Source organism: Cetorhinus maximus, chromosome 6, assembly GCF_964194155.1.
Source record: "Cetorhinus maximus chromosome 6, sCetMax3.hap1.1, whole genome shotgun sequence".
Classification (NCBI taxonomy): Eukaryota; Metazoa; Chordata; class Chondrichthyes; order Lamniformes; family Cetorhinidae; genus Cetorhinus; species Cetorhinus maximus.
Genome location: NC_135884.1, coordinates 158,397,308 through 158,541,486, shown reverse-complemented (window position 1 = coordinate 158,541,486; position 144,179 = coordinate 158,397,308). Strand labels below are relative to the sequence as shown.

General features: G+C 45.0%; 1 protein-coding gene across 1 annotated transcript; it reads left to right on the top strand.

The window, feature by feature from the left end:
• The first annotated feature begins 50,050 nt into the window (after window positions 1-50,050).
• On the top strand, window positions 50,051-140,033 carry tat (tyrosine aminotransferase). Its single transcript, XM_078544746.1, has 12 exons — window positions 50,051-50,169; window positions 50,537-50,756; window positions 51,258-51,362; window positions 62,315-62,382; window positions 62,669-62,827; window positions 98,116-98,254; window positions 108,373-108,425; window positions 110,080-110,232; window positions 121,044-121,172; window positions 132,872-132,955; window positions 133,057-133,155; window positions 138,148-140,033. Exons 2-12 carry the CDS (start codon window positions 50,552-50,554, stop codon window positions 138,295-138,297), a joined length of 1,344 nt encoding a protein of 447 aa, XP_078400872.1. The 5' UTR covers window positions 50,051-50,169; window positions 50,537-50,551; the 3' UTR covers window positions 138,298-140,033.
• The last annotated feature ends 4,146 nt before the right edge of the window (window positions 140,034-144,179 follow it).

Here is a 144,179-nt window from a genome sequence, read left to right as displayed (position 1 = left end):
AGCAGCACCGAAGCAATCATCGATGTACCGGAGAAAGAGTTGTGGGAGGGGGCCGGAGTAGGACTGGAACAAGAAATGTTCCATATACCCCATAAAGAGACAGGCATAGCTGGGCCCATGTGGGTACCCATAGCCACACCATTTATTTGGAGGAAGTGAGAGGAGTTAAAGGAGAAATTGTTCAGTGTGAGAACAAGTTCAGCCAGACAGAGGAGAGTAGTGGTGGATGGGGATTGTTGGGGCCTCTGTTCAAGGAAGAAGCTAAGGGCCCTCAGACCATCCTGGTGGGGGATGGAGGTGTAGAGGGATCGGACGTCCATGGTGAAGAGGAAGCGGTTGGGGCCAGGGAACTGGAAATTGTTGATGTGACGTAAGGTGTCAGAGGAATCACGGATGTAGGTGGGAAGGGACTGGACAAGGGGAGAGAGAAGGGAGTCAAGATAACGAGAAATGGGTTCCATGGGGCAGGAACAGGCTGACACGATCGGTCTGCCGGGACAGTTCTGTTTGTGGATTTTGGGTAGGAGGTAAAAGCGGCCGTCCGAGGTTGGGCGACTGTCAGGTTGGAAGCTGTGGGAGGAAGATCTCCAGAGGAGATGAGGTCGGTGACAGTCCTGGAAACAATGGCTTGATGTTCAGTGGTGGAATCATGGTCCAGGGAGAGGTAGGAGGAAGTGTCTGCGAGTTGACACTCAGCCTCCACGAGGTCGATGTCAGTGCGCCAGACAACAACAGCACCACCCTTGTCAGCGGGTTTGATGACAATGTTGAGATTGGACCTGAGAGAACGGAGTGCAGTAAGTTCAGAGAGAGACAGATTAGAATGGGTGAGAGGAGCAGAGAAATTGAGACGACTAATGTCACGCCGACAGTTCTCAATGAAAAGATCAAGAGAAGGTAAGAATCCAGAGGGAGGGGTCCAGGTGGAGGGAGAATATTGGAGGTGGGTAAAAGGATCCATTGAACGGGGAGAGGACTCCTGCCCAAAGAAGTGAGCACGGAGACGAAGACGGCGGAAGAAGAGTTCTGCATCGTGCCGAGCCCGAAATTCATTGAGATGAGGGCGTAAGGGTATGAAACTAAGTCCTTTGCTGAGCATTGAACGTTCAGCGTCGGAGAGGGGAAGGTCAGGGGGTATAGTGAATACACGGCCGGGGCTGGGATTGGAAGATGGGGTGGGGACGGAGGGACAGGCAGGGGTGGAGGGTCCTAGATGGGTGTTGGAGTCGATGAGTTGTTGGAGCTTGCGTTCCTTAGCACTTGAGAGAAAGAGAAAAAGTTTCTTGTTGAGGCGACGGATGAGGCGAAGAATAAAATGAAACTGGGGGCACGCGCAGCTTTGAAAAAGGGTGCGGCGGTGCTGCTGGAGGCAGAGGTCGAGTGTGTTCATATGGCGGCGCATGGCACTCAGTGTGGATCTCAGAATGCGACGGGAACAGCAGTCCGAGAAACGTTTTATGTCCCGGAGATACCTGTAATCCTGGGTGGGTTCGAAACATGAGGGATGGAATTTCAGTTGAAATCCACGTGGGGTAAGTCAGAGACGGAGACAGTCACTGAGAAAGGAAATATGGCTGTGAAAGCGGGTTTTAGTAAACACCTTGTCAAACACCAGGAGAGAAATGGAAAGCAATGAAGGTGAACAAGGCAGAAGAGAGATACGGAAATCCTGTCGGAGAGCAGAGCAGTACTTCTTCAAGGTAGGCATTTCTTAAAGAGGAGTGGCAGTCAATTAAACACAGAGATAAAAACAAAAAACTGCGGATGCTGGAAATCCAAAACAAAAACAGAATTACCTGGAAAAACTCAGCAGGTCTAGCAGCATCGGCGGAGAAGAAAAGAGTTGACGTTTCAAGTCCTCATGACCCTTCAACAGAACTGAGTAATATTAGGAGTATTAGGAATTGTTTATTCCTGTCTGGCGCAAAAGTAAAACAGGGAAGGTGGCCAAACCATGGCATACAAGGGAAATTAGAGATAGTATTAGGTGCAAGGAAGAGGCATACAAATTGGCCAGAAAAAACAACGGACCTGTGGATTGGGAGCAGTTTAGAATTCAGCAAAGGAGGACCAAGGGATTGATTAAGAAGGGGAAAATAGAGTACGAGAGTAAGCTTGCAGGGAACATAAAAACTGACTGTAAAAGTTTCTATAGATATGCGAAGAGAAAAAGATTGGTGAAGGCAAACGTAGGTCCCTTACAGTCAGAAACAGGGGAATTTATAATGGGGAACAAAGAAATGGCTGACCAACTAAATACATACTTTGGTTCTGTCTTCACAAAGGAGGACACTAATAACATACCAGAAATGTTGGGGAACACAGGGATTAGTGAGAGAGAGGAACTGAAAGAAATCATATTAGTAGGGAAATGGTGTTGGGGAAATTGATGGGATTGAAGACCGATAAATCCCCAGGGCCTGATAATCTACATCCCAGAGTACTTAAGGAAGTGGCCCTAGAAATAGTGGATGCATTGGTGGTCATCTTCTGAGATTCTATAGACTCTGGAACAGTTGCTACAGATTGGAGGGTAGCTAATGTAACCCTATTTAAAATGGGATGTAGAGACAAAACAGGGAATTATAGACCAGTCAGCCTGACGTCGGTCTCGGGAAAAATTCTGGTGTCCATTATAAAAGACTTAATCGCTGAGCACATGGAAAACAGTAGAAGAATCGGACAGAGTCAGCATGGATTTATGAAAGGGAAATGACACTTGACAAATCTACTGGAATTTTTTGAGGATGTAACTAGTAGAGTTGATGAGGGGGAGCCAGTGGATGTGGTTTATTTGGACTTTCAGAAGGCTTTCGATAAAGTCTCACATAAGAGATTAACGTGTAAATTTAAAGTGCATGGGATTGGGGATAGTGTACTGAGATGGATAGAAAGCTGGTTGGCAGACAGGAAACAAAGAGTAGGAATAAACGGGTCTTTTTCCGAATGGCAGGCAGTGACTAGTGGGATACTGCAGGGATCGGAGCTGGGACCCCAGCTATTCAACAATATATATTAATGATTTAGATGAGGGAACTAAATGTAATATCTCCAAATTTGCAAGTGACACAAAGCTGGGTGGGAGGATGAACTGTGAGGAGGATGCAGAAATGCTTCAGTGTGATTTGGACAAGCTGAGTGAGTGGGCAAAATGCATGGCAGATGCAGTATAATGTGGATAAAGGTGAGGTTACCCACTTTGGCAAAAAAGACATGAAGGTAGATTATAATCTGAAAGGCTATAAATTGAGAGAGGGGAATGTGCAATGAGACCTGGGTGTTCTCGTACACCAGTCGCTGAAGGTAAGCATGCAGGTGCAGCAGGCGGTAAAGAAGGCAAATGGTATGTTGGCCTTCATAGCCAGAGGATTCGAGTACAGGAACAGGGATGTCTTGCTGCAATTGTACAGGCCTTGGTGAGACCGCACCTGGAATACTGTGTGCAGTTTTGGTCTCCTTATCTGAGGAAGGATGTTTTTGCTATAGAGGGAGTGCAGCGAAGGTTTACCCGACTGATTCCTGGGATGGCGGGACTGACATATGAGGAGAGATTGAGTCGATTCGGATTATATTCGGTGGAGTTCAGAAGAATGAGGGATGATCTCATAGATATCTATAAAATTCTAACAGGACTAGACAGGGTAGATGCAGGAAGGATGTTTCCGATGGTGGGGGAGTCCAGAACCAGGGTTCACAGTCTGAGGATATGGGGTAGACCATTTAGGACTGAGATGAGGAGAAATTTCTTCCCCCAGAGAGTGGTGAGCCTGTGGAATTCGTTACCATAGAGAGTAGTTGAGGCCAAAACATTGTATGTTTTCAAGAAGGAGTTAGATATAGCTCTTGGGGCGAAAGGGATCAAAGGGTATGGGGAGAAAGCGGGATCAGGCTATTGAGTTGGATGATCAGCCATGATCATAATGAATGACGGAGCAGGCTCGAAGTGCTGAACGGCCTCCTCCTGCTCCTAGTTTCTATGTTCCCCTCCAAGTCACTCACCATCCTGGCTTGGAAATATATCGCCGTTCTTACACTGTCGCTGGGTCAAAATCCTGGAACTCCCTCCCTAACAGCACTGTGGGTGTACCTACACCACATGGACTGCAGCGGCTCAAGAAGGCAGCTCACCACCACCTTCTCAAGGGCAATTAGGGATGGGCAATTAATGCTGGCCCAGCCAGCGATACCCATATCCCATGAATGAATAAAAAAAGGAAAGATTCCTTTTTTGGGCAGAAGAGAATGGTTAAATTTGTTTAATAACTGGGAGCTGAGTGAAGAGGGCAGCAAAAACCCAGACAAATATTTTTTAAAATATGTCACACAACTCTAGCCAAAATCAAATCGTTGGATCTACTGATATGGATTTCAAGGCTTGAGGCAAGAATCTGGTGAGACTGTTGAAAATTTCCTACCAAGATTGAAAATGTATCCAGAAAATATAAATTTAAAGGACACAGATGAATGGTTGATAGATCAGCTCATTTGGAGCTCTGCACACCCTGAAGTATAAAAAGAATTGATTGGAAAGGACAAGCCCATTGTATGGCAGGCTGTAGACACTGCCAGTGCACATGATGCCACAGCCAGACAGATGAAAATGGTGACTACCCAAACAGGTAGCTTTTAATTAAGTCAAGAGAAAGACAGCAGGGTTGATGCAGTAAAACAGCAACAGAAGAAAGCACACCAGACAGAGAGAAAGATGTGCAAGAGCTGTGGATGGCCACGAGTTCACAGATAGAAGGAAAAGTCCTGTATATGGATCAAACTGCAGAGCTTGTGGAAACCAAGTAACTGGGAAAAGATATGCAGAATAAAGAAAGAAGATGGTAAATGAGTTATGCAGAGACAGAGCAACAGGGAAAATGGGAAGTAAAAAGAACCAAAACATCTATACCCTGGAAGATCACAACAGGCATAGGAGCTATACAACTGCATGAAATGGCTGGATTTTTTTTATTCATTCACAAAATGTGGACAATGCTGGCTAGGCCAGCATTTATTGTCCATCCTTAATTGTCCTTGAGAAGGTGGTGGTGAGCTGCCTTCTTGAACCTCTGCAGCCCATGTGGTGTAGGAACACCCACAGTGCTGTTAGGAAGGGAGTTCCAGGATTTTGAACCAGCGACAAAGTAGGAACGGCGATATATTTCCAAGTCAGGATGAAATATGGCTTGGAGTGGAACTTGCAGGTCATGATGTTCCCATGCATCGGCTGCCCTTGTCCTTCTAGATGGCACACGCGCACACACACACGCACTCTCACTCACTCACTCACTCCTTGAGGCATAGATTTTAAATATTGCGGCCGATTTAGGTTACCTGGTTTCTTGGATGCGCTCAGATGTAGAAGATGTTGCACTTAAACAAGGTCTCAGTTCACTGGCAGGTTTCTGATAGTTTACTTCTTGAATCAGGTGACACACACTTTTTCCAAAAGAGAGAAAGGGAGAGTGCAGCTTTTCAGCCTGTTTCCTTTGCTGAAAACCTCCTTGACATTCCCTGTGTCACTTGCAATCTCCCTGCAATGGCTGTAGCCTGAGCTGTTATACTTCACCCATTGTGTATTTCCAAGGGTTTTTGGGTGGGCCCACCTGTGGCATTATTGTTTCAATATCCAACACTTTGCATTTTAATGTCTCTTCTTTAGACCATGATGAGTTTCTATGGGTCTGAAGGTTTGTTTGTTTTTTCACATTCGCTTTGGAAGGTGGCCTTGAATTTTTAAGTAGTTTATTCTGCCCCATTTCAAATTGCAAAATTTCCAGTCAGTTGAAAGCTGAAAGGCCATATTTTCAAATTTCAAGGGGTGTAGCCTCATGACACTTGTGCCTTGTACATAGGGGATAGGTTTTGGGGAGTCAGGAGATAAGTTTCTCACCACAGAATTCCTAGCCTCTGACCTGCTCTTGTAGCCGCAGTATTTATATGGCTAGTCCAGTTCAGTTTCTGGTCAATGGTAACCCCCAGGATGTTGATAGTGGGGGATTCAGCGAAGGTAATGCCATTGATTGTCAAGGGGATGTGGTTGGATTTTTTCTTGTTGGAGATGGTCATTGCCTGGCACTTGTGTGACATGAATGTTACTTGCCACCATTAGCCCAAGCCTGAACGTTGTCCAGGTCTTCCTGCATGTGAGCACCGACTACTTCAGTATCTGAGGAGTCTCCAATAGCGCTGAACATTGTACAATCATCAGTGAACTTCTGACCTTATGTTGGAGGGAAGGTCATTGATGAAGCAGCCCAAGGTGGTTTTCCCTTGGACACTACCCCGAGGAGCTCCTGCAGCGATGCCCTAGGACTGAGATGATTGACCATCTTCCTTTATGGTAGGAGTGAGTCCAATCAATGGAGAGTTCATCTGGATGTAACAGTTCCCAGAGAAAAAAAAAATTGCACAACCATTCGGATCAGGAAGAAGGTGAGAAATAAGCCCACAGCCATAAAGCTGAAGCTGAAGTTTGATGCCGCAGCCACAGAGTGACATCCGGCTCGAACTGTACTGGAAGATCTTTCCTGAAAACGTGAAGGAAAAAGGTTACCCAAGGAAAGATGCTCTGAAGCTGAGCAACATCATTCTTATACCATATGGGAGAACTAAGATTTGACAATGAGGAATAACCCAAATCAGAGGGACACAAAAAGATAAACTGTCAGTTCTATGTCACTGAAACAGATGGTCCTACTTTCCTGGGGTTTAACAGTTGCGAAGAGCTGCAGCTCTTTTCGATAAACCATGAGATTAATGAGGTGATATTGAGGGTTGAAGGTAATACACACATTGAAAATGCCCTCTGATCAGAAGCAAGGCAGACCTGGTACAAATGTACCCAGAGTGTTTTGATGAGATGGTTGGATGCTTTGAAGATTTTGAGTATCACATTACTATTGATCCAATGAAGAAACAAGTGATCCATCCCCCATGTAAAGTACCAATAGAACGAAAAGAAAAGCTTAAGAGAACTCCAACAGACAGAAGAAAAGAAAGTGATCACCAGAGTCAGAGAGCCGACAGATCAGGTCAATTCAATTGTGGTGACAGAGAAACCACTTGGATAGCTACAAATTTGCCTGGATCCCAAAGATCTTAATCAAGCAATAAAGAGGAATCACTATGCTAATCCAACACTGGAAGAGATAAACCAACACTGCCAGGGGCAAAAGTTTCCAGCAAGCTTGTTGGCAGAAATGGCTACTGGAACGTGAAGCTTGATGAGGAATCTTTGCTGTTGACAACATTCAGCACACCCTTTGGACACTACAATTCCTGTGTCTACCTTTAGGCCTTAAAGTGAGCCAGGATGTGTTGCAGCAGAAAGCAGATGAGATATACTGAAAACGTAAAGGAGCTGTCAGCATTGCTGTTGATATCCAGACCTATGTTGTGGATGAAAAGATCATGACCACCATCAGCCATGGAAAAACCAGAAAAGCTGGGATCAAGCTGAATGCAGACAAATGCATTGTGAAGGTATCAGAATGCCAGTTCTTCAGATTCAAGAAAAAGTCATAGCTATCTGAGATGGAAGCTGCAAAAGACAAGAAAGAGTTGAGAAGTTTCCTTGGCTTGACCCAGTACATGAGTTCTTTCATATGTCAGAACACACAGCAAACCTACAAGAGCTGATGAGAGAAGACGTTGTGTACCAGCGCTCAGAGTCACACGTGAACAAACTGTCATGAACACTTTGATCACAGAAAATGGTTCATCTTCAAGGACTGAGAACATTCTGGAAGAATTTGTGTTTTTTAAAAGACACTGTCCCTTAAAGGGTTAATGCAAGGACTCTGGTTGCTGCTGTTCCTGGAAAAGACAGCATTTTACAGGAAAAGGTAATTAAGCAGTTTTAAAGAAGCTGGAAACCTCTTGACCCTGGTGGACTGTGTGCAAAAGGGATCACATGGTGGATTATGGCTTTGATGAAAACCATGCCTGGAAAACTGTGTTTAAAAGCTTGTTTGTTTTTCCTTTAAAAGGAGAAAAAGAAGGATCAACTGCTTGTGAAAAGAAGACCACAGCTCTTTACAGTCCAGAGTCAGTCCACAGCCAGAAGGGAGTAGAAGCTGCTCCTAAGTAGTTCTATGTGCTGGAATTGAATATCTGCAAGTGTTCCTCGAGTCTGACCGAAAAGCAGTGCAAGAGACATTGATTGTTTCGCAGATCAGTGCTGTGGGATCAATCGTACAGCCTGGACGTCATTTCAAGGACTCCACCATCTATTGTTTTCCCTTGAACCATTGACTGGGCACGTGTGCATTAGACAACTTAGAAAGAGTAATTATTATTCTTTCATATTTCATACAATATGCTGATAAGCTTTGCCCTTCTACTTTCTACTCGAATAATTTTATTGTTTATTGAAGAAACCTGGTCATTAAGTGGTCATTCTGTGACTAATAGGTAAAGTACATATTTGACTGTATGGCTAGCTGGAAAAATCATTTAAATATATACTGTGACCCATGGAATAGTGAAACTAGAGACAGACAGTGCGCTCCTCCCATCTCAGTTATATCAGAACTCAAATAAATATTATGCAAGGAGACATGTCTATCATCCTACAACAGAAAGAATTCTGTCACTCTGCAAGTAGATGCTTCTACAAAAGGACTGGCAGCAGCACTGGTACCAGAGAGAAGACCGTTGGTATTCACATTCAAAGCTCCAATATAGAAAGAGGGCTTTTGATAATCCTCAACTCCACTTTCCTGCCTTTTCCCCATAATCCTTCATTCCCTTACTGATTAAAAATCTATCTCAGCCTTGAATATACTTAACGACCCAGTGTCTACAGCCCTTCTTTGTGGTAAAGAATCCACAGATTGACTACCCTCTGGGAGAAGAAGTTCCTCCTCATCTCTGTTTTAAATGGGCGACCCCTTACTCTGAAATTATGCCCTCTGGTCCTAGACTCTCTCACAAGGGGAAACTGTACAGGTACAGGATCCAATCGTAAAAACCTGGAACCCAGCAAAAGTTGTTGGTGCAGCTGAAATTCCAAGGTTATACATTGTTGAGACCAAAACCAGTAAGCAAATGAAAAGGAACAGAGTCCATATTCAACCTACACCTGAATTGGAATAGCAGAAAAGATCATCAACAACACCAGCAACACCACTAACCAGCAAGATAACATCAACAACATAACCAGCAAGTGCCACACATTAGCAGCATAAAGCACAACTCCAGAAGCAACATGCACAACATCATGTGATGGAACAGAACCTAACACTGCATATTTTTATAAACTATATGCTCATGGCTATTTCTTAAATTTAAACTGGAGCTTTCGGCTGACAAAGACCATTAAGATGGCTGACCCTATGGGCAGAATTTTTTGCTCGGCGGGTGGGTGCGCACCCAACCCGCTCAAGCGTGTAATAACGCACAATGATGTCAGCCGAGCACACCAACTTCAATGCGTACTCTCGCGATATTTCCCTAGGCAGGTGCACGATGGAGACAGAGGCGCGCCCGCCATTAATTAATTAATGCCAGTTGTCTCCGACTTTACGTAGCCTGTGCGCTTTTTCAGCCGTCGCACGGGCAAAATGGGCAGGCGGGCAGGTCACAATTAGCAAAAGCTCATCCACAGGCGGGATAAGAGGGTCAGTGGCATTGTCAATGTGAATAGTGAGGAGTTTTGGACATCACTTGCTGCTGGTTGCTTCTGTGAACTGGACAGCTTCATCTCACTTCAGAGCTGCATTCAGAGTATTTCTAGGCTTCATTTCAGGGCTTGTTGCTGTCTTCCAGGCCCTCGGAGGATTCAGACCGCCTTCCATAATCCTGGTAATGGGGTTTGTGGTCTCCGCTGGAGGCACCTCCTCTGAGGAGGAAAAGAGGGGCAGAAGGGAGGGGAGGACCAATGTGGCTTCCAGGAGAGGGACCTGTGGGAGCAGAGGCGCAGGCACAAAGGGCGCAGGGCCAGCCTGAAGTCCAAGGTGGAAGGGGCTGCAGAAGACGCCACTATCCTGCTGCCAGGGTTTACAGGCGGCGATGCAGCTGCCTCAATATGTCCAAGGAGCAATGCCGAAGGAGGCTCCGTCTCTCAAGGGAGACAGTGACATCCATCTGTCAGATAATTGGGCCTGAGATCAGCTCCGATTGTGTGGGTGGACGCCCCATGCCGGTGGCTCTGAAGGTCATGGTGGTCCTCAACTTCTCTGCGTCCGGCTCTTTCCAGGGCTCAGTGGGGGATCTTTGTGGAATCTCACAATCAGCTGTCCACAGTTGCACCAAGCTGGTGACAGAAGCTCTGTTCAGGCGTGCATTGACTTTCATTCATTACCGTACGGATGAGGCCAGCCAGACAGAGCAAGCCAGAGGCTTTGCAGCGATTGCTGGGTTCCCTTGAGTCCAGGGTGCCAACGACTACACACGTGGCCATCAACGCGCCAGTGGGTGAGCCGGGAGCCTTCATGAACCAGAAGGGCTTCGACTCCATGAACGTGCAGATAGTGTGTGATCACAGGATGCAGATTCTGCAAGTCTGCGCAAGGTACCCAGGCAGCTCCCTTGACGCCTACATCCTTAGGCACTCCCATGTGCCAGGGCTCTTCAGTGCTCCAGCCCAACTGGATGGATGGCTGCTGGGTCACAAGGGCTATCCCCTCAAAAGGCGGCTCATGGTGCCTCTCTGCCACCCAAGAACAGAGGCAGAGCAGCGGTACAACAGGAGCCATTACTCCACAAGGGCGGTGGTAGAGAGAACCATAGGTCTTCCCGAGATGTTCTTCCAATGCCTGGACCATTCAGGGGGTGCATTGCAATAACCCCGCAGAATGCATGTCACTGATAGTGGTTGCATGCTGCGCTCTCCACAATCTGACACTGGCAAGGGGGGACACAGTGGAGGAAGAATATCTTGATGCAGCTGCACAGGCAACAGAGGATGAGTCCAGTAGTGAGTCCGAGGACGAGCAAGGTGAGGAGAACGCCGAGGGCATAGACCGTGACCTGCGTAACCTCCAGGGAGGCAGGGACGCCCGGGGCGCTTTGATCCAACGCTCCTTCAGCCAGCCTACCAAGTAAGAACCACCACCACATGCCAGGGCTGCAGGCTACATACTCGATCCCTGACAGGACCAGTTCCTCGGTCAACTCTGTGCCTTTGCAATAAAGTTTCAGGAGACACACGTCCATCATAACATCATGGCCTACCCTGCATCTGCAAAATAAAGGAAGCAGACAGAGGCCCATTGTACAAAGTAACATCTCATTTACTTGTGAATGTGAAACATTGCTGAAATGAACATTAACCGGTGTTTTACATCACACCATTAAAAAATGTAAGTAAAAGTGGGGGAACCAAATATCACCCGTGATCAGGCCGTGTTGTGCTTAAGGTGATTTAAGTTTTCGCCTGTGAGTGCTACGTCTAGGTGCTCCCCCCTCGCTGGCACCGGCATTGGAGACAGCCGGCTCACTCTGCTGTCTTGTTGGCCTTGATGACCTTGGTGGGTGTCCTCTGGCCCATGGAGCCTGTGCTGGCCCTGCCTGGGAGGGAGCGGCCAGTGCCACGGCTGGCTCTCCCCAGTCACTGCGGCCTCATTGGATGCCACGGTCACTGGCAGAGGGGCAGAGGATCTGCTACCGTCATCCAGAGCGCCCTGAGAGGAACCCGCAGAGATGATAGGTAGCTCGTGCGCCAACGTGAGGTCACATTGGACCTCCCTGCTCACCACTGATGGCCGGGCACTTAGCTGGGACTGGGTGCCCAATCTATCTCCCACACTGAGACTGACCAGCTGAGGTCATTGCCGGTGTGAGGGCTTGGAGGTCCGAGTGAAAGTCCAGAGACCCCTGATTGAGTCCCTGGAGGAGCCTCTCAATGAGAGTCGCCACTCTCTCCATGGAGGAGGCAGTACACTTGGCCATGAGGGTCAACGCAGTGCTCATGCTCTGCAGGGTCTCCTCCACAATGGACACCATGGCATGCATTCCCTTATGTATCTCCGCCAGATCCTCTTGCACATCCTGCTGGACATCCAGCATCTGCCGCCTAATGGACGACTCCAGAGGCTCATCATCAGCCTTCGACTGAGCATTGCCCGGGTCCCCAATAGTCCTCTGACTGCTGGTGCCCTGGGCACTCTCTGCCTCCGCCTGCACCTCAAGCGAGTGGGAAGTGCCCTCGCCAATGTGCACCGATTGACTACATGGCGATCTTATCCCTGTTGAGGTTCTGGTATCTGTGCCGGTGCCTGCTTGACAGAGAGGGTTTGAGCAGGTGCGTGGTGAGCTTGCTGGTCCTCAAGGGTCAGGGGTGGGCCTTCAGGCTCCTCATGATGACCGCCTGCTGGTGAGCCCAAAAGGGAGAAGAAGGACATGTCATTAGTTTAAGTGATGACACTGTCACTGTGCATGCCTGGCACCCTGATGAGACAGAGATATACATCATGGTGCCCTCGTCTTTCCATTATCAATGGGGATTCCAGATTCGAGGCTCACGTCAATATAGAGACTACACTGGAATGGTAGCAATAATCGACATTCTCACCTCAATGCACTGTAGTCTTACCTTCCTCTGGCACCCCAACCTCACCAAGGCCGCTTGACCAAGGTGCATGGCACCTATCGAGCTCCAGGGCCTCCTGCTCATACTGCGTGAGGATGAGGAGGTGTGGGGGTCCCCAATCAGTCCGCGACCTCTCAGCATTGTTATGAGATGATTTCTCTTGAAAGGATAGAAGCGCATGGATTAGTCCACTCTCTTCCTGCAGCACCATTGCAGCCTGGCCAACCCCACCTGAGGAATGCCTCGCAGGGCTCAGCTGATTCGTGACCTTGGAGCTGCAAGGCAGTCAGTCCAAGCAGCCAGATGCTGCCTCATTGACATTTGCCACTCACACTCTAACACCTCTGAGGTCTACGGTGGATGGTCAGCTCCTAACTGTTCTGCAAAGTGACCCATGCCAACACGGCACTCACCCTTCCCGATTGCAGAAGATGAAACGCTTCCGGCACTGCACCCATGTCATGGCTGCTGACTCTGGATGCCACCTCCTCCCAGGCCTTTTTGATGAGGTGAGGGGGCCTCCTCCTCCCGTCCCTGGGGACAATGGTTTCTCTCCTGGCTGCCACTTCCTCCAGGAGGGCTGTGAGGCACTTATCCGAGAAACGTGGGGCTGACTGTCCCGCCGACCTGCCCTCCCACCTGCCATATCCGACTGCAATGGGATCTATGGAGACTTCAGAGTCCTTCAGTGGCAGCCTTCCAGGGCACGCAGAGATGAATCAGTTTGTAGGCTTTGAGTCGGCCGCTGGGTTGCCGTTGGTCCCGTTGGGCATCATGCCCCCACCCGCCCCTTCTCACAGATTCCTCAGCCGCCTTTCATGCTGAGCGGGCCTTATTTGTCCAGCCAGGGCGAAACCGCGGTGCACTGCCAATGACGAGAGTTGGTTGGCTTCCCAACTGCCCCCACCCGCCTGCCCCTGCCGAGCCCCGCACGCCAAGGGTAAAATTCTGCCCTCTGTCTGTGAGTTATTGTCTGTGACTCACCAGAACAACAGAAGCTATTTTGCAGTGTCAGAAATGTCACAGTTCATTCTCTCTGAGGAGCTACTAATGGACCATCTGGGGACAGCTCGGCCCAACTTCAAAAGGAGTTACACAAAGGCCATTTGCATTTGATAATCCAGCAGAGATAGTGTGTCTACTCAGACAATAGCCTCTCAAACATTCCGTTTAACCCAAAATGAGGGGGATGTTAGCAGTCCTGAAGACCAAGCTGAGTTTCAGACACTGGATAAACATCCTTTATTGAAGACCTTGTGGAGAGGTAAGGTCTCATGACCTAAGACACTGGCTTGTTGAACAACTTAATATTGCCTCCCTGGGCTGCAAGTTCAACCTGCTGCTGTAACATTTGACTGGCAGGCCACATAGAAGGTGCTCTGGCCAGGTTAGATACCTGGCCTCATCCACCCTGCCTCTGCTGAAAGTTCTGTGTGTGTCTAACCCTAACCCTAACCCTAACACATTCATCTGTGTGTTCCCATTTCATCTTGTGAAGTCAACACCACCGGAAAAGCAAATTTTACACCACCAGATTTCAGCCCACCGACCTCCGTGAAGGAATTCCTCATGGGACTTTGATTCTGGACTCTGGACTTCATGTGAACAAATATTTATTTTCTCTGTTATCTCTGTACTATAAAATCTCCTTTTCTCTATCCCTCTCTGTATGTGTGTGGAGGGGACATTGCAGACCCTCCTTTTCACAGTTTTTGAATGTGTGCAATAAACTAACTTTTTGATTCATCCTACTTCAAGTTTGCTGTGGGGTTATTAGTAGGAATTGGATCACACAAGAAAGAAACAAATCAATACACCTTTCTGTTTACAGATGGGCTGTGAGGGGGAAAATTAGTACTGCGTGAACTGATCCCCCCCCCACTCCCCACCATGTCTGTAACATTCACTTGTGCAACATGCCAACTCACCGCAGAAAGCAATGAATGCCAAATCTATAAGATGGACGCACAACATCCTCCCACCTAAGTGATACCATGAATAATGCCTTTAATAAAGAAAACAAACTATAAAAGACTCTTAAGGTGTTCGGTTTATTTATAAAAGTTGATTGTTAATCTCTAGTTTCGAAAAAGAGTCAATAATTGGAACAGTTATATTGATATAAAGGTATTATCTATTTGTTTAAAAGAACAAAGGATGTTATAGAACCATAGAACATTACAGCACAGAAAAACAGGCCATTCGGCGCTTCTGGTCTGTGCCGAAATATTATTCCGCTAGTCCCATTGACCTGCACCCAGTCCATAACCCTCCAGACCTCTCCCATCCATGTATCTATCTAATTTATTCTTAAAACGTAAGAGTGAGCCCGCATTTACCACGTCAGATGGTAGCTCGTTCCACACTCTCACCACTCTGAGTGAAGAAGTTCCCCCTAATGTTCCCCCTAAACCTTTCCCCTTTCACCCTAAAGCCATGTCCTCTCATGTTTATCTCTCCTAATCTAAGTGGAAAGAGCCTACTCGCATTTACTCTGTCTATACCCCTCATAATTTTGTAAACTTCTATCAAATCTCTCCTCATTCTTCTACACTCCAGCGAATAAAATCCTAACCTGTTTAATCTTTCCCTGTAACTCAACTTCTGAAGACCCGGCAACAGCCTAGTAAACCTTCTCTGCACTCTTTCAATCTTACTGATATCCTTCCTGTAGTTAGGCGACCAGAACTGCACACAATACTCCAAAGTTGGCCTCACAAATGTCTTATACAACCTCACCATAACATCCCAACTCCTATACTCAATACTTTGATTTATGAAGGTCAGTATGCCAAAAGCTTTCTTTACAACCCTGTCTACCTGTGACGCCACTTTCAGGGAATTATGTATCTGAACTCCCAGATCCCTTTGTTCCTCCGCACTCCTCAGTGCCCTACCATTTACTGTGTATGTCCTACCTTGGTTTGACCTTCCAAATTGCAACACCTCACACTTTTTTGCATTAAATTCCATCTGCCATTTTCTGGCCCATTTTTCCAGTTGGTCCAGATCCCTCTGCAAGCTTTGAAAGCCTTCCTCACTGTCCACAACGCCTCCAATCTTAGTGTCATCAGCAAACTTGCTGATCCAATTTACCACATTATCATCCAGATCATTGATATAGACAACAAACAACAATGGTCCCAGTACAGATCCCTGAGGCACATCACTAGTCACAGGCCTCCAGTCTGAGAAGCAATCATCTACTACCACTCTCTGTCTTCTCCCACACAGCCAATTTCGAATCCAGTTTACAACCTCTCCATGGATACCAAGTGTCTGAACCTTCTGAACTAACCTCCCATGTGGGACCTTGTCAAAGGCCTTACTAAAGTCATTGTAGACAACATCCACAGTCTTTCCTTCATCTACTTTCTTGGTAATCTCCTCAAAAAACTCTACAAGGTTCATTAAACATGACCTACCACGCACAAAGCCATGCTGACTATCCTTAATCAGCCCTTGGCTGTCCAAATAATTGTATATCCGATCTCTCAGAACACCTTCCAATAATTTACCTACAACTGACGTCAGGCTCACTGGCCTGCAATTACCTGATTTACTTTTGGAGCCTTTTTTAAACAACGGAACAACATGAGCTACCCTCCAATCCTCCGGCACCTTACCCGTGGCTAAGGACATTTTAAATATTTCTGCCAGGGCCCCTGCAATTTCTACACTAGTCTCCCTCAAGGTCCGAGGGAATATCATGTCAGGCCCGGGGGATTTATCTACCTTTATTCGCTGTAAGGCAGCAAGCACCTCCTCCTCTTTAATCTCTATATGTTCCATGACACTACTGCTTGTTTCCCTTCCTTCCTTATACACTATGCCAGTTTCCTGAGTAAATACTGATGCAAAAAAACTGTTTAAGATCTCCCCCATCTTGTGAGGCTCCACACATAGACAACCACTCTGATCTTCAAGGGGATCAATTGTGTCCCTTACTATCCTTTTACTCTTAATATACTTGTAGAAACCCTTCGGGTTTACCTTCACATTATCTGCCAAAGCAACCTCATGTCTTCTTTTTGCCTTCCTGATTTCCTTCTTTAGTATTTTCTTACATTTTCTATACTCTACAAGTACCTCATTTGCTCCTTGTTGTCTATACCCGCTATACACCTCTCTCTTCTTCTTAACCAGATCGCCAATATCCCTTGAAAACCAAGGTTCCCTATGTCTGTTAACTTTGCCTTCAATCCTGACAGGAACATGCAAACTCTGCACTCTCAAAATTTCGCCGTTGAATGCCTTCCACTTACTGAACACACCTTTGCCAGAAAACAACTTGTGCCAATCCACTCTTCCTAGATCCTTTCTCATTTCCACAAAATTGGCCTTTCTCCAATTTAGAATCTCAACTCAAGGACCAGACCTATCCTTATCCATAATTAACTTAAAACTAATGACATTATGGTCACTGGACCCAAAATGTTCACCTACACATACTTCTGTCACCTGACCTGTCTGGTTCCCTAATAGGAGATCAAGTATTGCATCCTCTCTCGTTGGTACCTCTATATACTGATTTAGAAAACTTTCCTGAACACATTTGATAAACTCCAAGCCACCCAGCCCTTTTACAGTATGGGAGTCCCAGTCAATATGTGGAAAGTTAAAATCTCCTACTATCACAACTTTCTGTTTCTTACAAGGGTCTGCTATCTCTCTACAGATTTGCTCCTCAAATTCTCTTTGACTATTGGGCGGTCTATAATACAACCCTATTAGTGTGGTCACACCTTTCCCGTTCCTCAGCTCCACCCATATGGCCTCTGTAGACGAGCCCTCCGGGCTGTCCTGTCTACGCACAGCTGTGATATTTTCCCTGACTAGTAATGCCACTCCTCCCCCTTTCATCCCTCCCCCTCTATCACGTCTGAAACAACGGAACCCCGGAACATTGAGCTGCCAGTCCTGCCCCTCCTGCAACCAAGTCTCACTAATAGCAATAATGTCGTAATCCCACATGCCAATCCACGCCCTAAGCTCATCTGACTTTCCGACAATACTCCTTGCATTGAAATAGATGCACCTGAGAACATTTCTATCACGTACAAACCTTTGATTTCTGTCTATACATGCATTCCTCGCTTGACCTTTATCCCCCTCCACCTCACTATCTGCTCTAACACTCTGGTTCTCCTCCCCCGGCAAATCTAGTTTAAACCCCCTGGAGCAGCACTAGCAAACCTACCTGCAAGGATGTTAGTCCCCCTCCAGTTCAGGTGCAAACCGTCCCGTCGGAACAGGTCCCACCTTCCCTGGAACAGAGCCCAATTGTCCAGAAACATGAAGCCCTCCCTCCTGCACCATCTCCTTAGCCACGTATTTAGCTGCATTATCTTCCTATTTCTAGCCTCACCAGCACGTGGCACGGGTAGCACTCCTGAGATCGCAACTCTGGAGGTCCTGTCCTTCAACTTTGCACCTAACTCCCTAAACTCTCTTTGCAGGACCTCCTCCTCCTTCCTATCCACGTCATTGGTCCCTACATGGACCACGACATCTGGCTGCTCACCCTCCCTCCTGAGAATACTGAGAACTCGATCCGAGATATCGCGGACCCTGGCACCAGGGAGGCAACAGACCATCCGGGATTCTCAATCTCTCCTACAAAACCTCCTATCTGTCCCCCTAACTATCAAATCCCCTATCACTACTGCTCTCTTCTTTTCCCTCCCTCCTTTCTGAGCTGAGGGTCCAGCCTCTGTGCCAGAGACGCGACCACTACAACTTGTCCCTGGTAGGTCGTCCCCAACAACAGTACAAAACGGTATACCTATTGTTGATGGGAACGGCCACAGGGGTGCTCTGCTCTTTCTGTCTATTCCCCTTCCCTCTCCTGACAGTCACCCAGCTGCCTGCCTCCTGACTTTAAGGGGTGACTGTCTCCCTGAAACTCCTGTCTATTACTGCCTCTGCCTCCCGTATGATCCGAAGTTCATCCAGCTCCAGTTCCCTAACTCTGTTTGTCAGGAGCTGTAGCTGGATGCACCTTTTGCAGGTGTTGTCATCAGGGACAATTGTGCTGTCCCTGACTTCCCACATGCTGCATTCGGAGCATTCGACTGCCCCAACTGCTGCCTCCATTACCTACTCCTCATTTACTTAAAGGACTTTACCCGGCCCTACCCCACTGGGAGCAAGCTCGTCCTCAGCCTCTGCTCGCCGAAGCCTCTCAAGCCAAAGCCTCAAAGCTCCACTCCTTCACTGGGCCGCTTACACACTATATATATTGTTATATTGTTTTATTATTTAGAAATAGGAAATAATTGTTATGAGAATGTACATTCAGGTTGCTACATTTAACGGCTGCAGTGCAATCGTGTGCTGAGTAGCAATGTCTCAGTCTATCAGCCACATGGAGAGCTGTAAGAAATGCCCTTCATGAAGCTCCAACTTTGAGTTATTTCAAACTTATGGGAACTAGAAGACTTAACAAATAGCTGGTGTTCTAGTGCCTTTAACATAATCAAATGTCCCAAAGTGCTTCACAGGGACATTATTTAGCAAAATTTGACACCAAAACATCTAAAAAAAGACTTGAAAATTGGGTATATTTGTTAAAACAAGACATGTTACAGGGAGAAATGATAAATGTGTTTAACATGATGAAAGTTGCATGGGAAGCAGTTCAGAGAAGGTTCATTAGGCTAATTCCTGGGATGAAGGGGCTGACCTTTGAGGAGAGGTTAAGCTGGTTGGCCTATACTCATTGCGGTTTAGAAGAATAAGAGGTGATCTTATTGAGGGACCTTGACAGGGTAGATGCTGAGAGGATGTTACCCCTTCTGGGAGAAGCTGAAACAATGGGGCTGATTTGTTTTCATCCTTCCATCTGTGAGAGATGATGAGAATGAAGTCTCAGATGAAATCAGCTGCACTTCTTTCAGCGGCTGAACAAGCCGATTCTGGACAGGCAAAGTCTGCCACAAGTGCCACACATGAAGTTGTCCCTTGCCTGTGGTGAGGATTATCTTCGCTGATGCCTATTTTGCAGAGCTGGTGTCTTCTGTTTTGGAGCTTCTGAAACCACACAGCATTGTGTTGGAGAATTTCTACCCACAGTTGGTGTTGTCACTTGCATCAGTTGTCAGCTGGAGTTTCCTCACTTGTCGTGGTTGATGTTGAGGGCTTTCATGTCTCTTTTGACAGCATCTTTGAATTGGAGCTTTGGGTGTCTGGCTGGTGTCATGGCAAGCACCATCTCCCCATATAGCATGTCCTTGGGAATGGGGCCATCTTCCATCCTGTGCACATGTCCAAGCCAGCGAAGCCTTCTTTGTTTCATTAGCACCAGCATGCTTGGCACGCATGGGGCACGTGAGGAGACAGGAGACTACACCGGAGTGAGACAGAGGCTGAGTGAGTAGCAAATTATGTTCACATGGGAATTCGGTGCATAGGGGAAAGAGGTGTGGTATACATAAGAATATTCTAAGTTATTTTAGAAAGCAATTAAATTAAGTTAACTAAATAACATAAGTAACAGTGTCAGGACAAGTGTTGTGTTGCAGCTGTGGAATGTGGGTATTTTGGACGCCAAGAGGATCCATGACAAACACGTTTGCAGAAAGTGTAAGTAGCTAGAGGAATTCCGGATCAGGGTTACTGATCTAGAAACCGAACTGCAGACACTGTGCAACATAGCGGAGGCCAAGAAATACCTGGACACTTTCTTCCAGAAAACGGTCAGACCCCTTAGAATAGGGTCGTCTGTTTGGTCAGCAGTGTGGGACAGGAGGATGTGACCGGGAGTGACGCAGGTAAAGGGGCAAAGCAGACAGTAGTGGAGGAGCCTCAGACTTTGAAATTGTCAAACAAGTTTGATGTGCTCACAACCTGTTTGGACAAAAGAGAGGTCTGCAGGGTAGATAAGCAGGCTGGCCATTCAAATGGGGGGAGCAAGCAGGAATATAGAGGTAGTAGGGGAGAGTATAGTGAGGGGGATTGCAGCTGTTCTCTGCATCAAAGAGCATGAGTCCAAAAGGCTGTGTTGCCTGCCCAGTGCCATGGTTTAGGACAAGAACTGGAGTGGGAGGGAGAGGATCCAGTTGTCATGGCCCATGTAGGTACCAATGACATAGGCAGGCCAAAGAAAGAGGTTCTGTATAGTCAGTATGAGGAGCTAGGTACCTAACTAAGAAGCAGAGCCTCAAAACCTGCGCCACGTTCAAATTGGCATAGGGCAAATAAGATTAGAGAGATGAACACATGGCTCAAAGACTGGTATGAGAAGTGTGTTCCAGTTCATGGGGCACTGGCATCAGTACTGGGGAAAGTGGGGGCTGTACCGTTGGGACAGTCTACACCTGAACTGGGCTGGGACCAGTGTTATAGGAAGCCACATAACTAGGGAAGTAGAGAGGGCTTTAAACTAAACAAGGTTGCAAATTCAATCAAATTTGTTAGGCATTGGCCGGGTGGTTAACAGTGAGGTTGAGTGTCTTGGGCTACAGGAAGATATAGACGGGATGGTCAAATGGGCTGATAAGTGGCAGATGGAATTTAACCCTGAAAAGTGTGAGGTGATACACTTTGGAAGGAGTAATTTGACAAGGAAGTATTCAATGAGCGGCATAACACTAGGAAGTTCTGAGGAACAAAGGGACCTTGGTGTGTGTGTCCATAGATCTCTGAAGGCGGAGAGGCATGTTAGTGGGGTGGTGAAAAAGGCATATGGGACACTTGCCTTTATCAATCGAAGCATAGATTACAAAAGTTGGGAGGTCATGTTGGAGTTGTATAGAACCTTGGTGAGGCCACAGCTGGAGTACTGTGTGCAGTTCTGGTCACCACATTATAGGAAGGATGTGATTGCACTGGAGGGGGTGCAGAGGAGATTCACCAGGATGTTGCCTGGGATGAAGCATTTAAGTTATGAAGAGAGGTTGGATAGATTTAGGTTGTTTTCATTGGAGCAGAGAAAACTGAGGGGTGACCTGATCAAGGTGTACAAGATTAAAAGGGGCATGGACAGGGTGGGTAGGGAGCAGCTGGATAGCACGTTTAGCGAGGTGGTCACACCGCAGGTGAAGATTACACAGGCAGAAAGGGAATGGGTGACCATCAGGGACAGTAAAAGACTCAGGAAGGTAGTGCAGGAATCCCCTGTGGTCATCCCCCTCTCTAACAGATACACCGCTTTCGATACTGTTGGGGGGGGAATGGCCTCTCAGGGGAAAGCAGCAACAGCCAAGTTCATGGCACCGTGGGTGGCTCTGCTGCTCAGAGGGGTGGGAAGAAAACAAGTGGCAGGGCTATAGTGATAGGGGATTCAATAGTTAGGGGCACAGACAGATGCTTCTGTGGCCGCAAATGTGAATCAAGGATGGTATGTTGCCTCCCTGGTGCCAGGGTTCAGGATGTCACGGAGCGGCTGCAGGACATTCTGGGGAGGGAAGGTAAACAGCCAGTGGTCGTGGTACACATTGGTACCAACGATATAGGTAAACGAAGGGATGAGGACCTGCAAGCTCAGTACAGGAAGTTAGGAGATAAATTAAAATGCAGGACCTCAAATGTAGTAATCTCAGGATTACTCCCAGTTCCATGTGCTAGCGAGAGCAGGAATAAGAGGATAGACCAAATGAACACGTGGCTGGAGAGATGGTGTAGCTGGGAGGGATTCAGGTTCTTGAGGCACTGGGACCGGTTCTGGGGAAGGTGGGACCTGTACAAACCGGATGGGCTGCACCCAGGCAGAGCTGGGACCAGTGTCCTTGTGGGGGCTTTTGCTAGTTCTGTTGGGGAGTATTTAAACTAGTGCGGCAGGGGGATGGGATCCCAGGAGTAGGATCAGATAGATCAGATTCAGATCAGAAAAATGGAGGTGGAACATTAGCTGGGGACATTGTGATAGACATGGAGTTACAGGAGAAGCAAAGTTTAAAAAGTGTCCAGCAAGGGAAATTGACGGGGTTAAACAGTTTATACTTCAATGCAAGGAGTATTACAAACAAGGTAGATGAGTTAAGGGCACAGGTAGACACATGGCAGCAGGATGTCATTGCTATAACAGAGACCTGGCTAAAGGAGGGACAAAACTGGCAGCTTAATATCCCTGGTTATAGAGTCTTCAGACACGATAGAGTAGGAGATAAAAAAGGAGGCGGGGGGGGGGCGGGTAGCACTAATAGTTAAAGAATCATTTCCAGTTGTGAGAAGGGATGATATACTAAATGGGTCAACAAACGAGGCTTTATGGATTGAGTTTAGAAATAAAAAAGGGGCAGTCACACTACTGGGAGTATACTACAGACCCCCAGATAGTGAAAGGGAGATAGAAGAACAAATATGTAGGCAAATTTCTGCTTGTAAGGACAAGAGGGCAATAATAGTAGGAGACTTCAACTATCCTAATATCAACTGGGATTCAAACAATATAAGGGGCACTGAGGGAGAAAAATTCATGCAGTGTGTCCAGGAAAATCTTTTCAACCAATTAGTGACAAACCCAACGAGAGGAGATGCAATTCTAGACCTAGTCTTGGGGAACAAAGAAGGGCAAGTGGGTGAAGTGACAGTTGGCGACCATATCGGGGACAGTGATCACAATTCAGTTAGATTTAGCATTACCATGGAAAAGGACAGAGATAAGGCAGGAGTAAAAGTCTTGAACTGGGGGAAAACAAATTTTGCAGAAATGAGAAGGGACTTGGCTGAGGTGGACTGGACAGCACCGCTGGAGGATAAAACAGTGGAAAACCAGTGGGAAGCACTAAAAAGTGAGATCCTAATTGTACAAAGTAGACATGTCCCCTACAAAAATAAGAGTGGTACTGCCAAATCTAGACCCCCCTTGTTGTCTAGAGGATTACAGGGGAAGATCAAACAGAAAAAGAAAGCGTACGATAGGCACAAAGAACCAAGCACTGCAGATAGCCTAGATGAATATAGGAAGTGCAGGGACGAAGTAAAAAAGGAAATAAGGAAATCAAAGAGGGCATGAAAAAAGATTAGCAAGTAAAGTTAAAGATAAACCAAAGATGTTTTACCAATACATTAATGCTAAAAGGTTAGTTAAGGAAAAAGTGGGACCTATCAGAGATGAAGATAGAAACTTGTGTGTAGATGCAGAGGCTGTGGGAAGGGTTTTTAATGAATATTTTGTCTCTGTGTTTACAAAGGAAAGGGAGGATGTAGATATAGTAGTCCAGGAGGAACACTGCGAGATATTGGATGAGATAGTCATAAAGAGAGAGGAAGTACTCGAAGGGTTGAAATCCTTGAAAGTTGATAAGTCACCAGGGCCAGATGGATTGTTTCCGAGGCTGCTGAAGGAAGTCAGGGAGGAGATAGCAGATGCTCTGAGGATGATTTTCCAATCTTCACTAGATACAGGGGAGGTACCGGAGGACTGGAGAAATGCAAACATAGTTCCATTGTTTAAAAAGGGATCAAAGGAAATGCCAAACAATTATAGGCCAGTTAGTCTTACATCGGTAGCGAGCAAATTAACAGAATCAATCCTGAGAGATAGGATTAACTGTCATGTGGAAAGGCATGGACTAGTCAGGGATGGTCAGCATGGATTTGTTAAAGGAAGGTCTTGCCTCACAAATTTGTTTGAATTCTTCGAGAAAGTGACAAGAAGTGTTGATGAAGGTAGTGCAGTGGATGTTGTGTACATGGATTTTAGCAAGGCATTTGACAAGGTCCCACATGGCAGATTGGTCAGGAAAGTAAAAGCCCATGGGATTCAGGGTAATGTGGAAAACTGGATAAAAGGTTGGCTTTGTAACAGGAAACAAAGGGTAATGGTCGATGGATGCCCTTGCGAATGGAAAGTTATCTCATGTAGTGTTCCACAGGGCTCGGTGTTGGGACCCTTGCTGTTTGTGTTATATGTTAACAATTTGGACATGAACGTGGGAGGCACGATTGGGAAATTTGCAGATGACACAAAGATTGGCCGAGTAGTGGATAGTGTAGAGGATAGTCATAATCTCCAAAACGATATAGATGGGTTGGTGGAGTGGGCGATAAAGTGGCAGGTGGATTTTAACATAGTTAGGGAGGTCAAACAGTTACAGGGATTACACAATAAATGGGAATATACTAAGAGGGGTAGATGAAGTGAGAGATCTTGGTGTACAAGTACACAGGTCCCTGAAGGCAGCAGTTCAAGTAGACAAGGTTGTAAAGAAGGCATATGGAATGCTCTCCTTCATTGGCAGAGGTATGGAATATAAAAGTAAGGATATAATGTTGGAATTGTATAAAACACTGGTGAGGCCACAACTGGAGTATTGTGTGCAGTTCTGGTCACCACATTACAGGAAGGATGTAATAGCTCTGGAGAGAGTGCAGAGGAGGTTTACAAGAATGTTGCCAGGGTTAGAAAAGTGAAGCTACAAGGAGAGATTGGAGAGGTTGGGGTTATTTTCCTTAGAACAAAGAAGGCTGAGAGGTGACTTGATTGAGGTGTACAAAATTACGAGGGGAATAGGTAGAGTGGACAGGATAAAATTGTTTCCCTTGGTGGAGAATTCTAGAACCAAGGGACATAGATTCAAGATAAGTGGCAGAAGGTGCAGGGGGGACATGAGGAAGAACTTTTTTTTACACAGAGGGTAGTGGGTGTCTGGAATTCGCTGCCCAAGTTGGTGGTAGAGGCAGAAACTCTAAACTCTTTTTAAAAAGTACCTGGATCTGCACCTAAAGTGCTGTAAGCTGCAGGGCTATGGGCCGAGTGCAGGAAGGTGGGATTAGAAAGGGCACCTGGGTGTGCTCGGGCTGGCATGGACAAGATGGGCCGAATGGCCTCCTTCTGTGCTGGAACTTTTCTATGGTTCTATGGTTCCCCTTAGTTGAAGGGTCAGTCACAAGGGGACATAAGTTCAAGGTGAGGGGCAGGAGGTTTAGGGGGGATGTGAGGAAAAACTTTTTTACCCAGAGGGTGGTGACGGTCTGGAATGCACTGCCCGGGAGGGTGGTGGAGGCGGGTTGCCTCACATCCTTTAAAAAGTACCTGGATGAGCACTTGGCACGTCATAACATTCAAGGCTATGGGCCAAGTGCTGGTAAATGGGATTAGGTAGGTAGGTCAGGTGTTTCTCACGTGTCGGTGCAGACTCGATGGGCCGAAGGGCCTCTTCTGTATTGTGATTCTGTGATGAAGCAGCTGAAGATGGTTGAGCCGAGGCTGAAAAAGGTTCAGAGACCTGCAGGGGGCCAAAGAACACATCACAGATAAGGTGGCTCAGAGAAAACTACCTAGATTTAAAAATGTAGAATTAGGGCAGTAAAATTAAAAGGAGTCAGGAAAGTGGATTTCAAAAGGGATGAAGGGAGTGAGCTAGACACCAAACTGGCTAACACCTCCTTCTGTGCTAAACTGAACAGGGAACAGGCGATTCCCAGGCAGCAAAACTGATAGTGAGGGACCTGCCTCACACAGTCAAAGAGCCACATGGAAGAACAGTAGAAGTGAGCCCACCCCATGTGAGCCAGGGAATCCCAGAGGACATGGGACTGAATCGGGACTGGCCGACTCCTACATTAATTATATTTATATTGGGGAAATAATTACCCGTTGAGCAAGCCCACGTTTGCCACCACCCAAAGGGCAGAGCAAGTGTTGCAGTTAACTCGCTGGCATCTAAAACGGGTGGGCAGAACTCAGCCGAGGATCCTGGGGAAGCAAAAAGGCTGAGATGGGAACAGCAAAGGCTGGAGGAGATGCAGCCAAAGAGGGGCTAGTGGAATCCTTCTCCCCGGGGATGAACAGGAGCACAGAGAGTCCCCAGACCTGGCCAGCAAGTTTATAAATAAAGGAGCCCATACCCCTGCTGGATGAGCCGGAGGCCTGGCTGTCTGAAGCAATCTTTTCACTTTTTGAAGAGGGATGTCAGGAAAGTTCCCGAATAGATACTGAGCTCGAGGAAACCACCTTGCCCAGATTTAAACCAAAGGGAGCCGGCCGGCCCCCTTGCTGGGCGAGCAGGAGGTCAGGATATCCAAACCTGCCTTTCCGAATTTGGAGGCAGACCTGAGAGATTCTCAAATACCCCAGAGCCGGTGAGGAAACTGCTTCACCCAGTTGAAGTGCCACAGGGCACAGCAGCCAAAGCTAGCCCAACCCCTGTGAGCGAAGATATTCTCAAAGATACAGGACAGAACAGGGAGGCAAAAAGGTCCCAAACCAGGCAGAACGATTTAAAAAGGAAGAAAACCGTACCCCTGTGGGATGAGCAGGATTAGCCCACACCGTCTTTCCAACTTTAGAAAGAGAACAGGGAAGTATTTAAGACGGAGATAGATAGGTTCTTGATTGGTAAGGGGATCAAAGGTTACGGGGAGAAGGTGGGAGAATGGAGTTGAGAAACTTATCAGCCATGATTGAACGGCGGAGCAGACCCGATGGGCCGAATGGCTTAATTCCTGCTCCTATGTCTTATGGTCTTATGGAAGGCCCCAAGGGACGTCTCACCTAGCTGATGAGCTGCAGGGCAGTGCAGCAGGAACTGGACAACCACCTCAGGGTAGCCAGGAGGTGTCAATGAGAAGGAGATAGGAGGCTTTCCCAGTTGAACCCCCAGCTGCAAGGCTGGCAGACCTCAGAATCTCAAATGCCCAATCAGCTCAGTGCGATGATCCCAGGGCCCGGCACCCACAGAGTGAGATGTCCAGCACTCCCCTGTGGATCGCCCACAGCAGCTTGACCAACAGTTGCTGTTTAAGTGTTAACCACCCTGTAAGACCCCCGAGACCTTTTCAAAGATACTTAATCAGGAGTTTAGAATGCCTGAACCCCAACATTTTAAAATGTAAAAATGGCTGGACTGATAAAATGGCTGCTGCTGACCACATGATAGTAGTTCTGGAATTGTTTCTAAGCAGCTTAAACATAGACAAAGGATGACACAGCAAAACCCTGCAATAGAACACTCTTTGCATTGGATAAACATTCCACCAAGCCAATACCATGGATTAGCAGATGAGATGGCTGCACCAGCCAGCTCTGGCCAAAAGCAGAGCTACTTATGACTCCTCATCTCCAACATTGTATTAATGGTTCGACAGATACCTGCTCAAAACAGAATGGGTTTTAACGAGGTGCCACGTTAGCTGAATAGCTCAACCCAAAACCATCCTGTCACATGATCAAGGTTTGAGCTGTTTGAATTCCTTTAATTATACAACTTTTGAAATTTATTTTCAGTTGGAGTTTAACCCCCAAAGAGAATCTGACTCCTAACTGGAAGCCTGTGATTTGACCTCTATTTCTCTCCAAGTCTGATTTCCAAAAATACCCCATATTTCACCAATAGGGTGAACTAATTTCCAGGATACAATAATACTTCGTTGAATCTTCAATGGAATCAACCTGCAACTGAGTTCCTAGGACCAAGACCAGGAATTCTACCAAAAAAAGCTACCTGAAAGAACCTTCATTGCACATTGACTTACTGGAACCACGAGGATAAAAGAACGCGAGGAGAGCGGAGACACAGGATAAAAGAGCGCGAGGAGAGCGGCGGAGACACAGGATAAAAGAGCGCGAGGAGAGCGGCGGAGACACAGGATAAAAGAGCGCGAGGAGAGCGGCGGAGACACAGGATAAAAGAGTGCGAGGAGAGCGGCGACACAGGATAAAAGAGCGCGAGGAGAGCGGCGACACAGGATAAAAGAGCGTGAGGAGAGCGGCAACGCAGGATAAAAGAGCGCGAGGAGAGCGGAGACACAGGATAAAAGAGCGCGAGGAGAGCGGAGACACAGGATAAGAGAGCGCGAGGAGAGCGGCGGAGACACAGGATAAAAGAGCGCGAGGAGAGCGGAGACACAGGATAAAAGAGCGCGAGGAGAGCGGAGACACAGTATAAAAGAGCGCGAGGAGAGCGGAGACACAGGATAAAAGAGCGCGAGGAGAGCGGCGGAGACACAGGATAAAAGAGCGCGAGGAGAGCGGGGATACAGGATAAAAGAGCGCGAGGAGAGCGGAGACACAGGATAAAAGAGCGCGAGGGGAGCGGAGACACAGGATAAAAGAGCGCGAGGAGAGCGGAGACACAGGATAAAAGAGCACGAGGAGAGCGGAGACACAGGATAAAAGAGCGCGAGGAGAGCGGCGGAGACACAGGATAAAAGAGCGCGAGGAGACCGGAGACACAGGATAAAAGAGCACGAGGAGAGCGGAGACACAGGATAAAAGAGCGCGAGGAGAGCGGTGGAGACATAGGATAAAAGAGCGTGAGGAGAGCGGAGACACAGGATAAAAGAGCACGAGGAGAGCGGCGGAGACACAGGATAAAAGAGTACGAGGAGAGTGGCGGAGACACAGGATAAAAGAGCACGAGGAGAGCGGAGACACAGGATAAAAGAGCGCGAGGAGAGCGGAGACACAGGATAAAAGAGCGCGAGGAGAGCGGAGACACAGGATAAAAGAGCGCGAGGAGAGCGGAGACATAGGATAAAAGAGCGCGAGGAGAGCGGAGACACAGGATAAAAGAGCGCGAGGAGAGCGGGGATACAGGATAAAAGAGCGCGAGGAGAGCGGCGGAGACACAGGATAAAAGAGCGCGAGGAGAGTGGCGGAGACACAGGATAAAAGAGCGCGAGGAGAGCGGCGGAGACACAGCACAAAAGAGCGCGAGGAGAGCGGAGACACAGGATAAAAGAGCGCGAGGAGAGCGGCGGAGACACAGGATAAAAGAGCGCGAGGAGAGCGGCGGAGACACAGGATAAAAGAGCGCGAGGAGACCGGAGACACAGGATAAAAGAGCACGAGGAGAGCGGAGACACAGGATAAAAGAGCGCGAGGAGAGCGGCGGAGACACAGGATAAAAGAGCACGAGGAGAGCGGCGGAGACACAGGATAAAAGAGCACGAGGAGAGCGGCGGAGACACAGGATAAAAGAGCGCGAGGAGAGCGGAGACACAGGATAAAAGAGCGCAAGGAGAGCGGAGACACAGGATAAAAGAGCGCGAGGAGAGCGGAGACACAGGATAAAAGAGCGCGAGGAGAGCGGAGACACAGGATAAAAGAGCGCGAGGAGAGCGGAGACACAGGATAAAAGAGCGCGAGGAGAGAGGAGACACAGGATAAAAGAGCGCGAGGAGAGCGGGGATACAGGATAAAAGAGCGCGAGGAGAGCGGCGGAGACACAGGATAAAAGAGCGCGAGGAGACTGGCGGAGACACAGGATAAAAGAGCGCGAGGAGAGCGGCAGAGACACAGCACAAAAGAGCGCGAGGAGAGCGGCGGAGACACAGGATAAAAGAGCGCGAGGAGAGCGGCGGAGACACAGGATAAAAGAGCGCGAGGAGAGCGGAGACACAGGATAAAAGAGCGCGAGGAGAGAGGAGACACAGGATAAAAGAGCGCGAGGAGAGCGGGGATACAGGATAAAAGAGCGCGAGGAGAGCGGAGACACAGGATAAAAGAGCGCGAGGAGAGCGGAGACACAGGATAAAAGAGCGCGAGGAGAGCGGCGGAGACACAGGATAAAAGAGCGCGAGGAGAGCGGAGACACAGGATAAAAGAGCGCGAGGAGAGCGGAGACATAGGATAAAAGAGCGCGAGGAGAGCGGAGACACAGGATAAAAGAGCGCGAGGAGAGCGGAGACACAGGATAAAAGAGCGCGAGGAGAGCGGAGACACAGGATAAAAGAGCGCGAGGAGAGCGGAGACACAGGATAAAAGAGCGCGAGGAGAGTGGAGACACAGGATAAAAGAGCGCGAGGAGAGCGGAGACACAGGATAAAAGAGCGCGAGGAGAGCGGCGGAGACACAGGATAAAAGAGCATGAGGAGAGCGGGGACAAAGGATAAAAGAGCACGAGGAGAGCGGAGACACAGGATAAAAGAGCGCGAGGAGAGTTCCAGGGAGCAGCGTTGGAGGGTGGGGTTCCAGGGAGCTGAGTATAAAAACCTGACCTCGGGGATTCACAGACCTCGGGTCTTAAAAAAAAAATTAAAAGTGGCGTCACAGTAAATCTGTGACATGATTGTCTGGTAGGGAATCTACACTGAATTTGAAACTAAAACATTGTTAAACTAATTATACCAAATAAATTAATCACTTACTTAATAAGTAGAGGGTATCTAGACCAGAATCAGGTGATTACTGTTCTTACAATTTAGCATTTATAATAGAAATCCAGCCCTAGGGAATGTATAGTTAATAAGGAGTCAATAGGCAGTTATTACATTTAAATTAATTTATTAAATAATTCTAGAAATGGCAATTGCTGGGGTGAAGTTCTTCACCTGTGGGATGTGGGAAATCTGTGACGCTTCAAGTGTCCCGGACAACTACATCTGCAGGAAGTGTCCCCAATTGCAGCTCCTCACAGACCCGCATGGATCGGTTGGAGCAGCAGTTTGATGCACTTAGGAGCATTCAGGTGGTGGAAAGCGTCATTGACAGGAGTTTTGCAGACGTGGTCACACCCAAGGTACAGGCAGATAGATGGGTGACTGCTAGAAGGGGCAGGCAGTCAGTGCAGAAATCCCGTGGCTGTCCCCCTCTCTAACAGGTATACCATTTTGGATGCTGTTGGGGGGGATGGCTCATCAGGGGAAAACAACAGCAGTAGCCAGAGCAGTGGCACCATGGCTGTCTCTGTTGTTCAGCAGCGTGGGGTCAAAGCACAGAAGAGCAATTGTCATAGGGGACTCTATAGTCAGGGGCTCAGATAGGCGCTTCTGTGGTCGTGAAAGAGACACCAGGATGGTATGTTGCCTCCCTGGTGCCAGGGTCCAGGATGTCTCTGATCGGGTACGGGACATTCTGAAGGGGGAGGGAGAACAGCCAGAGGTCGTGGTAACATTGGTACTAACGACATAGGCAGGAAGAGTGACGAGTTCCTGCAGAAGGAGTTCAGGGAGTTAGGCAGAAAGTTAAAAAACAGGACCTCTAGGGTTGTAATCTCAGGATTACTCCCAGTGCCACGTGCCAGTAAGGCTAGAAATAGGAAGATAGTGCAGCTAAACACGTGGCTGAACAGATGGTGTAGGAGGGAGGGTTTCCGATATCTGGATCATTGGGATCTCTTCCGGGGCAGGTGGGACCTGTACAAGAAGGACGGGTTGCATCTAAACTGGAGGGGCACCAATATCCTGGCTGCGAGGTTTGCTAGTGTCACTCGGAAGGGTTTAAACTAGTATGGCAGGGGGGTGGGAAACAGAGCAATAGGTCAGCAAGTGAAATAAATGACTGGGAACCAGTGAATATAGCCAGTAGGACTAAGAGCAAGGGCAGGCAGGGAGAAATTACTGAACACAGTGGGACTGGGGGTCTGAAATGCATTTGTTTCAATGCGAGAAGTATAACAGGCAAGGCAGATGAGCTTAGAGCTTGGATTAGTACTTGGGACTATGATGTTATTACTATTACAGAGACTTGGTTGAAGGATGGACAGGATTGGCAGATAAACATTCCAGGATTTAGATGTTTCAGGTAGAATAGAGAAGGATGTAGAAGAGGTGGGGGAGTTGCACTGCTGGTTAAGGAGAATATCACAGCTGTCCAACAGGAGGACACCTCGGAGGGCTCATGCAGCGAGGCAATGTGGGTAGAGCTCCGGAATAGGAAGGGTGCAGTCACAATGTTGGGGGTTTACTATAGGCCTCCCAATTGCCGGTGGGAGATTGAGGAACAGTTATGTAGGCAGAATTTGGAAAGATGTAAAAGCAATAGGATTGTTGTGATGGGTGATTTTAACTTTCCCTATATTGACTGGGAATCACTTAGTGCTAGGCGTTTGGATGGTGCAGAATTTGTAAGGTGCAGCCAGGAGGGCTTCCTGAGACAATATGTAGATAGTCCAACTAGGGAAGGGGCAATACTGGACCTGGTATTAAGGAATGAACCCGGCCAGGTGGTCGAAGTTTCAGTAGGGGAGCATTTCGGGAAAAGTGACCATAATTCAGTAAGTTTCAAGGTACTGGTGGATAAGGATAACAGAAGTCCTCGAGTTAAGGTGCTTAATTGGGGGAAGGCTAATTATAACAATATTAGGCAGGAACTGAGGAACCTAGACTGGAGGCGGATGTTTGAGGGCAAATCAACAACTGACATGTGGGGGGCTTTCAAACTTCAGTTGATAAGAATTCAGGACCGGCATGTTCCTGCTTGGATGAAGGATAAGCATGGCAAGTTTCAGGAACCTTGGATAACGAAGGATATTGTGAGATTAGTCAAAAAGAAAAGGGAAGCATTCGTAAGGGCTAGAAGGCTGAGAACAGATGAAGCCCGTGGAGAATATAAACAAAGTAGGAAGAAACTTAAGCAAGGAGTCAGGAGGGCTAAAAGGGATCATGAAAAGTCACTGGCAACCAGGATTAAGGAAAATCCCAAGGCCTTTTATACATATGTAAAAAGCAAGAGGGTAGCCAGGGAAAGGGTAGGCCCACTCAGGGATAGAGGTGGGAATCTGTGTGTGGAGCCAGAAGAAATGGGAGAGATACTGATTGAGTACTTCTCATCAATATTCACCAAAGAGAAGGACTTAGTGGTCGATTTGTCTAGGGAAGAGTGTGTAGATAGCCTGGATCATGTTGAGATCAAAAAAGAGGAGGTGTTAGGCATCTTGAAGAATATTAAGGTGCATAAGTCCCCAGGGCCAGATGGAATCTACCCCAGAGTACTGATGGAGGCAAGGGAGGAGATTGCTGGGGCCTTGACAGAAATCTTTGTATCCTCTCTGGCTATGGGTGAGAACAAAGAACAAAGGAAAGTACAGCACAGGAACAGGCCCTTCGGCCCTCCAAGCCTGCGACGATCATATTGCCCGTCAACTAAAACATTTTGCACTTCCGGGGTCTGTATCCCTCTATTCCCATCCTATTCATGTATTTGTCAAGCTGCCTCTTAAACCCCACTATCGTACCTGCTTCCACCACCTCCTCTGGCAGCGAATTCCAGACACTCACTACCCTCTGCGTAAAAAACTTGCCCCACACAGCTCCTCTAAAGTTTTCTCCTCTCACCTTAAATCAATATCCCCTGGTAATTGACTCTTCCACCCTGGGAAAAAGCTTCTGACTATCTACTCTGTCCATGCCACTCATAATTTTGTAAACTTCTATCAAGTCGCCCCTCAATCTCCATCGATCTAGTGAGAACAATCTGAGTTTCTCCAACCTCTCCTCATAGCTAATAACCTCCAGACCAGGCAGCATCCTGGTAAACCTCCTCTGCACCCTCTCCAACACCTCCATATCCTTCTGGTAATGTGGTGACCAGAATTGCACGCAATATTCCAAGTGTGGTCTAACCAAGGTTTTATACAGCTGCAGCATGACTTCCCAGCTTTTACACTCAATACCCCTGCCAATGAAGGCAAACATGCCATATGCCTTCCTGACTACCTTATCCAACTGCTTTGCCATTTTCAGTGACCTGTGGACCTGTACACCCAGATCCCTCTGCCCGTCAATGCACTTAAGGGTTCTGCTATTTACTGTATAATTCCTGCCTGTATTAGACCTTCCAAAATGCATTACCTCGCATTTGTCCGGATTAAACTCCATCTGCCATTTCTCCGCCCAAGTCTCCAACTGATCTATATCCCGTTGTATCCTTTGACAATCCTCTTCACTATCTGCAACTCCTCCAACCTTAGTGTCGTCTGCAAACTTACTAATTAGCCCAGTTACATTTTCCTCCAAATCATTTATGTATACTACAAACAGCAAAGGTTCCAGCACTGATCCCTGCGGAACACCACTAGTCACAGCTCTCCATTCAGAAAAGCACCCTTCCACTGCTACCCTCTGTCTTCTATGATGTTTATATTTTACTAACTTATTAAAAAAATTATTAAAGAACCATACATGCATTACATTTTAAGTGGCTAAGCACATCACAACATTAAAGATCATAAAAAGATGATGAAAAGCATAATCTTAGTTCTAATATAGAATCCAAAAGTTAAACCTCTATAATGCTACAGTCAAAAATATCTTAGAATATCCATCAAAATCTAAAGTAAAATGCTTCCTTAAATGCCCCGAATAGCAAGTCTTTCCACTTAGCAAGACTCTACTTTTCACTTTAAATTTAGAAGTGTCTAACCAAACATTTGGCTCTAATGAGAAGCAATGATTTGAGGATCATTACTTCTGAGTTTTCAATGGTGAAGTTCCTACCTTTATACAGTTTCTAATTGATTGGACAATCTTTAGTAAATGTGATTGTTGCCTCCCACCCTAACCCACATGTATGGTTCCTCCCCTTTTCATTATCCTTATTAGGTTCTATCATTCCTTCTTGTTGATCATTATTATTGAGGATTGCCTTATTATGTAGTGTGAGCTTTTACCTGATCAACAAATGTTTGTAATGTCTTCCAGTAACAATCCTTATAACTACTTTTACTCGTTTCTTATTTTCCTAATCTGAATTTTTAATAAAAAGGTTGTTAAACTTTACACAGAATGTTCTGCCCAGATTTTTTTCATGATTAGGCCATCCAAAGACTAAACTCTTTTTTTTATTATGGTTCAACTCAATGTGATGTGCAATGTTCCATTTCAGTTGATTTTAATTAATTGATACTAGTTCACAAAACATTAGTTTCAACTAGTACCAGGTTTTAATGAACTCTTTCTCCAAACTTGAAACATTAATGATGCCAGGTTACAGACAAAATTGATATTGATGAATGTTAGTATGCCCTTTTATTGCTAAATACTCTATCATTGGGATTCTGAAATAGACAGAATTTAAATATTCTGGTTTTTTTTCTGCATTCGCTCATATCTGGCATGTAAGATTTTGATAATACTAATTTTTAGGATTCCATGTTGGTCTGAAGTAACATCTATGGATTTTATTTTAACCACTTTATAAACAGTTCAGTTTGAATTTCTGCTAGGGGGACACTTTACAGTTAAGACTGGGAACAGGATGACAGCTGTTTACAAGGAACTGGTGTTAATGGATTTAATGACTTTAAAGGTCCCATAAAGTCTGGGTTCAAGCAGTTGTATGTTGTCTTAATTGAATCATGGGCAATTAAGAGTTTTTTTGTTAGCTTCAAAGAAATGGCTTAAAGGTAGCATGAACATAGGATGACACCTTAACTTTGAACAAAACCATGTATTGGTTTAATTGATTAACCATATCTGTAGGGCAGAACATCTGTATTAGAGGAAAATCTTTCTCTTTTGGCCTTATGGTAGGAAGTGTTATTAACATTTGTTCTTAATGGCTTCACAGAATCACACAGTGCAGAAGAGGCCATTCAGCCCATCGAGTCTGCACCGACACGTGAGAAACACCTGACCTACCTACCTAATCCCATTTACCTGCACTTGGCCCATAGCCTTGAATGTTATAAAAGCAAAAAACTGCAGATGCTGGAAATCCAAAACAAAAACAAAAATACCTGGAAAAACTCAGCAGGTCTGACAGCATCTGCGGAGAGGAACATAGTTAACGTTTCGAGTCTAAATGACTCTTCATCAGAACCAAGGAAAAATAGAAAAGATGTGAAATATAAGCTGGTTTAAGGGGGGTGGGACAGGTAGAGCTGGATAGAGGGCCAGTGATAGGTGGAGATAACCAAAAGATGTCATAGACAAAAGGAGAAAGAGGTGTTTACGGTGGTGATATTAGCTAAGAAATGTGCTAATGTTCACATGTGCTCTACCTGTACCCCCACCCCGCACCTCACCCCCCCCCCCCCCCCCCCCCCCCCCCCCCACCACCCCCCAACCAGTTTATATTTCACCTCTTTTCTATTTTTCCTTAGATCTGTTGAAGAGTCATACGGACTCGAAACGTTAACTGTGTTCCTCTCCGCAGATGTTGTCAGACCTGCTGAGTTTTTCCAGGTATTTTTGTTTTTGCCTTGAATGTTATGACGTGCCAAGTGCTCTTCCAGGTACTTTTTAAAGGATGTGAGGCAACCTGCCTCCACCACCCTCCCAGAAAGTGCATTCCAGACCGTCACCACCCTCTGGGTAAAAAAGTTTTTCCTCACATCCCCCCTAAACCTCCTGCCCCTCACCTTGAACTTATGTCCCCTTGTGACTGCCCGTTACTATCTTGGGATGTATGTTGAAGAGAATGTAACATTGTAACTGCTCTGTATCTATAAGGATGTGTCATTTATTCACAATGTAAACTCCGGGGCCCAGGAAATAAGAAATGGACATTTGTCTTCAGTCTACATGACTCTACAGAGGTGGGGTGACACCCGATGACCTGCTCCCTAAGCAATGAAAGAGATGAATTTGGACTATTTCCAAATAAGGGGATTCTGGAATAATGAAAAGTAGGGATAAAAGTTGGAAAATCAGAGTCTTTGTTGGCACAGTTTCACAATGGCTTCTGTGGTATGATTCTTCTGAGACACAGTAACATCACTTCAGAGACATAAGAAAAAGGCATCATCTCTGCTGACAACATCTGAAGAACCCTTGAGGGATAAGAAACTTCCATGTTGGTTTCACTGCTTTTTCTGAAGTGTATGTAAAATCTTGTTTACTAAATTCTGCTTGATTCATAAATACTATTTATCCGTACCTTGTTGGGTCAGGCACGACTGAGGATCCCATTGTTAGAAATGAAGAATTCAGAACTTCGAGATAGAAAGGTTTAAACCTCGAAACCCCGAAACCGCACAGGTACCTGTATTCGAAAAGGGCTTTTTTAAAAGACAGAGTAAATTCTAAAACCATTATATAATGCCCATATGTTCTAAGTCAAATTTCAGAGATATCTCTGTGTATGTGCAAAGATGTCTGGGTGAAAACTTTAACCCTTTTCTATTTCTTAAAAACAGTGACTACTTATTCAATTAATTTGTATTAACTAAAATGTAATGTCCTAATTATATATGAATTCTGCCTAATGATCTATATTCCAACTAATTATATCTATGTTTCATCACATGCCTTCTGTCTAGACAACTAGTCTGGTATCTCAGCATACGGAAGTTCTCTGATCAGGACATGCCGCACTTCTGACTTGGCTTTCATTTTTGATAGTTTGAGGAGTTTCCCATCTGATCATGTGTGAAAATACACTCTTTCCACATTGGCAAGGAAAGTACAGCTCAGGTGGTCAGAGAAAAAGATACCAAACAGAGTAGGGGCTAAGATGCAGCCCTGCTGAACCCCATTCTTGATCTCAAATCCGTCAGATGTGGCACCGTTGAGCTGAATGGTGCCATGGATATTATTGTGGAAGGACTATATGAGACTGTAAAGCTTGAGGTGAAAGCCAATTTCCTCCAGTATCTGGTAGAGGCATGTCCAGTTCACAATGTCAAATGCTTTTGTGAGGCCCACAAAAATAGGAAGAGTGGTGTTTGCTGCTTCCTACATTTCTCATGAAGCTGATGTAGAGAGAAGATCATATCTACCGTGGATCTGCCCGCTCTGAAGCCACATTGTGCCTCCAGGTATATTCTGTTGGCCAATCAATGGGGCCTTCTTGGAATGACTCTGGCAAAGGCTTTCCCAGTGACACTGAGGAGTAAGATGTCCTGGTAGTTTTGTAATCCCCTCAATTGCCTTTGTTCTTCTATAACATGGTGATGTTTACATCACACAAATCCTGTGGGACAGAGACTTCTCTTCAGCGGAGAAGGAGAAGATCTTGCAGGTATGGCAGTAGGTGGGGCTTTTCATACTCGAGTCGCTCAGCTGTTATTCCACCCTTGTCAGGTGTTTTCCTTGTTACTAAGGAGTCAATGGCCTTTTCAAGCTCAAGTGATGAGAGTTCTGCATCAAGCTCATTGCTGAAGCTGCAGAAGATGATCCAGCACAGGCAGAGAGATATCTGTCTGACATGAGGATAGCCTGTAACTAAGCTACTGAATCCCCAAAGCCTGTCCACCACCCACAAGTCAGGAGTGTGGTATAACTTGCCTGGATGAGTGCAGCTCAAACAACACTCAAGAAACTCAACACCATCCAGGACAAAGCAGCCCTCCTGTTTGGCACCCTAACCACCACCTCAAGCATTTTGTCCCTTGCAGGCCATTTGCCCCTGTAGTATGTCCCCATTTGTGGATTTCAAACTTTGGCAATGGTGGGGTTGAGTTGACTTTTGATGCTGTTATTTTAAAAAAATTCATTCATGGGATGTGGGTGTCGCTGGCTAGGCCAGCATTTATTACCCATCCCAATTGCCCTAAAGAAGGTGGTGGTGAGCTGCCATCCTGAACCATTGCAGTCCATGTGGTGTAGGTACACCCACAGTGTTGTTAGGGAGGAAGTTCCAGGATTTTGATCCAGCGACAGTAAAGGAACAGCGATATATTTCCAAGTCAGGATGGTGAGTGGATTGGAGGGGAACTCATCTATCTGCAGCCCTTGTCCTTCTTGATGGTAATGGTCATGGGTTTGGAAGGTGCTGTCTAAGAAGCCTTAGTGTGTTCCTGCAGTGCATCTTGCTGCCACTGGGTGTCGGTGGTGGAGGAAGTGAATGTTTGTGGATGTGGTGCCAATCAAGCGGCTGCTTTGTCCTGGATGGTGCTGAGCTTCATGAGTGTTGTTGGAGATGCACTCATCCGGACAAGTGGAGAGTATTCCATCACACTCCTGACCTGTGCTTTGTAGATGGTGAACAGAAGTGGATGATAGACTGGGGAGTCAGGAGGTGAGTTACACACCGCAGGTTCCCAGCCTCTGACCTGCTCTTGTAGCCGCAGTATTTATATGGCTAGTCCAGTTCAGTTTCTGGTCAATGGTAACCCCCAGGGTGTTGATAGTGGGGGATTCAGTGATGGTAATGCCATTGAATGTCAAGGAGCGATGGTTAGAATCTCTTTTTTTTACTCATTGGAGGTGGTCATTGCCTGGCACTTGTGTGGCGCAAATGTTACTTGCCACTTGTCAGCACAAGCCTGAATATTGTCCAGGACTTGCTGCATTTGGACATGGACTGCTTCAGTATCTGAGGAGTCGCGAATGGTGCTGAACATTATGCAATCATCAGCGAACATCCCCACTTCTGACCTTATGATGGAAGGAAGGTCATTGATGAAGCAGCTGAAGATAGTTGGGCCTAGGACACTACCCTGAGGAACTCCTGCAATGGTGTCCTGGTGCTAAGATGATTGACCTTAAACAATCACAACCACCTTCCTTTGTGCTAAGTATGACTCTAACCAGCGGAGAGTTTCCTCCTGATTCCAATTCACTCCAGTTTTGCTAGGGCTCCTTGATGCCACACTCAGTCAAATGCTGCCTTGATGTCAAGGGCAGTCACTCTCACCTCACTTCAGGAGTTCAGCTCTTTTGTCCATGTTTGAACCAAGTCTGTAATGAGGTCAGTGGCCCTGGTGGAACCCAAACTGAGCATCAGTGAGCAGGTTATTGCCAAGCAAGTGCCGCTTGATAGCACTGTTGGTGACCCCTTCCATTACTTTACTGATGATTGAGAGTCGACTGATGGGGCAGTAATTGGCCGGATTGGGTTTGTCCTGCTTTTTGTGTACAGGACATACCTGGGCAATTTTCCACATAGCCGGGTAGATGCCAGTATTGTAGCTGTACTGGAACAGCTTGGCTAGGGGCGCGGCAAGTTCAGCTCAGGGCCCATAGCCTTTGTGTATCCAGTGCTTTCAGCTATTTCTTGATATCCTGTGGAGTGAATCGAATTGGCTGAAGACTGACATCTGAAATGCTGGGGACCTCGGAGGAGGCCAAAGTGGATCATTCACTTGGTACTTCTGGCTGAAGATTGTAGCAAAGGTTTCAGCCTTATCTTTTGCACTGCTTTGCTAGGCTCCTCCACCATTGAGAATGGGGATATTTGTGGAACCTCCTCCTCCAGTGTGTCATTTAATTATCCACCACCATTCACGACTGGATGTGGCAGGACAGCAGAGCTTAGATCTGATATGTTAGTTATGGAATCGCTTAGCTCTGTCTATTGCTTGCTGTTTGGCATGCAAGCAGTCCTGTGTTGTAGCTTCACCAGATTGACACCTCATTTTTAGGTAAGTCCCCCACCCAGAGTATATTCTGTGTCCTTGCCACCCTCAGTGCTTCCTTGCCCATGTTTGACCTGATACCATAAGACTTCATTGGATCTGGAGTGATGTTGAGGTCTCCCAGGGCAATTCCCTCCTGACTGTATACCACTGTGCCATCACCTTTTCCTGGTCTGTCCTGCTGGTGGGACAGGACATACCCAGGGATGGGGATAGTGGTGTCTGGGACATTATCTGTAAGTTATGATTCCGTGAGGATGACTATGCCTTGCTTAACTAGTCTGTGAGACAGCTCTCCCAATTTTGGCACAAGGCCCCAGATGTTAGTAAGGAGGACTTTGCAGGGTTTGCAGTCGTTGTTTCCTGTGTCTCAATGCCAGGTGGTCCGTCCAGTTTCAATCCTTATTGATTTATTTTTAACAGCTTGATAGACCATTTCAGAGTCAACTATCATTGCTGTGGGTCTGGAGTCACATGTAGGCCAGACCAGGTAAGGATAACAGATTTCCTTCCCTACACAACATTAGTAAACCAGATGGATTTTTACGATAATGGTTGTCATCATTAGATTTTTAAATCCAGATATTTATTGAATTCAAACTCCACTATCTGCCATGGTGGGATTCAAACCCAGGTCTCCAGAGCATTACCCTGGGTCTCTGGATTACTAGTCTAGTGACAATACCACTATGCCACTGTCTCCACCATCTCTCCATCATATATAGCGCAAAAGTTACCATTCTCACTGGCAGTTTGTATTTCACTACATAAATTGAACCAAAACTTGCAGCACAGTAACTTGCTGTTTTCTGAAGAACTGCCTTAGCTAGTGTGAGATTGTCACATTTAGAATGAGGAGACAGGGCTGTAAGCCAGCTGAGTTGTGCCCTTTGCTTCAATGACTGGAATCATTTCTGCAAGGTGGAACTCGAACCAATCTTTGTTCCTGTTTCATTCATTGCTAAATGAGGTTACTGCAGCATTGTAGATGATTTACCACAGAAACGTTTATGCTTCAACATGGGGGCACAGTTTAAAAATAATGGGTCTCCCATTTAAGATGGAGATGAGGTAGAATTTCTTCTCCTAGAGGGTCATTAGTCTTTGGAATTCTCTCCCCTAAAGAGCAGTGGAGGCTGGGCTATTGAATATATTCAAGGCTGAGGAGGACAGATTTGTGATCTACAAAGGAGTCAAGGGTTATTGAGGACAGGCAGGAAAGCAGAGTTAAAACCACAATCAGATCAGCCGTGATCTTATTGAATGGTGGAGCAGTCTTGAGAGGCTGAATGGCCTACTCCTATTTCTTATGATCTTATGATTGCAAGTGGAACTGGATAGTTACAAGCAGACCATTTCCAGCAGGCAGCAGATAGATGGGAACACCACCACCTGCAAATTCCCCTCCAAGCCACTCACCATCCTGATTTGGAAATATATCGCTGTTCCTTCACTATTACTGGGTCAAAATCCTGGAACTCCCTCCCTAACAGCACTGTGGGTGTACCTACACCACATGGACTGCAGAGGTTCAAGAAGGCAGCTCACCACCACCTTCTCAAGGGCAACTAGGGAAGGGCAATAAATGCTGGCCTAGCCAGTGACACCCAAATCCTGTGAAAGAATAAAAAAAAGTTGAGCAGTCAAGAACAAGGGACCATAAATACAAAATTAAATATGAATCATTTAGAAAAGTGGGCAGTAGAAACTTCCTCATACGTAGAATTGTAAGGCAGTGAGACTTCATTCGTGTGTTAGTGGTTGAGGTAGAAAGTGTCAACATTCAGGATTAGATTGGAGAAGTGGATGAAGGCATGTAGTTCAGCACGTAGGACACTTGAACTTCTTGTTCCTTTTGTACTCCTAAACATTGCATTGTGCAATTGATACTGCAGCTGTTTTCTATCAATGCAGCATGTATCTGAAAGTCGATAATGGCCAGTCTGCTGAAAGACTGATCTTTTGCCTTTCAGCAGTTACTTTAGATGTCATTAAAAGGCCACTGGACACATTAAGGTTGCACTGCCAGCTGTTGTTTAATCATCAACAGCATCATGCACAAAGAACAGCTTATCTCTCTCTCTCTCTGCCTTGTCTCTGAATGGTTAATCCCTAACCCCAAGCCCAACTATGACTAACCTCTGCCCAGTCACCTTGTGGAAATTTAGCTCATCTCTAGACCCTTCATTCTGCTTCCGAACCCCACCAAGTTGGGCTGGGACCCCTTAATATTTAAACAATCTTAAAGTTCAAACAGGGGAGATAGTAGCATAGTGGTAATGCCACTGGGCCAGTAATCCAGAGGCCCAGGCCCCTATCATGCAGAACTGTATCAAATGTCCCTCAGAAGTCCATCCTTAGACCCTCCCTTGCTCAAATTGTTTGTGACCTCATCAAAAAATTCAACTGGGTTAAGTCGATCGCGACCTACCCTTCACAAATCTATTATCAGAGTTACAAACTACTGTCCTGGGAAGCCTTTTGAATCAGAGTGTGGTAGGAAGGGACAGAGCGTACAAACTGAAAAGTGCATCAGCAGATAAGGCTAGAGGTTGCAAAAATACTAAAAAGACAGAACTAAAGGCTCTATATCTGAATGTGCATTGAATTTGTAATAAAATGGATAAATTGTCAGCTCAAAGAGAAATAAATATGCATTACCTGATAGCCACTACAGCGACATGGCTGCAAGATGGCAAAGGCTGGGACCTGACTATTCAAGGGTACTTGCCTTTTTGGAAGGGAAGGAAGCTCGGAAAAGGTGGTGAGGTAGCTCTGTTAATTAAGGATAACATTAGTACAATAGTGAGGGATGACCTTAGTTCTAAAGATGAAGATGTAGAATCAGTTTGGGTAGAGATAAGAAATAGCAAAGGTTAAAAAATCACTTGTGGGAGTAGTTTATAGGACCCCCCCCCCCCCCCCAACAGTAACTACACTGTCGGATGGGTATACAAAAATAAATAATGGGGGCTTGTGAGATTGCGATAATCATGGGTGATTTTAATCTACATATAGATTGGACGAATCAGATTGCCAAAGGAGCCTGGCAGATGAGTTAATTGAGTGTTTTCTGGACCATTTCTTAGAGCAGCACATTCTAGAGCCAAACAGAGACTATTCTAGACCTGGTAATATTTCAGTGAGACAGGATTAATTAATGACTTCATAGTAAAGGCGCCTGTAGGTAGCAGTGATCATACCATGATTGAATTTTGCATTTGGTTTAAAGGAGAGAAGACTGGGTCTAAGACTAGTGTTTTAAACTTAAATAAAGGCAATTATAAGTGTATGAAGACAGAGCTGACTAGAGTAAACTGGGAAATTAGGTTAAGGGATAAGTCAGTAGAGATACAGTAGCAGCCATTTATGGAGATGGTTATAACGGTCAGCAAAGAAACACTCCAGTGAGAAATACTCTAGGGGAAGGATGTATCATCCGTGGCTAATGAAGGAAGTTAAAGATAGTGCCAAATTGAAAGAAAAAGCATACAATTCTGTGACGATTAGTAGCTGGTCAGAAATTGGACTGAATATAAAAAACAGCAAAGTATGACTAAAAAATTAATGAGGGAGAAATTGGAGTATGAGAGATAGCTAGCTAGAAATATAAAAACAGATAGTAAGAGTTTCTACAGCTATTTAAAAAGGAAAAGAGTAACTAGAGTGAGCCTTGGTCCTTTAGAGAGTGAGTCTAGGGGATTAATAATGAGAAATAAGGAAATGGTTGATGAATTCAACAGATCATTTGCATTTCGCTTCATGGTAGAGGATACAAATAGCATCCCAGAAATAATTGCAAATCAAGAGGTGAACAGGAGGGAGGAATGGAAAACAATTACAACCACCAGGGAAAGGATACTGAGAAAATCATTAGAACTAAAAGCTGACAAATCCCCAGGTCCTGATGGGCTTCATCCTATGGTCTTAAAAGAAGTGGCTGCTGAGATAGTGGATGTATTGGTTTTAATTTTCCAAAATTCCCAAGACTCTGGCAAGGTCCCATCAGATTGGAAAATAGCGCACGTAATTCCTATATGCAAGAAAGGAGGGAGACAGAAAGCGGGAAACTACAGCCCAGTTATCTTAATATTTGTCATAGGAAAAAATCTGGAATCTATTCTTAAAAAGGTAATTGCAGGGCATCTAGAAAATCTTGATGCAATCAGAGTCAACATGTTTTTGTTAAAGGCAAATTGTGTTTGACTAATTTACTAGAGTTCTTGGAAGAAGAAACTAGTGACATGGATAAAGAGGAACTTGTAAATGTGGTGTACCTGGATCTCCAGAAGGCATTATATAAGGTGCTACATCAAAAATTACTACACAAAATAAGAACTCATGGTGTAGGTGGTAATTTATCAACATGGATAGAGGATTTGTTTGTTAAACAGAGAGTAGGCATTAACGGGTAATTTTTGAGTTGGCAAGATGTAATGAGTGGAGTGTCACAGGGGATAAGCTCTGGGGCCTCAACTATTTACAATCTATATCAATAAGTTGGATGAAGGGACCAAATGGTTGCTAAATTTGCTGATGACACAAAAATAGGTAGGAGAGTAAGTTGTGAAGAGGACATAAGGAGTCTGTGAAGAGATATAGATAGGTAAATTGAGTGGGCAAAATCTGGCAGATGGTGTATCAGTGGGAAAATGCACTTCTCCACTTTGGCAGGAGGAATAGAACATCAGTTTATTATTTAAATGGAGGACTCTGCAGTACAGAGGGATCTGGGTGTCCTGGTACATGAATCACAAAAAGTTAGTATGTAGGTACAGCAAGTGATTAGGAAGGCAAATGGAATGTTGTCATTTATTACAAGGGGAATAGAATATAAAAGCAGGGAAGTTTTGCTACAGTTGTACAGGGCATTGTGAGACCACATCTGGAGTACTGTGTACAGTTTTGGTCTCCTTAAGAAAGGATATACTTGCATTAAAAGCAGTTCAGAGAAGGTTTGCTCGACTGATTCCTGGGATGAAGGGTTTATCCTATGATGAAAGGCTGGGCTGACTGGGCCTGTACCCCTGGCAGTTTCAAAGATTGAGGGGTGATTTTATTGAAATGTATAAGATCCTGAGGCGACTTGACAAGGTGGATGCTGAGAGTATGTTTCCCCTTGTGAGACAGACTAGAACTACGAGACACAGTTTAAAAATAAAGGGGTCTCCCATTTAGGACGGGTATGAGGAGAATTTTTTTTCTCTCAGAAGGTAGTTAGTCCGTGGAATTCTGTTCCCTAGAGAGTTGTGGAGGGTGAGGAATATTTTAAGGCTGAGTTAGATAGACTCTTGATTGACAAGGGAGTCAAAGGGTATAGAGGGGAAACAGGAAAGTATAGGCCACAATCAGATCAGCCATGATCTTATCAAATGGCAGAACAGACTCAAGGGGCTGAATGGCCTACTCATGTTGCTGATTTGTATGTTTGTATGTCCAACTTTTGTACTCTATGCCCCTATTAATAAAGCCTTGGACACTATATGCCTTATTAACAACCCTCTCAACCTGAGCTGTTACCTACAATGACTTGTGCACATACACACCGCAGGCTAAGAGTCCACAGGCAGGAAGGGAATGGGTGACCACCAGGCAGAGCAAGAGGACTAGGCAGGCAGTGCAGGAATCTCCTGTGGCTATTCCCCTGCAAAGCAGATATACCGCTTTGGATACTGTTGAGGGGAATGGCCTCAGGGGAAAGCAGCAACAGCCAAATTTGTAACACCAAATTCTGCTGCACAGGAGAGGAGTAAAAAGTGTGGGAATGCAATAGTTATCGGGGATTCAATTGTAAGGGGAATAGATAGGCGTTTCTGTGGCCGCAAACAAGACTCCAGGAAGGTATGTTGCCTTCCTGGTGCGATGGTCAAGGATGTCTCAGAGCAGCTACAGGACATTCTGAAGGGGGAGGGTGAACAGCCAGTGGTCATGGTACACATTGGTATAAACGACATAGGTTAAAAAAAAGGGATGAGGTCCTAAAAGCAAAATATAGGGAGTTAGGAAGTAAGTTGAAAAGTAGGACATAAAAGCTAGTGATCTCAGGATTACTACCAGTGCCATGTGTTAGTTAGAGTAGAAATAGTAGGATATATGGATGAATACGTGGCTGAAGAGATGGTGTGAGGGGGAGGCTTTCAGATTCCTGGGACATTGGGATCGGTTCTGGGGGAGGTGGGACCAGTACAAACTGGACGGGTTACACCTGGGCAGGACCGGGACTGATGTCATAGGGGGAATATTTGCTAGAGTGGGTGGGGAGGGTTTAAACTAAAATGGCAGGGGGATGGGAACCTGTGCAAGGAGTCAGAGAAAGGGGAGTCAAGGACAAGAGCAAAAGACAGAAAGGGGAATAAGAAAAGTGGTAGGCAGAGAAATCAAGGGCAAGAATCAAACAGGGCCTCAGTGAAAAATAGTGGGAACGGGACAAGTAATGTTAAAAAGACAAGCCTTAAGGCTTTGTGCCTTAACGCGAGGAGCATTCGCAATAAAGTGGATGAATTAACCGCGCAAATAGATGTAAACAGGTATGATATAGTCGGGATTACGGAGACATGGCTGCAGGGTGACCAGGGATGGGAACTGAACATCCAGGGGTATTCAGTATTTAGGAAGGACAGACAAAAAGGAAAAGGCGGTGGAGTTGCATTGCTGGTTAAAGAGGAAATTAACGCAATAGTGAGGAAAGATATTAGCTCTGATGATGTGGAATCTGTATGGGTAGAGCTGAGAAACACATTAGTGGGGGTTGTATATAGACCCCCAAACTGTAGAGGTGATGTTGGGAATGGCATTAAATGGGAAATTAGAGACGCATGCAATAAAGGAACACCTGTAATTATGGATGACTTTAATCTGCATATAGATTGGGCAAATCCATTTAGTAACAACACCATAGAGGAGGAATTCCTGGAGCGTATACGTGATGATTTTCTGGACCAATACGTTGAGGAACCAACTAGAGAACAGGCCATCCTAGACTGGGTATTGTGTAATGAGAAAGGAATAATTGGCAATCTAGTTGTGCAAGGCCCCTTGGGGATGAGCAACCATAATATGATAGAATTCTTCATCAAGATGGAGAGTGACGTAGTTGATTCTGAGACTGGGGTCCTGAATCTTAATAAAGGAAACTACGATGGTATGAGATGCAAGTTGGCTATGATGGATTGGGAAACGTTACTTAAAGGGATGACAGTGGATAGGCAATGACAAACATTCAAAGTGTGCATAAGTGAACTGCAACAATTGTTTATTCCTGTCTGGCACAAAAGTAAAACAGGAAAGGTGGCCAAACCATGTCTTACAAGGGAAGTTAGAGATAGTATTAGATGCAAGGAAAAGGCATACAAATTGGCCAGAAAAAACAACAGACCTGAGGATTAGGAGCAATTTAGAATTCAGCAAAGGAGGATCAAGGGATTGATTAAGAAGAGGAAAATAGAGTACGAGAGTAAGCTTGCAGGGAATATAAAAACTGACTGTAAGAGTTTCTATAGGTATGTGAAGAGAAAAAGATTGGTGACGACAAATGTAGGTCCCTTACAGTCAGAAACAGGGGAATTTATAATGGGGAATAAAGGAATGGCTGACCAACTAAATACATACTTTTGGTTTTGTCTTCACAAAGGAGGACACAAATAACATACCAGAAATGTTGGGGAACACAGGGCTTAGTGAGAGGGAGGAACTGAAAGAAATCAGTATTAGTAGGGAAATGATTTTGGGGAAATTGATGGGATTGAAGACCGATAAATCCCTGGGGCCTGATAATCTACATCCCAGAGTACTTAAGGAAGTGACCCTAGAAATAGTGGATGCATTGGTGGTCATCTTCCGAGATTCTATAGACTCTGGAACAGTTGCTACAGATTGGAAGGTAGCTAATGTAACCCCATGATTTAAAAAGGGAGGTAGAGAGAAAACAGGGAATAATAGACCAGTCAGCCTGACGTCGGGAAAATTCTAGAGCCCATTATAAAAGATTTAATAGCTGAGCACATGGAAAACAGTGACAGAATCAAACAGAGTCAGCATGGATTTATGAAAGGGAAATCATACTTGACAAATCTATTGGAATTTTTCGAGGATGTAACTAGTAGAGTTGATGAGGGGGAACCAGTGGATATGATTTATTTGGACTTTCAGAAGGCTTTCGACAAAGTCCCACATAAGAGATTAGCATGCAAAATTGAAGCGCATAGGATTGGGGTTAGTGTATTGAGATGGATGGAAAACTGGTTGGCAGACAGGAAACAAAGAGTAGGAACAAATGGGTCTTTTTCCGAATGGCAGGCAGTGACTAGTGGGGTACCGCAGGGATCGGTACTGGGACCCCAGTTATTCACAATATATATTAATTATTTAGATGAGGCAACTAAATGTAATATCTCCAAATTTGCAAGTGACACAAAGCTGGTTGGGAGGGTGAGCTGTGAGGAGGATGCAGAGATGCTTCAGTGTGATTTGGACAAGCTGAGTGAGTGGGCAAATGCATGGCAGATGCAGTATAATGTAGATAAATGTGAGGTTATCCACTTTGGTAGCAAAAACAGGTGGGCAGATTATTATCTGAATGGTTATAAGTTGAGGGGAATGTGCAACGAGACCTGGGTGTCCTCGTACACCAGTCGCTGAAGGTAAGCATGCAGGTGCAGCAGACGGTAAAGAAGGCAGATGGTATGTTGGCCTTCATAGCGAGAGGATTTGAATACAGGAACAGGAATGTCTTGCTGCAATTGTACAGGGCCTTGGTGAGACCACACCTGGGATACTGTGTGCAGTTTTAGTCTCCTTATCTGAGGAAGGATGTTTTTGCTACAGAGGGAGTGCAACGAAGGTTTACCTGACTGATTCCTGGGATGGCGGGACTGACATATGGGGAGAGATTGAGTCGGTTAGGATTATATTCGCTGGAGTTCAGAAGAATGAGGGGGGATCTCATAGAAACCTATAAAATTCTAACAGGACTAGACAGGGTAGATGCAGGAAGGATGTTCCCGATGGTGGGGGAGTCCAGAACCAAGGGTCACAGTCTGAGGATATGGGGTAGACCATTTAGGACTGAGATGAGGAGAATTTTCTTCACCCAGAGAGTGGTGAGCCTGTGAAATTCGCTACCACAGAAATTAGTTGAGGCCAAAACATTGTATGTTTTCAAGAAGGAGTTAGACACAGCTCTTGGGGCAAAAGGGATCAAAGGATATGGGGAGAAAGTGGGAGCAGGCTATTGAGTTGGATGATCAGCCATGATCATAATGAATGACAGAGCAGGCTCGAAGGGCCGAATGGCCTCCTCCTGCTCCTGAACCCCCTTTAGATTATGAAAGTTGAAAGACTGTAGACCACAAGACTTTCCCATGGACTTAAGCTGATAAACAACTGCCATCAAAATCTAAAAACCAAAATCGCAGAGACTTTCCTGGATCTCAGGCATTTGGGTGAAGAAGCGGGGAGCTGCTGCACTGAATGGATATGAGTGGTTAGTGTTTACTGTTATTGAGTAATTCTGGTTTGTTTTCTGTCCTTGCTCTTGTTCAGTCTGTCGGACGTCACTGGGGAAAGTGAGGCTCGGGGTCGGTGGCCGGACACAGCCCACCAGCCGATCCAATGGGCTAATAGCCGCACTCGCCGCCCCCCCGGCAGCCCAGCTTTTAGAGGCCAGCGCGACCCCCACTCTCCACTTCATCCAGACAGCAGAATCCGGACACCTTCCAAACCTTCTCCCAGCGGCAGGTACCCGACTCCAGCACCGAGCCAGTCATCAAATGCTCTTCACTGGGGGGTTTGTTTTGGAACAAAATATAAATCCTAACCAATTGATTTTATTAGAACTAACACTCGGTTTAACATTTACACTGATTGTTACAATCGGAATAGTTTGTGCCCTTCAACTTTGGCAAGTGTAGATTTTTAAAGGGCCGCCGCTTAGTCAGGTGAATGAGAGACTTTTATTCTTCCAGTTACAGAAATCCCATCGCATCAAATCTCCCCTCGTCTCACACCCCTTCATCCCTTCATCCCTTCTCCATCTCTCTTTCTCCCCTTCCCTTCATTCCACTTCTGTTCCTGCATTTATTTCTGATCTGTTATCTTTCCCTAGTTATTTTCCAGAGAAATGGCCAGCGGGAACTTTCTGATCCTCGATTCCATCTTGAACGGAAGCACTTTCACTTATTCGGAAAGATTAAAATCCAAACGCACCAAGTGGAATGTCCGCGCCTCCGAAATGTCCAAACGCACCTTCAACCCGATCCGAGCCATCGTGGACAACATGAGGATCGAGCCCAACCCGGATAAGGCCATGATCTCCCTGTCTATCGGTAAGAGATGCGCTGAAATTTTAGACTTAATGATGTTAAAAACTCAGCATTCGGCCCAAACAATTCTTGGCTATCGAATCACCTTTCAGAGCTTCCAAATTCGGGCAGATTTTGCATCTATTGATTCATTTTTCAAGCGAACAGGGCGGGATTCCGGGTACATTGGGAATAAACTACAGTAATAAGAATATAAAATATAATATAAACCGGTGTCGAAGACACTACAGGTTTCAAATATTCAACATAATCAACAACACAAAACACTGTAACTTGGCTTCGAATCTATTAGAGAAACTTGCCAAAAGTAGAGAAAGCGCTGGGATTGAGTGCTAGGTGAGGGGACGGGAGAAGTGGGCAGATCGGGGGTCAGGGAGATACGAGTCTCCCCCCCAAGTGTTCCAGTGATTTGACAGTGAGATTTATCGGCGCTGGGAATGGGGTGAGTTTGGGCAGGGGATTGATTAATCAGCATTTAATAACCTGACTGTCATTTTATTAAAGGTGACCCCACCGTGTTCGGGAACCTTCCGACTGATGACAAGGTTTTACAAGCCATGAAAAATGCAGTGGATTCCGGCAGATTTAACGGCTATGCATCATCCATAGGTACAGATTTACAATCTTTACAGAGAGTGCTGGCATTTGGACTAAACTATTTCCAAATTTTAAGCTTCATCAAAGTCAATTTAGAATATTTCCAAATCTTATGAGGGCTAATTTCAACAAATTACTCAAAGCCACCCTTTCCCCTCCTTTGATGTTTTGGTATACAATAAAACCATTAGTCTCTTTCCCCCAGCCATGCCCCTTGTCAGGCCCTCATCTCCACTCCCTTAAATTCAAGTGATGCAGACTTGAAAGGATAGTGCAGAGAACTGGTTTAGCCACCACCCAAACAGTACTGAGCCCTGCTCTTGCCCGCTAAAACCGCTCACTATTATGGAATCATACTGGAATGCAAAGATAACACGACTTCTTTTCCCGACTGCAGTCTTGATCCTCTCTCACTCTCACCTCCACCAATAAATGCGAGGAGCTCCTGGTCTTTGTCACTAAAATGAAGCTGCCTTTGCCATTTCCCTCCCTCCCACTAGTCCACCAGGCCAAACTTCCTCTAAAATTAATCCCTGCTCTAACCCTGAACTCAAGTCTTTCTCTAGTTACTCTCCCACCTTCTCTCATGCCCTCCCTGAGCTTCTCTTGTCCATGAGACCCACCTCCTGTTCCCTCGATCCTATTCCCATTAAACTGCTGACCACACAGCTTCCCCTCCTGGTTCCCATGTTAACAATATCGTTAATGGTCCTGTGTCTTCAGCAGTTGTTCTTCTTTAAGTCATCATCACCTCTCTCCTCAAAATCTATCCTTAACCTGAATGTCCATGCAAACTGCCATCCTATTTCCAAAATTCCTTTCCACTCTAAAGTCCTTGAGCATGTTCACCTCCCAAATCCTTGCCTATCCATTCCAGAGCTCCCTGTTTAATCCCTCCAATCAGATTTCTGCCCTGCCACAGGACTGGAAAGGCTCTTATCAAAATCACAAATGACAACCTATGTGACTGTAACAAAGATTAAATATCCTACCTACCCCTTCATGACTTGTTTCCAGCCTTTAACATAATTGACCACACCATCGTCCACCAACATCTCTCCACTGTTGTCCATCTGAGTGAGATTACTCATCTGGTTCCATTCTAATTTATCTAATTGTAGACAGAGTATCACTTGCGATGGTTTCTCTTCCTGCTGCTGCACCATTACCTCTGGTGTCGCCCAAGGATCTATCCTTGGTCCCTTCCTACTTCTAATCTACATGCTGCCTCTCAGCAACTTCATCGGAAAGTACAGTAGCTTTCATATTATGGTGATGTAGTGGTAATGTCACTGGTCAAGTCATCCAAAAGTTCAGACTAATGCTCTGGAGACACAGGTTTAAATCCCATCATGTCAGATGGTGGAATTTAAAATTCAATTGATTAATACAAATCTGGAAATGAAAGCTGGTCTCAGTAATTATGCCATGATTTTTTCAAAATTCATTCATGGAATGTGGCTGTCACTGACTAGGCCAACATTTATAGCCCATCCCTAATTGCCCTAGAGAAGGTGGTGGTGAGCTGTCTTACATACATACAAACTGCTGCAGTCCATGTGGTGTAGGTACATCCACAGTACTGTTAGGGAAGGAGTTCCAGGATTTTGACCCAGTGACAGTGAAGGAACGGCGATATATTTCCAAGTCAGGTTGGTGAGTGGCTTAGAGGGGAACTCCCAGGTGGTGGTGTTCCCATCTATCTGCGAATGTGGTGCTGAACACTGTGCAATCATCCTTGATGTGGCTCCTTGATGTCACACTTTGTCAAATGCTGCCTTGATGTCAAGGGCAGACACCCTCAATCCTTGAGTGCAGCAGTTTTGTTCATGTTTGGACCAAGCCTGGAATGAGGTGACTCTGCTGGAACCCAAACTGATGATCGAGAGTAGACTGATGGAGCGGTAATTGGCCGGGTTGGATTTGTCCTGCATTTTGTGTACAGGACATACCGGGGCAATTTTCCACATTCCTGGGCAGATGCCAGTGTTGTAGCTGAACTGGAACAGCTTGGCTACGAGAGTGGCTAGTTCTGGAGCACAAGTCTTCAGTAATATTGAGAGAATATTGTCAATGCCCATAGCCTTTGCAGTATCCAGTGCCTTCAGCCGTTTCTTGATATCACATGGAGTGAATCTAATTGGCTGAAGACTGGCATCTGTGATGTTGGGGACCTCGGGAGGAGGCTGAGATGGATCATCCACTCAGCACTTCTGGCTGAAGATTGTTGCAAATGCTTCAGCCTTACCTTTTGCACAGATATGCTGGGCTCCTCTATCATTGAGAATGGGGATATTTGTGGAGCCTCCTACTCCAGTGAGTTGTTCAATTGTTCACCGCCATTCATGACTGGATGTAGTACGACTGCAGAGCTTAGATCTGATCCGTTGATTGTGGGATATTTAGTTCTGTCCATTTTATGCCTCGTATGCTGTTTGGCACGCAAGCAGTCCTGTGCTGTGGCTTCACCAAGTTAACACCCCATTTTTATGTACGCCTGGTGTTGCTCCTGCACTCATCATTGAACCAGGGTTGATCCCCTGGCTTGGTGATAATGGTAGAGTGGGGGATATGCCAGGCTATGAGGTTACAGGTTCTGGCTGCATTCAATTCTGCTGCTGCTGATGGCCCACAGCACCTCATGGATGCCCAGTTTTGAGTTGCTAGATCCGTTAGAAATCTATCCCATTTAGCACAGTGGTAGTGCCACACAACATGATGGAGGGTATCCTCAATGTGAAGACGGGGCTTCGTCTCCACAAGGACTGTGCGGTGGTCACTCCTACCGATACTGTCATGTCCAGATGCATCTGCGACAGGTAGATTGGTGAGGATGAGGTTAAGTATGTTTTTCCCTCTTGTTGGTTTCCTCACCCCCTGTCACAGACTCAGTCTAGCAGCTATGTCCTTTAGGACTCAGCCAGCTCGGTCAGTAGTGATGCTACCAAGTCACTCATGGTGATGGATATTGAAGTCCCCCACCCAGAGTACATTCTGCACCCTTGCCACATTCAGTTCTTCTTCAAAGTGGTGTTCAACATGGGCAAGTGCTGATTCATCAGCTGAAGACAGAGCATTGGGGAAGACGGTAGGTGGTAATCAACAGAATGTTTTTTTGCCCATTTTTGACCTAATGCCATGAGACATCATGTGGTCAGGAGTCGATGTTGAGGACTCCCAGGGCAACTCTCTCCTGACTGTATACCACTGTGCCTCCACCTCTGCTGGGCCTGTCTTGCTGGTGGGACAGGACATACCCAGGGATGGTGACGGTGGTGTCTGGGACATTATCTGTAAGGTATGATTCCATGAGGATGACTATGTCAGGCTGTTGCTTGACTAGTCTGTAGGGCAGTACGTCCAATTTTGGCGTAAGCCCCAGATGTTAATAAGGAGAACATTGCAGGGTTGACAGGGCTGGGTGTGCCTTTGTCCTTTCCGGTGCCTGGGTTGATGGCGGGTGGTCCATCCGATTTCGTACCTTTTATTAGACTTCGTAGCAGTTTGATACAGCTGAGTAGCTTGCTAGACCATTTACAAACATACAAACAAAATAATTTAAATAATACTCTGCCTTTCTGTTTTTTACACCCAAGCGTATAACTTCACATTTATCCACATTATACTGCATCTGCCATGTGTTTGCGCACACACACAACTTGTCTAAATCACCCTGAAGCCTCCTTGCATCCTCCTCACAATTCACAACCCGCTCAGTTTTGTGTCATCAGCAAACTTGAAAATATTGCATTTGGTTCCCTCATCCAAGTCATTTATATATATCGTGAGTAGCTGGGGCCCAAGCACTGATCCCTGAGGTACCCCACTAGTCACCGCCTGCCATCTGGAAAAAGACCCGTTTATTCCCACTCTCTGTTTCCGGTCTGTCAACCAATTCTCAATCCATGCCAGTATATTACCCTAAAGCCCATGTGCTTTAATTTTGCCCACTAGCCTCTTATGTGGGATCTTTTCAAAAGCCTTCTTGAAATCCAAATACACCACATCCACTGGTTCTCCCTTATCTATTCTATTAGTTACATCCTCAAAAAAACTCCAGTAGATTAGTTAAGCATGATTTCCCTTTCATAAATCTATGCTGACTTTATCTAATCCAGTTAATGCTTTCCAAGTGTTCTGTTACCACGTCTTCTATAATAGACTCTAGCATTTTCCCCACTACTGATGTTAGGCTAACTGGTCTGTAAATCTCTGTTTCTTCTCTCTCCCTCCTTTTTTAAATAGTGGGGCTACATTTGCCACCCTCCAATCTGTAGGAACTGCTCCAGAGTCTATAGAATTTTGGAAGATGACCACCAATGTATCCAATATTTCCAGTGCCACTTCCTTTAGTACCCTGGGATGTAGATTATCAGGCCCTGGGGATTTTTCAGCCTTTAACCCCATTAATTTCTCTAGCACCATTTTTTTTACTAATACTAATTTTCTTCAATTCCTCCCTTTCACTAGACCCTTGGTTCCCTAACATTTCTGGGAAATTATTTGTGTCCTCTCTTGTGAAGACAGAACCAAAATATGTGTTCAATTCTTCTGCCATTTTGTTGTTCCCCATTATAACTTTCCCCGTTTTTGATTGTAAGGAACCTATGCTTGTCTTCACTAATGTTTTTCTCTTCATATATGTAGAAGCTTTTAAAGTCAGTTTTTAGGCTCCCTACAAGTTTACTCTCATACCCCATTTTCCTTTCTTGATCAATCTTTTTGTCCACTTTTGCTGAATTCTAAACTGCTCCTAATCCTCAGGCTTGTTGCTTTTTCTGGCAATTTTATATGTTTCCTCTTTGGATCTAATACTATCCCTAATTTCTTTTGTAATTCATGCTTGAGCCACCTTTCCTGTTTTATTTTAACCTTGTTAGTCATCTTAGCTTTATTTTGCACTATGACTCCATTTGTTTCTCGCCCTTGTATTTTCTGCCTTCCACTTTTGCTTTTACTTTTCTATATTTCATTTCTATCCTTGTTTTCCCCTCCTCTGTCTCCCTGCTCAGGTTCCCATCTCCCTGCCATTCTCGTTTAAACCCTCCCCGACAGCACTAGCAAATACCCCGAGGACATTGGTCCAAGTCCTGCCCAGATGCAACCTGCCCTGTTTGTACTGGACCCGCCTTCTCCAGAACGGGTCCCAATGTCCCAGGATTCTGAACCCTTCATCCCTATATCATTTCTTCAGCCATATGTTCATCTGATCCTGTTATTTATACTCTCGCTAGCACATGGCATTGGTAGTAATCCTGAGATTACTAACTTTGAGATCCTACCTTTTAATTTACATCCTAACTCCCTATATTCAGCTTGTAGGACCTCATCCCTTTTTTTATCTATGTCATTGGTACCAATATGTACCACGACCACTGGCTGTTCACCCTCCCCCTTCAGAATATCCTGCAGCCTCTCTGAGACATCCTTGACCCTGGCACCAGGGAGGCAACATATGACCCTGGAGTCTCTTTTGCGGCCGCAGAAACGCCTGTCTGTTCCCCTTACTATTGAATCCCCTATCACTATAGCCCTGCCACTCTTCTTCCTCCCCTCTTGTGCAGCAGAGCCACCCGTGGTGCCATGGACTTGGCTCCTGCTGCTTTCCCCTGAGAAGTCATCTCCCCCAACAGTATCCAAAACGGTGTATCTGTTAGAGAGGGGGATGGCCACAGGGGACTGCTGCATTGCCTGCCTTCCTCTACTCTGCCTGGCGGTCACCCATCCTCTTTCTGCCTGTTCAGTCTTTACCTGCAGTGTGACCACCTCACTGAACATACTGTCCATGATAATCTCAGCTTCGCGGATACTCCACAGTGAATCCACCCCCAGCTCCAGCTCCAAAGTGTGGTTAGCCAGTAGCTGTAGCTGGACACACTTCCCGCACACATGGTCACCAGGGACACTAGAAGTGTCTGTGACTTCCCACATAGTGCAGGAGGAGCATATCACAGGTGCGAGCTCTGCTGCCATTACTTCCCTTTAGATTAAGCTTGTTAGTTATTCCATTTAAAGAATATTAACTATGTGAGGGGCCTTATTCCACTCCAAACACTCCCAGCACTGTTCAAATTCCTCACCTTATTTTGTTTAAGGTAATGGACTGCAGGAGTTTAATTAGTAGTAGAAGTAGAAGTGCTCACCTCAGCTGCCTCCTCTGTATCGGGTCACTTTTTGAATTGTGACGTCACTTCAAACTCCACTGCCTGAAGGTCCTGAGGGTACCCCTCTCCTCACCGGTCTCGGCCTCTGTTTCTCTCGCCCTTTTATCCCGCTCTCACTGGCCTCTCCTCACCGGTCTCGGCCTCTGTTTCTCGCGCCCTTTTATCCCGCTCTCACTGGCCTCTCCTCACCGGTCTCGGCCTCTGTTTCTCGCGCCCTTTTATCCCGCTCTCGCTGGCCTCTCCTCACCGGTCTCGGCCTCTGTTTCTCGTGCCCTTTTATCCCGCTCTCACTGGCCTCTCCTCACCGGTCTCGGCCTCTGTTTCTCACGCCCTTTTAACCCGCTCTCGCTGGCCTCTCCTCACCGGTCTCGGCCTCTGTTTCTCGCGCCATTTTATCCCACTCTCACTGGCCTCCCCTCACCGGTCTCGGCCTCTGTTTCTCGCGCCCTTTTATACCGCTCTCGCTGGCCTCTCCTCCCGGCCTAAAACTCACCTTCCTCCAAACCTAACAGCAACTTTTAGTTAATTGCTAAATTAAAGAAAGACTAGACTTTAGATAGAATTTAACCCTTAATTTAACCCTTAAACTCCCTTAGTCACCAATCTCCAACTGCTCCCGGACGTTCGACAATAGTGGGTCCCGGCTTGTCCATTCACAGATTTGTCTGGTCTGAACAGGGGAGGAGTCCAGAAAATTTAGCACTAAGACCGGGGGTTATTAGCTGGCAGGGGAAGGTGCCCTAGTGCGTCGGCATGTGTGATTTGACTACCCAAACGGTGAACAAAACTGTACTCGTAGGCGGCTAATATTAGTGCCCATCTCCAGGTGCGAGCCGATGCGATAGAGGGTATCGCTTTATCTTCTCCAAATAATCTCAGTAGGGCTTGTGGTCAGTTATAATATGGAAATGGCAACCGTGGAGATATTGATGAAACTTCCAGATGCTGAACACAATAGATAAGCCCTCTTTTTCAACCTGGGAATATTGTCACTCTGCCACACTGAGTGTGTGAGATGTATAAACAACGGGTCATTCGGAACCGTCCGCCATCCGATGTGAAAGGACAGTCCCTATTCCATAAGGGGATGTGTCACAAGTTAAAATTAATTCCTTCTTGGGTCAAAGTGGAGGCCAACAATCTTAACAATCGCTTCACTTTCAGGAAGGTATCCTGGTGTGGGGCCTTGCCAACTCCACTTCTGGTTCTTCTTAAGCAGGCCGTACAATGGGGCCAGTACAGTAGAGAGGTTTGGGAGGAATCGGCCATAGTAGTTTACCATGCCTAAGAAGGCCTTAAGCATGTGGTATTTCTCTGGGCAGGTGCCTCGCGAATGGCCTGGACTTTCTCTTCCAAAGGATGCAAGCCCTACGCATCAACCTTGTGGCCCAAGTAAACTACCTCCTTAGCTCGGAACAGACACTTCTCTCATTTTAAACGTACCCCCACTTGTGCGAAGCGTTTAAGCACCTCTTCTAGGTTTGCCAAGTGTTCATCGTCAGTTAGTCCCGTGACCAATGATAACATGGGGCAATCCTTGGAGCAAGTTTTCCATTGTTCTTTGGAAAATAGCACATGCCGAGGAGACCCCAAAGGGTAGACGTGTGTATTGATACAATCCTCAGTGCATATTAATGGTGATGAATTCCCCAGAGTCCTTTTCCAACTCTACCTGCTGGTAGGCATGGCTCATGTCTAATTTCAGATATGTGGTGCCCCCTGCCAAATTTGAATACAATTCCTCAATCTTGGGTGTCGCATGTCTATTAAGTTTGGCCACTTTATTGACAGTTAGCTCATAGTCACCGCATAAACACACGCTTTGGTCCAGCTTCAGTATAGGTTCGACGGGTGCCGCCCACTCAGAAAATTGCACTGGTTGTAGGATGCCCAATTTTTCCATTCTGTCCAGTTCAATTTCAGCTTTGTCCCATAGAGCATAAGGGACTGGCCTGGCTCTTATAAATCTGGGGGTTGTGATTGGGTCTACATGAATTCTGGCCAGCAGCCCTCAAATCCTTCCTAACTCATCGTTGAAAATGGAAGCATACCTTTGCAACAATTCCTATAAGCTTTTCGCTGTAATTTGAAAAATTTCTGCCCATTTCAATTTAATCTTTTCGAGCCAGTTGCAGCCTATTAAGCTGGGGCCCTCTCCAGTTACCACTATCAAGGGCAACCTTTCAGATCAATCTCCATACGTCACTGAAACTTGACATAACCCTTTCAGTCTTATTTCTTCATCTGTGTATGTTCTCAGTGTAGTGTCCGAAACTTCCAATCTTAGAGGATGGGTTCCTTCATTCAAGTATCTGAATGTATGTTCTCCAGTGATGGACATCGATGCTCCAGTATCAACTTCCATCTTAACGGGTTGTCCATTGACTATAACGACTACTTGGATTGGCTCAATTCTACCCACTTTCAGGTTTTATAATGGATGGATGTCTGATTCTATTTCTCTTGGTTCTTCCATGAGACACATTTCACGATTTCTCCTTTTGCCTTTAAAATGCTGTCTTAACCTATCTCTGCAGTGTCAACTTATGTGACTATGGCAGTGGCAGAAAAAGCATTCGACTTGTTTGAATTGTCGATCGCCCACTGGATGCCTGGATGCAATTCTCTCATTCGTTTTGTGGGTTTTCACTGTGGCACTCCTGCTTTTTACTGATCCGTACATCGGGGGCGTTTCCCGCCTTTTTGTGGGGCCCGATGTTTTTGCACCTTTTGTTGCCAGTCTGCCCCGCCCACCAGATGGACATTGCCATTTTGTGTATCTCTTGTAGCTTCCAAATTTCTAACAGCGTTCTCCATGTCTGTGGCTAATTCTAATGCCTTAATGAAGTCTTGATTAACTTCGGCTCGCAAACGCCTTTGAATAGTATCATCTACAATCCCACAAATCAGTCAGCCTCTCAACATATCACTAATGGACGTTCCGAATTCACAATATCCGGTTAATGCCTTTAAAATGGCCACATGGTCAGCTATTGTCACCCTTGGAAGCCGATACCTTGAATTGAACTTGAAGCGCTGCGTAGTGACTGAGGGTTTTTGTCTCAGGTGGTTTTGTACAATTTTTATTAACTCATCGAAAGTCTTCGAGTCGGGGGTGTTAGGTGACGTGAGGCTGTGGATCAGCCTGTACGTTTTGCTCCTGCATGTGGACAAAAGAATTGCCCCCTTCCTCCCCGCGATGTCGTTAGCGGTAAAAAAGAACATTTGGTGTTCGACATACTGAGACCGGTCATCTGAAATGGGGTTAAATGGATCGACAGGCCCGAGCTGTGGCATCGTGAATGACTGCAAGGGGACTTCACTTCTGACAACAGAAATGAGTGGTGTTCACCCCTCTCCTAATTTTACTCAGTTCTGTTGAAGGGTCATGAGGACTCGAAATGTCAACTCTTTTCTTCTCCGCTGATGCTGCCAGACCTGCTGAGTTTTTCCAGGTAATTCTGTTTTTGTTTAGGCTCTCAAGCACCTAGTCCTGCCTCCATTTTTTGAGGAGGCGATGGCATAGCGGTATTTTCACTGGACCAGTATTCCACAGCAGATGGTGAAAATTGAATTCAATTTAAAAAAATCTGGAATCAAAAGTCTGGTGGTGACCGTGAAACCATTGCTGATTGTCATAAAAACCCATCTAATGTCCTTTAGGAAACCTGCTGTCCATACTTGGTCTGGCCTACATGTGATTCCAGACCCACAATGTGATTGACTAAATACCCCCTGAACAAGGGCAATTAGGAATGGGCAACAAATGCTGGCCACATCCCATGAACAAATAAAAAAAAATGACTGCAGTATATCTGGGAGACACCCATCTACTTGCAGCCCTTCACTCTGGCCTCACTCTCTGCTCAACCTGAAAACTTGCCAGCCTTTGTTTCTTTGCCACACAGCTGCAAGCAATGCTGCCTCTCCCCACCACTCACTTCCTGGTGAGACACTGACACTCCATAAAATCCCAAATTGTTGGAAAAATCACTGTCAGTTGGCTGATGAACAGCGTTAATTACCTGCCCACCTCCATTCAGTGTAAATATGATCCGTCTGGACACCTTCATCTGGGAGGTTTGGCCAGCAGCTGTATGATGTCAGGGAGTCACCCAAGGCAACCCAACCTCTGTTCCCACCAGCTCAGGGCTCATAAAATTCTGCCCATTGAGTCTAAAGTTCACTGAATGCCCTTCATGAATGGTTGGCAGTGCATGAATTTTTGTTTTAATTTCCCATCTATTTCTTTTCAATTCACCAAAGTTTTTGGTTTCTGTTCCAATCTGCATTACTGCACATCTGTCTAAATTAAAATCATTCCACAGCCTATCTGCATAATTGATTGAGATCTTGTTAAAAGTTGTTTAATCCTTTTTTTTTGCCATTGGATTAAATGGCTGAATGTGATCAGCAAATGTTATATGAAAATCATTTATGAAGTAGTATGAACAGGAAGGACACTGAACTACTGTTAAATTACTGCCCCATCTCAATTTGTCTTTGGTGTCAGTGCTAGATCCAGCAGCTGATTCAACAGTAATTCTATTATCCTTCAATTTACTTAGCTTTGCTTAGTTACTTCCTGATCTCTTCAGAACATCTACTTCTAGGTTTTCTGAACGCTTGATTTTTCAAGGTTAAGGCCACAGGATTTCCAGGGTTTCCAAGCATCCTTCTTCTCAAAAGCCTTAAATTGCTTGTCTTGTAGAGGAGGGATGAATTAACTTGTGTAAAATGGCTGAGGAAAGGTTGGAATGCTCATTCGTTCTTTACTCATTTCGGCTTCTTTCTGTGCAGGCTATCAGAGCAGCAGGGATGCAGTGGCAAATTTTTACAGCTGCCCTGAGTCACCTCTCGGGGCAAAGGTAAGAGCCAGCAACATTAGGTTTTATGGTGGGGGAGGGAGTTGGGGAGGGAGGTAGGAGAGGGAAGGGAAGGGGGTTTTGGGAGAAGGAGAGATGTGGGTGAAGAAGTGGTGTCTGGGGTGGGGATGCGGGGGTGGTGGGTGGCAGTGAGGGGCATGTCTGATGCCGTCTTAAATGTAAATATTATTGTGGTTAAAGCACCCCATATATTTCTTATTTGCTATTTATAAACAGATAACATGCAATTAATTAGTTTGATTCATACCAAGTGCCTTTTAATTCTTAGGATGTGATTTTGACAAGCGGCTGCAGTCAGGCCATTGAACTGGCCATCTCTGTCTTGGCAAATCCAGGCCAAAACATCCTGATTCCCAGGCCTGGCTTCTCTCTCTATAAAACACTGGCAGTGTCGCTGGGCATTGAGGTCAAACACTACAACTTGCTGGTATGTAACAATAGTGTAAAGAAAGTATGAGTTGTGGGTTGAATGGTCCTGGATCTGGTAACATTATCTGCTGGGCTGATGTCTCTCCACCTCACACAATGGAAGGGGATTCCCAACAGCTCTGCAAAAGAGGCCACTGTTGAGACTTGGTTTATGGGAATCACAGAATCACAGTGCAGAAGAGGCCCTTTGGCCCATCGAGTCTGCACTGACACGTGAGAAACACCTGACCTACCTACCTAATCCCATTTACCAGCACTTGGCCCATAGCCTTGAATGTTATGATGTGCCAAGTGCTCATCCAGGTACATTTTAAAGGATGTGAGGCAACCCACCTCCACCACCCTCCCAGGCAGTGCATTCCAGACCGTCACCACCCTCTGGGTAAAAAGGTCTTTCCTCACGTCCCCCTTAAACCTCCTGCCCCTCACCTTGAACTTATGCCCCCCTGTGACTGACCCTTCAACTAAGGGAACAGCTGCTCCCTATCCACCCTGCCCATGCCCCTCATAACCTTGTACACCTCGATCAGGTCGCCCCTCAGTCTTCTCTGCTCCAACGAAAACAACCCAAGTCTATCCAACCTCTCTTCATAACTTAAATGTTTCATCCCAGGCAACATCCTGGTGAATCTCCTCTGCACCCCCTCCAGTGCAATCACATCCTTCCTATAATGTGGCGACCAGAACTGCACACAGTACTCCAGCTGTGGCCTCACCAAGGTTCTATACAACTCCATCATGACCTCCCTACCTTTGTAATCTTTGCCTTAATTGATAAAGGCAAGTGTCCCATATGCCTTTTTCACCACCCCACTAATATGCCCTCTGCCTTCAGAGATCTATGGACGCACACGCCAAGGTCCCTTTGTTCCTCAGAACTTCCTAGTGCCATGCCGTTCACTGAATACTTCCTTGTCAAATTACTCCTTCCAAAGTGTATCACCTCACACTTTTCAGGGTTAAATTCCATCTGCCACTTATCTGCCCATTTGACCATCCCGTCTATATCTTCCTGTAGCCCAAGACACTCAACCTCACTGGCCAATCTTTGTGTTATCCGCAAACTTACTAATCCTACCCCCCCACGTAGTCATCTATGTCATTTATATAAATGACAAATGTTAATGTTAATGGTAATGTTTAGAATAAATCACAGAAAGTAATGCAGGGGAGGTTAGTAAAATCTCTTTAAACTCTAAACTGAGAAATTAAAAATTTCTATTGGGTAACCAAAACAGGAAGTGAATTAATAAGAGTATAAGCACAGCAGTTTAGAGTCATTAATTTACTGCAGCAGTAGTTTAAACTGATGCTGGGGAGATATAAGTATTGCATTAAATTTCTAAAAAATTTTTTCATTCATGGATGTGGGCTTCACTGGCTGGACCAGCATTTATTGTCCATCCCTATTGCCCTTGAGAAGGTGATGGTAAGCTGCCTTCTTGAACCGCTGCAGTCCATGTGATGTAGGTACACCCACAGTGCTGTTAGGGAGTGAGTTCCTGGATTTTGACCCAGCGACAGTGAAGGAACAGTGATATATTTCCAAGTCAGGATGGTGAGTGACTTGGTGGGGAACTTCCAGGTGGTGGTGTTCCCATCTATCTGCTGCCCTTGTCCTTCTAGATGGTAGTGGTCATGGGTTTGGAAGGTGCTGTCGAAGGAGCCTTGGTGAATTCCTGCAGTGTATCTTACACCAAGGCTCCTTCAACAGCCATCTTAACTAGTTAAACTACTTAATATAACTACAAATAATCATTGAGTGATATTTCTAAACTTGAAACCTGATTAGTTAAATAAAACACAATAAAGATGGAAGGGGAGGTGATGTGTTGCAGCTGTAGCATGTGGGAACTGGTGGACACCATTAGGATCCAGAGCAACCACAACTGCAGGAAGTGTCTGCAGCTTGAGGCTCTTTGTCTCAGAGTTGATAAGTTGGAGTCTAAACTTCGGACATGGCAACGCATCAGGGAGAGGCAAGGTTACCTAGACACTTTGTTCCATGAGACAGTCACATCACTTGGGTTAGGTACTTCGGATTTAGTCCATGGAGGGTGTTACTGTAAGAGAGGCAGGTATGGGAATTAAGAAGATAGTAATGGAGAAGCCTAAGCTCTTGCACTTATACAACAGGTTTGAGGTTTTACAGTTTGTCTGGACAAGAGCAGGGAGGATGAGCAAAATGACCATAGCATTGGAGGTCATTCAAGTAGGGAGAGCAAAAATGAATGTTGCTGTATAGCATAGTTGCTCTATAGTTAGAGAGATTGATAATGTTCTCTGCAACAGAGAGTGAGTCCAGAAGGCTGTGTTGTCTGCCTAGTGCCAGAGTTAAGCACACAAGAACAAGATGGGAAAACCACCACCTGATTACAAAAGTAGGGAGGTCATGTTGGAGTTGTATAGAACCTTGGTGAGGCCACAGCTGGAGTACTGTGTGCAGTTCTGGTTGCCACATTATAGGAAGGATGTGATTGCACTGGAGGGGGTGCAGAGGAGATTCACCAGGATGTTGTCTGGGATGAAACATTTAAGTTATGAAGAGAGGTTGGATAGACTTGGGTTGTTTTCGTTGGAGCAGAGAAGACTGAGGGGCGACCTGATCGAGGTGTACAAGATTATGAAGGGCATGGTCAGGGTGGATAGGGAGCAGCTGTTCCCCTTAGTTGAAGGGTCAGTCACAAGGGGGCAAAGTTCAAGGTGAGGGGCAGGAGGTTAAGGGGGGATGTGAGGAAAAACTTTTTTACCCAGAGGGTGGTGACGGTCTGGAATGCACTGCCTGAGAGGGTGGTGGAGGCGAGTTCCCTCACATCCTTTAAAATGTACCTGGATGAGCACTTGGCACGTCATAACATTCAAGGCTATGGGCCAAATGCTGGTAAATGGGATTAGGTAGGTAGGTCAGGTGTTTCTCAAGTGTCGGTGAAGACTCGATGGACCGAAGGGCCTCTTCTGCACTGTGATTCTGTGAGGTTCCCCTCCAAGCCACTCACCATCCTGACTTGGAAATATATCGCCATTCCTTCACTGTCACTGGGTCAAAATCCTGGAACTCCCTTTCTAACAGCACTGTGGGTATACCTACACCACATGGACTGCAGCAGTTCAAGAAGGCAGCTCACCAACACCTTCTCAAGGGCAATTAGGGATGGACAATAGATGCTGGCCCAGCCAGTGAAGCCCACATCCCGTGAATGAATAATAAAAAAAAAGAATTGGGAGCAGGAGTAGACCTTTCGGCCCATCAAGCCTGCTCTGCCATTAGATAAGATCATAGCTGATCTGATTGTGGCCTCAACTCCACTTGTCTGTCCTTCATAACCCTTGACTCCTTTTTTGATCAAAAATCTATCTAACTCATTCTTGAATATATTCAATGACCTAGCCACCACTGCTCTCTAGGAAAGAGATTTCCACAGACTATTGACCTTCTGAGAGAAAAAAAATTCTTCTTACCTCAGTCTTAAATGGGAGACCCCTCATTTCTAAGCTGGGAACCTCAGTTCTAGACCCTCCCACAGGGGGAAACATCCTCCCAGCATCCATCTTGTCAAATCCCCTCAGAATTTTACATGTTTTAAAAGGGTCACCTCTCATTCTTCTAAATTTCAATGGGTATAGGCCCAACTTGTTCAACCTTTCCTCATAAGGTAATCCTTTATCCCAGGAGTCAGTCAAGTGAGCCTTCTCTGAATTGATTCTAATGCAATTATATCCTGTCTTAAGTAAGGAGACCACAACTGTACACAGTACTCCAGATGCAGTCTAACTAAGGCCCCATACAGCTGCAGCAACATTTCAATACTTTTCTATTCCAGTCCCCTTGCAATAAGTGACAACATTCCACTTGCTTGGAGTTTCATAGTTTAAAACAGCGAGAGGAGAGCTGGGATTTGTACAGTTTAAAACAACAAGAGGAGAGCTGGGATTTGTATAGTTTAAAACAGCGACAGGAGAGCCGGGAGCATATGGAGAGCGAACCTGTGTGAGAAGTGCAGCGGCCAGGGGAGTTAAAAACCGGTGGTTTCAACCTGTTTATACCTGTAAGGGGCAAAGTGTGATGTCACAGGAAAATAGGTAGGTGATTAGTTGGTATCTATTCCGTGTCTCGCTTAATTGGCCAAGTGGTTTAAATCAGAAGACGTTGTTACAGCTGAAGAGTACAGTTAAAAAATTCACTTGTAAAATGTTTAACATCCAAATTAATTAATTAAATAGAATAGAGATGACTGGGCAGGTGATGAGTTGCAGCTGTAGTATGTGGGAGCTGGTGGGCGCCGGTGTGATCCACGGTGACCACATCTGCAGCAAGTGTTGGCTGCTCCAGGAACTTCGGCTCAGAGCTGATGAACTGGAGTCCGAGCTGCGGACACTGCAATACATCAGGGAGGGGGAGAGTTATCTGGACACTGTGTTTCAGGAGGCAGTCACACCCCTTAGATTAATTACATCAAATTTGGACTGTGGTCAGGGACAGGAGGGTGTGATTGTGAGTGAGGCGAGTATGGGGATCCAGAATTTAGCTTTGGAGGAGCCTCAACCAGTGCCCTTTTCCAATAGGTATGAGGTTCTTGCTCCTGGTGTGGACGAGGGCAGGGACTGCAGGGAGGATGAGCGAACTGACCACAGCGCCGTGGTGCAGAGCAACATTCAAGTGGAGGGAGAAAAGAGAAATGTAGTAGTAATGGGGCATAGCATAGTTAGGGGAATAGATACTGTTCTCTGCAGCAAAGACAGAGAGTCCCAAAGGCTGTGTTGCCTTCCTGGTGCCAAGGTTAAGGATATCTCATCTGGGCTGGAGAGGAAAGATCCAGTTGTCATGGTCCACGTAGGTGCCAACGACATATGTAGGACTAGGAAAGAGGTTCTGCTGGGGGAATACGAGCAGCTCGGGGCTAAATTAAAAAGCAGAACCACAAATGCAGTAATATCCGGATTACTGCCTGAGCCACATGCAAATTGGTGTAGGGTAAATAAGATTAGAGAGGTAAATGCGTGGCTCAAAGATTGGTGTGGGAGAAATGGGTTCTGATTCATGGGGCACTGGCACCAGTACTGGGGTAGGAGACAGCTGTTCCATTGAGACAGGCTTCATTTGAACCATGCTGGGACCAGTGTCCTGGTGAATCATATAACTAGGATTGTAGATAGGACTTTAAATTAATTAGTGGGAGGGAGGGTTCAATTGAAGGGAAGTTTAGAAAATCAAAAATAATCGGAGAGCAGAGGTGCAGGTTAGTGAAGAGGTGAACGATAAAGTGTGAACACGAAGGAGCAGAAAATATAAACAGAAGTGTGCAGCAGAAATTAGAACCAGAATGAGTAATGATGATAAAAGTCAATGCTTAAGGCTCTTTATCTGAATGCACACAGCATTTGTAATAAAATAGATGAGTTGACGGCAAAAATAGAAATAAATGGATATGACCTGATAGTTATTACAGAGACGTGGTTGAAGGGTGACCAAGACTGAGGCTCAATATTCAAGAGTATTCGATGTTCCAGGAAAATAGGCAAAAAGGAAAAGGAGGTGGGGTAGCTTTGTTAATAAAGGAAGGTATCAGTGTGGTGGTGAGTAGTGATATAGTGATGTGGAATCAGTTTGGGTGGAAATAAGGAATAGCAAGGGGAAGAAGTCAAGAGTGGGAGTCGTCTATAGGCCCCCGAAGAATTGCCTCACTGTAGGACAAAGTATAAATCAGGAAGTAATGGAGGCATGTAAGAAAGGTGCTACAATTGTCATGGGTGATTTTAATCTGCTTATTGACTGGACAAATCAGATTGGCAGAGAGGACAAATTTGTAGAGTGCATCAGGGGTTGTTTCTTAAAGCAATACATGCAGAATATGCCCGGGAACAGGCTAATTTAGATCTAGTAACGTGTAATGAGATGGGACAATAAGAGATGTCATAGTTAAGGATCCTCTAGGGAGTAGCGATCACAACATGGTGGAATTTCAAATTCAGTTTGAGGGCGATCAACTTGGGTCTCAAACCAGTGTCCTCAACTTAAATAAAGGCAATTACAGAGGTATGAAGAAAGACTTGTCTAAAGCGGGCTGGGAAAATAGACTAAGGGGAAGGTCAGTGGATGAGCAGTGGCAGACATTTAAGCAGATATTTCATAACGCTCAGCAAAAATTTATCCTGGTGAAAAAGAAGGACTCGATGAGAAGGATGAACTACCCGTGGTTAACGAAGGAGGTCAAGGAGAGTATCCAATCCAAAACTAAGGCATACAAAGCGGCGAAAACTAGTGGTAGGCCAGAGGATTGGGAATTTTTTAGAAACCAGCAGCAGATGGCTAAAAAGCTAATAAAGAGGGGAAAAATTGATTATTAAAGTAAATTGGCAAGGAATATAAAAACAAACAGCAAGTGCTTCTACTGGTATATAAAAAGAGAGAGTAGCTAAAGTGAGCATGGGACCCTTGGAGGATGCGACTGGAGAATTGATAACGGGGAACAGGGAAATGGTGGATAATTTAAACCAATATTTTGCATCTGTCTTCTTGGTGGAGGACACTATAAACATCCCAAAGATATCAAATAAGCAGGGAGCTAATGGGAGGAAAGATCTTGTAACAGTCTCTATCACGAGGTACAAAGTATTTGACAAACTAATGAGACTAAAGGCAGACAAGTCACCAGGACCTGATGGCCTGCATCCAAGGGTTTTAAAGGAAGTGGCTGCAGAGATAGTGGAGGCATTGGTCGAAATATTCCAGAGCTCACTGGATTCTGGGAGGGTCCCAGCAGATTGAAAAACCACTAATGTGATGCCCCTGTTCAAGTAGGGAGGGAGACAAAATGCAGGAAATTATAGGCCAGTCAGCCTAACATCTGTCATTGGGAAAATGCTAGAGTCCATTATTAAGGAAGAAATAGCAGGACATTTAGTAAAGCCAAACACAATCAAACAGAGTCAACATGGTTTTGTGAAAGGGAAATCGTTTGACAAATTAGCTAGAGTTCTTTGAGGATATAACAAGCAGAGTTGTTGAAGGGGAACCAGTATACGTAGTGTATTTGGATTTCCAGAGGCCATTCGACAAAGTGCCACATAGAATATTATTGCACAAGATAAGAGCTCACAGTATTGGGGGTAATGTATTAGCATGGATTGAGGATTGGTTAACACATGGAAGACAGCGAGTCGGGATTAATGGGTCTTTTTCAGGTTGGAAAGATGTAACTAGTGGAATGCCACAAGAATCAGTCCTAGGGCCTCAATTATTTACTATCTATATTAATGACTTGGAGGAGGGGACAGAGTGTAATGTATCCAAATTTGCTGATGATACAAAAATAGGTGGGAGGACATCTTGTCATGAGGACATAAGGAATCTGCAAGGAGATATAGACAGGTTGAGTGAGTGGGCAAAAACTTGGCAGATGGAGTTTAATGTAGGAAAGTGTGAGGTCATGCACTTTGGTAGAAGAATCAAAAGGCAGACTATTATTTAAATGGAAAGAGACTCCAAGAAAGTGCAGCACAGAGGGATCTGGGTGTTCTTGTGCATGAAACACAAAAAGTTAACATGCAAATAATTAAGAAGGCAAATGGAATTTTGATAAGGGGGTTGTATTGCTAGGGGGTTGGAGTTTAAAAATAGGAAAGTCATGTTACAACTGTACAGGGTGTTGGTGAGGCCGCACCTGGAGTACTGTGTACAGTTTAGGTTCCCATATTTAAGAAAAGATATTCTGGCATTGGAGGTAGTTCAAAAGAGATTCACTAGGCTGATTCCTGTGATGAACGGGTTGACTTATCGAGAACAACTAAATAGGTTAGGCCTTTATTCATTAGAGTTTAGAAGAATGAGGGGTGATCTTATTGAAACGTACAAGATTCTGAGGGGGCTTGACAGGGTAGATGTTGAGAAGATGTTTCCACTAGTGGGGGAATCTCGAACTAGGGGACATAGTTACAGAATAAGGGGAAGCTCATTTAAAACTGAGATGTGAAGGAATTTCTTCTCTCAGAGGGTAGTGAATTTCTGGAATTCTCTACCTCAGAGAGTTGTGGAGGCTAGATCACTGAAAGTATTTAAAGAGGAGGTAGATAGATTTTTGAAATATCAGGGAGCTGAGGGCTATGAGGAGCTGGCATGAAAGGGGAGTTGAGGCCTGGGGCAGATCAGCCATGATCTTATTGAATGGCAGGGCAAGCTTGAGGGGCTGAATGGCCTGCTCCTCCTATCTCTTATGTTCTATGTTCTAATAAATTTGTCAAACATACTTTCCCTTTCACAAAACTATGTTGACTCTGCCTGATGGTATTATCATTTTCTAAATGCCCTGCTTTTAGCTCCTTAATATGGATTCCAGCATTTTCCCCATGACAGCTGTTAGACTGACTGGGCTATAGTTTCCTGCTTTCTTTCTCCCTTCTTTCTTGAATAGAGCTGTTACATTAGCAATTTTCCAATCTGCTGGGACCTTTCCAAAATCTAGGGAATTTTGTAAGATCACAACTAAAACATCCAGTGTGTCTGCAGCCACTTCTTTTAAGAGCCTAGGATGGAAGCCATCAGGTCCAGGGGACTTGTCAGCCTATAGTTCTAATAGGTTTGCCAGTACCTTCTCCCTAGTAATTGCGATTGTTTTAAGATTCTCTTTCCCTTTTAGCTCTTGATTTTCAAATATTCTTGGTATGTTTCTTATGTCTGCTATAGTGAAGATAGACACAAAATACCTGTTCGAATCTTCCACCATTTCTGTGTTTCCCATTATTAATTCTCCATTTTCATCTTCTAAGGGACCAACACTCACTTTAATGACTCTTTTCCTTTTTAAATACCTACAGGAACTCTTACTGTTTTTATATTTGTAGCTAGTTTTCTCTCATACTCTAATTTCTCCCTCATTTTTTATTAATTGTTTGCTGATTTCTAAAATCAGCCCAATCTTCTGACCTACCACTAATCTTCACAGTACTGTCTGTTTTTTCTTTCAATTTGATACTAAAATTAACTTCCTTAGTTGGCCAGGGATGGTATATCCTTCTCAAAGAGTCTTTCTTTCTCAATGGAATATTTCTTAGCTGAGAGTTATGCAATATCTCCTTAAATGTCTGCCACTGTTACTCCCAGTTCACTTTAGCCAACTCTGCCCTCATACCTTTGTAATTGCAATTATTTAAGCTTAAGACACTAGTCTTAGGCCCACACTCTCACCCTCAAACTAAATGTGACATTATATCATGTTATGATCATTGTTGCCTAGAGGCTCCTTTACTATGAGGTCATTAATTAATCCTGTCTCATGGCACATTACCAGGTCTAAAATAGACTGCTCTCTGGTTGGCACTAGAATGTACTGTTCTAAAAAATTGTCCCAAATACACTCTATGAACTTATCTCCTGGGCTACCTTTGCCAATCCGATTCATCCAATCTATATGAAGATTAAAGTCACCCATGATTATTGCAATACCCCTCTCACAAGCCCCCGTTATTGTAAGGCGGATGGAGTATAAAAATATGCTACAATTTTACAAGGCACTGGTGAGATCACACCTAAACTATTGTGTGCAGTTTTGGTCTCATTACTAAAAGAGGTTTATACTTGCATTGGAGGCAGAGGCAGTTCAGAGAAGATTCACTAGTCTGATTACTGGGCTGAAAGGGTTTGGGCCTATACTCCATGGAGTTTAGAAGAATGAGAGCTGGTTTTATTAAAACATAAGGGGTAGAAATTTCACTCCTTTTTTGATTGAGAAGCTGTCTGACAATCTCACCATTGTTGATTGATTCCAGTATAGATTCTGAAATGTCCTTTTATCATTTGTCATTTTATAGTTTGTCTATGCACTCCATTATTTTCTGATGGTAGACTCTATTAAATGCCTTCTCACGGTCTATGTAGCACACACAGGTTTTGTGCTTCCCAGTATCTTTCAATGACTACTCTCAAGTTAAAGATGCCCTCTCTTGTTCCTTTCTTTGGTCTGAATCCTAACTGTCTTCCAAATGATTATTAGAATCATTTTCATCACATGGTTCATGAGGCCTATGTCCTGTGCTCTGAACACTCTAGATATTTGGTTTCTTTGGGAGTTTAATAAACACTGACTGCATAAGATCCTCTGGTAGGAATCCTGTTCTGTAAATTTTGTTGCAGAGATCTGTCAGTATCTCAATGTTAACATCATTCAGGACTTTCAGGCATTCTTTCAATATCTCATGGATTCAGGTTCGTTCCTTGCTTTCATCTTTTCGATCATTGCACTGACATCTGCCTCTATTATCTTTGGTCCTTACCTTCCCTCTGATGGGAATGTACTAAGAGGGGTAGATGAAGTGAAAGATCTGGGCATACAAGTACACAGGTCCCTGAAGGCAGTAGTTCAAGTAGACAAGGTTGTAAAGAAGGCATATGGAATGCTCTCCTTCATTGGCAGAGGTATAGAATATAAAAGTAAGGATATAATGTTGGAATTGTATAGAACACTGGTGAGGCCACAACTGGAGTATTGTTTGCAGTTCTGGTCACCACATTACAGGAAGGACGTAATAGCTCTGGAGAGAGTGCAGAGGAGGTTTACAAGAATGTTGTCAGGGTTAGAAAAGTGTAGCTATGAGGAGAGATTGGATAGGTTGGGGTTATTTTCCTTAGAACAAAGAAGGCTGAGAGGTGACTTGATTGAGGTGTACAAAATTACGAGGGGAATAGATAGAGTGGACAGGATAAAATTGTTTCCCTTGGTGGAGAATTCTAGAACCAAGGGACATAGATTCAAGATAAGTGGCAGAAGGCGTAGGGGGGACATGATGAAGAACTTTTTTACACAGAGGGTAGTGGGTGTCTGGAATTCGCTGCCCAAGTTGGTGGTAGAGGCAGAAACTCTAAACTCTTTTAAAAAGTGCCTGGATCTGCACCTTAAGTGCTGTAAGCTGCAGGGCCATGGGCTGGGTGCAGGAAGGTGGGATTAGAAAGGGCACCTGGGTGTCCTCGGGCTGGCATGGACAAGATGGGCTGAATGTCCACCTTCTGTGCTGTAACCTTTCTATGGCTCTATGGTACCATTCCACTTCTGTCTTCATCATCATACAGCTCTCTGATTTACTCCACCCATCATTTCTCTACATTTTCTTTTTCGAAGACAAGTTCTCCTTCCTTGCTCCTTACACAGCCACAGTTTGTAGTTATTCTTTTCCTCCTATCTGTCAGTGCTTTAACTTTCTTGTGCAATGCTGTCACATTGTGCCTTTTCATCAGTTCTTCTATTTCTTGCAGCAGTCTTCATAGCACTTTTCCTTGGCCTCTCTACATGCATTACCCAGGCTAGGGAATGATGTCAGATTTCCTTCCCTAAAGGATATCAGCGAGCTAAATGGATTTCTTTCCAACAATCATGGTCACCATTACTTAGACTAGCTTTTTATTCCAGATGTATTTATTTATTCAATTTAAACTCCACCAGCTGCCTTTGTGGGATTTGAACTCTTACCCTCTGGATCACTGGTCCAGACCTGTGGATTACTTGAATCACTATGTTTCTGTACCTCCTGCCTCCTTTTAAGTCCACATTCAGACCCATCCTTTATTTGACCGTCCATTTACTAGTTTAAGTTTAATTAACACTTTTAGGTACCCAGTTATGTTTGCTGCTAATCTATTTTCATGATCTATTGCCATCCATGAATCTATTGTGGATGATTACATCAACATCGTGGCCTTAACAGAAACCTGGATGAGGAGTGACCCTACCTTCCCCTTTAATGAAGCCTGTTGACCAGGCTGTCTCTTCCACCATTTTCCCTGCCAAGACCATCACAGTGGTGGTCCGGCACTTACTTCCAGATCATCATGAGTTGACCGCCCGCCCCCAACACCCCCCCAACCCCACCCCACCCCACCCCACCCCCCCTCCCCCCAAACCCCCACTCCCCCATTCCTCTGGCACCTTCTCATCCTTTGAATATCTCAACTTGTTCCACTCTCTCACTTCTCCCCTTTCATTCAACTCAGTGTTTTCTACATCCAGATGTTATAAAACATTCTCTCATTGAGCTACCTTTATTTTTTCCCTGAGCTATTTTTATTGCTTTACTTCCTCGATCTCTGTATTAAGCAACTTCTCATTCTCAGTGGGTTCAATCGCCATCTCGACTCCTCATGCTCTCCCTCTCCTCTGAGTTCATTACCAGTTCATCATCCATTAATCTCTCCCTCCATGTAAACTCCCCAGCCATATTCATGGCCACTCACTTGCCATCTCAGGTGACCTCATTACTCCTATTATATTATTCACAGATAAGGCCATCTCTTCCTTGTATCACTCTCCACCCACATCCCCTTCCAAATCCTAGCTCTACCTCCTGTGGCTACCCCTGGAAAAACTATCCCCAATTCAAGTACAGCGGCACTTTCAAAACCCCAACTGTCTAACCTTTATCCCTCCATTTACCACAACATTTATGCAGCTACTGATTTATTCAACCACACCCTCACCTCCAACTTTGATGCACTAGTTCCTAATAAAACTATTACTCTTTCACACCTTGGCCATCCCCCCCAGTATGATCCTCTTCACTACTCCCATAAGTATAAGAGATGCATAGTGACTGGCTCAGACACAATGGGCCGAAGGGCCTCTTTCCGTGCTGTAAAACTCTATGACTTGAATAGATATAGCAGACAACTGGTTTTGGTTTCCACTACCAAATCTGACTTGACTACACAAAACACTATCAGATACTCTAGTCTACTAAACTGCTCACTTGCTTGAGTTCATCCTAGTCTGCAAAGATAACTCCTGGCTTCTTTTCTCTATTGTAAACTGACTTCTTAAACCCCTCAGCCCTGTTCCCTCCCTCCTTATCTCCAATGATAAGCGTGAGGAGCTCATTAACTTCTTTGTCACAAAGATTGAGACCACCTGATCAGCCTCCTCTTCCACATTCCTCCTTTCTACTAGTCCACATAGCCAAATTTCCTAAGGCTCCCTCTGCCATAACCTTGAACTCACATCTCTCTCTAGTATCTCTCCCATCTCCCCTCATGCCCTCCCTGAGCTCATCTTGTCCATGAAACCCACCTCGTGTTCCCTCAACCCTTTTCTGACTAAACTGCTGACCACCCAACTTCCCTCTTGGTTCTCATGTTAGCCAATATTATTAACATAGAAACATAGAAACTAGGAGCAGGAGTAGGCCATTCAGCCCTTTGAGGCTGCTCCGCCATTCAATATGATCATGGCTGATCCTCTATCTCAACGCCATATTCCCGCTTTCTCTCCATTCCCCTTGATGCCCCTAATATCCAAAAAATTATCAATTTTTTTCTTGAATATACCCAGTGACCCGGCCTCCACAGCCTTCTGTGGTAGAGAATTCCACAGGTTCACCACCCTCTGAGTGAAGAAATTTTTCCTCATCTCAGTCCTAAATGGCCCAACCCATATCCTGAGACTGTGGCCCCTGATTCTAAACTCCCCAAACAGGGGAAACATCCTCCCTGCATCCAGTCAGTCTAGCCCTGTTAGAATTTTATACATTTCAATCAGATCCCCTCTCATTCTTCTAAACTCTAGTGAATACAGGCCCAGTCGAACCAATCTCTCCTCATGCGACAGTCCTGCCATCCCCGGTATCAGCCTAGTGAACCTTCGCTGCACTCCTTCTATAGCAAGTACATCCTTTCTTAGGTAGAGAGACCAAAACTGCATACAATACTCCAGGTGTGGCCTCACCAAGGTCCTGTATAACTGCAGTAAGACATCCCTACTTCTGAACTCAAATCCTCTTGCAATGAAGGCCAACGTACCATTTGCCTTCCTAATTGCTTGCTGCACCTGCCTGTTTACTTTCATTGACTGGTGTACAAGGACACCCAGCTCCCTTTGTACAAACAAATAATAATTTAAATAATTAAAGTAATTTAAATAATACTCTGTCTTTCTGTTTTTCACACCAAGCATATAACTTCACATTTATTCATGTTATACTGCATCTGCCATGTGTTTGCCCACACACACAACTTGTCTAAATCGCCCTGAAGCCTCCTTGCATCCTCCTCACAATTCACAACCCCGCTCAGTTTTGTGTTGTCAACAAACATGGGGAAATGTTGCATTTGGTTCCCTCATCCAAGTCATTTGTCACCATCTGTCATCCGGAAAAAGACCCATTTATTCCCACTCTCTGTTTCCATTCTGTCAACCAATTCTCAATCCATGCCACTACATTAACCCCGATCTCATGTGCTTTAATTTTGCCCACTAGCCTCTTATGTGGGACCTTATCAAAAGCTTCTTGAAATCCAAATACACCACATCCACTGGTTCTCCCTTATCTATTCTACCAGTTACATCCTCAAAAAACTCCAGTAGATTAGTTAAGCATGATTTCACTTTCATAAACCCATGTTGACTTTGTCTAATCCCGTTAATGCTTTCCAAGTGTTCTGTTGCCACGTCTTTTATAATAGACTCTAGCATTTTCCCCACTACTGATGTTAGGCTAACTGGTCTGTAATTCTCTGTTTTTTCTCTTCCTCCTTTTTTAAATAGTGGGGTTACATTTGCCACCCTCCAATCTGTAGGAACTGCTCCAGAGTCTATAGAATTTTGGAAGATGACCACCAATGTATCCAATATTTCCAGGGCCACTTCCTTTAGTATCTGGGATGTAGATTATCAGACCCTGGGGATTTTTCAGCCTTTAACCCCATTAATTTCTCTAGCACCATTTTTTTTTACTAATACTGATATTCTTCAATTCCTCCCTCTCACTGTAACCTTGGATCCCTAACATTCCTGGGAAATTATTTGTGTCCTCTTTTGTGAAGACAGAACCAAAATATGTGTTCAATTCTTCTGCCATTTCTTTGTTCCCCATTATAATTTCCTCTGTTTCTGACTGTAAGGGACCTACATTTGTCTTTACTAATCTTTCTCTTCACATATTTATAGAAGCTTTTACAGTCAGTTTTTAAGTTCCTTGCAAGTTTACTCTCATACCCCATTTTCCCCTTCTTGATCAATCTTTTTGTCTACTTTTGCTGATTTCCAAACTGCTCCAATCCTCAGGCTTGCTGCTTTTTCTGGCAATTTTATATGTTTCATCTTTGGATCTAATACTAATCCTAATTTCTTTTGTAAGCCATGGTTGAGCCACCTTTCCTGCTTTATTTTTGCGCCAGACAGGTCTAATTCATGCATATGTTCTTTAAATATTAGCCATTGCCTATCCACTGTCAACCCTTTTAGTAAGGTTCCCCAATCCATCATTGCCAACTCGCACCTCATACCCTTGTAGTTCCCTTTATTTAGATTCAGGATCCTAGTTTCAGATTCAACTTCTTCACTCTCCATCTTATTGAACAATTCTATCATTTTATGCTCGCTCTTCCCTAAGACTGTTAATTAATCCTTTCTCATTGCACAATATCCAGTCTAGGATAGCCTGCTCTCTAGTTGGTTCTTCAACATATTGGTCTAAGAAACCATCTCATACACACTCCGGGAAATCCTCCTCCACAGTATTATTGCTAGTTTGGTTTGTCTAATCTATATGCAGATTAAAATCACCCATGATTACAGTTGAACCCTTATTGTATGCCTCTCTAATTTCCTGTTTAATGCCTTCCCTTACATCTCCATTATTGTTTGGGGGCCTATAGACACTCCACCAACATTTTCTGTCCCTTGGTGTTTCTTATCTCCACCCAGATTCCACATCGTGATTTTCTGAGCCAAAATCCTTCCTCACTATTGCATTGATTTCCTCCTTTACTAACAGTGCTACCCCACCTCCTTTCCCTATTTGCCTGTCCTTCCTAAATATTGAATACCCCTGGATGTTCAGTTCCCTTGGTCATCCTGCAGCCATGTCTCTGTAATTGCAACAATATTATAACCAGTTTATATCTATTTGCGCTGTTAATTCATCTACCTTATTGCGAATGCTCCGCATATTAAGATACGATGCCTTTAGATTTGTCTTTTTAATCTTGTTAGTCATCTTAGCTTTACTTTGCACTATGACCCCATTTGTTTTTCGTCCTTGTTTTTTCTTCTTTTGCTTTTGCTTCTTACTTTTGTTTCTATCCTTGTTTCCCCTCCTCTGTCTCCCTGCTCAGGTTCCCATCCCCCTGCCATCCTAGTTTAAACCCTCTCCGTCCACACTAGCAAACACCACCGCCCCCCCAACCCACCCCCCACCACCGAGGACATTGGTCCCGGTCCTGCCCAGATGCAACCCGTCCTGTTTGTACTGGTCCCACCTTACCCAGAACCGGTCCCAATGTCCCAGGAATCTGAATTCCTCCCCCCATACCATTTCTTCAGCCACGTATTCATCTGATATATCCTGTTATTTCTATTCTCGCTAGCAGGTGGCACTGGTAGTAATCCTGAGATTACTACCTTTGAGGTCCTACTTTTTGATTTAAGTCCTAACTCCCTATCTTCAGCTTGTAGGACCGCATTCCTTGTTTTATCTATTTCATTTGTACCAATATGTACCACGGCCACTGGCTATTTACCCTCCCCCTTCAGAATGCCCTGCAGCCTCTCCGAGACATCCTTGACCCTGGCACCAGGGAGGCAACATACCACCCTGGAGCCTCTTTTGTGGCCGCAGAAACGCCTGTCTGTTCCCCTTACTATTGAATTCCCTATCACTATAGCCCTGGCACTCTTCTTACCCCCCTCTTGTGCAGCAGAGCCACCCGTGGTGCCATAGACTTGGCACCTGCTGCTTTCCCCTGAGAAGTCATCTCTCCCAACAGTATCCAAAACGGTGTATCTTTTAGAGAGGAGGACAACCACAGGAAACTCCTGCACTACCTGCCTTCCTCTACTCTGCCTGGTCACCCATCCTCTTTCTGCCTGTTCAGTCTTTTCCTGCAGTGTGACCACCTCACTGAACGTACTGTCCACGATAATCTCAGCATCGCGGATACTCCACAGTGAATCCACCTGCAACTCCAGCTCTGAAATGTGGTTAGCCAGTAGCTGCAGCTGGACACATTTCCTGCACACATGGTCGGCAGGGACACTGGAAGTGACTTCCCACTTACGCAGGAGGATATCACGGGTGTGAGCTCTGCTGCCATGACTTCCCTTTAGATTAAATTCGTTAGTTACTCCTTTTAAAGAATGCTAATTATGCAAGGGGCCTTATTCCACTTCCAACACTTCCACTACAGTCTAAAGTCCTCACCTTATTTTGTTTAAGCTCATGGACTGCAGCAATTTAATTAGTAGAAAAAGTAGAAATAGAAGTATTCACCTGACCCTGCTTACCAATCAGCTGCCTCACCTCTGTCACGTCACTTTTTGAATCATGACATCACTTCAAATTGCACCGCTGGAAGATCCTGAGGGTACGCCTCTCCTCTCTGGTCTCGGCCTCTGTTTTTTGGGCCCTTTCATACCGCTCTTGCTGGCCTCTCCTCTCCAGTCTAAAACTCACCTTCTTCCAACCCTAACAGCAACTTTTAGTTAATTGCTAAATTAAATACAAGACTTTAGAAATAATTTAACCCTTAATTTAACCCTTAAACTTCCTCAGTCACGAATGTCCAACTGAAGCTCTCTACTGCAGCCAAACACAGTTCTCCTGTGTTGTCTGTGCCCTCAGCAAGGTTCTGTCTTTAGGTGTTGTCCCTATTTTCTTTAAATCTGCCACCACCCCTCTCCTCTTAAAACCAACCCTTAACCTCAATGTCCTTGCAAACTATTGCCCCATCTCCAGCCTTCCTTTCCTCTCCAACTCCTTGAACGCATTGTCACCTCCTAAATCCATGCTCGTTTTTCCTGAAAATCCATATTTTAATCCATCCAATCAGGTTTCTGTCCACGCTGCAGTACCGAAACAGCATTTATCAAAGTCACAGAAGACATCCTATCTGACTGAAAAAGGAAGGACCTGTGCTTTTTATGTCTAATGTGCCAAAGTGCTTTACAGCCAATGAAATACATTTGGAGTATAGTCACTGTTGTAATGTAGGAGACTCAGCAGCTAATTTATGCACAGCAAGCTCCCACCAGCAGCAATGTAATAATGACTGGATAATCTGTTTTTATGATGGTAAACACTGGCCAGGGCGCCAGGGAAAAATCCTCTGCTCTTTTTCATAATAGTACCGTGGCATCTTTTGTTTCCAGTGAAGAGGGTGGATGGGCCCTTGGTTTAATGTCTCATCTGGAAGACAGCATCTCTAACAGTGCAATACTGAGGCAGCATTACACTGGATTGTCAGCCTGGACTTTTGTGCTGGGTGGGGCCTATTAAGGACAAAGAAGCTGAAGTATGCTTAGACTTTTCGCATTTCTCCTCCATCTGCTCAGTCCTATTTCTAAAGTATCCTTTATTCTAGTGCTATTTGTCTTGCCCAGTCCTCTGTGCATCTTGTTTCTCCTCTCTAATGTTTCGCCCTGGTGCCCTTCGACTGCCAGATTAGTTTAAACCTTCTTCATAACACTAATTAACTTCCCTGAGTGTATTGTGGGTTAGAGTCACAGAGTCATAGAGTTATACAACACAGAAACAGGCCCTTCGGCCCATCGTGTCCGTGCTGCCATCAAGCACCTATCCATTCTAATCCCATTTTCCAGCACTTGGCCCGTAGCCCTGTCTGCTTTAGTGTTTCAAGTGTTCATCTAAATACTTCTTAAATGTTGTGAGGGTTCCTGCCTCTACCACCCCCTCAGGCAGTGTGTGTTCCAGACTCCAACCGCCCTCTGGGTGAAAAGATTTTTCCTCAAATCCCCTCTAAACCTCCTGCCCCTCAGCCTTCTCTGCTCTAAGGAAAATAACCCTAACCTATCCAGTCTCTCTTCATAGCAGAAACACTCCAGCCCAGGCAGCATCCTGGTGAATCTCCTCTGCAACCTCTCCAGTGCAATCACATCCTTCATTTAGTGTGGCGACCAGAACTGCACACAGTACTCCAGCTGTGGCCTAACTAGCATTTTATACAGCTCCAACTTAACTTCCCTGCTCTTATATTCTATGCCGTGGCTAATAAAGGCAAGTACCCCATATGCCTACTTAACCACCTTATCTACCTGTGCTGCTGCATTCAGGGATCTATGGACATGTACACCAAGGACCCGCTGATCCTCTGTACTTCCTAGGGTCCTACCATTCATTGTGTATTCCCTTGCCGTGTTAGTCCTCCCAAAATGCATCACCTCACACTTCTCAGGATTAAATTCTATTTGCCACTGCTCTGCCCATCTTATCAGCCCATCTATATCGTCCTGTAATCTAAGGCTTTCCTCCTCACTATTTATGACACCACCAATTTTCATTTCATCTGTGAATTTACTGATCATACCTCCTAAATTCACGTCTAAATCATTAATGTAAATTCAAACAGCAAGGGTCCCAGCATCGATCTCTGTGGTACACCACTCGTCACAGGCTTCCAATCGCAAAAACAACCTTCGACCATCACCCTCTGCCTCCTGCCACTAAGCCAATTTGGGATCCAATTTGCCAAAATTGCCCTGGATCCCATGAGCTCTGACCTTCTTGACCATTCTCCCATGAGGGATCTTGTCAAAAGCCTTACTGAAGCCCACGTAGACTACATCAGCTGCACTACCCTCAGCTATGAGGGTAAAAGCTTCATTCCACGTTTCACATATACTGTGGGTCGTTCCCATATACTGCATGTTCTGTGGGTTATGTCCATATACTACAGGCTTCATCAAACAGGAACTTAGAGATGCATGCAACAAGGGTGCTACAATCATGATGGGTAACTTTAATCCATATATAGACCGGGCAAACCAAATTAGCAATAATACTATGGCGGATGAATGCCTGGAGTGCATATGAGATGGTTTTATAGACCAGTATGTCGAGGAACCAACTAGGGAACAAGCTATCCTAGATTTGGTATTGTGCTATGAGAAGGGGTTAATTAATAACCTTGTTGTGCAGGGTCCTTTAGGGGACAGTGACCATAACATGATAGAATTCTACATTAGGATGTAAAGTGAAGTAGTCCGATCTGAAACTAGAGTCCTAAATCTAAACAAAAGAAACTACGGAGGTACGAGACGTGAGTTGACTAAGATAGATTGGGGATAAAAGCAAAATACTGCAGTTGCTGGAAATCTGAAACAAAAACAGAAAATGCTGGAAAAACTCAGCAGGTCTAACAGCATCTGCGGAGAGAAAAAAAGAGTTAACATTTCGAGTCTGAAGAAGAGTCATAAGAGCTTGAAACATTAACTGTTTTTTTCTCAAGATAGATTGGGGACCTTCATTAAAAGGCATGATGGTGGATAGGCCATGGCTAATATTTAAGGAATGAATGTATGCATTGCAAGTTATATATTCCTTTCTGGCACAGAAACACAATAGGATACGTGGCCCAACTATAGCTTACAAAAGAAATTAAGGATAGTATTAAATCCAAAGAGAAGTCATATAAAGTTGCTAGAAAAAATAGCAAGCCTGAGGATTGGAAGCAGTTTAAAATTCAGCAAAGGAGGTCCAAGATATGGATTAAGAAGGTAAAAATAGAGTATGCGAGTAAACTTGCAAGGAACATAAAAATGGACTGTAAAAGCTTCTGTAAATATGTAAAAAAAAGAGATTTGTGAACACAAATGTAGGTCCCTTACAGTCCAAAACGGGAGAATTTATAATAGAGAACAAGGAAAGGGCAGAGCAGTAAACAACTACTTTAGTTCTGTCTTTATGGAGGAAGACACAAATAACTTCCCAGAAATGCTCGGGAAGCAAGGGTCCAGCGAGAAGGAGGAATTGGAGCAAATTAGTATTACTAAAAAAACAGTGCTGGAGAAATTAATGGGACTAAAAGCTGATAATTCCCCAGGGCCCGATAATCTACATCCCAGGATAGTAACGGAGGTGGCCATGAAATACTGGATTTTGTTGGTTGTCATCTTCCAAAATTCTGTAGATTCTGGAACAGTCCCACCAGTTGCAGGGTGGCAAATATAACCCCACCATTTAAAAAAGGAAGGACGGAGAAAACAAGGAATTACAGACCAGTTAGCCTGACATCAGTAGTAGGGAAAATGCTAGAGTCTATTATAAAGGATGTGATAACAGGACACTTAGAAAATTTTAACGGGATTAGAGAAAGTCAGTATGAATTTATGAAAGCAGAATCATGTTTGACAAACCTACTGGAGGTTTTGAGGATGTAACTAGCAGAATAGATAAGGGAGAACCAGTGGATGTGGTGTATTTGGACTCTCAGAAAGCTTTTGATAAAATTCTACATAAGAGGTTAGTGTGCAAAATTAAAGCACATGGGACTGGGGGTAATATATTAGCATGGATCGAGAATTGGTGAGCAGACAGGAAACAGAAGAGGAATAAATGGGTCTTTTTCAGAATGGCAGGCAGTGACTAGTGGGGTTCAGTGCTTGGTCTCGAGCTATTCACAATATATATGTCAATGACTTGGATGAGGGAACCAAATGTAATATTTCCAAGTTTGCTGATGACACAAAACTAGGTGGGAATGTAAGTGGTGAGGAGGGCATTAAGAGGCTTCAAGGCGCTTTAGACAAGTTGAGTGAGTGGGAAATACGTGGCAGATGCAGTATTATGTGGATAAGTGTGAAGTTATCCACTTTGAGAGAAAAAACAGAAAGGCAGAGTATTATTTAAATGGTGATAGGTTGACCTTGTACACCAATCACTGAAAGCAAGCATGCAGGTGCAACATGCAGTTAAGAAGGCAAATGGCATGTTGGCCTTCATAAGAACATAAGAAATAGGAACAGGAGTAGACCATTCGGCCCCTCGAGCCTGCTCCGCCGTTCAATAAGATCACTGCTGATCTTCTTGTGTTTCGATTTCCACATTCCCATCTAACCCCGATAACTTTTGATTCCCTTGCCTAACAAGAATCTATCTACCTCTGCCTTAAAAATATTCAATGATCCCGCCTCCACCACCTTCTGAGGCAGAGAATTCCAAAGTCACACAACCCTCTGAGGGAAAAAATTTCTCCTCATCTCTGTCCTAAAAGAGTGACCCCTAATTTTAAAACAGTGCCCCCTAATTCTGGACTCACCCACAACAGGAAACATCCTTTCCACATCCACCTTGTCAAGGCCGTTCAAGATCTTGTATACTTCAATCAAATCACCCTTCACTCTTCTAAACTCTAGTGGAAACAAGCCTAGTCTGTCCAACCTTTCCTCATAAGACAACCCACTCATTCCAGGTAACAATCTAGTAAACCTCCTCTGAACCACCTCCAATGCATTTATATCCTTCCTTAAATAAGGAGACCAAAACGGCACACAGTATTCGAGATGTAGTCTCACCAATACCCTGTATAACTGAAGCACAACATCCTTACTTTTATGTTCAATTCCAATCATAATACAGGATAGCATTCCATTCTTCTTGACTACATGCTGTACCTGCATACTAATTAGTTGTGACTCATGCACCTTAGAATTCCTCTGCACCTCAGAATTATGCAGTCGTTCTCCATTTAAATAATACTCTGCTTTGTCTGTTCTTCCTGCCAAAGTGAACAACTTCACATTTTCCCACATTAAACTCCATTTGCCAGATCTTTACCCACTCACTCAACCTATCTATATCCATCTGCAACCTCCTCATGTCCTCTTCACAACATACTTTCCCACCTATCTTTGTGTCATCTGCAAATGTATCCACCATGCCTCCACTCCCCTCATCTAAGTCATTGATGTAAATTGTAAAAAATTGAGGCCCCAGCACAGACCCCTGTGGGACTCCACTCATCAAATCCGGCCAATCAGAAAAAGACCCATTTATGCATACTCTCTGCTTTCTGCCAGCCAGCCAACCTTCTATCCATAATAATATTTACCCCCTACACCCTGCGCTTTCATTTTCCGTAATAACCTTTGATGTGGCACCTTATCAAATGCCTTCTGGAAGTCCAAGTACAGTATGTCTACAGGTTCCCTTTTATCCACGGCGCATGTTACTCCTTCAAAAAGGATAATTGGTTAAAAATGATCTTCCTTTCACAAACCCATGCTGACTCTTCCCAATTGCCATGAGCTCTTCAAAGAGCCCAGCTATAACCTTCTTAATAATGGATTCTAATAACTTCCCCACGACAGACGTCAAGCTAACTGGCCTATAGTTTCCTGTTTTCTGCCTCCCTCTCATCTTGAATGGAGGGGTTATATTTGCTACTTTCCAATCTGATGGAATCTTTCCAGAAACTAGTGAATTTTGGAAAATTAACACCGCATCGACTACCTCATTAGCCACTTCTTTTAAGACCCTAGGATGTAGTCCATCGGGACCCGGAGACTTGCCAACCTGCAGCTCTATCAATTTGCTCAGTACCATTGTGAGAGGACTTGAGTACAGGAGCAAGGATCTCTTACTGCAGTTATACAGGGCCTTGATGGGACCACACCTGGAGTATTGTGTGCAGTTTTGGTCTCCTTATCTAAGAAAGGATATATTTGCCATAGAGGGATCGCAGCAACGGTATACCAAACTGATTCCTGGGATGGCAGGATTGTCGTAAGAGGAGAGATTGGGCCGACTAGGTCTTTATTCACTGGAGTTTAGAAGAATGAGAGACGATGTCATTGAAACATTTAAAATCTGACAGGGATGGACAGACTGGATGCAGGGATGATGTTTCCTCTGGCTGGGGTATCTAGAACAAGGGGTCACAGTCTCAGGATATGGGGCAGGCATTTAGGACTGAGATGAGGAGAAATTTCTTCACTCAGAGGGTGGTGAACCTGTGGAATTCTCTACCATAGAAGCTGTGGAGGCCGGGTCACTGAATATAGTTAAGAAGGAAACAGATTTCTGGACTCTAAAGGCGTCAAGGGATATGGGGAGAGAGTGGGAGTATCGTTGTCATAGAGGATCAGCCATGATCCTATGGCAGAGCAGGCTTTAAGGACCAAATGGCCTACACCTGCTCCTGTTTTGTATGTTTCTATGTTTCTATGGTGTGGTTTATACCAATATGCTATATGTACTGTGGGCTCCTCCATCTAGTATTGCATGGTTGGAAAGAGAGGATTGCCTTGAGGCAAGGACAGAATTCATTTGTTTAGAGCTGGGAAGAAAAAAGTTTTAATCATGCTACTAGGGGTATTCCCACTGGCAGGACAGACCCAGCAGAGGTGGCGCCGCAGTAGTATACAGTCAGGAGTGCTCCCTCCAAGTGGTGTTCAACATGGAGGAGCACTGCTTCATCAGCTGAGGGAGCAGTGCGTGGTAATCAGCAGGCGGTTTCCTTGCCCATGTTTGACCTGGTGCAACGAGACTTCATGGGGTCTGGAGTCGATGTTGAGGGCTCCCAGGGCAACTCCCTCCCGACCGTATACCACTGTGCTGCCACCTCTGCTGGGCCTGTCCTGCCAATGGGACAGGACATACCCAGGGATGGTGATGGTGGCATCTGGGACATTATCATTATGTAAGGTATGATTCCGTGAGGATGACTATGCCAGGCTGTTGCTTGACTAGTTTGTGAGACAGCTCTCCCAATTTTGGCACTAGCCCCCAGATGTTAGTAAGGAGGACTTTCCAGAGTTGAGAGGATGTGTTTGCCATTGTCGTTTTCGGTGTCTAGGTTGATGCCAGGCCGTCCGGTTTCATATTTCATTGACTTGTTTTTATCAATTTGATACAACTGAGTGGCTTGCTAGGCCATTAAGAGTCAACCACATTGCTGTGGGTCTGGAGTCAGATGTAGGCCAGACCAGGTAAGAATAGCAGATTCACAATCAACATGGTTTCATGGTTATCATTAGTCTTTTAATTCCAGATTTTTTTTGTTGAATTCAAGTTGGATTCAAACCCGGGTACCCCAGAGCATTACCCTGGGTCTCTGGATTACCAGTCTAGTGACAATACCACTATGCCACTGCCTCCTTCTGTTCTTTGCAGCAAAGAGCAACAGTCCAGAAGGTTGTATTGCCTGCCTAGTGCCAGGGTTCAAGACATTTACTCAGGGCTGGAGAGGAACTTGCAGTGGGAGGGGGTGGATCCAGTTGTCATGGTCCATGTAGGTACCAATAACATAGGCAGGATGAGGAAGGAGGTTGTGTATTGTCAGTCTGAGGAGCTAGGCAACAAATTAAGAAGCAGAACCTCAAAGATAATGATCTCTGGATTATTACCTGAGCCCCATGCAAATAGGCATAAGGCAAATAAGATTAGAGAGATGAGTGCTTGGCTCAATCTGATGTGAGAGAAATGGGTTCCGGTTCATGGGGCACTGGCATCAGTACTGGGGAAAGTGGGGGCTGTACCGTTAAAACAGTCTACCCCCGAACCAGGCTGGGGGTGGTGTCCTTGCGAGCTGCATAACTAAGGAAGTAGAGAGTGCTTTAAACTAAACAAGGGGGGTGGTGAGGGATCAAGCTTGGGTAGAGGTAGCAATTCAAGGTGTAGAGTCAAGACAGGAGAGCAAAATAGTAATCTGAGAAATGAGAGCCAGAGAATGGCAGGAAGGGACAGAGAGAAAAAAACCTAAGAATTCACCAACAGTCAAGACTAGATGTTACAAAGATAACAAAAGGCTCTGTATCTGAATGTGCATAGCATTCATAAAGAAAATGAATTGATAATGCAAATTGAAGTAAATAAATATGATACCCATTATGGAGACGTGGCTGCAAGATGACAAGGATTGGGTCCTGAATATTGAGGAGTATGTGACATTCAAGTAGAATAGGAAGCTAGGTAAAGGTGGAGGGGTAGCACTGTTAATCAAGGATGGCATTGGTGCAATAGTTAGGAATGGCCTTGGTTCAGGAGATAAGGGTGTAGAATCGGTTTGGGTGGAGATGAGGAAGAATAGGGGAAAAAAGTCATTAGTGGGAGTGGTCTACAGGCCTCCTAACAATAGCCACAGTGTAGGACAAAGTGTACAAGAAGAAATATTGTGTGCTTGTGATAAAGGGAGGGCAATAATCATGGGTGATTTTAACCTACACATAAACTGGAAAAATCAGGTTGACAGTAGTAGCCTGGATGAGGAGTTCTTAGAATGCTTTTGAGATAGTTTCTTAGAGCAGCATGTTCTGGAACCAATCAAAGAGCAGGTTATATTAGTCTTGGTATTGTGTAATGTGACAGGATTAATTAATGACCTCAGAGTAAAGGAACCCCTGGATAGCAGTGACCACAATATGATTGAATTTTACATCCAGTTTGAAAGGGAGAAGAGTGGGTCTAAGACTAGTATTTTAAACTTAAATGAGGGCAACTATGTGGGGATGAAATCTGAGCTAGCTGAAGTGAACAAGGATGCTAGGCCAGAGGATAGATCAATAGAGAAGCAGTAGGAAACATTTCAGGGGATATTTCAGAATACTCAGAATAAGTATATTCCTAAAATAAAGAAAAATTCTGAGGTGAGGACCCACCATCCATGGTTAACTAAAGAAGTTAAAGAAAGCATCAAGCTTAAAAACATATAACTACACAAAAATGATTGGTCAGAATATAAAGAACGGCAGAGAATGACTTAAAGGTTAATCAAGAGCAATAAATTAGAGTATGAGAGGAAGTTAGCGAGAAATGTCAAAATGGATAGCAAAAATTTCTACAGGTATTTAAAAAGGAAAAAAGAGAATCTAACCATCTCCCCTTGACATTCAATGGCTTTACCATTGCTGAATCCCCGCTATCAATATCCTGGGGGGTTACCGTTGACTAGCAACTGAACTGGACTAGCCATATAAATATTGTGGCCACAAGAGCAGGTCAGAAACTAGGAATTTTGTGGCAAGTAACTCACTTCCTGACTCCCCAAAGCCTGTCCACCGTCTACAAAGCACAGGAGTGTGATGGAATACTCCCCACTTGCCTGGATGAGTGCAGCTCCCTCAACGCTCAAGAAGCTCAACACATGGGATGAGAATGCATCTGAGTCGGGTGAGTTGGAATCAAATGTCGGCAGAAAAGACAGTGGCTGAATGGGCCACCTTCAAAGAAAAAGTATTGCAGGCAATGTTGAGGCATATTTGAGGTAGGACAAATAAATCCAGAGCACCCTGGATGACGAGAGAGATTGAGGTAAAGATGAAAAGGAAGAAGTGCACTTTTGACAGATGTCAGGTAGAAAATCCAATGGAGAATCAGGCTGAATATAGAAGGGCCAGAGGGGAAGTGAAGAAAATAATAAGAAAAGCAAGGAGAGAGCATGAAAGGAGGCTGTCAATGAACATAAAAGGGAATCCCAAGGTCTTATATAAGCATGTAAATAATAAAAGGGTAGTAAAAGAAAGAGTAGGACTGAATGGGACAAAAAAGGGGATTTGCGTGTGGAGGCTAGAGAAATAGAGGTTTTAAATGAGTACTTTAGACCTGTCTTTACAAAGGAAGAACTTGCTACCCAGGCCAACATGAGAGAGGAGGTAACTGGTATAATAGAAGAACTTACAATCAAGAGGAATGAGGTGTTGGAAAGCCCATCTTAACTTAAAATAGATAAGGCACCAGGACCAGATGAGATGTATCCAAGATTACTGAGGGAAGTGAGAGTGGAAATTGCAGAGCCACTAGTGTTAATCTTCCAGTCTTCCTTAGACACAGGGATGGTGCCAGAGGACTGGAGAATTGCGAATGTTACACCCTTGTTCAAAAAGGGGTGTAAGGATAAAGCCGGTAACTACAGACCAATTAGTTTGACCTCAGTGGCAGAGAAACTTCTGGAAACTATAGTATGGGATAAAATCAATAATCACTTAGACAAGTGCAGGATAATTAAGGAAAGCCAGCAAGGGAAAATCATGTTTAACTAACTTGCTGGAGTTTTTTGAGGAGGTAACCAAGAAGGTTGATGAGGGCAACGCTGTTGATGTGGTGTATATGGATTTTCAAAAGGCATTTGATACAGTGCCACATGACAGACTTGTGAGCAAAATTCTAGCTCATGGAATAAAAGGGAAAGTAGGCATTTGGATAAGAAATTGGCCGAGTGACAGGAAACAGAGAGTAGTGATAAATGGTTGTTTTTCAGATTGGAGGAAGGTTTGTCGTAGAGTTCCCCAGGAGTCAGTGTTTGGACCCTTGCTCTTCCTGATATATATTAATGACATAGACTGTGGTGTGCAGGACATGATTACAAAATTTGCAGATGATACAAAGATTGGAAACGTTGTCAACTGTGAAGGAGATAGCCTTGAACTTCAAAAGGACGTAGACATGTTGGTGGATTGGGCAGACAAGTTGCAGATGAAGTTCAATGCAGAGAAGTGTGAGGTGATTCATTTTGGCAGGAAGAATATGGTGAGTCAGTATGAAATAAAGGGAGAGTCTCTAAAGGAGGTGCAGGAACAGAGAGACCTCGGTGTGTATGTACATGGGTCATTGAAGATGGCAGGGCATGTTGAGAGAGAAGTTAATAAAACATAAAGTATCTTAGGCTTTATTAATAGGGGCATTGAGCACAAGAGTAAGGAGGTCATGTTGAACTTGTATAAGACACTAGTTAAGCCTTACCTGGAGTATTGTGTCCAGTTCTGGGTGCCATACTTAAGGAAAGATGTGAAGGCATTGGAAACAGTCCCAATCTCAAAATCCCAAAAAGAGAGGAGATTCACAAGAATGATTCTCGGGATGAACAACTGTAGCTATGAGGATAGATTGGAGAGATTGGGACTGTTTTCCTTGGAGAAAAGAAGGCTGAGAGGAGCCTTGATAGAGGTATTCAAGATCCTGAGGGGTATGGACAGGGTAAATGGTGAGAAACTGTTCCCACTCAAGAGAACATCAAGTACTACAGGGCACAGATTCAAAATAATTGGCAAAGGGAGTAAATGTGATGTGAGGAAACACTTTTTCTCCCAGAGGGTGGTTGGAGTCTGGAACAAACCTTCAGAAAGGGTGGAGGAGGCAGGTTCAATCAAGGTATTCAAAAGGCAATTGGATTGCTACCTGAAAAGAGAGAATGTGCAAGGTTACGAGGATAATGCAGGCGAGTGGGATTAGATGGAATGCTCTTTCAGAGAGCCACTGCAGACTTGATGAACTGAATGGCACTGTACAGATACTGTGATACTGTGACACCATCCAGGCCAAAGCAGCCCGCTTGATTGGCACTTCCACAAACATTCGCTCCCTCCACCACCGATGCACAGTAGCAGCAGTGTGTACCATCTACAAGATGCACTGCAGGAATTCACCAAGGCTCCCTAGGCAGCAACTTCCAAACCCATAACCTCTATGATCTAGAAGGACAAGGGCAGCAGATAGATGGGAACACCACCACCTGGGGGTTCCCCTCCAAGTCACTCACCATCCTGACTTGAAAATATATCGCCATTCCTCCACTGTCGCTGGGTCAAAATCCTGGAACTCCCTTCCTAACAGCACTGTGGGTGTTCCTACACCACATGGACTGCAGTGGTTCAAGAAGGCAGCTCAGCACCACCTTCTCAAGGGCAACTAGGGGTGAGAAATAAATGTTGGCCCAGCCAGCGAAGCCCACATCCCGTGAATGAATAAATAAAAAGTAAAGTGAGCGTTGGTCCTCTAGAGAGTGTTAATGGGGAGTTAATAGTAGATAATAAGGAAATGGCAAATGAAATGAACAAATATTTTGCTTCTGTCTTCACTAAAGAGGATACAAAAAACATTACAGTAATAGCTGTAAATCAGGAGGTGGGAGAGGGGAACTTGGTGAAATTACAATCATTAGGGAAGCAGTACTGACTTGGATATTGGAATACAGAATACATTTTCAAAATGTACCAGTGATACCAAACTTTGGGGAATGGCAAACAGTGATGAAAATACCAATTGACTGTGACAGGACATAGGTAGGTTAGCAGAATGGGCAGACAAGTGGCAGATGGAATTTAATGCAGAGAAGTGTGCAGTTTTGCATTATGGCAGAAGGGATAAGGTGAGGTAATATAGGCTTAATGACACTGTGCTAAAGAGTGTGAGGGACAGGGGGACTGTGGGGCTGGGGGGGTGCATGTGCATAGATTATTGAAGGATGCAGGATATATTGAGAGAGTGGTTAGCAAAACATATGGGATCCTGGGTTTCAGAAATTGAGGCATTGAGTACAAAAGCAGGGAAGCTATGTTGAACCTTTATAAACTCTGGTTAGGCCACAACTAGAGTATTGTATCCAGTTCTGGTCACCACACTTTAGGAAGGATTTGAGGGTCCTTGAAAGGAGCAGAAGAGATTTACCAGAATGGTTCAGGTTGGATATACCCATTGGCTGATGGCACAGGGACTAGAAGTCACATACAACTTTTTTACACAACAAGTGTAATGACCTAGAACTCGCTGCCCATCAGGGTGGTGGAAAGGCAGATGATGAATAATTTCAAAAAGAAATCCAATGGGCACTTACAGGGAAATGGGAGTAGAGTGGGGAATGGGACTAATTGCATTGCTCCAAAGAGAGCCAGTGTGGACTTGATAGGCTGAATGGCCTCCTTCAATGCAAAATGACACTATAAAGAAAACGCACATGCAGTTGAAGAAATAACCCACAATATATGCTGTATAATATGCTTTATAAGAAATATATCTGTGCCTCCTAGTCCTTGTACCGTCAGCTAGTGGGAATAGCTTTTCTTTGCCTACCTTATCTGAACCTGTCAGAATCTTGTACACCTCTATCAAATCTCCCCTCAATCTCCTTTGCTCCAAGGAGAACAACCCCAGCCTCTCCAACCTAACCTTGTAGCTAAAATCCCTCATCCTTGGAACCTTCCCAGCAAACCTCCCTTGCGCCCTCACAAGAATCCCAAATCCCTCCCAGTGATTGGAAGTAGACCCAACATTCCAGCTGTGGCCCAACCAGAGCTCTGTACAGGGTCAGCACAGCTCCCCTGCCACTGCACTCAACCCTCCATCCATGAAGCTCAAGATCCCACATACTGCCCCATCGGTCCTCCCAACATGGTCCACCCAACACCAAAGAGCCACGTACATGAAGCCCAGGCCCCCTGTCCCTGCATACTTCCCAGAACTGCACCATCTAGTCGACACCACCCCTCCCCATTCCTTTCTTCTATTCTTTCATGGAATATCAGTGTTGCAGGAAAATCCAGCATTTGTTGCCCATACATAATTGCTTGTACTCTGGGTTATATTGTTATATTGCATGTACAGTATGTTATTCCATGTATTGTGTGTACTATGTCTTATTCCATATACTGTGTGTACTGTGCATTATCCCGTGGATTATGCACATATTGGCCTGAATTTTCAGTTCGATAGGCAGGCCCAGGAGCAGCCAGGAAACGGACCACCGACTGCAATCGGCCCCCGACTGTGATTTCACGCTGGCTAGCCAATTAATGGCCAGCATGAAGCCCGCACTGAAAAGCTCAGCGCTGCCGGGGTGGGGGCGAGAGGAGGGCAGGCGATGACATCAATGCAAGCCTGGGCAAGCCCTGACAGAAAGCTCCCTGAAGGCAGAGAGCAGCCTCAGAGAACTGAAGACCTGAAACCCAGGAAATAAAGTTTTTAAAATCAGGAAAAAAATATCCAAGCATCACTACCAGGCACCTGAACATATAGATTATGAAAATGTTGTCCACAGATTTCTATTTTTATTTTATTCAATAATGGAAACCTCATCCTACCCTTGGATGAGGTTTGGTGAAAAATGTAAAGGCTGCCTGATCCGATTCGTCCGTCCACCAACCATAAGATTGGACGGGCCACGTAAATGGCAAACAATTACGCTCAGTTTTGGTATTTGTGCCTATTGTGCCATACCGTATACTGTGCCTATTGTGCCATACTGTATACAGTGCCTATTGTGCCATACTGTATACAGTGTCTATTGTGCCATACCGTATACTGTGCCTATTGTGCCATACTGTATACAGTGTCTATTGTGCCATAATGTATACTGTGCCTATTGTGCCATACTGTATACTGTGCCTATTGTGCCATACCGTATACAGTGCCTATTGTGCCATACTGTATACTGTGCCTATTGTGCCATACCGTATACTGTGCCTATTGTGCCATACTGTATACAGTGCCTGTTGTGCCATACTGTATACTGTGCCTATTGTGCCATACCGTATACTGTGTCTATTGTGCCATACTGTGTACAGTGCCTATTGTGCCATACTGTATACTGTGCCTATTGTGCCATACCGTGTACAGTGCCTATTGTGCCATACTGTATACAGTGCCTATTGTGCCATACTGTATACAGTGCCTGTTGTGCCATACTGTATACAGTGCCTATTGTGCCATACTGTATACTGTGCCTATTGTGCCATACTGTATACTGTGTCTATTGTGCCATACCATATACTGTGCCTATTGTGCCATACTGTATACAGTGCCTATTGTGCCATACTGTATACTGTGCCTGCTGTGCCATACTGTATACAGTGCCTATTGTGCCATACTGTATACAGTGCCTGTTGTGCCATACTGTATACTGTGCCTGTTGTGCCATACTGTATACAGTGCCTGTTGTGCCATACTGTATACAGTGCCTGTTGTGCCATACTGTATACTGTGCCTATTGTGCCATACCGTATACAGTGCCTATTGTGCCATACTGTATACTGTGCCTATTGTGCCATACCGTATACTGTGCCTATTGTGCCATACTGTATACAGTGCCTATTGTGCCATACTGTATACAGTGCCTATTGTGCCATACTGTATACTGTGCCTATTGTGCCATACCGTATACAGTGCCTATTGTGCCATACTGTATACAGTGCCTGTTGTGCCATACTGTATACAGTGCCTGTTGTGCCATACTGTATACTGTGCCTATTGTGCCATGCTGTTTACAGTGCCTGTTGTGCCATACTGTATACAGTGCCTGTTGTGCCATACTGTATACTGTGCCTATTGTGCCATACTGTATACTGTGCCTATTGTGCCATACTGTATACAGTGCCTATTGTGCCATACCGTATACAGTGCCTATTGTGCCATACCGTATACAGTGCCTATTGTGCCATACCGTATACTGTGCCTATTGTGCCATACTGTATACTGTGTCTATTGTGCCATACCGTATACTGTGCCTATTGTGCCATACTGTATACAGTGCCTATTGTGCCATACTGTATTCTGTGCCTGTTGTGCCATACTGTATACTGTGCCTATTGTGCCATACTGTATACAGTGCCTGTTGTGCCATACTGTATACAGTGCCTGTTGTGCCATACTGTATACAGTGCCTGTTGTGCCATACTGTATACAGTGCCTGTTGTGCCATACTGTATACTGTGTCTATTGTGCCATACTGTATACAGTGCCTGTTGTGCCATACTGTATACTGTGTCTATTGTGCCATACTGTATACAGTGCCTGTTGTGCCATACTGTATACTGTGTCTATTGTGCCATACTGTATACTGTGCCTATTGTGCCATACTGTATACAGTCCCTGTTGTGCCATACTGTATACTGTGTCTATTGTGCCATACTGTATACAGTGTCTATTGTGCCATACCGTATACTGTGTCTATTGTGCCATACTGTATACAGTGCCTGTTGTGCCATACTGTATACTGTGTCTATTGTGCCATACCGTATACTGTGTCTGTTGTGCCATACTGTATACAGTGCCTGTTGTGCCATACTGTATACTGTGTCTATTGTGCCATACTGTGTACAGTGCCTGTTGTGCCATACTGTATACTGTGTCTATTGTGCCATACCGTATACTGTGCCTATTGTGCCATACTGTATACAGTGCCTGTTGTGCCATACTGTATACAGTGCCTATTGTGCCATACTGTATACAGTGCCTATTGTGCCATACTGTATACAGTGCCTATTGTGCCATACTGTATACAGTGCCTGTTGTGCCATACCGTATACTGTGCCTATTGTGCCATACCGTATACAGTGCCTATTGTGCCATACCGTATACTGTGTCTATTGTGCCATACCGTATACTGTGTCTATTGTGCCATACTGTATACAGTGCCTGTTGTGCCATACTGTGTACAGTGCCTATTGTGCCATACTGTATACAGTGCCTATTGTGCCATACTGTATACAGTGCCTATTGTGCCATACTGTATACTGTGCCTATTGTGCCATACCGTATACAGTGCCTATTGTGCCATACCGTATACTGTGTCTATTGTGCCATACCGTATACTGTGCGTATTGTGCCATACCGTGTACAGTGCCTATTGTGCCATACTGTATACAGTGCCTATTGTGCCATACTGTATACAGTGCCTATTGTGCCATACTGTATACTGTGCCTATTGTGCCATACTGTATACTGTGCCTATTGTGCCATACTGTATACTGTGCCTATTGTGCCATACTGTGTACAGTGCCTATTGTGCCATACTGTATACTGTGCCTATTGTGCCATACTGTATTCAGTGCCTATTGTGCCATACTGTATACTGTGCCTATTGTGCCATACTGTATACAGTGCCTATTGTGCAATACTGTATACTGTGCCTATTGTGCCATACTGTGTACAGTGCCTATTGTGCAATACTGTATACTGTGCCTATTGTGCCATACTGTATACTGTGCCTATTGTGCAATACTGTATACTGTGCCTATTGTGCAATACTGTATACAGTGCCTATTGTGCCATACTGTGTACAGTGCCTATTGTGCCATACTGTATACTGTGTCTATTGTGCCATACTGTATACTGTGCCTATTGTGCCATACTGTATACTGTGTCTATTGTGCCATACTGTATACTGTGCCTATTGTGCCATACTGTATACTGTGCCTATTGTGCAATACTGTATACAGTGCCTGTTGTGCCATACTGTATACAGTGCCTATTGTGCCATACTGTATACAGTGCCTATTGTGCCATACCGTGTACAGTGCCTATTGTGCCATACCGTATACTGTGCCTATTGTGCCATACTGTATACTGTGCCTATTGTGCCATACTGTATACAGTGCCTATTGTGCTATACTGTATACAGTGCCTATTGTGCCATACTGTATACAGTGCCTATTGTGCCATACTGTGTACAGTGCCTATTGTGCCATACTGTATACAGTGCCTATTGTGCCATACTGTATACAGTGCCTATTGTGCCGTACTGTATACTGTGCCTATTGTGCCGTACTGTATACAGTGCCTGTTGTGCCGTACTGTATACAGTGCCTGTTGTGCCATACTGTATACTGTGCCTATTGTGCCATACTGTATACTGTGCCTATTGTGCCATACTGTATACAGTGCCTATTGTGCCATACTGTATACAGTGCCTATTGTGCCATACTGTATACTGTGCCTATTGTGCCATACTGTATACTGTGCCTATTCACACTCGCTTTATGTTATTAAATGCTGAGAAATTGATTGTCATTTTCTTTTGACTGATTGCAGCCAGAAAGATCATGGGAAATTGACCTGAAACAAATGGAAGCGTTGATTGATGATGAAACTGCCTGTATCGTTGTGAACAACCCCTCTAATCCTTGTGGCTCTGTGTTCAGTAAATCCCATCTTCAAAAGATTCTCACTGGTTAGTACAACAATTTGAACTTTTTTCAAACCTAGGGGCCAGTGCCTATGGATAGAAGTCGGGTTTGTCACTGGGGACGACTTCAGAGAGCTGTCTATGAATGATGGGAGAGTACCAGACATGAGGATCTCTTGATGGACAGTAGATATTTGGTACAATGAAAGTTTCATTTGCTCTCCCACAAGTTGTGGTGTGGCAGAAGGGACACAATAACAAACTTGCAGAGTGCATAACAACAGGGTTTGCAGTTACACTGTAGCAACCTCACAAAACTGTAAGTTAGTGGATTGAATAGATGGATGTTGCATAGAACTTAATGCAAAGACATGTTAAGTGATGTATTTTGAAAGGAGTAAAGAGAGGAAATATACATTGAATAATGCTTTAAAAGGACTAGAGAGATTTAAAGTTTGGATGCACAAAACTTTAAAAATAAGGTTGTTGCTTTTATAAATGAAGTCTAGAATGCAAAGCCCAAGATGTAAAGTGAAACCTGTTTAAGTCGCCGATCTGGCCACAGTTAGGATATTGTGTCCATTTTGGGTGTCATACGTAGAGAAAGGGATCATTTGCATTCATATGCCTTTCACAACCTCAGTGTAGTCACTGTAGGAAACACAGAAGCTAGTTTACACATAGCAAGATCCTACAAACAGCGATGTGATAATAATCAGAAAACCTGATTTCCCTTTAGCGATGCTGGTTGAGAGATAAATATTGGTCAGAACAGTGAGGGGAACTCCCCTGCTTTTCTTTGAATAATGCCATGGGATCTTTTTCATTCACCTGAGAGGGACAGATAAAACCTTGGTCTACCATCTTGGAAGTTCTGACAGTGCACTGTCCTCTCAGTATTGCCCTGCCAACAGTCCAACATTACCTCAATACTGTCCCTCCAAAATGCAACCCTGCCTCAGCACTGGGGGTGGAATCATCCCAGGTTTGCACTAGTGCAGTAGCGGGCAGGAAAATCGACATTTTACCCGCTGGCCACAATGGCGGCTTTTCACGCCGTTTCGTCCCAAACCCGCATAATTAATTAATTATGCATTCCTGGGATACATGCCGTTTCCAAGGTGAGCGGGTTCTGATTTGCCTGCCACACCATTACCTCGCTGCTTCATTATGCCAGGCACCACATTTAAAATACAGCCGTGCTCAGTGCTTCCGGCCCAGGACTGCGGCAAAGAAGACACGGCCCCGGAAAGACAGGAAGACTGCAGCCCTTGAGCGCATTTTAGACATCGTGTAGGCTCGCTGTGATGTCTTCTACCCCCGCTCCGGCCGCAGGAGGGACAGCTACATTACCACCCCGGCTTGGTAGGCAATGGCAGTGGTGATCAGTGCCAATGTTGCACAGGAGAGGTTGGCCATCCAGTGCAGATAGAGGATGAATGATCTCATCCATGCAGCCAGGGTAAGGCAACCATCTCATCCACTCCAAACTCACACTCAAGCCCATCACCCATTCACTGGCATCTCACTCACTGCCAGCTCAAGAGACATCACCACCCATTCTCACACACACACCCTCACATGTCCATCTGGCCTCATCTCCCTTGGAGACTACCTCCTCAGCCCTCACCATCTTGAGGCCACTTGCATAGATCAAAATGTGCCCCCCACACACACCCTGGGATACCCTCCTTCCCAGTACAGCCCTCGCCCTGCAGCCTCTTCCCTTGCCTGAGGCCACTTCTCCCCCTTCACCAGGAAAGCCCTAGCCCTGCAGCCATTGAAAAGCCACCCCCATCTTATGGCTGGTCTGGTAGGTAGAGACCTACCCATCAGCCCCCCTAAAAGTGATGTGGTGCTGCCTGTGAAGCCTGGCGCTGATGACCCGATGCTGACAGAAGCAAGGTAGGCAAACAAACATTGAAGTCCCGAGCGAAGTGCAGCTCGCCAAGTGCATGCCTTATATATGCCATTGTGAAACACGTTAGTGTGTTTTCCCGCCAATGTGGGCGGACGACCCAGTGTGGGGGAGGAGTTCGGCAGGCTGGCCTTATAATGATAAGCTGATGTATTACAATGATGTTCCCGACATCCAATGGCAGGGAATGTGACCCTCCATCAGCGGGCTGAGCGGACAAACACAAAATGTTTTCACGACACATGAAATCGGTTTTTGGCCTTCTCGCCATACTATCCGCCCACGCCACCAAACACGCCCAATGCCAGCGGGCACAGAAAATCCCAGCCTGTGTCTTCAAGACTCACTTAAATCTATGTCTCTGGTTCTCCACCCTCCGCCAACAGTTTATGTCTGTCTACTCATAGATCATAGAAGCACAGAGTTATTGCGGTGCAGAAAGAAACCTTTTAGCCCATTGAATCCAGGCTGGTTCTCTGTAGAGCAATACATTTAGTCCTATACCGCCAGTCTATCCCTATAGCTCTGCAAGTTTATTTCCCTCAAGTGTCCATACAATTTCCTTTTAAAATCATTCATTGTTTCTGCTTCTATCATCCTTGTGGGCAGTGAATTCCAGGTCATTACCACTCACTGCGTAAAAACTTCTTCCTCACATCCTCCTGCATCTTTAGCTGAAAATTCATGTCCCCTGATCCTTGTATCATCAGCCAATGGGAACAGATTTTCTTTGTCTACCTTACCTGTCATCACCTTGTACACCTCCATCAAATCTCCCCTCAATCTCCTTTGCTCCAAGGAGAACAACCCCAGCTTCTCCAACCTAATCTTGTAGTTAAAATCCCTCATCCCTGGAACCATTCTGCTAAATCTCCTCTGCCCCTTCCCAAGGACCCTCACATCCTTCCTAAAATGTGATGACCAGAACTGGATGCAATACTCTAGTTGGGGCCTAACCAAAGGAGTATGAGGGTTCAGCATAATGTCCCTGTTTTTGTACTCAATGCCTTAATTTTTTGAAGCCAAAGATCCCAGATGCTTTGCTAACCACTCTCTCAATGGGTGCAATTTAATGGAACACACTGAAGCAGACATGATGGCGGAGGCTAAGGAGGGATAATGCTGGGAGAATGGGGAGGAGGCCTGCATCCGATTCCCAGCAGCAGGAAAAGTGTCCCGCATTTAGTGAGGAGCGGGAAAGGCCTGAAATGGGAATCCCACCTGAAGGCAATTAACCTCATTAATGAGCTACTTGAGACCAATTATCCCTAGGTCCACTGGGATTTAATGGTGGCTCAGGGATGTAAATAGACTCACACAGGCCTCCCATGCCACCCGAAAACTGCCCAGCAAAGTCTGTCAGGTTCCCCTGCGGCCTTATGAAGATGGTGGGGTGTCCATCATTGACAAACTGTGCCCAATCAAGGGATCTGACATTGGGAAGGGAGGAAACCATTGAAAGTCACCCCCTGCTTTGCATCAGACCCCCCCCACAATTCTAGCCGGCGACCCGCTTCCTGTGATCCCAATCCTGCCCCCCCCTTTCCTCTCTCCAGGGTTGGTCCCTAATGAAGGCCTCAGTGTATTACTGGCAGCATCCACCCTCTTTGCCCCTAACTGGACCCACCCCCACCTCCTGCTACCTGCTTACTATTTACATGGCAGGAGAAGATTTAGGTTATCTTTTATGTTAACTGCCATTCTATTCTCATTTTCTCGTTGCCAGTCTTATTTTCCTTTTCATCACCTCCCCTCTCAACTTATTGTATTTTTTGGCCTGGTTCTTGCTTGAAGAATTTACCTCATATGCATCGTATTTTTTATTATTGTTCTCAGAATTTGAGGGTTCCAGGCTAAGCCAGCATTAATTGCTCAACCCTAATTGCCCTTGAGAAGGTGGTGGTGAGCCACCTGCTAGAAACACTGTGCTCCATGTGGCATTGCAACATGACAGTACTTTCTTCTACAGCAGTTTGATACAACTAAGTGGCTTGTTATGTCAGTCCATAGGTCAGGTGAGAGTCAATCGCATAGCTGTGGGTCTCGAGTCACACATAGGCTAGACAGGCTAGGGAAAGCACATTTCCTCTCCTAATGGACATTAGTGAACCAGAAGCGTTTTTACAACAATCACGTACTTTCAGGATCATTATTTTTGATACAAACATTTTATTCCATTTTATTAATTAATTGCATTTAACTTCCCCCAGTTGCCATGGTGGGATTTGAACTCATGTCTCCAGAGCACTAGACTCGGGCTCTGGATTACTATTCCAGTAATATTACCAGTTTGAGAGTGGCACAAGTCCTAAGGACACCTGTACCTCCTGCCTCTTCATAGTTTTTTTCGCATGGCCACCCATCTGTCACCTTGAACTCTCACAACCTGTGGGGTGAGCACCTCCTGGAATGTATGATCCAAGAAACTCTCATCCTCCCTAATGCTCTGCAGTGATTCCAGCTCTGCCTCAAACTCGGAATTCCTGAGCCCAAGCTCAAGCTGCTGGAGACACTTGCTGCACACTTGGTGCCCCAAGACACATGAATTGTCCTGAAATTCCACATGATGAAAGTATTGCAAGCTACAGGTCTCCACTGTCCATCCATGATCTAAAATAAATTTCTATTCCTTTTTTTAGAATTTAGTTGGTATCCAGGTTTTTTAAAATTCATTCACAGGATGTGGGCTTCGCTGGCTGAGCCAGCATTTATTGCCCATCCCTAGTTGCCCTTGAGAAGGTGGTGGTGAGCTGCCTTCCTGAACCACTGCAGTCCATGTGGTGTAGGTACACCCACAGTGCTGTTAGGAAGGGAGTTCCAGGATTTTGACCCAGTGACAGTGAAGGAATGGCGGTATATTTCCAAATCAGGATGGTGAGTGACTTGGAGGGGAACTTCCAGGTGGTGGTGTTTCCATGTGTCTGCTGCCCTTGTCCTTCTAGATGATAAAGGTCGAGGGTTTGGAAGGTGCTGTCGAAGGAGCCTTGGTGAATTCCTGCAGTGCATCTTGTAGATGGTATACACTGCTGCTACTGTGTGTTGGTGGCGGAAAGAGTGAATGTTTGTGGATGTGGTGCCAATCAAGTGGGCTGCTTTGTCCTGGATGGTGTCAAGCTTCTTGAGTGTTGTGGGTGTGCACTTATCCAGGTAAGTGGGGAGTAATTCCATCACACTCCTGACTTGTAAATGGTGGACAGGCTTTGGGGAGTCAGGAGGTGAGTTACCCATTGCACTATTCCTAGCCTCTAACCTGCTCTTGTAGCCACAGTATTTATATGGCTAGTCCAGTTCAGTTTCTGGTCAATGGTAACCTCCAGGATGTTGATAGTAGGGGATTCAGATATGGTAATGCCATTGGATGTCAAGGGGCAATGGTTGGATTCTCTCTTGTTGGAGATGGTCATTGCCTGACACATGTGTGGCGCGAATGTTACTTGCCACTTGTCAGCCCAAGCCTGGGTATTGTCCAGGTCTTGCTGCATTTGGAAATGGACTGCTTCAGTAACTGAGGAGTCGCAAATGGTGCTGAACATTGTACAATCATCAGTGAACATCCCTGCTTCTGACCTTATGGTGGAAGGAAGGTCATTGATGAAGCAGCTGAAGATGGTTGGGCCGAGGAACTCCTGCAGTGATGCCCTGGAGCTGAGATGACTGACCTCCAACAACCACAACCATCTTCCTTTGTGCTAGGTATGACTCCAAACAGCGGAGATTTTTCCCCCTGATTCCCATTGACTCCAGTTTTATTAGGGCTCCTTGATGCCACATTCGGTCAAATGCTACCTTGATGTCAAGGGCAGTCACTCTCACCTCACCTCGGGAGTTCAGCTCTTTTGTCCATGTTTGAACCAAGGCTGTAATGAGGTCAGGAGCTGAGTGGCCCTGGTGGAACCCAAACTGTGCGTCAGTGAGCAGGTTATTGCTGAGCAAGGGCTGCTTGATAGCACTGTTGATGACCCCTTCCATCACTTTACTGATGATGGAGAGTAGACTGATGGAGCAGCAATTGGCCAGGTTAGATTTGTCCTGCTTTTCGTGTACAGGACATTCCTGGGCAATTTTCCACATAGCCGGGGACAAGCCAGTGTTGTAGCTGTACTGGAACAGCTTGGCTAGGGGCGCGGCAAGTTCTGGAGCACAAGTCTTCAGTACTATTGCCGGAATATTGTCAGGTCCCATAGCCTTTGCAGTATCCGGCTTCAGCCGTTTCTTGATATCACGTGGAGTGAATCGAATTGGCTGAAGGCTGGCATCTGTGATGCTGGGGACCTCTGGAGGAGGTTTAAACAATGGTGGCTTTGTAGTAATGTTATTAGATTAGTAATCCTGAGGCTTAGGCTAAAGCTCTGGGGACATGGGTTCAAATCCCACCACAGCAGCTGGTGGAATTTAAATTCAATTAATTCATAGCAAATCTGACACAATGGGCCAAAGGGCCTTTTTCTGTGCTGTGAAACTCTATGACTTCTATCTAATTTCCTCTCAATCTTCTCTAAAGAGATCAACCTATCCACAAAACTGAAGTGTTTTATCTCTGGAATTATTCTCATAAGGCAGAATGTTGCCCTTGGCGGATGGACTTGGCGCGGACAGGCGAGGGTGGTCAGGAAGCTGACTGCCGCCTGCGATCAGGACTGGACCGCGGTCTCACACTGGCGGGCCAATTAAGGCCTGACCAGCGTGAAACACGAGCAGCAGCGCTGCCTGTGCAGGAGATCGGGGGAGGAAGGCGAGTGGGCCGAGCGGGAACTTGGTACATGTGTGCGAGTGAACGCTTTATAATCTCCCTGAGGTGCAGAGCTGCCTCAGAGAAATGAAGCCTTGTAAAAAAAAGAAAATAATGAAAATAAAAATGTAATAAAACATGTCTCCTCACGTGACTCTGTCACATGAGCAGGGACAAGTTATTAATTCAATTTTAAAACTTTTATTTTATTTTTATTTGCTTTTGAAAACCTCATCCCGCCATTTGGCCTTTTCACCTGACTGCCAACCATTAGAATCACAGAATCACAGTGCAGAAGAGGCCCTTCGGCCCATCGAGTCTGCACCGACATTAGGTTGGATGGGAAGTGAAAAATTTAAGTTAATTGATCACTTAAGAGCCTTAACAGGCCGTTTAATTGTCAGCGGGCACGCTGCCAACTCCGACTGCGCGTCATTCACCCTCGAGCAGGCCGGACCCGCCTTCCGAGCAAAACGTTCCACCCATAAATCTTTTCTGCACTTTCTCTAATGCATTCACATCCTTCCTAAAGTATGGTGTCCAGAATTGGACAGAAGACTCCGGTTATACAGGTTTATCATGGGGAGAATTTTCTGTTCGGCATGCAGGGGTAGGCCCCCCATGCCAACGTGTAAAATGATGCACAGTGACGTTGGGCGTGCGTCCTGACATCACACGCGTCATTCCAATCTTCCGTTCGGCAGGCGCATACTGGAGTCAGCAGTACACCCGCCGAACTGTCAAAGACCTGTTCAGGCCATTAATAAACTAGTTAAAGATATTGACAGGGCAAAGGCTGGCGGACAGGTCAAGAGCCCAAGCGGCCTTCACATTTTTCATGAAACCTCATCCATGGGCGGGATGAGGTTTCATGAAGGGTTTATTACATTAATAAATATTTTTCGAACATTTCAAAAACATGTCGCAGCTCATGTGATGCTGTTACACGAGGGGACATGAGTAAATGATTTTTCACCTTCTTTATTTAAAGTTCTCAGTATGAGATTAATCTCCCTGTGGCAGCTCTGTGCCTCAGGGAGATTTCTGCGCTCTTTCACGTGCATGCCGGTGGGGGGGAGGGAGAGTTGGGGCCTGCGCTGTTTTGAGGCACACAGCTGCCTCAGGGAGATTGAATGAATTAGAAAACTTTTGAATAAATAAAGTAAAAATGTATTTTAACATGTCCCCCTCATGTGACAGTGTCATATGAGCTGGGACATGTTTGTGAAGTTAGGAAATTTTATTTATTTATTTTATAAAAGCTTTAGGAAACCTCATCCTGCCTGTGGATGAAGTTTTCTGAAAAACGCAAAGGCTGCTTGGGCTCTTTGCCTGCCGCCAACCTTAAAGTTGGACGGGCAGCATTCTTAACAAGTTTAATTACTTTTTTAATGGCTTTAATAAACCGTTGACAGTTTGGCGGATGCGCAGCCACCTCTGGCACACGCCTGCTGAATGAAATATCGAGATGACGCTCGATGACATCGGGACACACGCCTGATGTCATCATGCGTCATTTTGCATGTTGGCGTGTTGGGCCCGCCCCCGCACACTGATGGCAATATTCTGTCCTAAAAGTACATCTTCATATCTCTGCATTAAATTTTAACTGCCACGTGTCTACCAACTCCAAGAAGATGCTGCCAAAGTCATAGTGAAAAGGGAGATAGTTGAGATACTGGATGGGTTAAAAATTAATAAAGAGAAGGTATTGCCCTTAGCAAATCCATGCTGTCTTTCCTTAATTAATCCACATTTCTCCAGGTAACTGTTAATTTTGTTTCGGATTCTCATGTCAAAAAGCTTCTCCACCACCAACTAACCGGCCTGTAGTTGCTGAACACAATATTCCAGTTGAGGCTGAACTAGTCTTCTATACGAGTTTAACATAACTTCCTTGCTTTTGTACTCTATGCCCTTATTAAAGAAGCCTAGGATACAGTATGCTTTATTTACCACTCTCTCAACCTCTCCTGCCACCGTCAGGGCAGAATTTTGCACTTCCCCCTTTGGTGGTTTTGTAGGCGGGGGCTGAGCATAAAATTCCTTGGATGAGCTTCCCGCTGGCTTCCACCCACCCCGACCTCTCTGCAATTTTCTACTGGAGTGGGAGAGGCCACAGCCGACCAGCATGCCCTTGCCCCAGTTGAATCCCTTAAGCGGTCCATTATTGATCGCTTAAGGGCCATTTCCCATCCAGCCTCAATTTTCAGGCTGGCGGGAGGAGCTCCAAGGTATGGGGGATGCCCAAAAATAAATGGGGTTCAGATCATGGTGGGAAGGGGCGGAATCAACTCCATCCCTTTTAACATTGGGCGTCCTCCCCTTTAACTTCTGGTAACCCTCCCACCCAGCCTCTCCACCAACACCCCAACCTCCCTCTGTCCACCACCAACCCCCCAAGGTGGGACTTTTTCTCTGGGGACTGATTGCAACCTCAACCCTGCGCACTGCAGCTTCTGGTGGACTAGATAGATTGGCCGATAGCTCTCTAACACAGGAGTTCATCCCGTGTGAGGGATGGAAGTCCTGCCTCCTGCCAATTAATGTTCTTTGGAGCGTGAGATTGCTGAGGGGCAGGCAATATCAGCGGCGGGGGGGGGTTTTCATATAGCCGGAAGGGAAACTGCCATCCTAAAAATCCTGGCCATGGTAAATTGTTTTATCTTTCCGAATTTGTATGTATCTGTAAAGATATAGCTGGGGTGAATATTTGAATCATTTTTTTGTGTTTGTATTGAGATCTTTTCCAACTTTTTTGTCTTGTGTAATGTCGTTCATTTTTCTTGTTTAATAAATGTTTTACTCCTCGTGTTAAAAGTTCATCAGACTCCTGAGAATTTGTTCAGTTACTTGCCTCCACGGTTTTTAAAAAAGTAAAAATTAGGATCTATCAAGCCAGGTTTCACTCTGGGATCTGACTTGTCCAGTAATAACATCAGCTGGGATTGTAACAACAATGAGTTGTTGTGATCGAGAATGCACTGCCTGAAAGAGCAGTGGAAACAGATTCAATGATAACTTTCAAAAGAGAATTGGGAAACTATGGAGAAAGAGCATGTGAGTGGGACAAATTGGATAGCTCTTTCAAAGAGAAGGCAAAATTCAAAGGGCTGAATGGTCTTCTGTTCTACATCATTCTGTATGGTGGTTGTTGGTGGGGTGCTGGGGAGGCGAAGGGGTGGCTGGGGTCAGCAGTTTTGGGTTGGAAATTCTCAGGGACAGATTTCTCTCTTTTCCCAGTTTGATAGCTTTAGTGAGGAAATATGCAGAGTCAAGGGTCTTTAGGAACTATATGAGGGGTCATTAGAGACAGGAAGGGGACTGGGAGAGTGGGGCCCCATGAAGGGTGAGTTGGGGGATTTGAGATAGGGAGACTCGGAGTGGGTGGTTTGGGAGACAGCAGAAACTGAAATATAATTTCTTTTTAAATAACTTTGAAAAATATTTACTGTTTAACTGAAAATTTCCCCCATTAGCTGTAACATTTGATGCTCAGGTTTGTTCCTCTTTCAGTTGCAGCAAGGAATTACCTTCCAATCCTGGCTGATGAAATCTATGGAGATATGGTGAGAAAAATTGAGGGAATCGGATCTTAGGAACATATGTACTAAGATTGCACTTTGTACTTGTAATAGATAGCAGTCTATCTCTTGCCGTACACATACCCACTTACTCATGAACATAGGAACATACGACTTTGGAGCAAGAATAGGCCATTCAGCCCCTCAAACCTGCTCCGCCATTTGATAAGATCATGGCTGATCTCATTGTGGCCTCAACTCCACATTCCTGTCTGTCCCCTACACCCATGACTCCTTTATCAGTCAGGAATCTTTCTAACTCGGCCTTAAAAATATACAAAGACCCTCCTCCACTGCTGTCTAGGGAAGAAAATTACACAGACTAACAACCTCCTGAGAGAAAAAAAAATCTCCCCATCTCGGTCCTAAACAGGAGACTGCTAACTTCTAAGCTGGATCCCTTAGTTCTAGACTCCCCAACAAGGGGAAACATCCTCCCTGCATCCACCCTGTCAAGTCCCCTCAGAATCTTACCTGTTTCAATGAGATCACCTCTCATTCTTCTAAACTCCAATGGATACAATCCCAATCTGTCCACCCTATCCTCACAAAATAGCCCCTTAATCTGAGGAATCAGTCAAGTGAATCTTCGCTGAACTGCTTCTAATGCTTTATATCCTTCCTCAAGTAATGCTGTATGGCTGCAGCAGCAGTGAGCTAGGATCAGGTCCAGACTCCCACATGCTGCTCTTCTAAGAGTCAAACACTCCTATTGAGTTGTTCTCATTGGCACACAACAGATAAATGGGTTTAGACAGTTGCTTTGATGCAACAATAGACTTGGTACATGTGCAGCACTTTGTGCGACAAGAGCCTTGGTATATACACAGGCCAGAGTGTGATAATAGGCCTGGTATATACACAGGCCAGAGTGTATAATAGGCCTGGTATATATACAGGCCAGAGTGTGATAATAGGCCTGGTATATACACAGGCCAGAGTGTATAATAGGCCTGGTATATATACAGGCCAGAGTGTAATAATAGGCCTGGTATATACACAGGCCAGAGTGTGATAATAGGCCTGGTATATACACAGGCCAGAGTGTATAATAGGCCTGGTATATATACAGGCCAGAGTGTGATAATAGGCCTGGTATATATACAGGCCAGAGTGTGATAATAGGCCTGGTACATACACAGGCCAGAGTATATAAAAGGCCTGGTATATACACAGGCCAGAGTGTATAATAGGCCTGGTATATACACAGGCCAGAGTGTATAAAAGGCCTGGTATATACACAGGCCGGAGTGTATAATAGGCCTGGTATATACACAGGCCGGAGTGTATAAAAGGCCTGGTATATACACAGGCCGGAGTGTATAATAGGCCTGGTATATATACAGGCCAGAGTGTATAATAGGCCTGGTATATACACAGGCCGGAGTGTATGAAAGGCCTGGTATATACATAGCCCACTGTGTAGCACACTTTATCCTTCATTCTCCTCCTTGCTGACAGCCTAATGCAGTCCGGGTTTGAGGTTGATCTAGGACAGTCTCTAGGTTCAGGCATGGTGCAATCCTAATTCACCTTTATTCCAAAATGTTTATACTCTCCTCATTGCCTAATTTTATGGAATGAATTTAAACACTTTCTATTAACATGGTCTCTAATCAATGATCTGTGTACCCTCCAGGTCTTCCCAGAGTGCAAGTTCATCGCCCTGAGCTCTCTGAGCAGCAGTGTCCCCATCCTGTCCTGTGGTGGTCTGGCCAAACGGTGGCTTGTACCTGGCTGGCGAATGGGCTGGATTCTCATTCACGACCGAAACAATATCTTTAGCAGAGAGGTGAGTCTCATTAGGAAGCTGACTAATCAGTTGATGGGAGTCACTGGGGAACTAATAAATCAGTAAACAATGGTCACAAGGAATTAGGGCTACTACGAAACCGACCAATCAATAGGCAAGGGTCACTAGGAAACTGACCAATCAGGAGTTGAGGGTCAATAGGAAATATTATTGGGAGTTAAACATAATCCTTGTCTTAAACTACTGTAAGACAGGAGCAAACAGGAAATTCAGGATAAACTTTCTTACCCAGAGAGTGGGTCAGGGACTCACTACCACAGGGAGTGGGTAAGAGGAATAAATAGATTAATTTATGGAGAATCTAGGTAACAACATGAGGAGTAAGGAATACGAGGGTACATTTTAATCAGCTCATTCTTACTTATTATTGAGCCAGGAAAGCAAGTTGAGTCATTTAATGACTAATTATTTCACTTTGAGGATTTATAAACCAGGAGAGATCGAACATTATCAGAAATGTAACCTGTGGATTTTTTTTTTTATTGCAGTGTTAATATTACCTTCTTATAGTCCCAATGAAATTTATTAGAATCTTCTATGAGCGTTCTAACATTGATGTTCAGTTCAGCACAGAATGAAAGTTGCAAAGAAATGAGATGATTCTAATTCTGTTCAATGTAAAAGGAGCTTTTCCTTTATGTGATGCATTGTATCCAACCTGTCAGGCTTTGGCCTGAATTTTTCCGTCGTTGGATGCGTGTGATTGGCGGGCTTGGGAGTGGACGGGAAATGGTCCTCCGGCCGCGATTGGCTCCTGACCGCAATTTCACATTGGCTGAAATACTCAGCGCTGCTGGGTGGGGGTGGGAAGAGCCAGGCACCAATGTAACCGAGGGCGAGCACTTCAAAAGAGCTCCCTGAAGGCAGACAGCTGCCCCAAGGAGCTGCAGACCTCCACAGACTAAAAGACACAACAAAAATGCTGCAAAATATGTTCATGGAGCACAATCAAGCTCCTGAAAGTACCTCATAAAAAACCTGTACCCAGGTATCTCTTTTTACTTTATTTCCCTACTGAGATTTCATCCCGCTCTGGATCAAGGTTTGAGCAAAACTGCGAATGCCGCCTGCCATCCATCCGCCAACCATAAATGTGGACGGGCCATGTAAATTCACTGTTGATTGCACCGTTAAGGGGCTTAATTGCCCACTTAATTGTTGGTGGGCGCGATTCCATAACATGACAGGATTCTTCATTAGGATGGAAAATGAAGTAGTCCGATCTGAAACTAGGGTCCTAAATCTAAACAAAGGAAACTACAATGGTATGAGGCTATGATAGATTGGGGAACTTCATTAAAAGACATGATAGTAGATAGGCAATGGCTCATACTGAAGGAATGAATACATGCATTGCAACAGTTATACATTCCACAAAAACACAACAGGAAGAGCGGCCCGACCATGGTTATTAAAAGAAATTAAGGATAGTACTAGATCCAAAGAGGAGTCATATAAACTTGCTAGAAAAAGTAGCAAGCCTGCAGATTGGGAGCAGTTTAGAATTCAACAAAGGAGGACCAAGAGATTGATTAAGAGGGGAAAAATAGAGTATGAGTGTAAACTTGCAAGGAACATAAAAGCAGACTGTAAAGCTTCTGTAAGTGTGTAAAAAGAAAAAGATTAGTGAAGACAAATGTAGGTCCCTTACAGTCTGAAGTGGGAGAATTTATAATAGAGAACAAGGAAAAGGCAGAGCAATTAAACAACTACTTTAGTTCTGTCTTCATGGAGGAAGACACAAATAACTTCCCAGAAATACTATGGAGAGTTTTACATCCCGCGGGTGGGCGCGCACCTGACGCAATCAGTCGTAAAATAGCGCGCGATGATGTCGGGCGAGCATCCCAATGTCTGCACGCACTCACATGATACTACGGTTGGCAGGCACGTACGAGAGTCGGCAGCGCGCCCACTGACAATTAAGAGACCTGTTAAGGCCATTAGTGTATTAATTAAGTGCGATTTTTCGCTGTCCGTCCAACATTACGTTGGCAGGCGGGTGAATTGGCCAGGCAGCCTTTGGATTTTTGAGGAAACCTCACCCACGAGTAGGATTAGTTTTCCGATATTAATTTTTAAAAATAAATATATTCCAACAGAATTTTTATTAACTATATGTTCATGTGAGTGCGTCCTATGTGGGACATTTTTTTCAGAATTTCATAATCTTTATCTTTGTTGTTAAAATTCTTCAGCTCTCTGCCTTCAGGGAGCTTTCATTGCGCAACTTCCCCACACACACACTGACGTCAGCGCTTGCCCTCTTCCTGCCCCCACCCGGCAGCGCTGAGCTTTTCAGCGCACCTTTCAAGCTGGCTGGCCAATTAATGGTGAAATCGCGTTTGGGGGCCGATTGTAGGTGGTGGCTCATTTCCCGGCCACTCCGGGGCCCACCCACCCCACCCCAACCACCCCGCCCCAACCACCCCACCCATCCCACCCACCCAACAACCCCAAAATCCTGCCCCAAAGGTCTACTGAGAAGGAGGAATTGAAGGAAATTAGTATTACTCAAAAGAATAGTGTTGGAGAAAATAATGGGACTAAAAGTCAATAAATTCCCAGGGACTGATAATCTACATCCCAGGGTATAAAGGAGGTGTTTATGGAAATAGCGGATGCGTTGGTTGTCATCTTCCAAAATTCTATAGATTCTGGAACAGTCCCAGCAGATTGGAGGATGGCAAATGTAACCCCACGATTTAAAAAAGGAGGGAGGGAGAAAACAGTGAATTGCAGCCCAGTTAGCCTAACATCAGTATTAGGGAAAAGGCTAGAGTCTATTATAAAGGTTTTATTAACAGGACACTTAGAAAATGTCAACAGGATTAGACAAAGTCAACATGGATTTACAAAAGCAAAATCATGTTTGACAAACCTACTGAAGTTTTTTGAGAATAGATAAGGGAGAATCAGTGGATGTGGTGTATTTGGATTTTCAGAAAGCTTTTGATAAAGTCCCAAATAAGAGGTTAGTGTATAAAATTAAAGCACATGGGACTGGAGGTAATATATTGGCATGGGTTGAGCGGACAGGAAACAGAGAGGAGGAATAAATGGATCTTTTTTGGAGTGGCAGGTGCTGACTGGTGGGGTACCACAGGGATCAGTGCTTGGACCCCAGCTATTCACAATATATATCAATGATTTGGATGAGGGAACCAAATGTAATATTTTCAACACAAAAACAAAAATAGCTGGAAAAACTCAGCAGGTCTGACAGCATCTGCAGAGAGGAACACAGTTAACGTTTTGAGTCCGTATGACTCAAGGCCGTTTGGCCTTTTTGCCTGCCCACCAACCGTTAGATTGGACAGGCAGCAAAAAATTTAATTTCATTGATAACTTATTGGCTTTAACAGGCCTTCTAATCATCGGCAAGCGCACTGCCAACTCCAGCATACGCCTGCCGACCGAACTATTGTGCAACTGCGCGTTGACATCACGCTTGGACGACATCATTGCACGCTCGAGCGGGTCGGGCACGCGCCCGCCAAGTGAAAAATTCTGCCCCTGGAGTATTGCGTGCAGTTTTGGTCTCCTTACCTAAGAAAGGATATACTTGCCATAGAGGGAGTGCAGCGAAGGTTCATCAGACTGATTCCTGGGATGGCAGGATTGTCGTATGAGGAGAGATTGGGCCGACTAGGCCCTGTATTCACTGGAGTTTAGAAGAATGAGAGGGGATCTCACTGAAACATATGAAATTCTGACAGGGTTGGACAGGCTGGATGCAGGGATGATGTTTCCTCTGGCTGGGGGGGTCTAGAACAAGGGGCCACCGTCTCAGGATATGGGGCAGACCATTTAGGACTAAGATGAGGAGTAACTTCTTATCTCAGAGGGTGTTGAACCTGTGGCATTCTCTATCCAGAAGGCTCTGGAGGCCAAGTCACTGAATATATTTATGAAGGAAATAGATAGATTTCTGGACTCCAAATGCGTCAAAGTGTATGGGGAGAGCGCGGGTATATAACGTCAAGATAGTGTGGAAAGGCAACAGTGATAGGAGATTCGTTAGTGACAGGAGTAAACAGGCGTTTTTGCGGCCGTAGACGTGACTCCAGGATGGTATGTTGCCTCCCAGGTGCCAAGGTCAAGGATGTCACGGAATGGCTGCAGGGCATTCTGAAGGGGGAGGGTGAACAGTCAGAGGTCGTGGTCCATGTTGGGACCAATGACATAGGAGGATGGAGAAATGAGGTCCTGCAAGCAGACTTTAGGGAGTTAGGTAGGAAATTGAAAAGCAGGACTTCAAAGGTAGTAACCTCCGGATTACTCCCAGTGCCACACAGTAGTGAGTATAGGAACAGAAGGATAGAGCAGATGAATGCGTGTCTGGAGAGGGTACAGGAGAGAGGGCTTTAGATTCCTGGGGCATTGGGACCATTTCTGGGGGAGGTGGGACTTGTACAAGTTGGACGGGTTACATCTGAACAGGGATGGGACCAACACCCTTGTGGGGAGGTTTGCCAATGCTGTTGGGGTGGATTTAAACTAAATTGGCAGGGGATGGGGTCCTGAAAAATGGTTCAGAGGGGAGAGAAGCTGAGATGGAATTAGAAGTTAAAACACTAGTAAGTGAGTCTGGAAAGCAGAGGAAACATAGGCTAGATAAGAAAGAAGTGAGTTTAGCAAGGCTAAACGGAATATATTTTAATGCAAGGAGCCTGAGGAATAAGACAGATGAGCTGAGGGCACAGATAGACACATGGGAGTATGAGATCATAGCTATAACCGAGACTTGGCTAAAAGAAGGGCAGGATTGGCAGCTCAGCATTCCTGGTTATAGGGTATTCAGATAAGATAGAGAGGGGGATAGAAGAGGAGGAGAGGTCGCAATATTGATCAAGGAATCAATTATAGCAGTGAAGGGGGATGATATCTTGGAAGGATCATCAAATGAGGCCAAATGGGTAGAAGTAAAAAAAACCCAAAAGGAGCAAACACGCTGCTGGGTGTGTGCTATAGGCCCCCAAACAGTCAGGGAGAGATAGAGGATCAAATATGTAATCAAATTTCAGAGAAGTGTAAGAATAATAAGGCAGTAATAGTCGGGGATTTTAACTACCCAAATATTAACTGGGATAGTTTTAGTGTGCAAGGTAGGGAGGGAGCAAAATTCTTAAGTTGCATCTGGAGAACTTTTTTAGCCAGTATGTAGAAAGCCCATCAAGGGATGGGGCAGTTCTGGACCTAATATTTGGAAATGAGCCCATGTAGGTGGAAGGTGTATCAGATGGGGAGCATTTTGGAGATAGTGCCCATAACTCAGTTAGATTTAGGATAATTATGGAAAAGGATAAGGTTGGGCCGGGAATAAAAGTTCTAAACTGGGGAAAGGCTAATTTTACTAAGATGAGATACGATTTGGCCCAAGTGGACTGGGAGCAGCTACTTGCAGATAAAACTGTGTCAGAGCAGTGGGAGGCATTCAAGGAGGAAATAGCGAGAGTACAGGGCAAATACGTTCCTGTAAAGACAAAGAGGGGGACCAAGCCCAGAGAACCTTGGATGTCAAGGGACAGAAAGTTGAAGATTAAGAAAAAAGAGAAGGTTTTGACAAATACCAAGTGCTCAATACAGCAGAGTCCCTAGAGGAGTATAAAAAGTGAGGAGGGGAGCTTAAAAAAGATAATGGGAAAGCTAAGAGAGTACATGAGAAAGCATTGGTGGGTAGAATAAAGCAAAACCCAAAGGGATTTTTTAAATATATAAAGAGCAAGTGAATAACTAGGGAAAGAGTAGGGCCAATTAGGGACCATAGAGGTAATCTGTGTGTGGACCCGGAAGATGTGGGTACAGTCCTCAATAAATACTTTGCATCGGTCTTCACAATGGAAAAGGACAACGCAGGTCAGGGTGGAGAACTGTGAAATATTAAAGGAAATTAACAGAGAGAGGAGGTATTAGCAGGTTTAGTGGCCTTAAAAGTGGATAAATCCTCAGGCCTGGATGAGATGTTTCCCAGGCTGTTGAGAGAGGCAAGGGAAGAGATATCAGGGGCCCTGGCAGTAATTTTCAAATCCTCTCTGGCCACAGCTGAGGTGCCAGAGGACTGGAGGACTGCTAACGTTGTCCCATTATTAAAAAAGGGAGGAAGGGATAGACTAGGAAATTACAGGCCAGTCAGTCTAACCTCGGTGGTGGGGAAGTTACTAGAAAGAATTCTAAGGGACAGAATATATCTGCACTTGGAGAGACATGGATTAATCAGGGATAGTCAGCATGGATTTGTTAAGGGAAGGCCGTGTTTGACAAATTTGGTTGAATTTTTTGAGGAGGTAACCAGGAGTGTTGATGAGGGTAATGCTTTTGATGTGGTCTACATGGACTTTAGCAAGGCTTTTGATAAGATCCCTCATGGCAGACTGGTCCAGAAAGTAAGAGCCCATGGGATCCAAGGCAAAGTGGCACGTTGGATCCAAAATTGGCTGAGAGGCAGGAAGCAGAGGGTGATGGTAGAGGGATGTTTCTGTGGTTGGAAAGCTGTTTCCAGTGGGGTTCCACAGGGCTCGGTGCTGGGGCTCTTGCTGTTTGTGGTGCACATAAATTATTTGGATGTAAATGTAGGGGGTATGATCAAGAAGTTCGCAGATGACATGAAAATTGGTAAGGTGGTAAATAGTGAGGAGGATAGCCATAAACTGCAGGAGGATATCAATGGACTGGTCAGGTGGGCAGAGCAGTGGCAAATGGAATTCAACCTGGAAAAGTGTGAGGTAATGCACTTGGGGAGGGCTAACAAGGCGAGGGATTACACTATGAATGGTAGGACCCTGGAAAGTACTGAAGATCAGAGGGACCTTGGTGTGCATATCCATAGATCCCTGAAGGTAGCAGGGCAGGTAGATAAGGTGGTTAAGAAGGCATATGGGATACTTGCCTTTATTAGCTGAGGCATAGAATAGAAGAGCAGGGAGGTTATGCTGGAACTGTATAAAACGCTGGTTATAAAACTGGAGTACTGTGTGCAGTTCTGGGCACCACATTATAGGAAGGATGTGATGGCACTGGAGAGGGTGCAGAGGAGATTTACCAGGATGCTGCCTGAGTTGGAGGGTCTGAGCTATGAGGAAAGATTAGATAGGCTGGGGTTGTTTTCCTTGGAGCAACGAAGGTTGAGAGGGGACCTGATAGAGATGTATAAGATTATGAGGGGCATAGGTAGGGTGGATAAGAAGGCACTTGACCACATCCTCACTAACCTGCCTGCCGCAGATGCATCTATCAATGACAGTATCGGTAGGAGTGACCACCGCACAGTCATTGTGGAGACAAAGTCTCATCTTCACATTGATGATGCCATCATGTTTTGTAGCACTAAATGGTGCTAAGTGGGATAGATTTCGAACAGATCTAGCAACTGAAATTGAGCATCCATGAGGCGCTGTGATCCATCAGCAGCAGCAGAATTGTACTCAACTACAATCTGTAACCTCATGGCCCAACATATCCCCCACTCTACTGTAACCACCAAGCCAGGGGATCAACCCTGGTTCAATGAAGAGTGCAGGAGGGCATGCCAGGAGCAGCACCAGGCATACCTAAAAATGAGGTGTCAACCTGGTGACGCTATAACACAGGACTATTTGCGTGCCAAACAGCATAAGCAGCAAGTGATAGTCAGGGCTAAGCAATCCCACAACCAACAGATCGGATCTAAGCTCTGCAATCCTGCCACATCCAGTTGTGAATGGTGGTGAACAATTAAACAATTCACTGGAGGAGGAGGCTCCACAAATATCCCCATCCTCAATGATGGAGGAGCCCAGCACAGCAGTGCAAAAGTTAAGGTTGAAGCATTCGCAACAATCTTCAGCCAGAAGTGCCGAGTGGAAGATCCATCTCGGCCTCCCCCAGAGGTCCCCAGCATCACAGATGCCAGTCTTCAGCCAATTTGATTCACTCAATGTGATATCAAGAAACGGCTGAAGGCACTGGATACTGCAAAGGCTATGGGCCCTGACAACATTCCGGCAATAGTACTGAAGACTTATGCTCCAGAACTTGCCGCGTCCCTAGCCAAGCTGTTCCAGTACAGCTACAACACTGGCATCTACCCGGCTATGCGGAAAATTGACCAGGTATTCCTGTACACAAAAAGTAGGACAAATCCAACTTGGCCAATTACCGCCCTATCAGTCTACTCTCGATCATCAGCAATGTGATGCAAGGGGTCATCATCAGTGCTATCAAGCGGCACTTGCTTAGCAATAACCTGCTCACTGATGCTCAGTTTGGGTTCCACCAGGGTCACTCAGCTCGTGACCACATTACAGCCTTGGTTCAAACATGGACAAAAGAGCTTAACTCCCGAGGTGAGGTGAGAGTGACTGCCCTTGACATCAAGGCCGTATTTGACCGAGTGTGACATTAAGGAGCCCTAGCAAAACTGGGGTCAATGGGAATCAGGGGGAAAACTCTCCATTGGTTGGAGTGATACCTAGCACAAAGCAAGATGGTTGTGGTTTTTGAAGGTCAGTCATCTCAGCTCCAGGACATCACTGCAGGAGTTCCTCAGGGTAGTGTCCTCAGCCTAACCATCTTCAAATGCTTTGCCAATGACCTTCCTACCTCCCTTCCTAACAGCACTGTTGGTATACCTACACCACATGGGCTGCAGCAGTTCAAGAAGGAGCTCACCACCACCTTCTCAAGGGCAACTAGGGATGGGCAATAAATGCTGGCCCAGCCAGCGAAGCCCACATCCCGTGAATGAATTTTTTTAAAGTACTCCATGTATGGTCTCGCCAAAGCCCCATACAATTGTACCAAGACTTCGTCATTCTTGTACTCAAATCCCCTTGCAATAAAGGCCAACATGCTATTTTCCTTCCCAATTGCTCACTGTAACTGCACATTACCCATCTGTGTTCCTTGTACAAGTACACCCAAGCCCTTCTGAACATCAACATTTACAAGTTTCACACCTCTCAAAACATCCTGCTTTTCTATTTTTACGACCTCATGCTTCCCCACATTATACTCCATCTGCCATCTGGTTGCCCACTCACTTAACCTGTCTATATCATCTTTCAGCCTCTCTGTGTCCTCCTCAGAGCTTACATTCCCGCCCAACTTTGTATCGTCAGCAAACTTAAATATGTTACTCTTGGTGTCTTCATCTGAGCCATTGATATCAATTGTAAAATGCTAAGGCCCAATGCTGATCCTTGTGGCACTCCAACTTGAAACCACCCCATTTCTCCCTACTCTCTGCTTCCTGTCTGTTAACCAATTCTCTATTCATGCTAATATATTACCCACAAGAGCCCTTAACTTTTGGATTAACCTTTTGTTTGCCACCTTATCGAATGCCACTTGGAAATCCAAGTATGCTTTTTCTACTGGTTCCCCCTTATTCTACCCTCCAAGTTAGGTGTTGAAAAAGCTCTCATAAATTTTCCAAATGCAATTTCCTTTTCGTAAAACCACGTTGACTCTGTGTGACCGTACCATGATTTTCTAATTGCATTGTTAAGACTTCCTTAATAGTAGATTCCAGCATTTTCCTGATGACTAATGTCAGGCTAACTGGCCGGCACAACCCTGTTTTCTTTCTTCTTTCCTTCGTAAACAGTCATAGAGTTTTCACATTCCATCCCATCCCATTTCCCCCACTCTATCGCCTTAAACCTATAAGCTTATTTCCTTTGGAAATCATTCATCGTCTCACTTACACCATACTCAGACATTAAGTCATTGCCATTTGGTGCGTAAAACATTTATCATGTCATTGCCCCTGCATCTCTTGCCTGGAGTTTTAATCTGTGCCCCTTAGTTATTATGCCACCAGCTAATGAGAAAAGCTCTTTTGTCTACCTTATTTGAACCTGTCATAGTCTTGTAATCTCTATCAATCATGAGATCAAAATAGCCCTCTTGATTGGCACCCCATCCAACACCTTAAACATTCACTCCCTCCACCACTGGCGCACAGGGGCAACAGTGTGTACCACCTATGAGATGCACTGCAGCAACTCACCAACAGCACCTTCCAAACCTGCGATCTCTACCACCTAAGACAAGGCAGCAAATAAATGGGAACACCACCAACTGCAAGTTCCCCTCCAAGCCACACAACATCCTGACTTGAAATGATATCGCTGTTCCTTTACTGTCACTGGGTCAATATCCTGGAACTCTCTTCCTAACAGCACTGTGGGTGTACCTACACCACACAGACTGCAGAGGTTCAAGAAGGCAGCTCACCACCACCTTCTCAAGGGCAATGAGGGATGGGCAACAGATGCTGGTCTAGTCAGCGATGCAAACATCCAATGAACAAATACATTTTCTCCCCTCAATCCTCCTCCTTCCCCACTCTCCAATTCTCTGGCACCTTCCCCTTATCTAGGGAAGGTTGGAAGATTATGGAAAGTCCTTTAGTGATCTCCACTCCCACATGCTTTAGCAAAATGGGATGCAAGCCATCTGGTTGAGGCAAACTATGAACATTTACTTAAAACGAGACTAGAGAGGTGGAGTAAGGAGAGAGGAATAATGGGATACGAGCAGAGGGGAGTAAGTATTTAGAAGTTACATAGAAGAACTGATCATTCAACCCAACCAGTCTGTCTTTGTGATCACATTTACCCATCCTGACTGTAACACAAGATTTACTCATAGTACGGTTGGAACAAGTGCCTTACCTCAGCACTCAAAGGGACAAATTCAATTTGGCTAACGTAATATATAATTAATTCTTTTATTCATCAATGCTGTTTTAAGGAATATGGACTGTACTCACTAACACAAATTAAACCAATAATTTGTTCCAACAGATCCGAGCTGGCCTGGTCTCTTTGAGTCAAAGAATTCTTGGCCCATGCACAATTGTACAAGGAGCACTGGAAAATATTCTGAACAAAACAACTGAAGAATTCTATGATGGTACTATCAGCTTCCTGAAGGTAATGCTGTGCTAAGCGTTCTAGCCGGATCAGACTCTGGTCAACCTCTAGTCAGAGTCATTCCAGCACAGAAGCAGGGAATTCAGCCCATCAAGTCCATTTCAGCTCTCCGTAGAGCAATCCAGTCAGTCTCATTCTCCAGCTCTATCCTCATAGCCCTGTAAGTTTATTTCCTTCAATCAACAAACCAATTTTCTTTCAAAATCGGTGAGCATTTCCACTTTCTTCATCCTCATAGGCAATGAGTTTCCAGGTCATTACCATTCACTGTGTAAAAAAAAACTTCCTCAATCCCTACTTTTCACTTGCCCAGAACCTTAAATCTGTGGCCCCTAGTCCTTATACCATCAGTTTTTGGAAGAGTTTTTCTTTGTATAAACCTGTCACCATCTTGTCCACCTCCATCAAATCTCCCCTCAATCTCCTTTGCTCCAAGGAGAACAACCCCAGCTTCTCCAACCTAACCTTGTAGTTAAAATCCCTCATCCCTGGAACCATTCTGATAAATCTCCTCTGCCCCTTCCCAAGGCCCTGACATCCTTTGTGAATTGTGGTGGCTAGAACTGGGTGAAATACTCTAGTTGTGGCCTGACCAGAGCTTTATAAAGGTTCAGCATAACTTCCTGCTTTTGTGCTCAATGCCTCTATTTATGAAGCCCAAGATCCCAGATGCTTTGCTAACCACTCTCTCAATATGTCCTGCCACCTGTAACGATTGACGCACATGCACCTCCAGGTCTTGCATTTTTAAAACAGTGTCATTAAACCTATATTACCCCACCTTATTCCTTCTGCCATAATGCATAACTGCACACTTCTCTGTATTAAATTCCATCTGCCACTTGTCTGCCCATTCTGCTAACCTACCTATGTCCTGTTGCAATCAATTAGTATTTTCCTCACTGTTTGCCACTCCAAGTCATTTATATAGAGCAAAAAAAGCAGTGGTCCTAGCACTGACCCTTGGGGAACACCACTGTCTACCTTCCTCCAGTCTGAAAAACAACTCTGTCATTATGTCTTGTCCACTTCAATGATTTATGCACATGAACCCCCTGGTCCCTCTGTCCCGGCATACTTCTTAGAACTGCGCCATTAAATCTATATTGCCTGTTCCAATCCCTTCTGTCACAAGGCATCATCTCACACTTCTAGGAACATAGAAGCAGGAGTAGGCCATTCGGCCCATCAAACTTGCTCTGTCATTCAAACAGATCATGGCTGATCATCTACCTCTACACCATTTTCCCCCATATTCCCTGATGTCATTAGTATCTAGAAATCTATAGATTTCTGTCTTGAACACGCTCAATGATTGAGCTTCCACAGCCCTCTGGGGTAGAGAATTCCAAAGATTCACCACCCTCTGAATGAAGAAATTCCTCCTCATCTCTCTTTTCAATGGCCTGCCCCTTATTCTAAAATTATGTCCCCTGGTTCTAGACTCACCAGCCAGGGAAAACATCCTATCCACATCCACCCTGTCACACCCTGTAAGAATTTTATAAGTTTCAATGAGATCACCTCTCTGTCTTCAAAACTCTAGGGAATACAGACTCAATCTCCTCAATCTCTCCTCATAGGACAATCCCGCCATCCCAGGGCTTAATCTGGTTAATCTCTGTTGTACTCCCTCTGAGGCAAGTATATCCTTCCTTAGATATGGGGGCCAAAACTGTGCACAATGCTCCAGGTGAGGCCTCACCAAGGCTCTATACAATTGCAGCAATTGAATTATCCATTTGTCACTTGTCTGTCCATTCTGCAAGCCTATCTATTTCTGTCGATTTGTATCATCCTCACTGTTTGTCACATCTCCAAGCTGGGTATTATCTGCAAATTTTGAAATTTTATTCGGTATTCCACTTCCAGTTATTTATATATAGCAAGAAAGCAGTGGTCCTAGCACTGACCCTTAGGGAACACCACTGTCTACCATCCTCCAGTATGAAAAACAACCATTTACCACAACTCACTGTTTTCTGTCCTTAAGACAGTTTTTTATCCAAGTTGACGCTGACCCTCCCATTGCATAAACCTCAGTTTTGTTAACCAACCTTTTATGTGGCACTTTGTCAAATCTCTTTCTTAAAATCTTTATAGACAACATCCATTGCATTCCCTAGTCAACCTACTCTGTTACTTTATCAAAAAATTCAATTAGATTAGTCAAGCACAAGCTGCCTTTTCTAAATCTGACCTGCCTCTCCTCAATTAACTCAAAGTTCTCCAAGTGCCTGTTGATTTTTTCCCTGATTATTTTTTCTCTACAACCTTACCCACCACTGATGTTAAGCTGATCAGCCTTCAGTTACTTGGAATGTCCTTAAATCTTTTCTTAAATAAGGTTTTCACATTTACCACTCTCTAATCCTCCGGCACCTTCCCCTCTATCAAGGGAAGATTGAAAGATTATGGCAAGTTTTTCCAGTGTCAGTCTCTTGCCAGATTCTGGGCCAACCCCATCAATCCATTTTTGAGGTAAGGGTTTGGGTTCAACTAGGAGCTTGGCCAAAAAAGATTTAATGGGAACATAATTGGTTGACCAATAGAATTTAAAGGGTCTTCATCACCTTTTTGGACCTCTTTTGTTCAATACCTTTATGAATGACCTGGAGCTAGGAATTACAAACCCAATGTCCATATTTGCGCATGATGCAAACTTAATGAAAGTACTGGACTCCAAAGCTAAACGGAATAAGCTTTGGGAATTGATGGATGGGTGAAATTCAAAGTAGAGAAATGCAAACTGCTACAGAAAGGGACAAAAACACCAAGGAAGCGACCATTATTGAAATGGTAAGAAAATCATGTACTCTATGTAAACGAACTTGGAGCCTGGAAAATGGAAGCTATCACTATAATACTCAGCAACAGTGAGCAAAGTGAATCAAAAGCACAATAATTTGCATTAATATGGCATCTTTAATTTGGTAAAGCATCGCAATTGCTTTCAGAGCACTGTTATCAAACAATATTTGTTAATGGGCCACTTTGGGTGATAACAGGGCATGTGACCAAAGGTGTAGTCAAAATGGCAGGTTTGCAAGAGTGACTTTGAGGAGGTAAAGAGACAGAGAGGTTTAGGGAGGGGATTCCAGAGCTTAGGGTCAATGGCAGCTGAAGGTATGGCTGCCAATGGTGGAGTGATTGAAATAAGAAGGACATGTCTCAGAACGTTTCAAGACAGTTAATGAAGAAAAGTACATATGGAAAATAATTTTCTGATGTTACAGTGGAAGAATGTTATTTCCCAAAAGCTCATTCCCATCTCACAGATCTCCCCCTCAATGTACCTTCTTGTGGTTATAAAATTAAAGCTTAAAGCTTGAATGGTCTCCTCCTGTTCTAAACCTAACAGGTTTGACGAGTTGAATAACTTCAAAGGGACTTCACATGGAAGTTCAGAAAGACTTGGGTGTACTTGTACAAGGAATACAAAAAGTTAGCATGCGGGTGCAGCAAGCAATTCAAAAGTACAGGAATAAAGAAGTCTTACTACAATTGCACAGGGTTTTGGCGAGACCACATCTGGAATACTGTGTGTAATTTTTGTCTCCATATCTAAAGAAAGACATATTTGCCTTGGAAGTGGTACAGCAAAGGGTCACTAGATTGGTTCCTGTGATGAGAGGCTGAGTAAATTGAGCCTTTATTCTCTGCATTTTAGAAGAATGTGAGGTGATCTCAATGAAACATACAAGATTCTGCAGAAAGATTTGTGACCTGTCAGGGAATTAAAGGATATGTGGAGTGGGCGGGAAAGTGGAGGTGATGCCCAGGATCAGCCATGATCATACTGAATGGTGGAGCAGGCTTAAGAAGACATAAGGTTTACTCCTTCTCCTGTTTCTTATGTTCTATATTCGTTTGTTCTTCCTCCTGTTCCTGTGTAACAGGTTAGAGGGACCGAATGGTCTCCACTTGTACCCGTGTAACAGCCTCAAGGGGCTGAATGGTTTCCTGTTCCCGTGTAACAGCCTCGAGGGACTGAATGGCCTCTTCCTGTTCCTGTGTCATTGGACATGATGGGGTATCTTTCCATCCATTTACTTTGGGCCCATTTACATTTTGCGCTTTGAGTTCTTCTCTGGTAACTTATTCCACACTTCATTCATTACCCTGAAGTTTAAAAAATTCCTCCCCACTATTCCCCAAAGGTAAAGAAAAACGTGTGAAGACATGCTTTAAAAAGGTAACTTTGTCCCTGGGCTTTGAATTAATTACCCTAGGGAACAATTTGCTCACTTATTATTCTTAATTCACATTCATTACCATTTAATTGTGGACTCATTGAATTTTAGAGATCCCATTGAATCTGTGCCTTAAATCTTGAAAACCTGCATTTCAAACAGTTTCCTTAAACTTATCCTACAACATAAAACTCTGATAGCAAGAACCATCTTTGACACTTCACGCTCTAGGCTAATGGACTCATTCTTGTAAGCAACAGGGGAGGGGATTCGAGTGGGCAATTGCAGAAGTGAGAGTTCCAGAGCGGGACAGTCTAGGAGTGAGAGGTCCAGAGTGGGACAGTCCAGGAGTGAGAGGCCCAGAGCGGGACAGTCCAGGAGTGAGAGATCCAGAGTGTGACAGTCTGGGCATGAGAGTTCCAGAGCAGGACATTCCACAAGTGAGAGTTCCAGAGTGGGACTTTCCAAGAGTGCGAGTTCCAGATGGGACAGTCCAGGAGTGAGAGTCCAAAAACAGGACAGTACAGCAGTGAGATTTCCAGAGTAAGATAGCCTAGGAGTGAGGGTTGCAGAGCAGGAAAGTCTGGAGTGAGATTTCCAGAATGCAACAAATGAGGAGTGTAAGTTCCAGAGTGGGACAGTCCAGGAGTGAGAGTTCCAGAGTGGGACAGTCTAGGAGTGAGAGAACCAGGGCGGGACAGTCTAGGAGTGAGAGTTCCAGAGCGGGACAGTCCAGGAGTGAGAGTTCCAGAGAGGGACAGTCCAGGAGTGAGAGTTCCAGAGCAGGACAGTCCAGGAGTGAGAGTTCCAGAGCGGGACAGTCCAGGAGTGAGAGTTCCAGAGCGGGACAGTCCAGGAGTGAAAGTTCCAGAGTGGGACAGTCCAGGAGTGAGAGTTCCAGAGCAGGACAGTCCAGGAATGAGAGTTCCAGAGTGGGACTGTCCAGGAGTGAGAGTTCCTGGTTGGGATAGTCCAGGAGTGAGAGTTCCTGAACAGAACAATCCAGGATTAAGAGTTCCAGAGTGGGACAGTCCAAGAGTGAAATTTCCAGAGAGGGCCAGTGCAGGAGTGAGAGTTCCGGAGTGTGACAGTCCTGGAGTCAGAGCTCCAGGTCATGACATCTCAGGAGTGAGAGTTCCAGACAGGACAGTCCAGGGGTGAGACTTGCAGAGCAGGACAGTCCAGGAGTGAGAGTTGCAGATTGGGTCAGTCCAGGAGTGAGAATTCCCAAGCAGGGCCATCCAGAAGTGAGAGTACCAGAGTGGGACAGTCTTGGAGTGAGAGTTCCAGAGCGGGACATTCCATGGGTGAAAGATCCAGATTGGGACAGTCCATGAGTGAGAGCTGAGGAATCGGATAGTCTAGGACTGAGAGTTACAGAGCAGGAGAGCGTAGGATTGAGAGTTCCAGAGCAGAACATTTTGGAGTGAGAGTTCCAGAGTGGGACAGGCCATGAATGAGATTTCCAGAGTGTGACAGTCTAGGAGTGAGCTGCAGAGTGGGACAGTCCAGGAGTGAGCGTTCCAGAGTGGGACATTCCAGGAGTGAGAGTGCCTGAGCTCACTCTTGGAGTGAGAGTTCCAGATTGGGGCAATCCCGGAGTGAGAGTTCCAGGGTGGGACAGTCCAGGAATGAGAGTTCCAGAGCAGGACAGTTGAGGAGTAAGAATTGCAGAGCGGGACAGACTATGAGTGAGAGTTCCAGAGTGGGACTGTCTAGGTGTGAGAGTCCAAGTGGGACAGTCCAGGAATTACAGTTCCAGAATAAGACAGGCAATGAATGAGATTTCCAGAGTGTGACAGTCTCGGAGTAAGCTGCAGCATGGGACCATCCAGGAGTGAGAGTTCCAGAGTGGGACATTCCACGGGTGAAAGTTCCAGATTGAGACAGTCCAGGAGTGAGAGCTGAGGAATCGGATAGTCTAGGACTGAGAGTTCCAGAGCAGGACAGTGTAGGATTGAGAGTTCCAGAGCAGGACATTTTGGAGTGAGAGTTCCAGAGTGGGCAGTCCAGGGGTGAGAGTTCAAGAGTAGGATAGTCTAGGAGTGAGAGTTCCAGGGCAGGAAAGTCCAGGAGTGAGAATTCAAGAGTGGGACATTCCAGGAGTGAGAGTTCCAGAATGGGACAGTCCAGGAGTGATAGTTCCAGAATGTAATAGTCTAGGATTGAAATTTCCAGAGAAGGACAGTCTAGGATTGAGAGTTCCCAAGCAGAACACTTTGTAGTGAGAGTTCCAGAGGGAGCAGTCCAGGAGTGAGAGTTCCGTAGTGTGATAGTCTACGAGTGAGAGTACCAGAATGGGACAGTCTTGGAGTAAGAGTTCCAGTATCGGACATTCTAGGAGTGAGACTTCCAGTGTGGGACATTCTAGGATTAAGAGTTTCAGAGTGGGACGTTCTAGAAATTAATATTTACAGGGCAGGACAGTCCAGGAGTGAGAGTTCAAGAGTGGGGTAGTCTAGAAGTGAGATCTCCAGAGTGGGACACTCTGGAGTCGGAGTTCCAGAGAATGACATTCTAGGAGTGATAGCTCCAGGGTGGGACAGTCCCGGAGTGAGTTCCAGAGTGGGATAGTCCAGGAGTGAGAGTGCCAAAGAGTGGGACAGTCCAGGATTGAGAGTTCCAGAGTGGGACAGTCCAGGAGTCAGTGTTCCAGAGTGGGACATCCGAGGAGTGAGAGCTCCAAAGTGGTACACTCTAGGAATTTAGATTTACGGGGAGTGACAGTCTCGGAGCGAGATTTCCAGAGTGGAAAAGTCTAGGAGTAAGAGTTCCAGAGTGGGACAGTCCAGGAGTGAGTGTTCCAGAGTGGGACAATATAGGAGTGGGAGTTCCTGAGCAGGACAGTCCAGGAGCGACAGTTCCAGAGCAGGACAGCCCAGGATTGAGAGTTCTAGAGTGGGACAGTCGTGGAGTGAGAGTTCCAGAGTGGGTGTGGCTAGCAGTGTGAGTTCCAGTGCAGGACAGTCCAGGAGTGAGAGTTCCAGAGTGGGACAGTTTAGGAGTGAGACTTCCAGAGAGGGACAGTCCAAATGTGAGAGTTCCGGAGTGGGACAGCCTTGGAGTGAAAGTTCCAGAGCAGGACATTCCAGGAGTGACAGTTCCAGAGTGTAACAGCCCAGGATTGAAATTTCCGGTGCAGGACCATCTAGGATTGAGAGTTCCAGAGTGGGAGATTTTGTAGTCCAGAGTTCCAGAGGGGGAAGTCCAGGAGTGAGAGTTCCAGAGCGGGACAGTCTAGGAATGAGAGTTCCAGAATGTGATAGTCTAGGATTGAGAGTTTCCAAGCAGGACAGTCTAGGATTGAGAGTTTCCAAGCAGGACAGTCTAGGATTGAGAGTTTCCAAGCAGGACATTTTGTAGTGAGAGTTCCAGAGGGGGCAGTCCAAGAGTGAGAGTACCATAGTGTGATAGTCTACGAGTGAGAGTACCATAGTGTGATAGTCTACGAGTGAGAGTACCATAGTGTGATAGTCTACGAGTGAGAGTACCATAGTGTGATAGTCTACGAGTGAGAGTACCATAGTGTGATAGTCTACGAGTGAGAGTACCATAGTGTGATAGTCTACGAGTGAGAGTACCAGAGTGGGACAGTCTTGGAGTGAGAGTTCCAGAGTGGGACATTTTAGGGTTGAGAGTTCGAGAGTGGAACATTCTAGAAATTAATATTTATAGAGTAGGACAGTCCAGGAGTGAGAGTTCAAGAGTGGGATAGTCTAGGAGTGAGATCTCCAGAGTGGGACAATCCTGGAGTCAGAGTTCCAGAGAATGACATTCTAGGAGGGAGAGTTCCAGAGTGGAATAGTCCAAAAGCGAGAGTTCCAAAGGGGGACATTCTTGGAGCAAGAGTTCCAAAGTGGGTCAGTCTAGGAATTAAAATGTATGGGGCGTGACAGTCTAGGAATGAGATTTCCAGAGTGGGATGGTCTAGAAGTGAGAGTTCCAGAGTTGGACAGTCCAGGAGTGAGAGGGCCAAAGAGTGGGAAAGTCCAGGAGTGAGGGCTCCAGAGTGGGACAGTCCAGGAGTGAATGTTCCAGATTGGGAGTTCTTGAGCAGGACTGTCCAGGAGGGATGGTTCCAGGGCAGGACAGTCCATGATTGAGACTCTAGAGTGGGACAGCCCTGGAGTGAGAGTTCCAGAGTGGGACAGTTTAGGAGTGAGAGTTCCAGAGTGGGACAGTTTAGGAGTGAGAGTTCCAGAGTGGGACAGCCCTGGAGTAAGAGTTCCAGAATGGGACAGTTTAAGAGTGAGAGTTCCAGAGTGGGACAGCCCAGGAGTGAGAATTCCAGAATGGGAAAGCCTTAGAGTGAGAGTTCCAGAGCAGGACATTCCAGGAGTGAGAGTTCCAGAGTGTGACAGTCCAGGATTGAAATTTCCAGAGCAGAACCATCTAGGATTGAGAGTTCCCAAGTGGGAGATTTTGTACTGAGAGTTCCAGAGGGAGCAGTCCAGGAGTGAGAGTTCCATAGTGTGATATTCTACGAGTGAGAGTACCAGCGTGGGACAGTCTTGGAGTGAGAGTTTCAGAGTGGGACATTCTAGAAATTAATATTTACAGAGCAGGACAGTCTAGGAGTGAGAGTTCAAGAGTGGGATAGTCTAAGACTGAGATCTCCAGAGTGGAACAATCCTGGAGTCAGAGTTCCTGAAAATTACATTCTAGGAGTGATAGCTCCAGAGTGGGACAGTTCAGGAGTGAGAGTTCCAAAGTGGGTCTGTCTAGGAATTAAAATGTACGAGGTGTGACATCCTAGGAGTGAGAGTTCCAGAGAGGTACAACCTAGGAGTGGGAGCTCCAGAGCAGGAAAGTCTAGGAGTGAGAGTTTCAGGATGGGACAGTCAGGAGTGAGGGTTCCAGCGTGGGACAGCCCAGGAGTGAGAGTTCCAGAGCAGGAAAGTGGAGTGAGAGTTCCAGAGTGGGACATTTTAGGAGTGAGAGTTCCAGAGCGCTAGAGTCTAGGAGTGAGCGTTCCAGAATGGGAAAGTCCAGGAGTGAGAGCTCCAGAGTGGGACAGTCTAGGAGTGAGAACATAAGAGCATAAGAACATAAAAATTTGGAACAGGAATAGACCATTCGGCCCCTCGAGCCTGCTCCGCCATTCAATAAGATCATGGCTGATTTCCACATTCCCATCTACCCCCGAAATCTTTTGATTCTCTTGCCTAACAAGAATCTATCTACCTCTGCCTTAAAAATATTCAATGACCCCACCTCCACCGCCTTCTGAGGCAGAGAGTTCCAAAGTCGCACAGACCCCTGAGAGAAAAAATTACTCCTTATCTCTGTCCTAAAAGGCTGACCCTAATTTTAAAACAGTGCCCCCTGTTTCTGGACTCACCCACAAGAGGAAAAATCCTTTCCACATCCACCTTGTCAAGGCCATTCAGGATCTTGTATACTTCAATCAAATCGCCCTTCACTCTTCTAAGCTCCAGTGGAAACAAGCCCAGTCTGTCCAACCTTTCCTCATAAGGCAACCCACTCATTCCAGGTATCAATCTAGTAAACCTCCTCTGAACTGCCTCCAATGCATTTACATCCTTCCTTAAATAAGGAGACCAAAACTGCACACAATATTCGAGGTGTGGTCTCACCAATGCCCTGTATAACTGAAGCATAACATCCTTACTTTTATGTTCAATCCCTCTCATAATAAGGATAGCATTCCATTAGCCTTCTTACTTACTTGCTGTACCTGCATACTAACTGTTTGTGACTCATGTACTAGAACACCGAGATCCCCCTGCACCTCAGAATTATGCAGCTGTTTTCCATTTAAGTAATACTCTGCTTTTTTGCTCTTCCTGCCAAAGTGAACAACTTCACATTTTCCCACATTAAACTTCATTTGCCAGATCTTTTCCCACTCACTCAACCTCTCTATGTCTATCTGCAAAGTCCTCATGTCCTCTTCACACCATATTTTCCTACCTCTTTGTGTCATCTGCAAATTTATCTACCATGTCTTCACTCCCTCATCTAAGACATTGATTTAAATTGTAAAAAGTTGAGGCCCCAGTACAGACCCCCATGGGATTCCACTCGTCACATCCTGCCAATCCGAAAAAGACCCATTTATGCATACTATTTGCTTTCTGCCAGGCAGCCAATCATCTATCCATGGTAATATGTTACTCCCTACACCATGCACTTTTATTTTCCGTAATAATCTTTGATATGGAACCTTATCAAATACCTTCTGGAAATCCAAGTACAATATGTCTACAGACTCCCCTTTATCCACTGCGCATCTTACTCCTTCAAAATACTCCAATAAATTGGTTAAACATGATTTTCCTTTCACAAAACCATGCTGACTCTTCCCAATTGTCTTGGGCTTTTCTAAGAGCCCAGCTATAACCTCCTTAATAATCGATTCTAATAACTTCCCATGACAGACGTCAAGCTAACTGGCCTATAATGTCCTGTTTTCTGCCTCCCTCTCTTCTTGAATGGAGGGGTTATATTTGCTACTTTCCAATCTGATGGAATCTTTCCAGAAACTAGCGAATTTTGGAAAATTAACACCAGCACATCGACTACCTCATTAGCCACCTCTTAAAACCCTAGGATGTAGTCCATCGGGACCCGGAGACTTGCCAACCTGCAGCTCCATCAATTTGCTCAGTACCATTTCCCTAGTGATTTCAATTTCACCAAGTTTCTTTCTCCCGTTCACCTTCTGATTTGCAGCTATTACTGGAATGTTTTTTGTATCCTCTATAGTGAACACAGAAGTAAAACATTGGTTCATTTCTTCCGCCATATCCTTATTATCTTATGTCCCCTTCTAACGGACCAACACTCACTTTACTTACTCTTTTCCTTTTTAAATACCTGTAGCAACTCTTGCTATCTGTTTTTACATTTCTAGCTAGCTTCCTCTCATACTCTAATATCTTTCTCCTGATTAACCTTTTAGTCATTCTCTGCCGTGCTTTATATCCTGTGCAATTTTCTGTCCTGCAGCTCATCTTTCCGGAGTTATATGCGTTTTCCTTAAGTTTGAAGCTCCAGAGCGGGCCAGTGTCGGAGTGAGTTCCATCGGGGGACATTCCCGAGTGAGAGTTCCAGAGTGAGACATTCCAGGAGTGAGAGTTCCAGTGCAGGACAGCCTAGGAGTGAGAGTCCCAGAGTGGGACAGTCTCGGGGTGAGAGTTCAAGAATGGGACAGCTCCAGGAGTGAGAGGGTCAGAGTAGTACAGTTCAGGAGCAAAGGACCAAGATGGGACAGTCAAGGAGTAAGAGGGAAATGTGGGAGGTTTCAAGATTGAGGACAGAGAGGTCTAGAGCAAGCCAATGCAGGAACAAGGGAGTAATGCTTAAACAGGCACTAAAAGATGCCAAAGTCATTTCAGAATGATAGTTTGGGCCGAGTGTTTCTCAAAATGTTGGTGAGCAGTCAAAATATGAACATTTATTTGGACAAAGAGCTGATTGTTAATTGAAAAACTAAAGGTGTTGGAATTAAGGCTGGACTAATTTTGACTTTTCTGTCCTCAGTCCAATGCAGAGCTGTGTTTTGATGCCCTCTCGTTAGTTCCTGGCTTGCAGCCAATCAGACCCTGTGGAGCCATGTATCTGATGGTGAGTTGGGTGGAACTACATCTTGACCAAAGCTTTGGAATCTCCAATTCCCATTTATTTCATAATCTCTAATTCTCATTTACTAATTTGTTTGTTGTCAGGTTGGAATTGATATGGATGATTTTCCAGAATTCGAGAGCGACATTGACTTCACTGAAAGGTTGATTGCAGAGCAGTCAGTTTTCTGCCTTCCTGCCACGGTAACTCCATGTCCTCCAGCTCAGACTATTGACTAATCTTACAGTGAGGCTGAAGAAGACATTTAGGCCCAGAATCCTGCTGTTCTTCAATGATCCCCTACCTCTCCGACAGGTTAATTTCATGTTTAGGGCTCAGACACTGGTATCGGCTCAAATGCAATCAAAACTACAAGGGCAGAAAGCCTCACAAAAACATCAATCTTTTTGATACTGGGGCCACACACTGCAGAGACCACAGGGCATAGGACACAGCGCAGCTCTCAACTGATATAGCTCCAGTGAGACCTGCCAAGGACATGTTGGGTGGATGTGCTAAGATCACACACATTGTGCCACTGCAAGGAATGCAGTCAGAATATTTACCCTCCCACTACCACCACAGGAAAATTCTCAGCTGTTCAAATGAGGCAAATCCAAAGAGAAGGGTAGGGAATCTCATAGAGGAAGTAGAGTAGCCTTAATGGTTAAGGATGAAATCACTTCCATGATTAGAGAAGATATAACAGAAAGTAAGCAGGGAATGGAGACATTACGGATAGAATTAACAAATAAAGAGGATTTAAGAATGTAGGGCGATCATAGGGCTGGAGGCAGAGCAAATCCAGAATTCCCTGAGTAACAAGAGAGGAGTTAGAGAGTAAGATGAAGCAGAAAAAGTTACATATGAAGATGTCGGATGGATAATACAATTGAGAACCAGGCTCACTATAGAAGGCTCAGAAGGGAATTGAAAAAAACAAATAAGAGAAGCAAAGAGAGAGGAGAAGAAACTGACAGCTAACATAGAGAAGAATCCAAAAGGAGGAATGGGACTGATTAAGGCCCTAAAAGAAGGTGGAGGCAGAGAGCATAACTGAGATGAATGAATGATGAACGAAAGCTAAATGAATAGCTTGCATCTGTTTATACCCAAGGGAAAAAAAGTCATAGTGAAAGTTGAGATAGTTAATGGGTTAAAATTGATAAGGAGGTGGCTCCACTCAAAGTTGATAAGACACCTGGACCAGATGAGATGCATCCAAAGATGCTGAGGGAAGCGAGAGTGGAAATTGCAGAGGCACTGACCATAATTTTCCAGTTTTCCTTAGAGACAGGGATTGTGCCAGAGGACTAGAGAACGTTACACCCTTGTTCAAAAAAAGGATGTAAATATAAGCCCAACAACTGCAGGCCGGTCACTTTAACCTCGAGGGTGGGGAAGGTTTTAGAAACGATGGGCAGGATTTTCTGGCCCTGCCCACCACTGGGACCATCCGGTCCTGTTGAAAGTCAATGGACTTTTGGCTGGGCCGCTGCATCTCCCCCGACAGTTCCCGCCACACCGGGGCCGGAATATCACAGCCGATAATTCGGGACAAAATTCATAGTTACTTGGCCAACAGCAGATTCATTAAAAAAAGCTTGCATGGGTTTGTTATGTGTAAATCATATTTAACTAACTTGATTGTGTTTTTTCTTGAGGTAATAGAGAGGGTTGATGAGGGTAATGCTGTTGATGTGGTGTACATGGACTTCCAAAAGGTATTTGATGAAGCGCCGCACAACAGGCTTGTCAGCATAGTTAGAGCTCATGGAATAAAGGGGACAGTAGCAATATGGATACAAAATTGACTGAGAGACAGGAAACAGAGAGTAATGGTTAATGGTTGTTTTTCAAAATGGGAGGAGGTTTATAGTTGAGTTCCCAGGGGTCTGTGTTAGGATCCCTGCTCTTCCTGATTTTTATTAATGATGTAGACTTTGCTATACAGGCCATAATTTCAAACTTTGCAGATAAGAGGTGATCTTATTGAAACATTTGAGATTCTGAGGGGAGCTTGACAGGGCAGATGCTGAGAGGATGTTTCCCCTCTTAGGAGAATCTAAACTAGGAGGTATAATTTCAAAATAAGTTGGAGATGAAGAGGAATTTATGCTCTGAGGGTCGTTAGTCTTTGAAATCTCTCCCAAAGAGAGCAGTGAAAGCTGCATCATTGAATGTATTCCAAGGCCGAGTTAGATTTTTGATCGACAAGGGAGCCAAGGATTATGGGGCCAGACACGAAAGTGGAGTTAAGGCCACAATCAGGTCAGCCATGATCTTATTGATTGGCAGCGCAGGGCTGAGGGGCCAAATGGACTTCTGCTGCTCCTCTTTCTTATGTTCATATGACACAATACTTTGAAGTATTGTGAACTCTGGAATGCGCTGCCTGAGAGTGTGGTAAAAGCAGATTCAATAATGGTTTTCAAAAGAGAATTGAATAATTATCTGAAAAGATTTGGAAAGGTGGGGGAGCTGCACTAGGTGAATTGCTGTTGCAGAGAGCCAGCACAGACATGATGGGCCAAATGGCTTCCTTCTGTGCTCTAACCATTCCATGATTCTATGATTCATAAGAATTGGGAGCAGGAGTAGACTGTTCAGCCCCTTGAGCCTGCTCCACCATTCAGTATGATCATGGCTGATCATCTGTCTCAACTCCGCTTTACTCCTTGCCCCCCACTTCCCTTGATTCCCTTTTTATACCAAAGATCTGTCTCCCTGCCTTAAATATACTCAGTAGCAGTAACTATAGTCTAGCAGCTGTGAAGTGGTAGGCTGCATTATTGCAGAGATTTTAACAGTATGAAGCAAAGACAGAATGGTGTTTAGTATTGGTTTCAAGGTTTGTGTAGAATGGAATAAGCAGAAAAATTAATGTCAGACAGGTAGTGAGTTTCTTGAGTATGTTCTGTTCATAATGATTTTCCAATAACCTCAAGAGCACAGGCATATTAAACTTAATCATGAGTAATGATTCAGATTTTATTAAAAGCCTATCTATATGAGCATTTATCTAACATCAAACACAATATGATTGAGTTCAATGTTGTGTTTGAAAGGGAGCAACACAAAACAGCTACTAAGAGTCTAGGGGCAGGATTTCCCGGTTGGCAAGCGGGGGTTGGGGTGGGGGGGGGGGGGGGGCGGAGCCCACTCGCCGACGTGTAAAATGACGCGGGATGACGCTGGGATCACCCTGCGTCATTACAATTTTCAGCTCAGCGGGGGCACAGCCGAATCAGCGGTGCACTCGCCAACCTGTCAAGGGCCTATTGAGGCCATTTAAAAACTAATTGCAGTAGTTAAAGGACCTGCCCATCCAACCTTAAGGTTGGCGGGCAGGCTAGGAGTCCTGGCGGGCTTCAGGAAAAGCACAAAAACTCATCCACGGGCAGGATGTGGTTTCATGTAAGCTTTTAAAAATTCAATAAAAGCATATTTAAAAGTGATGGACATGTCCCAAGAGATTTTTAATTAGTAATGGGTTGAAAGGTTATGGGGAGAGGGCGGGAAATTGGAGTTGAGGCCGAAATGAGATCAGCCATGATCGTATTGAATGGTGGGGTGGGGCAGGCTCGAGGGGTTGAATTGCCTACTCCTGCTCCTAGTTCTTATGTTCTTATGTGACAGTGTCACATGAGGGGACATGTCAGGGAAATTTTATTTTTTTATTTTTAACATTTTTAAATTTGGCGCCGAACTCCCTGAGGCTGCACTTAGCCTCAGGAAGCTGAATGCACTCTTCTGCACGCATGCTCGAAAGAGCACACTGTTGAACTTACCCTCCCCCCCCTGCCCAATGGGGGGAAAATTCTGCCCTAGGTCTAGATAAGGCTGAAGCAGAAAATAGCAGACAAGTTAAAAAATAATTTAGCATGAATGTTTACAGTAAAGAACGAGTTCAGCATGCTGGCCATTTCAAGGAAACTAATATTAAATCAGGAACAAGGGCTCACCAAACTGAACATAAGCAAACTGACAAAAAATACTGACACAAAACAGGGGTGTGGGGCATATCAGAGTGTTACATTGAGGGGTGTGGGGTATATTAGAGTGTTACAGTGAGGGGTGTGGGGTATATCAGAGAGTTACAGTGAGGGGTGTGGGATATATCAGAGTGTTACAGTGAGGGTGTGGGGTATATCAAAGTGTTATAGTGAGGGGTGAGGGTTATATCAGAGTGTTACAGTGAGGGGTGTGGGGTATATCAGAGTGTTACAGTGAGGGCTGTGGGGTATATTAGAGTGTTACAGTGAGGGGTGTGGGGTATATCAGAGTGTTACAGTGAGGGGTGTGGTGTATATCAGAGTGTTATAGTGAGGGGTGAGGGATATATCAGAGTGTTACAGTGAGGGGTGTGGGGTATATCAGAGTGTTACAGTGAGGGGTGTGGGGTATATCAGAGTGTTACAGTGAGGGGTGTGGGATATATCAGGGTGTTACAGTAAGGGGTGTAGGGTATATCAGAGTGGTACAATGAGGGGTGTGGAAGATATCAGGGTATTATAGTGAGGGGTGTGGGGTATATCAGTGTTAGAGTGAGGGGTGTGGAAGATATCAAGGTGTTATAGTGAGGGCTGTGGGGTATATCAGAGTGTTACAGTGAGGGGTGTGGAAGATATCAGGGTGTTACAGTGAGGGTTGTGGGGTATATCAGAGTGTTACAGTGAGGGGTGTGGAAGATATCAGGGTGTTACAGTGAGGGTTGTGGGGTATATCAGAGTGTTACAGTGAGGGGAGTGGAAGATATCAGGATGTTACAGTGAGGGGTGTGGGGTATATCAGAGTGTTACAGTGAGGGGTGTGGAAGATATCAGGGTGTTACAGTGAGGGGTGTGGAAGATATCAGGGTGTTACAGTGAGGGGTGTGGAGTATATCAGAGTATTACAGTGAGGGGTGTGGAAGATATCAGGGTGTTACAGTGAGGGGTGTGGAAGATATCAGGGTGTTACAGTGAGGGGTGTGGAGGATATCAGGGTGTTACAGTGAGGGGTGTGGAGGATATCAGAGTGTTACAGTGAGGGGTTTGTCTATTTTCAAGTTTACACTGAGTGGCGTAGCTGAATATTGATCGAAACCCAGCGGAAATATTTGCCTTGTCTCTGTTTTTCCTGAGGTTTGTTCTGCGGCCCAGGAACTGCAGAAAGTTTGTCGTTATTATTAATTCCATATCTTCTGTCTAAAGTGTTTCGAGTATCCAAACTACTTCAGAGTTGTGGTGACTGTTCCGGAGGACTTAATGTTGGAGGCATGTAACCGCATCCGTAAATTCTGCGAGGAACATTTCCAACCTCAGGAGAATTGCCCCACGCCTGACATTGAATGTGACAAGTGAGCAAGTGTTGGAGGATCTGCTGAGCATCTGTTGAAACATAAACTGTGCTTCAGTCTGAACTATTTAACTGAAGTTTAATATAATTTAAAGATGCCTGTGCAAAGATTAATTTATTATTTACGTGAAGTAATTCACATGAAACTTAATCTGGATCATGCTGAGTGGAGCCTAGTACTGGTGAATTCCTGATTTACCAAAGATTGGTTTCAGCCTTTTTGACACTGTATAGAGAACGTTCACATCATACAGATCTAAGCCTGAATTCACTGTTGACACTACCAATAATCTGTCACACAATCACTTTGTTAGTGAATAACATTTTCTCTAAGGATATTCAGCTAAACTCCCATCTGTGTTACAAACCAGCTCATACAGAAGCACTGAATCAGTGTGACAGTTGGAATATTGAGCAGTATAAACAGGTTGGCTGAATCAAGAATTTCTTTTTATGTATCACCAACTCCAGTAGGTTTAGGATGCCTGGTCCCCACTGGTATTGATGTTAGATCTCTGACCAACTGTAAAAAACTTTAATGATTTTTCCTATTACATCTCCAATGCAAACTGTGAACAGGAACAGGTTTTAGAATACTGCTACCAGTAAATGCGACAAGATCCTGTGACCACAAGGGTAAAGTAGAAGCGGAGAGATTTGGGCTCAAATTCTGAGCAAAGCTATGACAAAGCTAATGTTTTCCAGAGGGGAAACCTCACAGCAATAGAGTAAGTGCGTGCATGCTCTTTCGCAATGGGGGGAGAGAGTACCAGACTTCCACTCCTCTTTGTCTTTGTGTGGAACACCCTACCTCGAATTTTAAGGTTATTACAACTTGTCTTAGACTCTCTCACCAGAGGAAGTTATTTCTCTCTATCTACCTATAGAAGAATCCTCTAATCATCTGAAACAGTGCTATTAATTCATCCCTTAGTCTTCAATATTAAAGGGAATATATCCAGTCAGTGCAACCTGTCCTCATAATTTAACTCTTTTTGCCCCAGGATCACTCTGGTGAATCTGGGCTGCACCCCCTCCAAGATCAATATCTCCTTCCTGAGATGCGGGGCCCAGAATTGAACACAGTTATTCCCCGTGGGGTCTAACCAGAGATTCATACAGCTGGGGCATAATTTCCTTTGTATTGCAGCCTTCTTGAGATAAAGGCCATAAATTTTTTTAAATTATTTTTTATATCTGTGCATTAGTTTACAATGATTTCTGTACCTAGCTCCCTAAATCTCTCCTCTCACCTACAGTTCTTAGCTTCTTACCATTTGGAAAATACACTGATTTGTTTTTCATGGGTCTAAAGATGATGACACCTCATTTCCCCGCATTAAATTCCATCTCCCATAGTTTTTCCCACTCACTTATGCGATCAAAATCCCTTTACAACTCATTGCTGTCATCTACACTGTTTACTGTGTCACCTAATTTCTTCCCATCAGGAAACTTGGATATATGGCTCTCTATTCCTTTGTCTGAGTATTATCTGAAAGACTATTCCCTCTAAATGCTCTGCACATCTTTCTGTTGGACGTTTTGAGTAAAGCAATTTTGCACAAGACTGGACAAAGATTTAATTTTGATTATTGCCTTTGTTTCTGTGATGCCTGGTTTGTTTCAGGCTCTTCATGCATCAGATCTACTCACAACTCTTGTTTTTTAAAACTTATTTAATAATATTATTTTAAAGATTTGTTGTGTTTCTAATAAATATTCTGCTGCATTTACCATCTGCCAATCGTTTATTAGTGATTAGTTCAATTCAGGATGTGTAGAGTAAATAATTGTGTGCGCTGGGGCAATGGGAGGGCCTGGTACTTTTTTATAATGCATTCACGGGATGTGGGCTTCGCTGGCTGGGCCATCATTTATTGCCCATCCCTAATTGCCCTTGAGAAGGTGGTGGTGAGCTGCCTTCTTGAACCGCTGCAGTCCATGTGGTGTAGGTACACCCACAGTGCTGTTAGGGAGGGAGTTCCAGGATTTTGACCCAGCGACAGTGAAGGAATGGTGATATATTTCCAAATCAGGATGGTGAGTGACTTGGAGGGGAACTTCCAGGTGGTGGTGTTCCCATCTATCTGCTGCCCTTGTCCTTCTAGATGGTAGTGGTCTAGAGGGTTTGGAAGGCGCTGTCGAAGGAGCCTTGGTGAATTCCTGCAGTGCATCTTGTAGATGGTACACACTGCTGCTACTGTGCATCGGTGGTGGAGGGAGTGAATGTTTGTGAATGTGGTACCAATCAAGCGGGCTGCTTTATCCTGGACGGTGTCAAGCTTCTTGAGTGTTGTTGGAGCTGCACTCATCCAGGCAAATGGAGAGTATTCCATCACACTCCTGACTTGTACCTTGTAGATGGTGGACAGGCTTTGGGGAGTCAGGAGGTGAGTTACTCGTTGCACAATTCATAGCCTCTGACCTGCCCTTGTAACCACAGTATTTATATGGCTAGTCCACTTCGGTATCTGGTCAATGGTAACCCCCAGGATGTTGATAGTGGTGGATTCAGTGATGGTAATGCCATTGAGCGTCAAGGGGTGATGTTTGGATTCTCTCTTGTTGGAGATGGTCATTGCCTAGCACTTATGTAGTGTGAATGTTACTTGCCACTTGTCAGCCCAAACCTGGATATTGTCCAGGTCTTGCTACATTTGGACCTGAACTGCTTCAGTATCTGAGGAGTCGCGAATGGTGCTGAACATTATACAATCACCAACGAACATCCCCACTACTGACCTTATGATAGAAGGAAGGTCATTGATGAAGCAGCTCGGGGAGGTGATGGCGTGGTGGTATTGTCACTAGACTAGTAATCCAGAGACCCAGGGTAAATCTCTGGGGACGAGGTTCAAATCCCACCACAGCAGAAGGTGAAATTTAAATTCAATAAAAATGTGGAATTAAAAGTCTGATGATGACCATGAAAACATTGCTGATTGTTGTAAAAACCCTCTAATGAAGGAAATCTGCCAGCTTCACCTGGCCTGGCCTACATGTGACTCCAGACCCATGGCAATGTGGTTGACTCTTAACTGCCCTCTGAACAAGGGCAATTAGGAATGGACAATAAATGCTGGCCTTCCAGCAATGCCCACATCCCATGAATGAATAAAAAAATGCTGAAGATGGTTGGGCCTAGGACACTACCCTGAGGAACTCTTGCAGTGATGTCCTGGAGCTGAGATGACTGACCTCCAACCAACACAACCATCTTCCTTTGTGCTAGGCATGACTCCAACCAACGGAGAGTTTCCCCCTGATTCCCAGTGACTCCAGTTTTGCTAGGGCTCCTTGATGCCACACTTGCTCAAATGCTGCCTTGATGTCAAGGGCAGTCCCTCTCACCTCACCTCGGGAGTTCAGCTCTTTTGTCCATGTTTGAACCAAGACTGTAATGAGGTCAGGAGCTGAGTGGTCCTGGTGGAACCCAAACTGGGCATCAGCGAAAAGCTTATTGCTAAGCAAGTGCCACTTGATAGCACTGTTGATGACCCCTTCCATTACTTTACTGATGACTGAGAGTAGACTGATGGGGCGGTAATTAGCCAGGTTAAATTTGTTCTGCTTTTTGTGTACCGGACATACCTGGGCAATTTTCCACATAGCCGGGTAGATGCCAGTGTTGTAGCTGTACTGGAACAGCTTGGCTAGGGGCGCAGCAAGCTCTGGAGCACAAGACTTCAGTACTATTGGCAGAATATTGTCAGGGCCAATAGCCTTTGCAGCATCCAGTGCCTTCAGCCGTTTCTTGATATCACGTGGAGTCAATTGGATTGGCTGAAGACTGACATCTGTGATGCTAGCGAAAAGGGTAAATAGGGTGATCAACAGGACTTTAAACTAGAAAGTGGGGGGGAAGGGAAGGGTAAAACTCCAAGAAGTATGACTAATGGGAAACAAAGCAGCAGGTTAGCATGTGGAGGGGTGGATTCAACTTCATGGAAATTTATGAAAAAACTGAAAAGGAGAGCCCAGGAGAGGCTATTAAAGTCTCCAGAACACAAAATAGGACAGTGTTTGGAATGGGTTAGGAATCTAACTTCAAGCACATCAGATAAAGGGACGACAATGAGAAGGGGTCGGGAAATACAGGACTGAAGGTGTTGTATCTGAATGCACGCGTATACGAAATAAGGTAAATGAGCTTGTGGCGCAGATTGAAATTGGCAGGTATGATGTGGTGGGCATCACGGAGACATGGCTGCAAGGGGATCAGGACTGGGAGCTAAATATCCAAGGATATACATCCTATCGAAAAGATAGGCAGGTTGGCAGAGGGGGTGGGGTTGCTTTGTTAGTAAGTAATGAAATTAAATCGATAGCAAGAAACGACGTAGGGTCAGATGATGTAGAATCTGTGTGGGCAGAGTTGAGGAACCGCAAAAGTAAAAAAACCATAATGGGAGTTATGTACAGGCCTCCGAACAGTAGTCAGGATGTGGGGCACAAGATACACCAGGAGATAGAAAAGATGTGTAAGAAAGGCAAGGTTATAGTGATCATGGGGATTTCAATATGCAGGTAGACTGGGAAAATCAGGTTGGTAGTGGATCCCAAGAAAAGGAATTTGTGGAATGTCTACGAGATGGCTTTTTGGAGCAACTTGTGGTGGAGCCCACTAGGGAACAGGCAATTCTAGATTTAGTGATGTGTAATGAGGCAGATTTGATAAGGGAGCTTAAGGTGAGGGAACCCTTAAGAGGAAGTGACCATAATATGATAGAATTTACCCTGCAATTTGAGAGGAAAAAGCTGGAATCAGATGTAACGGTATTATAGTTGAATAAAGGCAACTACAGAGGCATGAGGGAGGAGCTGGCCAGAATTGACTGGGAGATGAGCCTAGCAGGAAAGACAGTGGAACAGCAATGGCAGGAGTTTCTGGGAGTACTTTGGGAGACACAGCAAAAATTCATCCCTAGGAAGAAGCATACTAAAGGGAGGACGAGGCAACCATGGCTGACAAGGGAAGTCAGGGACAGCATAAAAGCTAAAGAGAAAGCATACAATGCGGCGAAGAGCAGTGGGAAGCCAGTGGATTGGGAAGCCTACAAAGACCAACAGAGGACAATTAAAAAAGAAATAAGGAGGGAGAAGATTAAATATGAGGGTAAACTGGCCAGTAATATAAAAGAAGATTGCAAGAGTATTTTTAGATATATAAAAGGTAAGAGAGAGGCAAAAGTGGACATTGAGCCAATGGAAAATGACGCTGGAGAAGTAATAATGGGGAACAAAGAAATGGCGGAGGAACTGAATTGGTACTTTGCATCAGACTTCACGGAGGAAGACACGAGTAACATCCCCAAAGTTCAAGAAAGTCGGGGGACAGAGGTGAGTATGGTGGCCATTATCAAGGAGAAGGTGCTAGGAAAACTGAAAGGTCTGAAGGTGGATAAATTACCTGGACCAGATGGATTACACCCCAGAGTTCTGAAGGAGATAGCTGAAGAGATAGTGGAGGCATTAGTGGTGATCTTTCAGGAATCACTGGAGTCAGGAAGGGTCCCAGAGGACTGGAAAATCACTAATGTAACCCCCCTGTTTAAGAAGGGAGTGAGGCAAGAGATGGGAAATTACAGGCCGATTAGCCTGACCTCGGTCGTTGGTAAGATTTTAGAGTCCATTATTAAGGATGAGATTTCAGAATAGCATGGTAAAATAGGGCAAAGTCAGCATGGTTTCATCAAGGGGGGGTCATGCTTGACAAATCTGTTAGAATTCTTTGAGGAGGTAACGAGCAGGTTAGACAAAGAAGAGCCAATGGATGTTATCTACTTGGACTTCCAGAAGGCCTTTGACAAGGTGCCGCACAGGAGGCTGCTCAGTAAGATAAGAGCCCATGGTGTTAGAGGCAAGGTACTAGCATGGATGGAAG

Coding starts and splice junctions, on each gene's coding strand:
- tat (XM_078544746.1), top strand. CDS start 50,552: ATGGCCAGCGGGAACTTTCTGATCCTCGATTCCATCTTGAACGGAAGC. Junction 51,363..62,314: donor CGGCTATGCATCATCCATAG/GTACAGATTTAC, acceptor CTTTCTGTGCAG/GCTATCAGAGCAGCAGGGAT. Junction 110,233..121,043: donor ACAATATCTTTAGCAGAGAG/GTGAGTCTCATT, acceptor TTGTTCCAACAG/ATCCGAGCTGGCCTGGTCTC.